The sequence below is a fragment of the Nomascus leucogenys genome, chromosome 6 (assembly GCF_006542625.1).
Source record: "Nomascus leucogenys isolate Asia chromosome 6, Asia_NLE_v1, whole genome shotgun sequence".
Classification (NCBI taxonomy): Eukaryota; Metazoa; Chordata; class Mammalia; order Primates; family Hylobatidae; genus Nomascus; species Nomascus leucogenys.
In genome coordinates this window covers 50,978,353-51,100,248 of record NC_044386.1, presented here as the reverse complement: position 1 = coordinate 51,100,248, position 121,896 = coordinate 50,978,353, and the positions used below count along the sequence as shown (strand labels likewise).

The 121,896-nt window shown below is 41.1% G+C and overlaps 1 protein-coding gene, 1 non-coding gene and 1 pseudogene across 6 annotated transcripts; all 3 read right to left on the bottom strand.

Moving 5' to 3' along the window:
- Window positions 1–1,297: 1,297 nt before the first annotated feature.
- Window positions 1,298–85,550, bottom strand: GABPB1 (GA binding protein transcription factor subunit beta 1). Of its 4 annotated transcripts, none has more exons than XM_003266911.4 (9): window positions 83,106–85,550; window positions 35,874–35,981; window positions 30,195–30,362; window positions 27,133–27,327; window positions 25,438–25,585; window positions 25,005–25,118; window positions 13,615–13,800; window positions 10,204–10,319; window positions 1,298–2,894 (listed from the first exon to the last, which is right to left on the bottom strand). In XM_003266911.4, exons 2-9 carry the CDS (start codon window positions 35,979–35,981, stop codon window positions 2,742–2,744), a joined length of 1,188 nt encoding a protein of 395 aa, XP_003266959.1. In that variant the 5' UTR covers window positions 83,106–85,550; the 3' UTR covers window positions 1,298–2,741. The 4 variants fall into 4 exon arrangements, with proteins under 4 accessions (XP_003266959.1, XP_003266958.1, XP_030669965.1 ...); XM_003266910.4 differs by having other exon boundaries at window positions 25,474–25,585; XM_030814105.1 differs by lacking the exon at window positions 83,106–85,550 and adding an exon at window positions 74,144–74,350.
- LOC115835812 lies at window positions 75,226–75,332 on the bottom strand. The gene has a single exon (XR_004030821.1). It is a non-coding gene; the product is annotated as a U6 spliceosomal RNA (small nuclear RNA).
- A 20,218-nt stretch (window positions 85,551–105,768) lies between the features above and the next one.
- Window positions 105,769–106,498, bottom strand: LOC100592658 (annotated as a pseudogene). The gene has a single exon (XR_004030435.1). The product of XR_004030435.1 is annotated as a ferritin heavy chain pseudogene (transcript).
- Window positions 106,499–121,896: the final 15,398 nt, after the last annotated feature.

Below are 121,896 nucleotides of genomic sequence, written 5' to 3'. Positions count from 1 at the left end.
TCACAGATTCAACCTAGAATTTATAATTCTAGAGGTCCAGAGACTATACAGAGGGAAGTGTTAAATCTGAATCAAGTAATTGGGCAGTCAAGATGCCTAACGAACTCAGTGTCTAGATAGTATGAAACAAGAACGATTCTAGGTGCATAGGAAAGAAAATAATTCATTACACCGTAACACTAAATGGCTTGCTTGTCTTGCAGAACCCTGGTTGAGAAAAGTTGCTCCAGAAGGTGTTTGTTCATATATATATGTGGAAACAATTGACCAGTGATGTGGCACCCAGATGACTGCTCACTACGAAGCCATCACTGTGTAGTGGAAACAATTGTGTGGATTTCTGAAAACTTTTATTTCATAGACTTTTATTTTTGTCAGTTCTTTAAATCCTCTGTTCAGAGCACCATTGAGAATGACTAGAATGCAAAGCTTTTACAGCCCACCTGAAAACAGTATGAAATAAGTGAAGGGAAAAAGAAACCCATTTTAAGTTTTAATTACAAATTCTTGTCTAAGTATTGATTTTACAGATGTAAATGATTGAGAAATTATGTTATGTAACAATGGCTCTGAAAAAGGTGAGCTTCCTCCATAGACACCTGAGTACCTGATGCTATCATAGACCCACTCCTTAAGCACCAATGTTTTTCTCCCATCTGTGCCAGCTGTTGTTATTAGGAATCATTTCTTGCACCAGGTAAAGTCTCCAGCAGGAGAGGAGACTGGAAGTCAAAGACGACATTAAGTGAGCTTTCACAGACTTGTTCCCAACACTGTCTTGAGTCTTTTTCAGGGCCAGCCTGGTCCGAAAGCAAAACTCTGCAGTGGCTGCACTCTGGGGTGAAGACACTGGCCCTTCTCTGCTCCAGCACCACACGTCAGGGTACCTGGCTGTTGTACCAGCACCCTGCCTAACATGACAAATTAATGTACCGAAGTAACCAGAAACGACATTCTCTATTGACTTTTCAGGACTGCAGAAAAAGTCACTTCATGCTACTGAAAATATGGCCTGGCATTTTTAAAAACTAGTTTTTGGATCACTTAAAATATGTCAAATTTAGTGGAAAATTGAAAAAGATCTTTTTCCTCTTCCTTACAGAATTCTTCAATTTGCCCTAAACCCTTTTTAAGCGCTTCCAATAGTAACCATCAGGCTGACAGACCATAGACCCCTTTATTACATTAAAAAATATACTGGTAATTCCAGTGAGAGAGTTAACAAATTCTCAAGAGTTACCTCAGGAATTTTAAAGTCATGTTGTGGAGAGTATATTTTCATATGGTGGCTCAAATATGCAGTAGGATAACATTTTTAATGTGTTAATAAGATGTGATAAAAACATAAGTCTACAATAACATATGTGAAAAAGATATTTAATTGCAAAATAGAAAAGTAGACCAGAGTACAGTTTTAAGGGTAATTGCTTTTTTATACAGTATAGATAACCTAGAGGGATTTCAGGGTTAAACAGTTCATAAAGCAATAAAACACTGAAAAATAAAGCAAGAAAAAGAGGTTTGCAGTAATGTTTTACCAAAAAAAAAAAAAGAAAAAGTGAACAGTCTGCCAGTGTTTAATGTCCATACATTGTGGAATTCAACAATATTGTGATGAGAGCAAGTCATAGCACAGACACTGAGCTTTCAAAGGGAAAAGTAGAAGTTACATTAGACATGTCTATTGCATCACTGTAGTACAAAAAGTTCCTGTTCTACATACAAAAGCAATTTTTTTCCATAAGAATAATTTCCTGGGGAGAAATAAGTCCATAAAATATTTCAGAAACCCATATGCATTGGGTTTTCCAAAAACATTATCTTAAAATCCAGTGCCTTAAAGTGCTTTCATGTGGAAATCATGATGGAAGGCACAGAATACAGTTTCACGTCCCCACTCTTAAATTTTCGAAAAAGCACAGATTTTGCAGAATTGGCAAATTCAAGTTATCTTGTAGGCTGCTCCTTCCGAGAACATTGTCATTCCAAAAAAACCAGCTGCTAGCTTACTTAGTTTCAATGACCTACAGAGTAAAGGGGTTTTGTTTTTCTTTTTTTCTGGTCACTTTCATCATTTCTGTGGGAGAAATACCTACGTAAGTGATGCATTTTGAAATTATAAAACATGCAGAATATGTACAAACAGAAATTTTTAAAAATATTTGCTTCATATACATGTAAATCTACTTGGCTATAGCTGAAATTGAACAAATATAAAAATTTTGCTTTCTAAAAAATGTTTTTCAGAGAATCTGACACAACTTAAAGCTGTACAAAGATTTCCTGGGAGAAATCTTCTCTTCATATAGAGGTTTATACCTACAGGAGTAATTCCAGCATCAGTCCACCATAATTATTACACAACATTTGGTCTAACCAACAACGATCACCCTTAAAACTGTTCTGTTTCTGAGAAATTAAGGTTTGTACTAAAATCAAAAAGAATTCACAAAAACAGTCGCTTATTGTAGTTTTGGATCTCTTCAACAATCTTTATCGACTCATTTGGAACTGTAAAAAAAAACAAAAACTATTTACAGAATTCAGTTTTAAATACATTTCACAACTTCTAAAGTAAAGTTTTATGTTACAAGAACTCAGAGCTCATGGCTTAAGTCCAATTATCCATCTGTAGTCTCTTCTATCATTCTGTATTCCCATGGCTGTACCTTTGTTGTGTACAGTTCAAGATTGTATTCTTTCTCGACCAAAAGTAAAATCAAACTACATGTTCGTTTCAATTAAACAGCTTCTTTATTAGTCTGAAGACGAGTCATAGCTTCCAACTTCTGTCTGTAGGCCTCTGCTTCCTGTTCTTTCTTTAGGAGCTGCTGTCGATATTTTTGTGCTTCTCGATTTGCTTCATCCAGCTGTTTCTGAAGAGCTTCTCTCTCCTAATTAAAAGAAAAGGTTTTTTTTTAATTTTTGCAAAAATACATTATTAATACATATAAGCATGCATCCTTCAAATTAAAAAAAAAAACTGTAGTAGCTAAAAGCAGCCACCTATTGAAATTTCCTAGACATCTTGCCTTTTCAATCAATTCGCTAATATTTAAGTCCCTAATTTTGTGCTCCACATTATGAGATATGGATTAGTTTCTGACCATAAGGAAATTATTTTCCTATTTAGAAATAAGACTAACAGGAAGACTCCAAACTGGGCACCTGTACCTTTATATGTACTACAAAAACTAGCGAAGAGTTTTTAAGAGGGAAATATACAACCACACGTCTTTAAATTTCCATTTGTGGTGCTCTTACCTAAAGGTAATAATTATAAAACAATTTTACTGAGCACCCACTATATGAGTAAACAGGGTGATTTCCAACAATAAGCATCTAAGACAGATATTATGCACAAGTTACAGAACAAGAAAAATGATGCTCAGGGATGACGTAGCTCTCCCAAGGTCACATAGTAAGAAGTTGGATTTATAGGGTTCTAACATTACTGCTTTTAAAACTATTTTCATTTACAATAGCAAGCAAGATAATTCACCTTTAAAATGAAGAGTGCTGGTCAAGATCAGTATTTCCTAAATTATACTATTTCATAAACCAATAAAATATTAAATTATCAATGATTAAATTATATAGGCATAAAATATATGCATTAAATTCCTCAACAAACTGAGAGCTGAAACACAAATCCAATCCAATGAAAATGGTATTCTTTCTCCTCTTCCTCCTCACTCTGCCCCTCTTCAGTTATTGCAGGAAAAACAAGGAGAAACATTTCAATGAACCCACTCCCATACCTCTAAGTAAACACAAGGACAAAAGCTCAACCTCCACAGACCAAAGCTCAAGGTTAGTTTCCAGGTCTTAGGAATGAGGCAACCTCATCACAGATGCCCAGGACCTCTGAGTGGGGTGAAGGCCAGGGGTCGGATTATCACAAGAATGATAGGTCCACAGTGGACAAGACACTTGGCCAGAGAGAACTAAAGGTAAGTGGTTGGCCGACTGCTGGGGAGGCACAGTATGAGGTTCTCTTTCTATATATCCTATTCTATATATCCTCTGCCTCCTTGACTCTTGACCATTGCGAACACCAAAGGATTCCTCACCTTCACTATTCACATGGTTGGTCCACAAGCAGGAGCATGTATAATCCTCCTGCCTTTCTGTGATTCCACTTCCTTCCCCACAATGGGAATGAAGCTAGATCCAACATTTCTTTTTCTCATGGGCCCACCAGATGTGGGAGTGATTCATTTGGAGACAAATGATCTCCAAATCTTCCAATTACACAAAATGCACAAGTAGAAGAAAGGAATGCCCCTTACTCCCAGTTTAAGCAATGCCCAGGCCCTATCCTGCTGCCTCCCAACACTTCTTCTCCCCTCCTCTTATCCTAAATCCAGCCAAGATAGGAACAAGTCAGAAAAGACAACCTAGGATGAGTCCAAGGTAAGCAATCAATGCCGGTACCCTGGCTACAAACTGTGCAGGACTTTGAGGACACCAATAGAAGGGGTGAGGGGTGGAAGGTTAGATGTTACTTCCCAGGAGCTAGACCACAGCTCTGGCAGGAATGTCCACAGCCATGCACGTGTTTTAAAATTTTACGTGTGGCCGGGCACAGTGACTCACACCTTAATGCCAGCACTTTGAGAGGCCAAGGCAGGCGGATCACTTAAGCCCAGGAGTTCAAGACAAGCCTGGGCAACATGGCAAAACCCCCACAAAAAATACAACATGTAGCCGGGCGTGGTTGCAGGCGCCTGTAGTCCCAGCTACTTGGGAAGCTGAGGCAGGAGGATCACTTGAGCCCAGGAGGTTGAGGCTGCAGTCAGCAACTCCACTGCACTCCAGCCTGGGTGACGGAGCAAGACCTTGTCTCAACCAAAAAAAAAAAAAAAGAGAGAGAGAAAAGAGAAAACAAACAAAAACTTACATGTATGTGAAAAATAAGACCAATCCTTTGGTAGCCAAAGTTTTGAATATCGGTAAAAATTTACCTTGATTTAGCAGGAAATATTGGAAGAGGTTAACTCTAAAGCATCTTCTAGTATTACCTATTTATTAACATTTAGAGTGAGGAAAGGATTCACAATTATTGCAGAAGATGAAAGCAAACCGAGTCTAACAGTGAAAAGAACCTAATCCTATTTTCCATATTGCATATTTTAACTTCAAGAAGTACAATTTATCTTGATAAAAATGAAAAGATAGCTCCCTTCTGCCTACTAGGTGAAATAAAAAACTCATTTTCACAGCATTTTTTGGCTAATTCTATAAAACCTAGAAGACAAAGACCATTAGCACTGCATGCTGAATACATTTAATCTTTAAGATTGAAAGTATAATTAACACTATAATTTTATTTTTTTTCTTTTTGAGACGGAGTCTCACTCTGTTACCCAGGCTGGAGTGCAGTGGCATTATCTCAGCTCACTGCAACCTCCACCTCCCAGATTCAAGCAATTCTACTTCATCAGCCCCCCGAGTAGCTGGGACTACAGGTGCGTGCCACCACGCCCAGCTAACTTTTTGTATTTTTAGTAGAGACGGGGTTTCACCATGTTAGCCAGGATGGTCTCGATCTCCTGACCTCGTGATCTGCCCGCCTTGGCCTCCCAAAGTGCTGGGATTACAGGCATGAGCCACTGCGCCCCGCCTAAATGTTTTTTAAAAGAGAGAAACTGGGCAGGATATGTGAGCTGTTTGCTTGTGTGTAAACATCAGTTTTCTAACTGCCCTGGGCCAAACATGACAAGTATGATTTTGTTTTTATAAATAAAGTTTTATTGAAATACAGCCACACCCACCACCCATTTTTAAATGGTCTGTGGCTGCTTTCACTACAATGGCAGAATTGAGTAGTTGACAAAGAGACTGCAGGGCCCACAAAGCCAAAAATATTTGGTACCTGGCCATTTATGAAAAAAAACTTTGCCTTCTCCAGCCTTAGAAAAAAGAGATATAGACTGGGTGCTGGGCACGCAGTGGCTCATGCCTGTAATCCTAGTACTTTGGAAGGCCAAGGCAGGTGGATTGCTTGAGCCTAGGAGTAAGAGACTAGCCTGGGCAACAGGGCAAAACTTCATCTCGAAATCCTGACTTCAAGTGATCCTCCCACTTCAGTCTCCCAAAGTGCTGGGATTACAGGCATGAACTACCATGCCCGGCCACAAAACCTTATCTCTACAAAAAAATACAAAAATTGGCTGGGCATGGTGGTGTAGCCTGTAGTCCCAGCTACTCAAGAGGCTGTGAGGTGGGAAGATTGCCTGAGCCCAGGGAGGTCAAGGCTGCAGTGAACTGTGATTGCACCACTGCACTCCAGCCTAGGCAACACAGTGAGACCCTGTCTCAAAAAATAAATAAATAAATACAAACATACATAAAAACACTAATATTAAAAAAGAGAGAGAAGAGATATGACCTGGATATGGTGACTTATGCCAGTAATCTCAACTCTTCAGGAGGCTGAGGTGGGAGGATCACTTGAGGCCAGGAGTCCAAGACCAGCCTGGGCAACGTAGCAAGACACCCTCTCTATGAAAAGAAAAAAAAAAAAAAAAAAAAAACTTAGCCGGGTATAGTGGTCCCAGCTACTTGGGAGGCTGAGGTGGGAAGCTTGCTTGAGCCTAGGAGTTTGAGGTTGCAGTGAGCCATGATTGCACCACTGCACTTTTGCCTGGGTGGCAAAGCGAGACCCTGCCTTAAAAAAGAAAAAAAAAGAAAAAAAAAAAACAGAGACAGATGTGACTATAAACATTTTTAAATTGTGGCAGATCAGGAAAGATAGCCATAAAAAAAAAAAGATTGAAAAACTTTGCATCAAATAAAACATCTTATAAAGTTTATAGAAATCAGTTTTTAAGAGAGCACTAAGGATCTCAAATCTACCACCAGTTAAAGGACACAAATATTTCATAAAAATAAAATTTATAGCCGTGCGCAGTGGCTCATGCCTATAATCCCAGCACTTTGGGAGGCTGAAGCGGATGGATCACCTGAAGTCAGGAGTTCGAGATCAGCCTGGCCAACCTGGTGAAACCCCATCTCTATCAAAAATACAAAAATTAGCCAGGCATGGTGATGTACGCCTGTAATCCCAGCTACTTAGGAGACTGAAGCAGGAGAATCACTTGAACCTGGGAGGCAGAGGTTGCAGTGAGCTGAGATAGCAGCACTGCACTCCAGCCTGAGCAACAGAGACTCTATCTAAAAAAAAAATAAAATAAAATAAAATTTACTAATAAACATTTATCTCTAACCTCCATGGCAAAGAAAACATAAAGGTATTTCCTGAAGTCACACAATAAAGTAAGTAATAGAGAAAATCTGTTACTCCTAATACACTGAATACATTTCTTACACATGTACAAAGATTAATTTCAATTCAGAATAGTCTAAAGTTGTTTATTTTTAGAAATCTGTAAATAACACTCTTCCTCCAAAAAGAACTTCAATGCAGTAATAAATGGAAGATAAAATTATATACATTATTGCAATTTGGTGTCTTATTCATACCTTTCCCTCCAAAAAAAAACCTATTTCCTACATTGCCATATGCAGATGTAAAGCCCACAAAATTTACAATACACTTTCTACAATCTAAAGTAATTTTTCCAGAGACTCTTGGCAAACCTCTCCATTGTTAGTTGGGAAACTGTAAACATAAATTTTTAGCACCTTATTATTTTTTTTTTCTTTTGTCTCACTCTGTTACCCAGGCTGGAGTGCAATGGCATGATCTCGGCTCACTGCAACCTCTGTCTCCCGAGTTCAAGCAACTCTCCTGCCTCAGCCTCTCAAGTAGCTGGGACTACAGGTGTGTGCCACCACACCCAGCTAATTTTCGTATTTTTTAGTAGAGATGGGGTTTTGCCATGTTGGCCAGGCTGGTCTCGAACTCCTGACCTCAGGTGATCCACCCACCTTGGCCTCCCAAAGTGCTGGGATTACAGGCATAGGCCACTGCACCCAGCCAACTCTTAGCAACTTCTTTATGGACAGTCACTCTGGTCATTGCAGTCACAGATACATGGAGAAAACTCAAATATTAGATTTTTTATAGAGTTAATTTTTAAATTTCTTTAAGTTTCTCAATCTCAGCATCATTGATATTTTTGGGCCACACAATTCTTTATTGTGGGAGGCTGTCTTGTGCGTTGTAGGATGTTTACCCAGCCTCTACCCATTACATGTCAGTGGAATGCCACCAGTCATGACAACCAAATATGTCTCCTGACGCTGCTTTAGAGAAACTTTGAAAGTTAATGGCCAAGCTGTCCCTTAGGAGTATAAAAGTCTCCCCCCAAGATAACCCCATTGGCCACCTAAGAAAATAAATTCAAAATAACAACTTCATGTATTATAAGGAAATTATTACCTGGTTTGGTGAAAACATTGGAGGTCATCTCTTCATTCTATATCTCCAGCCTACCACTACCTGTATACTCACTGTATGCTTCCAGGTTTCTCTGAAATAGCCCTAAGAGGTCATGCAACCTTGGCTTGAACATTTCCAGTGATGGAGAATAAGATTTCCATTACCAGAAAGCTCTAATTACTAAAATCAAAACAAAGCAAGCAAACCAAAAACCACTGTTCTTCATACCAAGCTAAAACTGAATCTCCCTAAAGCTCCAGCTCCTTGGCCCTAGTTACTTTATATCCCTCTAAATTCATACTTCCTTGTTATTTGCAATTATTTTCCCTGGTCTCTCAAAAGACTGTAAGAAAGAAATCAGGCTGAACTTTGAGGGAAACAGCAATGCTCACTGGTCATTAGGTAAATAAAGGTACAGGCTGCACATTCATTGTTTAAAAATATAATCTGTTGAATTAAATAACCTTACATTTAATAAAAATTCAAGTAATTTTAAAATAGTACTTTATTAGATAGTTAAAGCGAAATACATGACAATTTTTTTACCTTATGTGTCTGAAAAAGATCATCTGACATATCAGAAAAACAACAAAAATTATTAAATAATAAGTATACTGATACCATTCAATGGAAAAATTGTTAGTTTGTGAATAAGAACTTCAACATCCTACATATCACTTTAAATCTTGAAGAAATAAAACAACCCAACATCAATATTTAAAGTCATAATTTTACCAAATATTCTGGTTAAACCAATAATCAGATTCTTTTAAACTCAATAATATATTTGTGGTGTGGCCAAAGATGTACCAGTCTTATATTTACATGAATTTAGGAAGGTTATTTTCTCATTGTCTTTAGTTTGACTTATGTTGCCTTTTAGTGACTTATTTTAAAAATCTCCTTTCTATAACAAGAAACTTTACAAAAAATTACTAAATATTCACCAAGTTTACTACAAACACATATCAGATATAAATATTGTATGACTATACTGACTTTTTCAATTCTCATAAAAACCCGAAAATGGAGACATTATTATTCTAAATTCCAGTTTGGGACACAATAAAACTGAAACTCAGAAAGATAAGATTCCTTGCCTCAATGCTAATAGAGCAAGAGGTGGGATTCCAGCTCAGCTCATTTGATTTCAAGTTCAGTGGTTGCAGTTGTTCTTTCAAAGTTATTCAAGTATAACTTTGTTTTCATTTGATATAACTTATTATCAAGTTCATGGAACAAAATTTTATTTACAGTCAGTCAAGAAAAAAACCTGTGAAGCAACTGTGGTTTTGTTACACCTACAAAGTGGTTCACGCTTACAAATTACTTTGGGAGAGGGGAAAAAATGTTGAATCCTATGAACAGCTAGTCTAAATTCATTTACTTGCCTTGAAATAAGCAATTACCTATTGCTTTTAAAAAATAACCCATTTGACAAACATCAACCTTCTTTAAGAGGACCCCCTAGCCCAATTAGGCATTTGAGTTTCAGTTTTGAACGAAAAAAAAAACTTTTAGCCACTATATACTGGTATTTTCCTTTAGTGACGCGTAAGAATGGTGTGTGTAAGTTTAAAATATAAAGGATGAAGTGGAAGAACCAAAGACATTCCAGTGTTATCAAGATGACAGACTGTTATAAACAAATTCTTCACTCACTCATTCATTCATTCAATATTTATTTATTGAGGGCTTGCTATATGTATAAGGCAAAAATAAACAAAATGAAAATACTACGCACTTTCATTCTGTATCAAAACAATACTGTCAGTAATAAATATAAAAGACAAAAAAAATTGAATTTATTTTGGATGACTGCGGCAAAGCACACCGGGTAAAAGACTCCTTACTTCTATTTCTGCAGATTCCACCCGGTTTTCAATTATTTCGATACACTGTCTCTTAGCTGGTGGTTCTTCACTTATAACAGTTTCTTCAGCAATGTCTGTTGCTGGTACTGTTAATACTAAAATGAAAAAAAAATTATGTATTACTTCATTTCCAGAGAGATGTATTAGAAATAGAACTAGTCTTGACATTGTTGATGCTACTCATCTAAAATAAGTACATTCCAAAACAATAATTCCAAATCATTGATTTGCTTTTTATGAGACAATCCATATTTGTTTTTTATTACCTTCTTGCTTTTTTACTGAAATCTACTTATTAAAGTACCTACAAATATTTTTTAAATTATATAGATAATATATTCATTCATGACTCAAAACATCAAAATATTTAACAAGCATATTTTGAGAGGCCTCATGCCCACCCCTGCTAACAGATATCATTTTATTAATTTATTATGTATTATCCTTATATTAATTTGTTTAAAAATTAGTATACATTCTCATTTTCCTTTCTTACATAAAAGGTAGCATATATACAATAGACATATTGTTCTGCATCTGCTTTTTTCACTCCAAATACTTATAGTATCTTACATCATTACATAGAGAGCTTCTGCTTATTTAGCTGCATAATATCCACTAAGTGGATATTCCATTATGAGCACTGATAGTTCATAAACATTGCTTGTTTTTGTATTGTACTGTTGGGCTTTTTCTCAATTTTTAGTAGCTCTTTATATAAATGCAATTATATAGAGAGGCTGTCCTTGCTTTGCACAGCAGTACAGGAACATAAAAATGACTGTGCAAGCTGAAACCATGGGAAGCCATTTTAATAATCACAATGGGGAAAATTACAATTGTTCCATGGCCTTTAAAATTTTTTGCCAAAACATGAAAAACTCTCTTAGTGACAGTTATAAATGTAAATAAAAATTTAAAAATAGTAAAACTAATATTTATTTAGTACAATATAATTTAAAACATTAGAAATATTGAGAATTCGGGTTTTACTTCTTTTTTATTCATGACATAAATTAACTCAGGAAAAAATGAGAATTTATATCTGTTTATTAGACTGTCAGTAAAGTCTATATAATTCACATGTAAACTATATATTTTTAATTCAGGAAGGCTTTAAAAGTTTATTTTTTTAATATTCAGTAGAACTTTCTCATTGCTATTCTTTTCCAGAGTTTTCCTTATTCTTCTTCCCTCTGCCCCATCAACATAAACTTTAGAATCCATTTGGCTAATTACAGAAGAAAACTTGATATTTGTTATGGGCTGAATGGTACTCCCACTCCCCAAATTCACATGTTGAAGTCCTAACCCCCAGTACCTCAAAGTGTGACTCTATTTGGAGACAGGGTCCTTAAACAGATAATTAAGGTAAAATGAGATGGGCCCTAATCCAGTACACTGATGTCCTTACAGGAAGAGGAGATTAGGACACAGATAACACAAATACTGAGGCAGACCATGTGAGGACAGGCCACAAGGTGGCCATCTGCAAACCAAGGAGAGCGGCCTCAGAAGAAACCAAACCTGCCCAACACCTTGATCTCATACTTCTAGCCTTCAGAGCTGTGAGAAATCATTAGTCTGTATAATGATACAGGTTTTGGAAACAATGTTATGTCTGCTTGATACAAATATTTTTAAAGCTTTCTTCTTTTCTAAAAATCAGAACTAGTTCTTTAACGCTTTGTGAAAGCATCTGACCCTATTCCAAATTTCAGACCAGCTATCAGCAGAAGATTTCAGCAGAGTGGGACAGAATGGCCTCCCAGGCTTCACAGGTCAAGGGTTTCCTCTCCTACTGATACAGCAACAAACTCCTTTCTTGAAATCTGGTCTCTGTTCAATGCCATGCCTCCTCTGTCACTCAAAACCAAACCTAGTTTAGGCAAAGTTCTACCTCGAGCCCTGCCCTTTGCTGGCCATGAAAGGCACACGTTCTACAATCCTACTCATTTTCTTTCCCTCTTTATTTTTATGGAGACAGGATCTCACTCTGTCATCCACACTGGTGTGCAATGGTGCAATCATAGTTCACTGCAGCCTCAAACTTCTGGGTCCAAGCGATCCTCCTGCCTCAGCCTTCCAAGAAGCTGGGACTACAGGCTCACACTATCATACCTGGCTAATTTCGTCGTTTTTACTTTTGTAGAGACGAGTATCATTGTGTTGCTAAGACTGGTCTTGAACTCCCGGCCTCAAGCAATCATCCCACCTTAGCATTCCAAAGTGCTGGGATTATAGGCATGAGCCACCGTACTAGCCCTATTCATTTTCTCAAAGATTATGTGTGGACACTTTTTTTAGGGGGAGACAAGGTACAGGGCAATGCTTACTTAGGCACTTTCTACAGCTTCTCTCTCTGCCTCAGTATTCATGCCCTATTCTATCTCAGTCCTGCATGCAGCACTTCCTACTGAGTCTGGGGCCCTGTCCTTCTGAGAGAGCATGTTTATTGCTGAGCTTAACCCCTTTTCTTTCCTTGATGCACCAGTGTGGATTTCCATGAGAGTCCTCTTGCCCTGGCTGTAATGGCTTCAGATGCTTTTGGCAGCACTTAAAAATGTGGAATTCTGAGGTTTTCTCAGCCTTTTAGTTTCACTGAAAATGTAGCTGAGGCTTTTGTTTCATCTTGTTAGCCTTTGTGGTTTCCAAAAGGAGAAAAATGTTAGGATTCACAATAAAGCTGCTAAAATGTGCTACCATATTCCTACTACAAGTCCTAAGTCCACCTTTTTTTTTCTTTTTCTTTTTCTGAGAAAGAGTTTCTCTCTGTTGCCCAGGCTGGAATGCAGTGGCATGATAATGGCTCACTGCAGCTTCAACCTCCTGGGCTCTAGCAATTCTCCCACTCCAGGCTCCCAAGCAGCTGGGACTATCAGCAAATGTCACCATGCCTATCTAATTTTTAATATTTTTTTTAGACATGGGGTCTCACTATGTTGCCCAGGCTCCAACTTCTTTTTAAGTAGCTTTTTCTTACATGGTATTTTTAAAAGCTCACGTGGTATTTGAATTGCATTAAATGATCTAGGAAACTACTGTCCAATGCTGATTTGAATTATTTATTTCGGATATTATTTGTGTTGACATTTAAGCTCATTTTTCAACCAGAATACTCTGGGGCCAATTTCTCTTTCCACCCAGTATATACTCAGAGAAAGCAAGCTAATTTTAATTTTAATTAGCCTAAGCAAATAAAATTAGGTAATTAAGTCTACTGCAAAGGGTTATACAAATAAAACTCAAGGCAAAAATACATTCTTTGGAACACATATCACAATTTCCTGAGAATTAAAAATAAACACAATCTTTTTGGACTGCAGGGAAGACTTAAAGAAAATAAAAATTAAAAAAAAAAAACACAAACTTTATATGTCTACTACTAACCTTGTTGTCCATCTGGCATGGTCACAATGATGGGCTGACCAATTCCACTGGTTGGAATAGAGTGCAAATTTCCAAGCTGAATTCCATCTGTAACTATTGTGATGACTTGCTGACCCCCTGAACTAACTACTTGCTGAATGGCACCATCCACAGATTCTGCAGTAACTACTTCCTCCGTGGCCACTACTGGAAAAAAAAAAAAAGAAAAAGAAAACTCAGCAAACATATGTAACGGTATGAATAGAAACCTATTTTTGCTTTGTCTGCTACTTTTGCTTTCTATGCTTCTTTCTTTTCTTTTTTCTTTTAAATAGAAATAGGGTCTCACTCTGATGCCCAGGCTGGAGTGTAGTGGCACAATCATGGCTCACTGCATCCTTAACTTCTGCACTCACATAATCCTCTTGAATCTGCCTCCCAAGTAGCTGAGACTGCAGGTATGTACCACCATACTTGACTAGTTTTATTTTTTGTAGGGATGGGGTCTTGCTATGTTGGCCAGGCTGGTCTCAAACTCCTGGCCTCAAGCAAGCCTCCTGCCTTGACCTCCCAAAGTGCTGAGAATTACAAACGTGAGCCACCACACCTGGTCCCCTGCTTCTTTCTTACCCAGGAAAACTTGTACATGGTTTTAAAACTCAGTCGCCAGAGGTGTTGGAGATATCTATGTAACCAGTTGATTACAAGTCTCTCATAATTTATAATACATCAGTTCCAACTATCTTTACATGTGAGTGGTTAAACAATTTCTCTTCATTTGGTTGTATGAGGTACAAAATTTAGAAGATCTAATATCATGACAAAGGTTTTATCTGTTTCGCAAAACCTCACAATTCAGTCGGGTGCTGGCGGCTCAGGCCTGTAATCCCAGCACTTTGAGAGGCCGAGGCAGGAGGATCACTTGAGGTCAGAAGTTCGAGACTAGCCTGGCCAACATGGCAAAACCCCGTCTCTACTAAAAATACAAAAATTAGCTGGGTCTGGTGGTGCATGCCTATAATCCCAGCTACTCAGGAGGCTGAGGCAGGAGAATTGTTTGAACCCAGGAGGCAGAGGTTGCAATGAGAAGAGATCATGCCACTGCCCTCTAGATTGGGCAACAAAATAAGACCCTGTCTCAAAAAAAAAAAATCCACAATTCATAAGATGAATTTGAATATGATTATACTCCATTTACATTTATGTGTGAGTTGACATACAGAATAAAGAGTATTCTCTTTTTGGATTAAGTGAGCAAGGATTTGCCTTGATAATAAGTGGCATACAGATGTGGTACTATGTGATGGTAAATAGTATATGTTAACACTTCCACAAATAAAATCCCCAAATACGCTCTTAATAATTTATGAAAGCCTTAGAGAGGATTCTGGCAGCTAAAGCAGCACCTGTGGCCTTGTCTGGGTAGAGAAATCCAAGTTAATACTGCCAAAATCCTTTCTCATAGGCAATCCTACACCCAACTACTGATCCCAAAAGACATGTAGAAGAACATACATGGTAGCTTTATTCATACTAGTAAAAAACTACAAACAACCCAGATATTATTTGATAATAAATAAACAGTGATAGAGTCAAACACAGCAATTTGACTATATGCAAAACATGGATGAACCTGACAAAAAACAAAACTGAGTGATGTAAACCAGACACAAAAGGTACTGTCTACCTTCCATTTATGAACTGAGCAATGTTTACACAATGTTTACAGTTATGCTATGTAAATCCCTTGTGACAATTCCTCAAACTGTACACTTATAATCTATAAACATTTCTGTACATTAAACCGCACTTCAATAAAAAAGCATCAAAAGGAATGATAGTAATGGATTACTATCCATTGAATTTTTTTTTTTTTTTTTTGAGACGGAATGTCGCTCTGTCACCCAGGTTGGAGTGCAGTGGCGTGATCTCGGCTCACTGCAACCTCCGCCTCCCGAATTCAAGTGATTCTTCTGCCTCAGCCTCCCGAGTAACTGGGACTACAGGTGTGTGCCACCACGCCCGGTAATTTTTTTTTTTTTTTTTTTTTTGTATTTTTAGTAGAGACAGGGTTTCACCATATTGGCCAGGCTGGTCTTGAACTCCTGACCTTGTGATCCACCTGCCTTTGCCTCCCAAAGCGCTAGGATTACAGGCATGAGCCACCACGCCCAGCCTGAATTTTAAAAAATCTTTCTATCTGGCTCATGCCTGTAATACCAGCACTCCAGGAGGCCAAGGCAGGATGATCACTTGAGCCCAGGAGTTCAAGACCAGCCTGGGTAACACAGTGAAATCCTGTCTACACAAAATTTAAAAATTAGCCAGGTTTGGTGATTTACACCTGTAGTCTCAGCTACTTGGGAGGCTGGGGTGGGAAGATCCCTTGAGCCTGGGAGGTTGAGGCTGCAGTGAGCAGTGATCACACCACTGCACTCCAGCCTGGGTGACAGAGTGAGACTCTGTCTCAAAAAAAAAAAAAAATTCTATCTACAATAATACCTCATAAAAAGGAGAGAAAGGAGGAAATGGGAAAGATCTTCCTGATAGACATCCAGTTAACATTTAAAAAATGACAAGTTAAGATAAATCATTGTAACTCCTAATGTAATAACTGATTCAAGCAAGGATCAGTAGTGGGTGCTAAAAGCATTGGTAAAATCTTGTGGAGAAACAGGATATTCAAATGTACTCAAAGTATCCCACCAAAGATTACTATTAGTTGCAAAGGGGAAAATCCACCTGAAAAGACCCGGCAGTCATCATTCTACCAAGTGCTCACTATCAGGATGGGCTGATATTATGAGCCTCCTTACGCGATGCACTGGGAGGTTACAAAAATCCACTGGTGTTCTTCCTGGAAATGTCTGAACTAAATCTGACTATACATGACATTTGGAGGACAACTTGAAAACGGACCATACGTCAGATAATTTTTTTTAATTAATGTTGTTGTTTTTAGAAAATAAAATGGAGCTGTGGATATGTAAAAGGCCATCCTTATTCTTGAGAGATACCTGCCAAAGTAAAGGTGAAGTATCATGAGGTCTCCAGGCTACTTTCATATAACTTAGCAAAATAAAAGTGTGTGTGTGTGTGTGTGTGTGTACATGCACACATGTGTCAGAGAACATATGGGCATGCCAAGATGTTAACAGTTGGTGAATACAGGTGAAAGTTGTACAGGTTCATCCTCCAATTCTTCTGTGGGTTTGAAAACTGTCTACATATAAAAAAAATTAATTATAACTAGTTCAAAAAGGGGAATGATATTAAAAATTATTTCTAAATGGCATGGTTTTTAATGTGTTATTTACACATTACAAAAGTGTAATTACAAAAAGCGTAATTTTACAAAAAGTGTAATTAAATAAAACCACTCTCTACTAAAATCAAGCTACCATCCATATACACAGTTGCTCTGAAACATGCTGAGTTTCTATCAACTCACAGTAGGGCATCATGGATATCAGTGATCACGGGATTTACTAAGACAGAAAGGCCATAAATATAGGAACTGCTTTTTTTTTTAAGGCAGGAAAAATACTAGGAAACTAGTTTTCAAGATGTACTCAACAGGCCTGGCTTCAACTCTGTTACTGTGTTACTTAGTAATCAAGGATCACAATACAAACCACAGAACACTCAGAATACAAACAACCTTTGTTTTGAGCTCTCTTGTAATTTTTGTTTACCTTAAACTATAATTAGGTTTTATCACCAAGCACTTAAGAAAATTTCAGGAAGATAATTACAAAATGAAATGTAGGACATAAAATAGTAATATATTCAACAGAACTACTACTAGGATTTTCAAACACATTAAGTATTGCTTTGATTTTTTCAAAAAACTATCCATATGAAAAAGAAATGTTCACTTGAATGCTAACTACAGACTGTAAATATTTTAAAGCATAATCATATGTAAGAAATTTCTAAGATCACACACAAGGCACAATTCAAGAACTTTCATCTTTGGACTATTTGCAATGACTGTTATTAAAATAATAGAGTTCTTGCCTTTCATCTAAAAAGCTTTCTTTTTAAGTTGTGCTATGGTAAGATATTTAAGAAAAAATTAAAAGGAAACCAATTACGTAAGACAAAGTGCCCCCCGGAAGCTTTAAGAACAATCTAACAGTAAAATGTTGAAACACGTAAGAATAAAAGAGAAAGCCTAAAAACTCTTAAAAGATTATTGATTTTAAAAAATAGATTTATATTCCAAAACATAAAGCTCCCTGGATAAAAAATAACTATAACATAAATATTCATTGATCTAATTCAAAAGTCAAGTTGTAATATTTAAAGAAAACCTAGATAATCTGCAGCACCTTTGAAGACATCTGAGCTCTCTTGTTCAATAAGAATTCTGAATTCAGATGCCATACAAATGAAATAAGGGAAGAAAACTGTCTTTGAAATGTCCTAAAAGATTGAAAATTCTACATAGAAACATTTAAATAATAAAATAGAAACTATGGGCCGGGTGCCGTGCTCATGCCTGTAATCTCAGCACTTCAGGAGGCCGAGGCAGGTGGATCATGAGGTCGAGAGATCGAGACCATCCTGGCCAAGATGGTGAAACCCCGTCTCTACTAAAAATACAAAAATTAGCTGGGCGTGGTGGTACGCACCTGTAGCCCCAGCTACTCGGGAGGCTGAGGCAGGAGAATGGCGTGAACCTGGGACGAGGCAGAGCTCGCAGTGAGCCGAGATCATGCCACTGCACTCCAGCCTGGGCAACAGAGCGAGACTCCGTCTCAAAAATAAATAAATAAAATAGAAACTATATTCATTGAAGAAAAAAATAAACTTTTCAAAGGTATTATGGTGGCAGTTTAACCTGAAATTAAAAACAAAAAAGCAAAAACAAAACAAAACAACCTCATGAGGCCCAGTACGTATCCCTTAAAGCCAACTGAGTTGTATTACCCTATTTTTGATATAGACCAAAAAACAATGTACAAAATAGACCTGGTTCAAATTTCACTTTTAGGGAGAAAAAGAAGGAACTTTTTTATTTTTATTTTTTTTATTTTTTTAACCCCTGTTTTGACACATAAGAAAAGAGGGAACTTTTATAGCCACCAGATGCATTACACCTTTGGAAAAACCACTTTATTAGTAATTACCAGAAGTTGCTCTAAAGACAAAAAAGAAGGGTGATCACTGATGTGTATTTAATCAAGGTATTATACAATTGTACCACAAGGAAGAATAAAGCTAAGCAAAGGAAAGTTGCTATAGGATTACAGGCTAGAGCTACAAAATAAGAGATGTATGAAAAAATATTTTTAAAGGGCCAGATAACTACACTATAGATGTAAGGCCTACATCTTAACCAATCATAGCTTCTAATTCTATAGCCCAAATAACCCTCGAATCTATTCACTTATTGTCTCTGTCAAATCTTCATTCATGCTATCATTATGATAACTTTTCCCTGGTTGACTGCATTAGACTCCAAACAAAAATCCCTTCCAAAGCATTCTTCTAAACCTGCCAAAGTGATCATTTTTAAAGTCCTATATAATCTCACCTTCAGCCACCTTGAGTGACTCTTCCACTTACTGGGTTTAGCTGCACTGGCCTCTGGGTCCCCTAAAAAGTCAAGCTCTTTCCTGCCTCAAAAGCTTCACATGTCCCTCTTGCTAAAATGTTCTTCCCCAAACTTTTCCCTGACTAATGCTTACTTTAATTTTCAGTTTAAATGTTTCTTCCTCCAGGAAGAGTCCATGATCCACTAGAGTGGCCTGTAAGCCTTAGTAGAAAGACAGGAAAATGTGATTGCTTCTGTATACTAATAAATAATGTACTACATGGTGGTAGTTTTCCTCATAAGAAAATACATATCTGCAACTCCCAAAAAAAAAAAAAAAAAGCTTTCGCTTTTTTGTCTATTCATTTTGGAATGACTTTCAAAATGAAAATCACACAAAATGGTATGAGTTGGAATGAGTTCCAAAAAATCTAAATCTTACCCATTCTTTAGGGCACAACTCAACACATTCCCCTCTACCACACCCACCCCCAACTCCAGCTAAAAGTAATCTCTTTCCACTGAACAATAATAGAAATTCAATGAGCTATTTTAATCATCAAGCACTGACAACCTGCTGTTATATTTGCTTATAACATCAAGAAAAGACAGAGGTATCATTTGGTTTCTCGATGAAAATATTATAATAGACATTGTAAGGTTCTCATAGGACTACCATTAAAATGTGTGGTATATGTCAAAAATGGTACTAACGTCATTTCCATTTTCTAATGGAAAGTCAATTCCATTGACTTCCAAATGGAAATCATTTACAGTTTGCAAGTCATTCCAAAATGAAGAGACATGAAGGTGCTATTTAAAGCCGTAATTCCTGACTGAAATGGCATGGTACCCTGGACTATCAACAATTGCCTTCTCTTTATATATAGGACCATGCCAACCAGCTAGTTTCCATTTAAAATATAGTCCATTTGCTGCTACATTCTGGCTGTTTTGTAACCAGGAAAAATGTTTATTGTACCACTTAGCTAGTAAAAGAAAAGAATATGAGCAGTAACAATTAGTGTACTGATGGAGCTTACACTATATTTTGGTCAACATCATTTATAAAGGGCAAGAAAGTAGCAGAACACTAATTTCAACAGATGACCTATTAATAGAAAGAGCTATAGAAACAGATACATCCCAAAAGTAATAGCGATGATGCTTTTGCTTAAAATAAGATAAAATGAAAATTACACAAATAATTCAATATTGTGTAATTCAAATATCTCAAACCAAATTATAAACATTCTAAAAGAGCCCACAGATCATGTGAATAAACTGCATAGGAGAGATGGTACATTATAGAGGTCACAGACACATACTTTGGGAATCAGTCAGACTTTGAGCAAATCCTCCTTTCTCTACTTAATAGCCATATGCCCTTTGTTAAAATTATTCAACCTCCACAAACCTGTTTCATTATATATAAAATGGAGGTCCCACTAATGTATTTTCCAGATTCTAACAAGCCCTTGAAAAGATATATATAAACATTTTGAGAATCAGGATGAGTCTGATGATTGATTTTAAAGAAGTGGACAGCCAGAAATCAGAGAAATAATCTGTGGCAGATTTAGCTTTGCCTGAGTATGTGCAAATTGAGCTTTGAGTTGTTTACTCTGGTGGTAACATACTTCAACTTTAACTTAATTCTTTTTTTTTTTTTTTTTGAGACAGAGTCTCCCTGTGTTGCCCAGGCTGGAGCACAGTGGCACAATCTTGGCTCACTGCAACCTCCACCTCCAAGGTTTAAGCGATTCTCCTGTCTCAGCCTCCCAAGTAGCTGGGATTACAGGCACACGCCACCACATCCGGCTAATGTTTGTATTTTTAGTAGAGATGGCGTTTCACCATGTTGGCCAGGCTTGTCTTGAACTCCTGACCTCAAGTGATCCATCCACCTCGGCCTCCCAAAGTGCTGAGATTACAGGTGTGAGCCACTGTGCCCACCCATTACTTTTTTTTTTTTTTTTTTAAGATGGAATCTTGCTCTGTCACCCAGGCTGGGGTGCAGTGGCACAATCTCAGCTGGCTGCAACCTCCACCTCCCAGGTTCAAGCCATTCTCCTGCCTCAGCCTCCCCAGCAGCTGGGATTACAGGGGCACACCACCACACCCAGCTGATTTTTGTGTTTTTAGTAGAGACAGAGTTTCAGAAACATGTTGGCCAGGCTGGTCTTGAACTCCTGACCTCGTAACCTGCCCACCTCAGCCTCCCAAAGTGCTGGTATTACAGGAGTGAGCCTGCGCTCCCAGCACTTCTTTTTAAGTAAGCTTTTAAAATATCTTCAAAAAGATTCCACTATGGGCCGGGCGCAGTGGCTCACACCTGTAACCTCAGCACTCTGAGAGGCCGAGGTGGACAGATCAGAAGTTCGAGGCCAGCCTGGCCAACATGGCGAAACCCCATCTCTACTAAAAATACAAAAATTGGCTGGGAGTGGTGGCGTGTGCCTGTAATCCCAGCTACTTGGGAGGCTGAGGCAGGAAAATCACTTGAACCCAGGAGGCGGAGGCTTCAGTGAGCCGAGATCACGTCACTGCACTCCAGCCTGGGGTGACAGAGTGAGACCCTGTCTCCGAAAAAAGATTCCACTGTGATGTCATATTGAAATGAAAAATTATTGTGCTCATAGAAGATTTTAAATCACATGCAATAAAAACTAACTGAAATTACTAATTCTCTCAGACTAGACCAAAACATTTTCAAAGGTAAGAGAAGTTAGAGAAATTGGTGTGGCTATTTCATGGAGTCACATATCTAAATGTCAAAATTTCCAGCTGACTTAGAAGAAAAGCCGTTTTACTTTCAGATATATGTGTTTTTGTTTTCATTTTTGTTTTTTTGTTTTTGAGACAAGGTCTTGCTCTGTCACCCACGCTGGAGTATAGTGGCGCAATCACAGCTCACTGCTACCTCTGCTTCCAAGGCTCAAGTGATCCTCCCACCTCAGCCTCCCAAGTAGCTGTGAACACAGGCACCTGCCACCATGCCCAGCTAATTTTTTTTGTAGAGACAGGGTTTTGCCATGTTGTCCAGGCTGGTCTTGAACTTCTGAACTCAAGTGATCTGCCACCTTTGGCCCCCCAAAGTACTAGAATTATAGGCATGAGCCACCACACCCGGCCAGAGATAAATTATTTAATTAAAGAAAAGAAATTTACAAGTTTAACCAAATAGAAACCACCAATGAAATCAGTTTTCTTTGCTATGCTTCTGCAATTACAAAAGTATTAAATAGATCCAGACATAGGTTATAAAAGCAGCATGGGCCGGGCGCGGTGGCTCACGCCTATAATCCCAGCACTTTGGGAGGCTGAGGCGGGCAGATCACGAGGTCAGGAGATCGAGACCATCCTGACTAACACGGTGAAACCCCGTCTCTACTAAAAATACAAAAAATTAGCCGGGCGTGGTGGCGGGCGCCTGTAGTCCCAGCTACTCGGGGAGGCTGAGGCAGCAGAATGGCATGAACCCGGAAGGCAGAGCTTGCAGTGAGCCAAGATCACGCCACTGCACTCCAGCCTGGGCAACAGAGCGAGATTCCGTTTCAAAAAAAAAAAAAAGTCATTTTTTTTCAAAAGCAGCATGTTAGTATGATGATGCATATAACTGCTAATGGCCAAAAGTGATTCATACAAATCTTAAGACTCCCAAATATAAAGGCTTGGATTCAAACTTAGATTATAATGCTACAGAAGCTAGAGAATGGATAAATGTTATTTTCAAAAAGAGGCTGAGCACAGTGGCTCATGCCTGTAATCCTAGCACCTTGGGAGGCCGAGGAAGGCAGATCACTGAGGTGAGGAGTTTGAGACCAGCCTGGTCAACATGGTGAAACCCCGTCCCTACTAAAAATACAAAAAATAGCTGGGTGTGGTGGCGCACGCCTGTAATCCCAGCTACTGGGGAGGCTGAGGCAGGAGAACTGCTTGAACCTGGGAGGCGGAGGCTGCAGTGAGCCAAAACCGTACCACTGTACTCCAGCCTGGGTGACAAAATGAAGACTCCACATCAAAAAAAAAAAAAAAAGAAAGAGAAAAGAAAAAAAAGAGAAAAGAAAAAGGTAGCATTCCCCCAGCTCCTCCAAGTCAAGAATATTACAGTAATACCCACCTTAAAGCTTTCTGGTGAGGAATAAATGAGATTATAAGTAAAATATTTATCACAGTGCCTAGCAGAGAGAGTAAGCATTTGATGAAATGTTATTATTGATCAAATTTTGAAAAAACTAATTTAAAAAATGAATGACAAATTATTCTTTGCTTTTATAAGCACTGAACCAAATAGAACGGCTTAAGCTACAGAAAAATATTTTCTTGGAATTAAAAAAATTTCCTAATTAAAAAAAATTTTACCAACATAATAATTACATCAAGAAGTATTTTGGTTAAGTATAAAGGTAAATCTTGTATAAACCAAATGTTCATGAATACTGTCTGTCATCATTTAACAACAGGTAACCCTTTCATTTCTTTTTGAGATAAAGTTTTGCTCTTGTTGCCCAGGCTGGAGTGCAATGGCGCGATCTCAGCTCACCGCAACCTCCACCTCCCAGGTTCAAGCCATTCTCCTGCCTCAGCCTCCCGAGTAGCTGGGATTACAAGCATGGGCTACTACACCCGGCTAATTTTGTATTTTTAGTAGAGATGGGGTTTCTCCATATTGGTCAGGCTGGTCTCAAACTCCTGACCTCAGGTGATCCACCCGCCTCGGCCTCCCAAAGTGCTGGGTTTACAGGAGTAAGCCACCGCCCCCAACCAGGTTACCCTTTAACAGTGGTTTCTGTATACTATTTCCTAGTTCTATCAGTCATTAAGATTTTATAACACTCTAATAGAGCTGCTAAAAATTAAAATTTATGAAAAAAGCAAGTGTTTTTGTTTTTTGGTTTTGGGTTTTTTTTTGAGGCAGGGTCTCATTCTGTCACCTAGGCTGGAATGCAGTGGCATGATCTTGGCTCATGGCAACCTCTGCCTCCCAGGTTCAAGTGATCCTCTGACCTCAGCCTCCTGAGCAGCTGGGTCCACAGGAGTGGACCACCACACCTGACTAATTTTTATATTTTTTGGTAGAGATAGGGTTTCAGCATGTTGCCCAGGGTTCCGGGTTCAAGCAATCCACCTATCTCAGCCTCTCGAAGTGTTAGGATTACAGGTGTGAGCTACCATGCCCAGCCAAAGTGAGTTGTTTAAACAAAAAGTCACAAACTAGTAAATCAAGGTCCAAATTAGAGACAGGGACATTTTTTCTGTGAGCCACACAAGTTTTGTTTTGTTTTTCAATTAGTTACCAAGATTTAATGTTCTTTTAAAATCCAGATTCACAGCTTCCTATTAAAAAACAGAATTTGGGAATACTGGACTGATGACTATAATCAGCTAGAGTTGAGTCACAGATGCCTCCCTGCCCTTGCCCCATTCTTCAGCCAGGCATAATCTCAATCCTGCCCACCTTAGCCTTTTATTGTCTTCCTGGCCTTTGTAAATATTTGAATCTGCAACTGTTTTTTGGGCTTTTTTTGGTTTTTTTTTTGAGACAGAGTCTTGCTCTGTCACCCAGGCTGGAGTGCAGTGGCACAAACTCAGCTCACTGCAGCCTTCACCTCCCAGGTTCAAGCAATCCTTCTGCCTCAGCCTCCCGAGTAGCTGGGATTACAGGCATGTGCCACCACGCCTGGCTAATTTTTTGTATTTTTAGTAGAAACAGGGTTTCACTATGTTGCCCAGGCTGGTCTCAAACTCCTGAGCTCAGGCAATCCACCCGCCTCGCCCTCCCAAAGTGCCAGGATTACAGGTGTGAGCCATGGCACCCAGCCTGAATCTGCAATTTTAATGTACACATTAGACTTGTTTTTCTAACCTGGAGTTTCTGAAGAATTGGACAATGGAGCAGATGCTTCAGCTAAGGCAGCTAATGTAGCTAATACTGATGTAGAAGAGTTTCCAAACTGAACAGCAGATACACCCGTTTCATCTGTAAGAAAAAAGAAAATAGATTTGAATTTCTAAGGAGCTTAATCCAATGCATATTTCTGATATTCTATTTATCTTACTTGACTCTTAAACAAAGCTTGGATAGCATTAGCTTTTGAAAGGTAACACTGCAGTAAATTTTGTAGTATCACCTTTCTTCAGATTGTTTTGTCTCATAAAAATCCTTTTGCCAGTTATACCAAAGAAAACCAAGGTGGCTGATAGAATCTTACCCTCGTTCTCCAACAGTCCTTTCTTACAAGGATGAATACCTACTAAAGCATAAAATCCCAAAGCCTATCCTATATGCATCTCAATACCTGTTGCCTTGGATGAATTTTCTGAAGATACCAGACCTGTTAGGTTCACCACCCCTCCAGGTCCAATGATAAACTGTGGTGTTGCAGCATGTATTGTCACAGTGTCAGGACTCTCTGGGTTTGTGTTGATTTGGTTCTGCATAGCAATCTAGGGAAAAAATGACCACAGTGTTTTCAGAATTATAACCAGAACATATAGCACAAATTCTCCATATAATACAAATTATAAATACACATATAAAGGAATATTCTCTAAGAAGAATCACATAGTACAAGTGGAAATATTTGTCTAAGGTCCACTGACAGTGTAGGGGCACATCATGGGTATGTATTTATATCCCGAGTCCCCCTCTTAGGTAAAGCAGCAAAATCCTGGGAGAGGAAAAATGAGTATCTAAAAGGTTTTTAATAGAACGCAGAACAATTGGACATTAAGCCGGCTGAGGTGGCAGGTGCCTGTAATCCCAGCTATTCAGGGGGCTGAGGCGAAGGAGTGCTTAAGCCCAGGAGTTCAAGACCAGCATGGGCAACATAGTGAGACCCCCATCTCAAAAAAAAAAAAAACAAACAAACAAAAAATATTTCTGCCCTGTAGCTATAGGAATTTAATTATTTCTTCTACATTTGGCAACACATAATACCACATATATAAAGTATGTCCTTCTCAATTAATTGTTCCCCATCTTCAACTCCAACCCCCAAACTGCACTCCTAGGAGTAAAAGGAATGGAAAGAGGCATGGTAGAATTCATTTTCCTGAACATAAAACATCTTTTAAGTAACTAGTGGAAGCTCAAAGAAGTCAGATAGTCTTAGAAAAGAAGAGTTCTACTGCTGGGATCGGGAACAAACAGGCAAGAAGAGGCAGTAATTAAAGAAGATAATTTATATTATGTCATCGGGCTGAAAATAAGAGAAGTAATGTTGGTTACTAGAAAAACCTTCCCAAAAGCCAAAAACAACTGATCTTTTTGAGGATGCTGAAAAATAAAAGAAACAAATCAAACTGCATCACTCATTCAAGGGATGGTATTATGGTTGCTAATATATATTTTTTTTAATTTTTATAAAGTCATTTACAGTAGATTTGGAAAAACCATATAGTATCAAAATGCAACAAAAATAATAGAATAAAATGTCTAGGGCCAGGCGCGGTGGCTCACGCTTGCAATCCCAGCACTTTGGGAGGCCGAGGCAGGCAGATCGCCTGAGCTCAGGAGTTCAACGCCAGCCTGGGCAACATGGTGAAACACCATCTCTACTAAAAACACAAAAAATTAGCCGGGCGTGGTAGCACGCACCTGTAGTCCCAACTATTTGAGAGGCTGAGGCAGGAGAATTGCTTGAACCCAGGAGGCAGAGGTTGCAGTGAGCCAAGATCGCGCCACTACACTCCAGCCTGGGCGACAGGTCAAGACACCGGCTCAAAAAAAAAAAAGTCTAAGGAGAAATTCAGAAACTTAAAAAACAGAAAGTAATCACCTTATCTAATGTTAATGAAGAGACTGGCCTTATAATCAAGAAAATGAATAGTAATAAAGAGGAAGTGAAAGAGAAAAAGGCCTATCCAAAATAACTAAGTCCAAAATGAAAGGCTACAAACTTAATTAGTTTAAATCATGCACAATATAAGAAATCCCTCTACTGATAAGGCTTCTTTTTCTTTATTTTCTTAAATTAAAAGCCAAAAGTTACCTGTAATATCTCTGCTAAATCTTCATTTCCATTGTCTATTGAAATATCAAACGCAGTTTTACAAAATTTACTTTGCGTGTGTACGTCAGCACCATATTTAATTAAAAGTTCCACCACCTCTTGATGATTGTGTTCTGTGGCCCAGTGGAGAGCTGTCATCTTTAACATGTCCTTTGCATTGACATCAGCACCATGCTACAAAAATATTTCAAAGAGATTACTAAAATATGAAATATCACATAAAAAATTCCTGATATGAAATTATTAGTTCTGTGCTTTAAAGCAAGAACAAATAACGTAATCAATTCATTATTTGTATATGTTAAATATATGTTCCAGGCCAGGTGTAGTGGCTCACGCCTGTAATCCCAGCACTTTGGGAGGCCGAGGCGGTTAGATCAGCTGAGCTCAGGGGTTTGAACCTAGCCTGGGCAACATGGCAAAACCCCATCTCTACAATACAAAAAAATACAAAAAATTAAGGGCTGGACATGGTGGCTCACACCTGTAATCCCAGCACTTTGGGAGGCCAAGGCAGGTGGATCACTTGAGGTTAGGAGTTCAAGACCACCCTGGCCAACATGGTGAAACCCCGTCTCTACTAAAAATACAAAAATTAGCCAAGCATGGTGGCACACACCTGTAATCCCAGCTACACGGGAGACTGAGGCAGGAGAATCACTGGAACCCGGGAGGCAGAGGCTGCAATGAGCCAAGATCACGCCACTGCACTCCAGCCTGGGCAACAGAGTGAGACTCTATCTCAAAAATAAAAAAATAAAAATAAAAAAGTTAGCTGGGTGTGGTGGCACACACCTGTGGTCCCAGCTAATCAGGAGGCTGAGTTGGGAGGATTGCTCGAGCCTGGGAGGTGGAGGTTGCAATGAGCCAAGATTGCACCACTGCACTCCAACCTGGGTGACAGGATGAGAGTCCATCTCAGAAAAAAGAAAAAGAAAAAGAAAAAAAATAAAATAAATAAATATATATATATATACACACACACACAAGTCCCAGTAATCACCACTTAATCTGTCACTTAATCATTTTTCTCTCATACTGAATTTCCTGTTTTCCTTCTAATTTCTTAGAAATTAGGCAATTATTTTTTGAGTCACCCAGCTACGGGCACAAAAAGCTAGAATGACATAAGAAATGAAGGAAACTATGAGCATTCCTCTAAAAGCTCCTTTAATGTTTGTATGGCAGCTGGTCTCTTGGTTCCTCATTTCCACAAAAAAAATCTTTTGCTTTCAAAATCACTGCAACCCAGAAAAAATAAAAATAAAAATAAAAAAATTATAAAAAGAAAACCAGTGCAACATAAAGAACTAAAAGTAAGCTATCTAGAGATATATTGTCCAATATGATAGCCAATAGACACATGTAGTTTTTGAGCATTTGAAATGCTGCTAGCCAGAATAGAGATGTGCTATATGTATAAATACATATTGAGGCCAGGTACGGTGGCTCATGCCTGTAATCTCAGCACTTTGGGAGGCCAAGGCAGGCAGATCAACTGAGGTCGGGAGTTCAAGACTAGCCTGACCAACATGGAGCAACCCCGCCTCTACTAACAATACAAAAAATTAGCTGGGCCTGGTGGTGCATGCCTGTAATCCCAGCTACTCAGGAGGCTAAGGCAGGAGAATCACTTGAACCTGGGAGGCGGAGGTTGTTGGTGACCTAAATCGCACCATTGCACTCCAGCCTGGGCAACAAGAACGAAACTCTGTCTCAAAAAAAAAAAAAAAATACATATTGAAATTGAAAGATTTATACCAAAAAAATAGAATGTAATACATCTCATTAATAATTTTTGTACTGGACCGAGCATGGTGGCTCACCCCTATAATCCTAGCACTTTGGGAAGCCGAGGCTGGCAGACCACTTGAGGTCAGGAGTTAGAGACCAGCCTGACCAACATGGTGAAACTCCATCTCTACGAAAAATACAAAAATTAGCCAGGCGGGTTGGCGGGCACCTGTAATCCCAGCTACTCAGGAGACTGAGGCAGGAGAATTGCTTGAACCCGGGAGGCAGAGGTTGGTATGAGCCAAGATCGCGCCACTGCACTCCAGCCTGGGCAACAAAGCTGGACTCCATCTCAGAAAAATAATAATAATAATAATAATAATAATTTTTTATATTAATTTCATGTTGAAATGATAATCTTTGTATATACTGGGTTAAATAAAATATAAAATTAGAATTACTTTTTAAATGTAACTACTGGAATATTTGGAATTACAGTATATGTGATTTGCATTTATAGCTTCCATTGTATTTCTTTTTGATAGGCTGATCTAGAGGCCAGGATAAGAAGGATCAAGTAGAATATCTATCACTCTATGGTTCAGAATTTTCTACATCACTCTTTGACATTTAGATGATTATAGAAAAATCCTCATTTATGTTATTTGCTAATATGTTTGTTAATCATTCAAGCCTAATGTTCCCTTCCATGACCATTCTGACTATAAGACAAAGCTGTAAGCCAGGTGTGGTGGCTCACGCCTGTAATCCCAGCACTTTGGGAGGCCAAGGTGGGTGGATCACAAGGTCAGGAGTTCGAGACCAGTCTAGCCAATGTGGTGAAACCCCATCTCTACTAAAAATACAAAAATTAGCTGGGTGTGGTGGTGGGTGCCTGTAGTCCCAGCTACTCAGGAGGCTGAGGCAGGAGAATCACTTGAACCCGGGAGGTGGAGGTTGCAGTGAGCTGAGATCGTGCCACTGCACTGCAGCCTGGGCGACAGAGAGAGATTCTGTCTCAAAAAAAAAAAAAAAAAAAAAAAAAAAACACTGTAGTCCCTCACCATAAGATAGACCAACGCCCAAGAAATCAGTTAGTTGACTTAACTAAGAATATACCTAAACAAAGTTTTGTCCCTCATGGAATGAAAGCTGTAAGATAATTTTCATTTAATGGGCTTATACACACAAAAAATGAAATACTATAGATAAAATACTAAGTAGACACTTAACAAAAACTAGTTCCCTCTACTTCTTATAAAACCGTAAAGTCTTTTAAAAGCAAAGTGCAAAAAGAGAACACATACCTTAAGTAAAACCTCTACTATGCTGGCATGGCCCTCAGAAGCTGCCATATGTAATGGTGTTCGGTCCACTTTGGTTCTGGCATCTCTGCTCACACCAGCTCGCAGCAGTACCTCTGTGGTGGAATAATGACCATACTGTGCTGCTAGATGAAGTGGAGAAGTTCCCAGCTGTACCACAGGAAAAAAAAAATCCACATTTACATTATTGTTAGTACACTTCTGTTTATAGAGTAAACAGATTTTCTTTACATTATCTGTTTACATAGTAACTCAAAACTCAAAAGAAATGACTAGATTCATGCTTATCACATCTTCTTCATAGACATCTTGAAGAATTCCCACTCTCAAAGAAGAAAATCCAGTATTTCCTTTAATTCAAACTTTGTTTCTTCTTTATTTTTTATCAGATAAACTGCCTGAACAAAATTAATTTCATTAGAAATTAAGAGATAGAGGCCAGACGTGGTGGCTCACGCCTGTAATCCCAGCACTTTGGGAAGCCAAGGCGGGCGGATCACTTGAGGTCAGGAGTTCAAGACCACCCTGGCCAACATGGTGAAACCCCGTCTCTACTAAAAACACAGAAATTAGCCGGGCGTGGTGGTGTGCGCCTGTAATCCCAGCTACTCAGGAGGCTGAGGCAGGAGAATCACTTGAACCGGGGAGGCAGAGGTTGCAGTGAGCCGAGATCGTGCCACTGCACTCCAGCCTGGGAAACACAGCGAGACTTTGGTCTAAAGAAAAAAAAAAAAAGAAATCAGAGAGAGAGTTTGAGAAATTTTTCTGTGTATTAGAATGTGTTCCTCAGACCAATCACACAAAACTTGCTAAGTTAACTTCATCTGTAAAATTCATCTCAAATAAATGTAACAGTGTACATTTTTACTTTAAGTGGATCAAAATTGTTTTGTAGGACTTAAAAAATTCATGTATTGAAACATCTCAGTGATCTTTTTAAAGGGATTGTTTTCAGAAGAAAAATCTTAGGTGCACTTGCCAAAGTTGAATCAGGACAAAACCAAAACAGAGCCCAATTCTCCTGAAATTGATTCCATGTGGTGTAGTCATTAAATTGACATCCACAATACACAGAGGGAGTACTAAAATGTGAGGGAAGAAAGATTAAGTTCTATCACATGCATTTAGAGGCATAGAAAATCCCTACAACTCTCTGATTACCACGTCACTTGATATTCCAAAGAACTAAGATATTTGGACTAAGGAAATTTACATATATAAATAGTTCACTATGTTATGAAGAGACTGAGATACATGTATAAAGGTCCTTAGTCCTATCTCTCTCTCTCTATCTATATATATATATATATTTAGTTTGTTTGTTTGTTCGATTGTTGTTTAATTAGAGACAGGGCCTCACTGTGTTGCCCAGGCTGGGGTGCAATGGCTATTCACAGGTACAATTATCACACACTACAGCTTTGAACTGCTGGGCTCAAGCAATCTGCCCACCTCAGCCTCCAGAGTAGCTAGCACTACAGGCACACACCAACAAACCCAGCTAAACCTTACATTTTTAAGGGAAGGTCATCCCAGCAGATCAAAGAAGATCCTTAAACAATCCTTTCTTTCTCCATGCTTTGTCAATTTTTCTTTAACTAGCCTTTTCTATACTCTTAAATTTCAGTATTTAATGAAAATATCTCAACAGCCCATTTAGCAACCAGGAGCTTTGCTCAGTTTGACATGAGGATCTACTTTTTTATTTTTGTCTTCTGAGACTTTCCCTTCTTGGTTATTGTTAAAAAATATATATACATATATGCAGGGTTTTTTGTTTTTTTCTGAGACAGGGTCTCACTCTGTCACTCAGGCTGGAGTACAGTGGGGTGATCACAGCTCACTGTACCTTTGAACTCCTGAGCTCAAGCGATCCTCCTCCCTCAGCCTCCCAAAGTGCTGGGATTATGGATATGAGCCACCACACCTGGCCATGTAGTTTTTGTAGCTTTTTGGGTTTTTTTTTAAATTCATTTTTTTAGAGACAGGTTCTTGCTCTGTCACCCAGGCTAGAGTGCAGTGGAGTGATCATAGCTCACTGTAACCTCTAACTCCTAGGCTCAAGCAATCCTCCCATCTCAGCCTCCAGAGTAGCTAGGACTACAGGCTGAGCCACCATGCCTGACTAATTTTTTTTCTTTTTGTTTGAGATGGGGTCTCACTATGTTGCCCATGCTGGTCTTCAACTTCTGGCCTCAAGTAATCTGCCACCTCAGTCTCCCAAAGTGCTGGGATTACAAGTGTAAGCCACTGTGCTCAGCCAATATATGTGGTTTAAGGCAAACATCTGTGAATCAACACCATAGTCTAGAAATAAAACACTGCCAGTAATTTAAAATCTGGCCAGGTGCACTGGCTCACTCCTATAATCCCAACACTTTGGGAGGCCGAGGCAGGTGGATTGCCTGAGGTCAGGAGTTCCAGACCAGCCTGGCCAAAATGGTGAAACCTCATCTACTAAAAATAAAAAATTAGCCGGATGTGATGGTGGGTGCCTGTTATCCCAGCTACTTTGGTGCCTGAGGCAGGAGAATCACTTGAACCCAAGAGGCAGAGGCTTCAGTGAGCCAAGATCATGCCACTGCACTCTAGCCTGGGCAACAGAGCGAAACTCTTGTCTCAAAAAGAAAAAAAAAAAATCTTCCCACATGCCACTCCCTAATCACAAGCCCCTCCCCCAGCCCCAGAGGTAACTAATATTTTGAATTTTGTGACAAGTATTACTTGGTTTTCTTTGTATCACTTATCCCTAAATAATATACTTTGATTTTGCCTGTTTCGAGTTTTATTTAAATAGAATTATACTGCATGTATTTCTCTGTGACTTGCCTTCTTTTGCTTGATACTGTATTCATGAGATTCACCATGTTAATAAGTATAGCTTACTAATTTTCTGTGTTCTATAATATTCCATTGAATGAGTAAACCACAATTAATTTAACCAATCTACTGAAGAACATCTAGGTTGTTTCCAGTTTTTGTGTTATTATGAATAATGCTGCTGCTAAATACAGTAGTCTTGTATATGTTTCAGGCACATGAACAAGTTTCTCTTGGGAATAGTCTTAGAAGCCCAACTGCTACATCATACACTACGTACATCTTCAAATTTACTGTGTGCTGCCAAACTGTCTTCCAAAACGATTATACCAATTCCATACTTCCATCAAAAATATTTGAGAGTTCCCACCATCTCCTCACCAAGCCTTGGTACTGCTCAACTGTTTTTGCTAATCTGGTGGATATATAATAGTATTTCATGATTTTACTTTGCATTTGCCCCAATCTTAATGTAGTTGAGTATCTTTTCATGTTTATGGATCAAACTTTCTCTTTGGTAAAGCACCATATCAAGTCAGCCGTCTATTGCCTTGTCTTTTTATTGCTAACCCATGGGAATTCCTTATGTATTATGGATACTAATCCTTCTTAAGATCTTTTTGTCTTTGGGAGGCTGAGGCGGGCAGATCATGGGGTCAGGAGTTCAAGACCAGTTGGCCAACATATTGAAACCCCATCTCTACTAAAAATACAAAAAATTAGCTGGGCTTGGTGGTGGGTGCCTGTAATCCCAGCTACTTGGGAGGCTGAGGCAGGAGAATCACTTGAACCCAGGAGGCAGAGGTTGCAGTGAGCCGAGATTGCACCATTGCACTCCAGCCCAGGCAACAGTGTGAGACTCCATCTCAAAAAAAAAAAAAAAAAAGATCTTTTTGTCTTGAGGTACTACAGCATCTATGATATATCTAGATATGGATTAGTTTTTAAATTGATCCTGCTGGAGATTTGTTAGGCTACTCAAATCTGTGGGCTGCCATCTTTCATCAGTCCTGGAAAATTCTCAGCAATTACCTCTTCAAATTATTTCATCCCTATTTTTGCTCTTTTTGTGGATCTATGATCAAATGTTAGACTTTCTCACATGATCCTTCATGATTCCTAACATCTCTTTTACATTTTCGATCTATTTTTATCTGTGATATAGTCTGGATCATTTTTTTTCATACCTTTCAGTTCACTAATTTTCTCTTTAGCTGTTTCTAATCTGTTACTAAAATTTTATCTCAAGTCCTTATAGGTCTGCTTCTGTTGACAGTTGTTTTAGCAGGTTACTGTTCAATCTGGCATGTGTTCATGTGTTTAGTTATTTCTGACTGCTCACTTTCCTTTGAATTTCATTTGTGGATATGAACCCTGGGATGAAGGCAGGTTCCTCCAGAGTGGATATTCATTTGCTTCTGTCAAGAACCTGGAGTAATCCCTAGTCCAAAGATCACTTCAAATTCATTTCTCAGTTTACAGTTTTTTAGACTACACAAGTATTTATGAGTTCAGGCTGCAAGTGTGTACAAAGGATGCCCTGTGATTCCAAATTCTCACCATCAGATTGTTTTCCTCTCTCCATTTGATGTCTTGGTTCACATCAGCTTATTATCTTTGCAGCATCATGGCAACAGGGGCAAGGGCAGGAGCAGATAGGTGGAGGGACAGGGTATTCCTGCTTTACCCTTACACTGAAGGTGAGCTCTTTGGGATTCCAGAATTATGAGCAGAGATCTCCTATCAGACTTCTCTCCATGAACACTCTCAGGTCTTTATCTTTAGTACCCCAAGCCAGTGAGGTGGAAAAACCACCAGACAAGTGTGAGTTCACCTAATGTTCTTCAGGGTAAAATTTCTCTGGGTTCTAGCCTTCACTTGGTTTTTCAGGTTGATAATCTCTTTCCTTCTAATTCAGCAGTGTACTTAAGAAGATTTTCTTTAAAATATTTCATCAAAAAGTCTTTATTCTTTAAAGATACAAGTTGAAACATTTATGGATAAAATGATATGGTCCCTGGAATTTGCTTTAAAATAATACAGAACAAAAAATAATACAGTAGACAGAGTTATAAAGGAAACAATATTCATCATGATTTGATAATTTTTGAAGTTGGGTAAAGGGTATTACAGGGATATCGTTGATATATATTTGAAATTTTCTATAATAAAAAATTTTGTTTTTTCATGAAAAATGTAAAAGAGAAAGGAAGGCAAAAACAGCAAAATCAAAAATCTGGAATTTTTAGTTGTTACCAATGGGAGGGTTAATTCAGATTCCTAGCATCCCATATCCACAAGACAATACTTTTTTATTTGCCCCCAGAATTAAAGAGTTATGGTTTTTTTTGCCTTCCCCACAACTGCCTTCTTTCTATAGTTGTCAAGATCTCATTCCCATTCCTTTCTTCCTCTTTGGTCATGTTTGCAATAGTTTTACAAGTAATAATTGAAACATAAACTTGTTTTTCTTTTAGGAGTGACTATAACACTAACTCCAATCTTTATCAGTATCTTTCTGAATTATAAATTCTACCTGTGCTATTTAAAGGCCTTTAAATTAAATCCCAAGCAGATACATTTTTATATTCAAGCCACATTAATGCACTCCACAGTTTGAAAGAAAAACTCTTTGTGGATGAAATATTTGGATAAGGTTGTCCAATATCAAAGAAAATAATATAAACCACTTCTTTTAGGACAGTTATAATTCTAAACACATTTGCAAAAGCAATAATTTTTTACCACTTATAAACACATTACTGACTACATTTTTCTCTGCAAAAACTCAAAAATGAGAAGAAGGAAAAAAAAACACACAATATTAAAATCATTCTTTACCCAGTCTGTAGTAAAAGGAGCTCCATTTGCCATCAAAATACGAACTTCATCATCTTGACCTGCTCGTGCCGCTTCTAAAAGCTTCTTTCCCAAATCTACCAGGGACATCTAAACAAAACATAGATGAACTGAACATCAAAATCTCCATTTATACACTATGACATGACATTTCCCCTTCCTGTCTTTATTAGTAAGTCAGTTCTCAATTATCCCTTCAAAAGAGTGTGCTATGGTTAATTTAAAAGTACAGATCATACAAAAGCAATTTATATTTGGATTTTAGAATCCATTTTCCTTTCTCATTAAGTTTTTACTTACAATAAAAGCAGTTTAAATTCTCCAAATACATCTGGTAAAAGATAGAAGAGGTAAGTAGCAGAGAAAAGCTGGCCTAAATTTTTATTTATTTATTTTTTTCTTGAGACAGAGTCTCAGCCTGTCACCCAGGCTGGAATGCAGTGGCACGATGTTGGCTCACTGCAACCTCTGCCTCCCAGGTTCAAGTAATTCTCCTGCCTCAGACTCCCAAGTAGCTTGGACTACAGGCATGCACCACCACACTGAAAATAATCCTATTTTCAGTAGAGACAGGGTTTCACCATGTTAGCCAGGCTGGTCTCAAACTCCTGACCTCAAATGATCTGCCTGCCTTGGCCTACCAAAGTGGTGGGATTACAGGCATGAGCCACCCCGCCCAGCCAAGCTGGTCTAAAATTTAAAACCGGCAACTAATTGTTTTCACTGGAGGGTTTGCAGCAATAAAATTTTTTCGTAAAAGTAAAGTGCAAGATATTGTCATCTGTTGTTGATGCAAATTAAACTAAACTTAGCATAAATTTTTTTGCAATAGTAAATGTGTTCAAAATTTTAAAATACAAATTTTCTGCCCTCCTACATGCAATGTATATTCAAGTTTTTGCAGAAAGTAAACAATTCACATTCTATGAAAATACTAAAAACAGTGACAGTATTACGAATAGACTATCTGTCTCATTAGAGGCTAGAGGCCAGGTGCGATGGCATACCCCTCTAATCCCAGCAGTTTGGGAGGCTGAGGCAGGTGGATCACTTGAGGCCAGGAGTTCGAGACCAGCCTGGACAACATGGTGAAACCCTATCTCTACTAAAAATAAAAAACTGGCTGGGCATGGGGGCTCACACCTATAGTCCCAGCTACTCAGGAGGCTGAGGCACAAGAATCACTTGAACCCGGGAGGCGGAGGTTGCAATGAGCCGAGGTCATGCCACTGCACTCTAGCCTGGGCAACAAAGTAAACTTTGTCTCAAAAAAAAAAACCAGGAAAGAATATCTTGTGCCTTGAATTTAATATATCTGAAAAAGGTTAATGTCCCAGCCTGGGATGTGAGGTGTGCATGGGTGTGTATGTATTTGTGTCTTCTTGAATAAGAAATATTGAAATATATATGTCAGAAAAAAGATTATAACAGTAGAATATAGGTAAATTAAGATTTGAATGTATCACAAACATTCAAATTCAACGGATGACAGTTCTGAGAAGAAAGTTTCCAAACCCAGAAAGACCATCCAGCTGGAAGATTACTCAATTATGTTATACAGTATCCTAAGTAAGGAAAAGCAGAATTTTAGGCCCGTGGGGAAGGGAATATATGGAACCCCTGAGATTTACAATGAAAAAATGTGCCTGGGGTATAAATTTATCTCAAAAAAAGTATATACTCTGAGGGTTAGGTAAGTAGTCAAGAGAAAGTAAGTTATAAAGAGAGTAATGGCAGGTTGATTAGTGTATCTCTACCTGGTATGAACAACTATTACAGGTTGAGTATCCCTAATCCAAAAATCTGAAATCTGAAACTTTTTAAGAATCAAAGGAAATGCTCATTAGAGCATTTCAGATTTTGCATTTTTGCATTAGGGATGCTGAACCAGTAAGTATTAATGCAAATATTCCAAAATCTGAAAAAAAACAAAATCTGAAACACTTCTGGACCTAAGTATTTCAGATAAGGGATACTCAACCTGCACTCAATAAGGAAGAGAAAGGAGCATATGTGTGAGAAGGAAGTTGGCAAATGGGGCTTGGAAAAGTTATTTCTGCCAGAAAGAAATAAAATGTTCTACATCATTAAAAGGGATAAGAAATCTAAAAGGGGTAATTATAAGAAAAGCTGTCCATGAAAATAAACAGAATTATGCCTATAATTTTTAGTAGATTAGCTAATATGGGAATAACCAAGCACAGAAGAGGTAACCAGGGACAGATACTAACACTTGGAGGCTTGCACAATAATTAGGTGAGATACACATATCCCAAACAGGCCTTTGTCACAAGGCAGGAAAGAATTTCTTAGAATTGTTTCATTTGTAAGGATAAAAATAATCTATATTATGGCCAGGCGCAGCAGCTTACACCTGTAATCCCACCGCTCTGGGAGGCCAAGGTGGGCGAATCACTTGAGGTCAGGAGTTCGAGACCAGCCTGGCCAACAGGGTGAAACCCTGTCTCTACTAAAACTTCAATCCAGCCTGGGCAAGAGTGAGACTCCATCTCAAAAAAAAAAAAAAAAAAATCTATATTATATCCTGTAGTAAAGACTAGGAAAAACAATCACATGTACTTGTGGGATTTATATGGGTTTTTTAAATACACTTCTCTGTGATACTTGCAACATTTTCATCCTTGAATTTCTGATTTCCTTTCCTCTTTTTTCTCCTATTCTCGCATACCTTGATGGAGTCACTGAAAGCCAAGATATTCCTCAATCCTCCTTAAAGACACTAAGATCTATAGAGATTACTGATCTCCAATGAGGCATTTTTTCCTAGATAATATGTAATTGCTAGACAGTAAAAATTAACATCATATTCAACAGGCAAGAAACCTGCAAAAATAATTTCCTATTAAAGTCCGGATACAGCAAAAAGAAACTGACCTCTCTCCTACAGAAGTACAGTAAAATCTAAACTGGTCACACTAACAAATACAGCATTTATACTCTGAAAGATATAAATTTGGCTTTACAATGAAATATATCTTTCCAAAAATCTACATTTTTAAATAGGTTTTACACAGGTAATATAAAATCAGTTTGCATTCATTCAGCATACATACTGCCAAATGGTTTAGATATCTGAGTATCTTTTGTGAAGTGCCAGTTTAGGGCTTTTCCCCATCTTTTGAAACTGGGTTGCCTGTCTCACAAATGTTCTGGATATGAGTCCTTTGTCAAATACCACAGTTATTATAAATATCTCTGTACAGAACCCTGATTTTTTACTATCTTATGTTCTTTCTTTGATAACACATAGTATTTTCTATGGGTAGATAATTGTTGAGCCTCATAAAAATGTACAACTTCTACATATTAAAATAATCAAAATAAAATAAGAAATGGCAACGAAATATATTTACCACAAAAACGATTAGAAGAAACATTCATGTTTTACTTATTTAAAAGGCCTGACTCAAAATGAAAAGGTGGGGAAAAATGAACAGCAAGGACCCAACACATCAATAGTTAAAAGACAGGACCATACGTTTTACAGAAAAGAAAATAGAAATAATTCACAAGGGCAAAAAATGCTCAGTGTCACTGTTAATCAGGTTAACATAAAGTAAATAATTTTAAAGTAATTCCTGATGCAGCCAAGAATTAAGTGAAACTGATGCTTTGATATATTGACAACTCAGATACGTTGATAGTAATATAAGTGGATCAGCTTTATTTTTTAGTCAACTTGGCAAATTTAACAAGTTAAAAAAAATCCGAGTCCATTGACCCAATAAGTGATCCCACTTCTAAGAATCTATTCTAAAGGAAAAATATATTGAAACAGATTTATCAATAAAGATTATATATGCATACACATACATATTATATATAACTCTTCTAATGTGACCAATCTAGAGGTAAGAAAATGATTGAATTGTAGAATCTAAAGGAACAAAATGCAGTAATTTAACCTAATAGTTTTGAAGCTATATAAACAACAAAAAATTTATGCCACACTATGAAAAGATACAAATCTTTTTAACGTCAAAATATGCATATAAAGTATAAAATACTGAAAAATATTAACAATTGTTTAGGATGGTATGATTATGGGAAATTTTGTCATTTTACAAAGTTTCTATAATGTTACTATATTACATAATTTTAAAAATGTTTTTTCCGACCGGGCACAGTGGCTCACGCCTGTAATCCCAGCACTTTTGGGAGGCCTCGGCGGGCGGATCACGAGGTCAGGAGATCGAGACCATCCTAGCTAACACGGTGAAACCCCGTCTCTACTAAAAATACAAAAAAATTAACCGGGCGTGATGGCGGGCACCTGTAGTCCCAGCTATGCGGGAGGTTGAGGCAGGAGAATGGCGTGAACCCGGGAGGCGGAGCTGGCAGTGAGCCGAGACCGCGCCACAGCACTCCCACCTGGGCGACAGAGCGAGACTCCGTCTCAAAAAAAAAAAAAAAAAAAAAAAGGTTTTTTTCAAAGGGACAAATTATATTGTATGACTGTCAACTAAGCAAATGATAACATTAAGGAAAGTTTTATGTTCCTGACTTATTAGATAGGAATGAGCGGAAAAAACAAAGATAATGTATAATGTTGGGAACTTAAAATACCAATCATAGATCTGCTTACATTAATTATAATAAAATCATGAAGCATTTGAACAAATGAACTTTAACCATAATTATTCAATTGCCTTAATTATTCAAAACATATCACAGTTTAGGACCTAATATACTTAAGTTACTCTGGTTTTAAAATTCCATGAGCGATACAGCCATATGGTAGACTTTTTTTTTTTTTTTTTTTTTTTGAGACGGAGTCTCACTCTGTTGCCCAGGCTGGAGTGCAGTGGCGTGATCTTGGCTCACTGCAAGCTCCGCCTCCCGGGTTCACGCCATTCTCCTGCCTCAGCCTCCCGAGTAGCTGGGACTACAGGCGCCCGCCACCACGCCTGGCTAATTTTTTGTATTTTTAGTAGAGACGGGGTTTCACCGTGTTAGCCAGGATGGTCTCGATCTCCTGACCTCGTGATCTGCCGGCCTCGGCCTCCCAGAGTGCTGGGATTACAGGCATGAGCCACCGCGCCCAGCCACCAAATGGTAGATTAATGTAGATGGATTCTTGGAAATCGGTGGTTCTCATTGGTAGCAGCACTGTCCCCTTGAGGGCCCTTTGTATGTTTATGGAGGCATTTTGGGGATTGAAGGTGAGGATGCTCTGCTAGCATTTAATGGGCAAGTGCCATGGATACTAGAGGTCCAGCAAAGGAGGGAATAATCCTGTAGGACAAAGAATTGTCACATGTTCTAGAAAATTTTCAAAGATTCCATTGAAAATATATCTACGGCTAGAATCTAACACGTAAACAAAAAGTATTTTTCCACAGTGTTAATGTATCCCAAATATTCTAGAATGCAGCCATACTATAAATCTATTTGTTTTGTTCAGAAATTTACTAAGAGTTGTTTACCATTTTGGAAATCATGTCAATGCCACTTTGGCATCTGCATCACCAATATCACGTATCAATCAGCTTGTCCAGCTATCACATTCACAGTGATTTTATGTGCTGGTATAAGCATTTTAATACCTCACTGTGACATCTAATGTAGTGTGCTCAAGTATTTACATATTTTAATACACATTTTATTATAAATTGCTTCTTTTCAAATTATCCTTTATATTATAATCAAAACATGATTTTTTTGAAATTATGCAGGTTAGTAACATTAACTATGATTTTCTTTCTTTTCTTTTGAGATAGAGTCTCTCTCTATAGCCCAGGCTGGAATACAGTGGTGAGATCACAGCTCACCACAGCCTCGACCTCCCAGGCTCAACCAATCCTCCCGCCTCAGTCTCCCAAGTAGCTGCAACTACAAGAGCACACCACTAAACCCGGCTGATTTTTGTATTTTTCATAGAGATGGGTTTTTGCCATGTTGCCCAGGCTGGTCTTGAACTCCTGGGCTCAAGCAATCTGCCTACTGCAGCCTCCCAAAGTGCTCGGACTATAGGCATGAGCCACTGCACCCAGCAACTATGATTTTCATTTAAAGTTAGCAGAAGGGGCAATACAAAATATTTATTATAAAAAGGTGGCATTGGCGCTAATAAGATTGAAATCAATGGAAGAAAATACACATGAGATCAAGCAAGACAAAAATCAAAGGTGCTCTGAGTTTCTAAGAAAATACACATGAGATCAAGCAAGACAAAAATCAAAGGTGCTCTGAGTTTCTTGTCAAGATAATTAGTAAAGTTTTAAATAATGAAAAGAACAAAATCGTAGCATTTTCACTTCTGATTCTCACCTGACAGGGACCACACACACTCATCGTAGTTTTTGACCCTTAGAAGAACTCAATTGTAATAAGACAACTACATTTACCAAGGGGAGCATAGCTCCAGGTCAAGTCACTAATTTACTCAGTCCAATATCTATATATTAAAATTCTGGACAGGTGCAGTGACTCAAGCCTGTAATCCTAGCACTTTGGGAGGCTGAGAAAGGAAGATCGCTTTGAGGCCAGGAGTTTGAGACCAGCCTAGCCAACATGGTGAAACCCCGCCCATCTCTGCTAAAAACTACAAAAATTAGCTGGGTGTGGTCCTAGCTACTCAGGTGGCTGAGGCAGGAGAATCCCTGAACCCAGGAGGCAGAGGCTGTAGTGAGCCGAGATTGCTCCACTGCACTCCAGCCTGGGCACCAGAGCAAGACTCTCAAAAACAAACAAACAAAAATCCTCAGACATAAAGTGCTAGATTTTTAAAAAATCATTTAGTTTTACAACAAAAATATATTGCTATTTTGCTGTGGCAAATAAGTTCTTTACTCCAATTAAAATGTATGTTAATAATAAATCTATTATACAAACTAGCTACTTTTGCTCAAAAGTACATGCCAAGAGGGCCATCTAGTGGTAACAGGAATTACTACCAATAATTACATGTTAAAGCTTAGAGTCTATTTTGTTTTGAATTTCCGTAATTTATAGAGTTGTTGTGAGGATTATGGCATGTACTGGACAGGAAAACTCTATAAAATCATAAAGTACTAGTTCCACATGAATGGTTACTAGCACTCTTAAATAAGAATATGAATTTTAAAAATGTTTACACCTATTATAAATATATTTAATAAGCCTTTACTCACATTAAAAGTTTAAAATAAACTTGCTATATAATTCTTATGCTCAATGAGTACAATTATAAATCCAATATAAATCTCCTAAAGATTTTCTCCACTCCAGTTTTGTATTACACACACATCCCTACACACACATCCAAAGTCTTTAAAATGTTCATACTCTTTGACCTAGTAATTCTACTCATATAAACCCATCATAAGGAAACTATTCAAAAATCTAAATATATGAATACTGGTGTTATTGAAAATGAGGAAAAAAACAACTACAAACAATGATTAAAGAAATTAAGATATAATGGAATACTGTAGTGATTTATTTATATTATGAAAAATTTGTAGTATATATAGACAGTCGTATAATAAACTCCCACATAGCCATTTAGTTTAATATTATCAACTTATGGCTGACTCATTTCCCAACTCCACCCATTGTTCTGAATCAAGTGTTAGACATTATATAATATTATCTCTAACATTTCAGTACAGATCTCTAAAAGATAAAAATATTTTTAAAATAATACTATATATATTCATTTGAAAATATTTACAAACAGTATGTAACAGTTTAAGAATCAGGACTCTAAGTTGTATATATACCATGATCTTAATAGAAAAATACTTGGAGCCGAGTGTGGTGGCTCATGCCTGTAATCCCAGCACTTTGGGAGGCCAAGGCAGGTGGATCACCTGAGGTCAGGAGTTCAAGACCAGCCTCGCCAACACAGTGAAATCCCACCTCTACTAAAAATTAAAAAATAAAAAGAATTAGCTGGCTGTGGTGGCTGACGCCTGTAATCCCAGCTACTCAGGAGGCTGAGGCAGAAAATCGATTGAACCCGGGAGGCCAAGGTTGCAGTGAGCCAAGATTGCGCCATTGCACTCCAGCCTGGGCAACAAGAGCAAAACTCCGTCTCAAAAAAAAAAAAAAGAAAGAAAAAAAAAACCACTTGGAAACAATACATCACTGTAATGAAAATTATGAATTTTCCATTTTTTCTACTTTTTTCTAAGTTTTAATTTTTTTATAGCAAGCATATATTACTAATATTAAAACTTTTATTTAAAAGCTCTTTTTCAAAATTAGGTTACAGATAAGCTTAATAAAGCCTTTAATGTACAACAGTAGATATTGAGGCCGGGCGCAGTGGCTCACGCCTGTAATCCCAGCACTTTGGGAGGCAGAGGCGGGCAGATCACGAGGTCAGGAGATTGAGACCATCCTGGCTAAAATGCTGAAACCCCATCTCTACTGAAAATACAAAAAATTAGCTGGGTGTGGTGGCGGGTGCCTGTGGTCCCAGCTACTCAGGAGGCTGAGGCAGGAGAATGGCGCGAACCCGGGAGGCAGAGCTTGCAGTGAGCTGAGATCGCACCACTGCACTCCAGCCTGGGCGACAGAGCAAGACTCTGTCTCAAAAAAAAAAAAAAAAAAAAAAAAGATATTGAAAGCATTTTTCATAGTAAAAGTATGTAAAATATGACTCCAAGTAAAATTTAGCTACTATAATCATGTGTACATGTATGAAAATATTCCAAATTTAGTTGCCTACAGTCTCATAAGAAAACAATTTCAATAATAATAAAAACAGTCCCTAGCATCTTGCTCTTTATCTACATTGTCTCATTTTATCTTCTAAAGGGCCTTAACAAGACCATTATTGTCTCCATTTTGCAGAGGAAGCAAGTAAAAAGTAAAAAGATTTACCAAAGAACACTAATTTTGATCTTAAAATCAGACCCTTATTCTCAATTCTTCCTGTGTTCTAAGTTGAACAACACTGGGAATCTGCTGGGATATAAAGGGCATGTCCTCCAAGGATTTAAGTTTAGTGTCTCCCGGTGTAATTCCTTTGAAAAGAAAAATCATCACATGAACTCTGGTATATTTGGATTTTTTCCTCCATGCCCATTTTACCTAATGGAGTTTTTTTTTTCCCTTTATTTTTAAAATAAATGATATTTTCAAATATTATATCCATATATGTATCTCCCATATACCCCTTTTTCAGAAAACCACTAGATGACGTGTTCCACCAAAACCAAGAGTAAACCAGAAAGAATAATCAAGGGCTTCAGGAAATAAAGGATCCAACATAAACAGAATAGGAGAGAGTACCCAAAATGATGGAGAAGGGAGACCCCAAGACAACAGCTGTGACACAGACCTAGAAAGCAAACCCAGATGGGAGCCAGAGAACAGAGTTCCAGGAAGGAGGTCTCCAAGGAAAAGACAGGTTGGTAAGTCTCCTAAGAAGAGAATGAATGTCAGTGGAGAGTTTGGGATGGGTTAATGACGGATACGTGACGGATACAAGAAAACTAAGAAAAGAAAAAACTAGACTATTTTTCAGAAGGGAGAAAAAAACTATACCATAAAGGTATACATGTCTCTTGTACAGTTTTTCCTTTACACACACACACACACACACACACACTTCCTTTGTAGTATAGGCGTGGATTAGCTAAGAATAATAGTTCCTGGGGTGTAATGTAAAGCAAAATTTTCAGTGTAATCCTATCGAAAAGATAAATGGTGAGGGAAAATATGCATAGGAATGGCTTAAAACAACTGAAGCCTCATCTTCATAAGTAGGAAGTCAAAAGGTATCTAATGTGGAAAAAAATCAAGAAATAGCATACATTTGTTATTTAGAAATATGAAGAGCTAAAAGATTCATAAAAGGGAGACCTCTGGGAAAGAGGGTTCTGGGGTGGGAAGAAATAACACAACTGAGTGTAGGATTTTCATAAAGGTTTATATTTTTTACTTTTTCAACTATGTGCACATATAATTTTTTTCTTCCTTAAAAAAAGTTTTTATTTTTATAGATTCAGCGGGTACAGGTGCAGTTTGTTACACGTATATATTGCACAGTGGTGAAGTCTGGGCTTTCAATGTGCCCATCACCTGAATAGTGAACACTGTTCCCAAAAGGGAATTTTTCAACCCTTGCCCCTCTGCCACCCTCTCCGCTTTTGGACTCCCTAGTGTCTATTATCCCCCTCTGTATGTCGATGTATAACCACTGTTTGGCTCCCACGTATAAGTCAGAACTGTGCATGTATACTTTAATAAAAATTACAGGGCCGGGCACGGTGGCTCACGCCTATAATCCCAGCACTTTGGGAGGCTGAGGCGGACAAATCATGAGGTCAGGAGTTCGAGACCAGCCTGGCCAATGTGGTGAAACCCCGTCTCTACTAAAAATACAAAAAATTATCTGGGCATAGTGGCAGGCGCCTGTAATCCCAGCTACTTGGGAAGCTGAGGCAGGAGAATCGTTTTGAACCCGGGAGGCAGAGGTTGCAGTGAGCCGAGATCGCACCACTGCACTCCAGCCCAGGTGACAGAGTGAGACTCTGTCTCGAAAATAAATAAATAAATACATAAATACATAAATAAAATCACAATAAACAAACACATGTTTACTGTACATAAGAATTATACAGTTTAAAGTCATCTCAACACATCCTTGTGTTCTCAGAAGTAACCACTATCTAAATGTTTAGTGTGCATCCTTCCAGATCTTTTCTATGCATATTAGAAACACATACACACAATGCTTACTTCTTTTTAAACAAAAACACACAAAGGGGTCAGGCGGGTGGGCAAAAATAAAAAATTAAAATTAAAAAACACACAAAAAGGGCATCATACTAAATTGTTTGGCAACTTGCTTTGTTCCCCATTCACAAGCAATCCTCTTTTTCTCATTTTACTTTTTTGAGATGGAGTTTCGCTCTTGTTGCCCAGGCTAGAGTGCAATAGCACAATCTTGGCTCACTGCAAACTCCACCTCCCTGGTTTAAGAAATTCTCCTGCCTCAGCCTCCCAGGCAGCTGGGATTACAGGCATGCACCACCAGGCCCGGCTAATTTTTGCATTTTTAGTAGAGATGGGGTTTCAACATTTTGGTCAGGCTGGTCTCAAACTCCTGACCTCAGGTGATCCACCTGCCTTGGCCTCCCAAAGTGCTGGGATTACAGGCGTGAGCCACCCCACTCCTGGCCAATCCTCTCGTTTTATCAGTGAAATCTTCCTGTGTCCGTACACACAGTCTTTTTAGTGGCTGCACAGTACTATGGAGTGTGACAGGCTGAATAATGCTCCCCCAAAGATGTCTAGATACTAATTCTCAGATCCTGTGAGTATGCTACCTTACATGGCAAAAGGAACTCTGCAGAAATGATTAAATTAAGGATCCTGACTAGGGTGGTTATCCTGGATTATCCAAGTATGATGTAATCACAAGAGTTCTTATAAGAGGGAGACAGGAGGATCAGAATAGGAGATGTGACATTGGGAGCAGAAGGTCACAGTCAGGAGGAAGGAAGCAGAGATCAGAGAGAGAATGAGAGAGATTTGAAGATACTATGCTGTTGGCCTTAAAGATGGAGGAAGGGGTCACACGTCAAGAAATGCATGCCTTCTTTAGAAGCTAGAAAAGGAAAGAAAACAGATTATCTCCTAAAGCTTCCGGAAGGAATAGTCCTGCCGAAATCCTAATTTTAGGTCTTTGGACTTCCGTAACTATAAAATAATAAATTTATGTTGTTTTAAGGCAGTAAGGTTGTGGTAATTTGTTATAGCAAATAGGAAATTATTACACAATAGGAATAGGAAAGAAATACACACAGTATACTAATTATATGATCCTGTTTTAATTTTTCACCTTTACAAATAGTGCTGCAATACATATGAGTTAGCATTATTCTAGAAATTATTGGGAGAAGCAGGATTGCTAGACTCGTTTAAAATCACATTTTAATTGTGATTAGACACTGCCAAATTATCTACCAAAAGATTGTAGCAACTTATACTCCCACTATCAGTGTACAAGAATAACTGCTTCTCCACAAGGTCTCCACTCCCCACAGCCAGAACCTTGATCTCAGAGCTACATCTTCCAAAAGTCAAGACCAGTTCCAATGAAATCATACTCACAAAGATGATGAAAAGCTTCCTTCTAGGATAACTTTCTTTCAGTAACCATAATCTGAGGACATCCCACCACATAAGGAGAGAAAGACTTAAGAAGTAAAAGATGCAGCAACCCTTTTATCACTTTTAAAGTCTGCATTAAAAGGGCATTCTGTTAGCCAGGCATGGTGGCAGGCGCCTGTAGTCCCAGCTACTCAGGAGGCTGAGGCAGGAGAATCACTTGAACTCAGGAGGCAGAGGTTGCAGCGAGCCGAGATCGCGCCATTGCACTCCAGCCTGGGCAATAGAGCAAGACTCCGTCGCAGAAAAAAAAAAAAAAAAAAGCTCAATAAATATTAATCCATTGAATGAATATTTGGCACACAGTAGAAACTCCAGAAACACTTGAAACCAAAATCGTCATAACATTTGCCTTTTTTTAATGTAATCTAAATTTCACAAACCCTACGAAATACCATAATAGAATGCTTACTGAATTCCTAAGTCAGCCTTGTTGTAACAAAATTTCTTATAACTAAACAAGGCTGGAACTTGCCTGAATATTATCTTTTTATTGGCAGCAACTCAAATTGACAGATGTGACCAAAAAAAAAATCTGAGGTCAATTCGGTTTTCTAGTCAAAAGAAAAAATTGTGAACATAATAAATGTAGATACTGGCTTCGTCTGAGACCCTCAGAATTACTCTTGGACCTGCCAAGTTAGCATAGAAAAATCTAGGCAGGAAGCCAGAACTTGTCTAATAACTAGCAATAATATTACAAAGCAAAATCAGCTCAGGACCACCCTCAATGACAGTAGATCAAATCAGCACACCAAACTGAGTTCAAAGGATTCAAACGGGTATATTCTAAAACTGAGGTGTCCGGGCTGGGCATAGTGACTCATACCTGTAATCCCAGCACTTTGGGAGGCCAGTGCCAGAGGATAACTTAAGGTCAGGAGTTTAAAACCACCCTGGCCAACATGGTGAAAAATACAAAGAAAAAAAAAATTAGCCAGGCGTGGTGGTGCATGTCTGTAGTCCCAGCTACTCAGGAGGCTGAGGCAGGAGAATCACTTGAATCAAGGAGGTGGAGATTGCAGTGACCCAAGATTGTGCCACTGCACTCCAGCCTGGGCGACAGAGCGAGACTCCATCTCAAAAAAAAAAAAAAAAAAGAACTGAGGTGTCCAATACAGTAACGACTAGTTATACAAGATACTGGGCATTGAAATGTGGCTAGTCCAAATTGAGATGTGCTATAAATATAACATACCAGATTCTGAAGACTTGCTATTAAGAAAGAATGTAAAATATTTCATTAATAACTTTTATACTGATTACTTGTTGAAACAATATTTTGGAAGAGCCAGGCACGGTGGCTCATGCCTGTAATTCCAACACTTTGGGAGGCTGAGGAGGGTGGATTGCTTGAGGCCAGGAGTTCAAGACCAGCCTGGGCAACATGGCAAAACCTGGTCTCTACAAAAAATACAAAAAAATCAACCATGCATGGTGGCACATGCCTGTAGTCCCAACAAGTTCGGAGGCTTAGGTGACAGAATAACCTGAGCCTAGGAAGTCAAGGCTGCCATGAGCCGTGATCACACCATTGCACTCCTGTCTGGGCAACAGGAGTGGGACCCTGTCTCCAAAAATAATAATAATACTTTGGATATAAGGGATTAAACTCTATTACGAAAATTAATTTTGCTGGGCACAGTGGTGTGCACCTGCAGTACCAGCTACTTGGGAGGCTAAGGCAGGAAGGTCACTTGAACCTAGGAGTTCGAGACTGTACAGCACAGCAGCTACTAAAAATTTTTAAATTAAATCTGTGGCTGCAGGCACCACTGCAGAGGAATGGGAAGCTGCTACCCTAGGATCAGGCCCATGGGGGAAATGGGAAACCTTGGTACTGCAGTAGTCCCTGCTAGCCCATCATTTTTAGGAGCCATGACAATAAAACCAATCATAATTAATAGAATGCACGACTCTCACTACAGGCCCCAGAAGACAACATAGATGCCCTTTTTTTATCCCTGCCTAAGGGAAAGAAAACAAACACCTGCAGAGGCAAGAAGTGGCTGAGGACCCAGAGTGAGGCAGGGAGAGGTCACTCAGCCTTTCTACGCCTCAGTTTACACATCTGTAAAACGAGAGTAATAGCACAACCTCTCTCACAGCGTTGTTCTGAGGATTAGAGGCAATTAGCCAGGCACAGTTGCTCCCAGTATTTGGTGAGGCTGAGGCAGGAGCATCCCTTGAGCCCAGGAGTTCAAGACCAGCCTGGGCAACACACAGAGAGACAGCATCTCTCCCTAAAATAAAAAAAAAAAATTAGCTGTATATGGTGGTGTCTCCCTGTAGTCCCAGCTACAGCTACTCAGGAGGCTGGGGCAGGAGGATCGCTTAAGCCCAGAAGTTTGAGGCTTCAGTGAGCCATGACTGTGCCACTGCACTCCAGCCTGGGCAACAGAGTCAGATCCTGTCATTAATTCATTCATTCATAAATAAATAAATAAAATTTAAAATTTAATTTTAAAAAAATGGCTGGGTGTGGTGCTCATGCCTGTAATCCTAGCACTTTGAGAAGCCAAGATGGGTGGACTGCTTGAACCCTGGAGTTTGAGGCCCACCTAGGCAACATGGCAAAACTCTGCCTCTACAAAAAATACATAAAAATTAGCTGGGCAGGTGGTGCACACCTGTGGCCCCGGCTACTCAGAAGGCTGAGATGGGAGGATCACCTGAGCCCAGGAAGGTTAAGGCTGCAGTGAGCTGTGATTGCGCCACTGCATTCCAGTCTAGACTACAGAATGAGACCTCATCTCAAAAAAAAAAAAAAATTTTTAATGAGTTCATTGACGGCAAGCGCCAGGCCAACAGTAAGTGCTCAATAAATCTGAGTTACTGTTGTCTCCCACTGTTAACAACCTGCATTCGTTGAGTGCTCTGTGCCCAAGCACCATTTCCCTACACACAGTTCTAGAGAGGGGCTGTACTGCCTATACTCACTTTACAGATGGGAAAACCAAGGTTTGGAAAAGTCACCTGACCAAGGTCACAAAGCTAGTAAGTGAGAAATTCAGTCTCAAAGGTGGTCTCCCCTGGCTTTGAAGTCCCTCCAGTGATCCACTGCCCTGAATGCTCCCAATGTCTCCGTGGCTTTTTTTTTTTTTTTTTGAGACAGAGTCTCACTCTGTCACCCAGGCTGGAGTGCAGTGGGGCAATCTTGGCTCACTGCAACCTCCACCTCCCGAGTTCAAGCAATTCCCCTGCCTCAGCCTCCCAAGTAGCTGGGATTACAGGCACATGCCACCACGCCCAGCTAATTTTTTTGTATTTTTAGTAGAGACGGGGTTTCACCATGTTGGCTAGACTGGTCTCGAACTCCTGACCTCAGGCAATTCGCCCACCTCGGCCTCCCAAAGTGCTAGGATTACAGGTGTGAGCCACCCCGCCTGGCCTCTGTGGTTCTTTTCATGGGCACAAGTTAAGGTTATAGTACTTGCTGTTTAGAAAATAAAGGAGGTTAGCTAGACCCAAGAATCTCTGGCTCCTTGGAGACTGTGGGATTGTGAGTAGGTTGTTTCTTGTCTCCACTTTTTAGAGGGCTGGCCCCACCAGACATGCGTAGCTCCCTGGAAACACCATGCCCAAGGAAGGTGTTCAGTAATGTGTGTTCCTTTCTGACTCTAAATGTCAGGTCCTTGCTAAGTAAATTTTGTGATTTAAAAAAGGTGAAGTCAGTAAAGGATAAAATGTGCTTTGAGAGTGTCAGGATGAAATTGTTTCCATGAGGAAGAGGGACAAGTGTATCCCATGGTAAGTGGGCCTAGATCAAGACTTGGCCTCCAATAGTCAGTAACTACAAACTGGACAAATAATATTTTGAGGGCACTAAGGCAATATGATGTTATGCCAAAAAAAAAAGGCACGGCTAAAAGCCAGAAGTTGAGACTCCACCTCTGCCACAGATCAGCTGTGTGACCCAGGTGCAAATCTCATCCCTCTCTGTCTGGTTCTGTTTCCGCGGATATAGAACGGAGAAAAAAAAACAAAACAAAACCCATCATCATCTGTGATTCACTGATCTGATATTTCTACTGGAGAGAGCTGTTCTAGAATCATTGGTCAAACTTTTTTTTTTTTCTTGAGATGGAGTCTCGCTCTGTCGCCCAAGCTGGAGTGCAGTGACGCGATCTTGGCTCACTGCAAGCTCCGCCTCCTGGGTTCATGCCATTCTCCTGCCTCAGCCTCCTGAGTAGCTGGGATTATAGGTGCACACCAGCATACCCAGCTAATTTTTTGTATTTTTAGTAGAGACGGGGTTTCACCCTGTTAGCCAGGATGGTCTCGATCTCCTAACCTCGTGATCCACCCGCCTCAGCCTCCCAAAGTGCTGGGAATACAGGCGTGAGCCACCGCGCCCAGCCTGGTCAAACTTCTTGAAGCCACTAACTTCAGAATATGCAAGAAATCATAATATTTTAAAATAAGATATAAGGGTTTGTTTTTTTTTTTTAAGACAGAGTCTGGTTCTGTTGCCCAGGCTGGAGTGCAATGGCATGATCTCAGCTCACTGCAACCTCTGCCTCCCAGGCTTAAGCGATTCTCCTGCCTCAGCCTCTCAAGTAGCTGGGAATATAGGTGCCCACCACCATGCCCAGCTAATTTTTGTATTTTTAGTAGAGACAGGGTTTCACCACCTTGGCCAGGCTAGTCTCGAACCCCTGACGTCAGGTGATCCACCCACCTCGGCCTCCCAAAGTGCCAAAAGGCATGAGCCACCATGCCTAGCCAAGCGGATTCTTTTAGAAAAACTTCATCTAGGCCAGACATGGTGGTTCATGCCCGTAATCCCAGCATTTTGGGAAGCCAAGGTGGGAAGATCGCTCAAGCCCAGGAGTTTGAGACCAGACTGAACAACATGGTGAAACCCTAATCTCTCCAAAAATTTTTAAAAATTAGCCAAGAGCCAGGCATGGTGGCTCACGCCTGTAATCCCAGCACTTTGGGAGGCTGAGGTGGGTGGATCACCTGAGATCAGGAGTTCGAGACCAGCCTGGCCAACATGGTGAAACCCCGTCTCTACTAAACAATAAAAAAAAAATTAGCTGGGCATGGTGGCATGCGCCTATAGTCCCAGCTGCTGGGGAGGCTGAGGCAGGAGAATCGCTAGAACCCGGAAGGCAGAGCTTGCAGTGAGCTGAGATCGCGCCACCGCACTCCAGCCTGGGCAAGAATGAGACTCCGTCTCAAAAAAAAAAAAAATGAAAAACAAAAATTAGCCAGGGTTGGTGGCATGCTCCTGTGGTTCAGCTACTCAGGATGCTGAGGTGGGAGGACTGCTTGAGCCTGAGAGGTCAAGGCTGCACCGAGCCATGATCACACTCCTACATGCCAGCCTAGGCAACAGAGCAAGACCCCGTCTTAAAAAAAAAAAAAAGAAAGAAAAACTGCACATGATGAATTGCCCGTTATGGTCCTGAATATGCTTTCCTTCTAAAAACCATACGAGGAGACAGCCTTTATCCTTGTAAGATTTCACAAATTCATTTGACAATGAAGGGGGCCCATGGATTCTACTAAATCCTCCTCATCTTTGCCACTGACTGTGCCTTTGCCAAATTCAACTACCAGTTGCTTTTAAATCACATGAATATATCCCAGGAAAAAAACGGAGGCTTGAAAAGAGTGCAAGTAGAAGATAAAGAAAAGGCTTCTTAGAACTCTACTGGAATTAGCCAGTAGATGCCTTTGATTTAATCAGAGAAGTATAACTTACCTGCTTCCTACAAAATGAAGCCAATAAACTGCTGGTTCTTGTAAGTCACAAAAATGAACCATCAATATTCTGCTCAAAAAAAGAATGCATACATTCTGATCCTTTCTTCTCAGAAGTTCTCATACTCATCCCCTCCTCCCTACTACCTCTGGTCTTACACACTCATTGCCTCATACCTTACACATCACAATAGTCTCTCAGCTGATTTAACTCTAGTTTCTCCATCCTGCTGCCAGGCAATCCCCCTAAAATACAACTGTGTTCAATCAAACATTTCTATATTTGAACCTCTACACAGTACCTGCCCTTAAAGAATTCACCATCTGGTAGGGAAGACATATGTCTCATGATTCCCTTGTCCAAAATCCCCACCAATACAATCATTCTGAAGAACAATTTATCAACTTCCAGTAGAGTTTAAGATGGGATGACCGGGCGTGGTGGCTCATGCCTGTAATCCCAGCACTTTGGGAGGCCTAGGTGGGCAGATTGAGGCCAGGAGTTTGAGACTAGCCTGACCAACATGGAGAAACCCCAACTCTACTAAAAATACAAAATTAGGCCGGGCGCGGTGGCTCACGCCTGTAATCCCAGCACTTTGGGAGGCCGAGGCGGGTGGATCACAAGGTCAGGAGATCGAGACCATCCTGGCTAACACAGTGAAACCCCGTCTCTACTAAAAATACAAAAAATTAGCCGGGCGAGCTGGCAGGCGCCTGTAGTCCCAGCTACGCGGGAGGCTGAGGCAGGAGAATGGCGTGAACCCCGGGGGGCGGAGCCTGCAGTGAGCCAAGATCGCGCCACTGCACTCCAGCCTGGGTGAAAGAGCGAGACTCCGTCTCAAAAAAAAAAAAAAATACAAAATTAGCCGGGCGTGGTGGTGCATGCCTGTAATTCCAGCTACTCAGGAGGCTGAGGCAGGAGAATCGCTTGAACCCAGGAGGTGGAGGTTGCGGTGAGCTGAGATCATGGCATTACACTCCAGTCCGGCAACAGAGCAAGGCTCCATCTCAAAAGAAAAAAAAATGTGCCTACTCTTTGACCTAGGGACTCCACTGCTAGCTACCCTATCTTGGTATACTCTTAAACACGTAAACAAGGAAAGGAATATGTTTATAAAAACATTATTGTAACAGGAAAAAAAAAAAAGAAACTCCAAGTAACCTAAGTGCCTATAAACAAAAAAATTAAATTTTCATTATACAAATTTTCAAATACATAAAATATACATGCATATAATATATACTGTATATGTGTGTTTGTGTGTTTGATTATATACATACCTATATACCCATCGTTGACATTCTAAATTAAAAGCTGGTCATCTTGCTTCATCCTATTCCTTTCTTAAAAAAAAAAAAAATTGTACTTTACAGCTTACACAAGTTGTATTTGGTTACTCTATCTCTAAATCAAGTTTATTCTAGGACACTTACCCTTTCTCCCATCTACCTCTCCCCTGTTTTTCTCCTTCATGACATTGATTTGTTGAAGAGAATGGTCGGTTCATCTGTACCTCATACTGAGTTTTTTTTATTGCTTCCTCAAGATAGCATGTAATTTCTTGATCTTCCCTATGTCTTACAAACTAAAAGTCTCTGAAGTTAATTAAAATTCAGATTTAATATTTTAGACAAAAAATGTCAATAGCAACATGCTTGATATTGAAGCACATCAGGAAGCACATCTTTTTTGGATCACTTTTAATGATACTAAGAATAATAGCTAGGTTAGTGATAGTCTAATCTTTCCAATGTAAAGTTATATTCTTTTAGCTTGAGGCCAGCTAGTAATCTGTGGAATCATACTTTGGCTCCATGGGAATATCCAATTCCCAATCAAACATTTTTGTCTAACAGTTTTAGCACCCATTAATGATCCTGGCCCAAATCAATTATTCATAACAGGTTGTAACAAATTGTCACTTTCAAATTCTTTAATTCCTTCCACATTACTTGGCATCCCTCACTAAATATAAAATGGTTCCCACTCAAAAGGCAGTTCAAATATATAATTGTTTTTCATTACCAATTTTCAGAGTAAAGAATAGCCACCTAGCCACCTCCATTTGTTTTATTTATTGTTATATAATCATTTTCTCAAGAAATTATTCTCCTTATTTCTTCTGATGTTCAAATTGTCCCAATTTTGGCCAAGGAGAGCCTTTTCGATTTGGCTTTTCCATCTTTGAAAGCTTTCTTGGTTTTGGCACAAGATATTCCAGGTTACACATGTTCCCTGCTCTAGACTCAGAATCAGTCATTTCTTCAAGGAGTCCTGGATTCTTTCAAGTACAAGTATTTAAAGACCAAAATTAGGGTATTAGAAGAGCTCACATCTACCAAGATGACAAAGTGTTTCTAGGTCCTTTCAGTGGACAGAGCTAAGGAACAAATTTATATGGATTGAATTAAGAAATGTGTATTATAAATGATGAATTCATATTGACATTTATAATTCAGGTTCAAAATTATAGGTTTTGTGCTTAGCTTCTTTGATTTTATACTTGTATCTCTATTGATTTGTAATATATTCACATAAAGACTTACTGCCTTTATCCTACAATACATATCACATGGTGTCAAAATTAAAATACTAATATTACAACTAGCAATAAAATGAATAAAGGTGGGGGTTTTTTTTGCAGTTCTTTTATCCTTAGCATATATGCCATTTAGTATTAAGCTCCAAAGTCACCTGAAATAGTTTTTCTCTATGTATTTAAATAACTATTTTGATATACACATGGATACAATTGTTCAAGTTTGTTTTCAATTTTAAGGATTTAAAAAAATTTTGATGTTACTATAGTTTCTGAATGTGTAAAGTATTTACATAATTCAAAAGTTAGAACTAAATAATAAAAAGACACACTCAGAAATCACATTTCCGTCCCTACTTCATGTATTCCCCATACCCTCTACCATAGGGTAACAATTTTATTAGTTTCTAATTTGTCTTTTCAGTGTTTCTCTTTGCAACATAAACAAATTTGCATACACTCTTATTCTTATTCTCCACCCTTCCACTCTACTTTTTTTTTCCCCTGAAGGCAGGGTCTCATGCTGTCACCCAGGCTGGAATGCAGTGGCATGATCATGGCTCACTGTAGCCTCGACCTCGCAGATTCAGGTGATCCTCCCACCTCAGCCTCCCAAGTAGCTGGGACTACAGGCACGCATCACCACACCCGACTAATTCTAATTTTTGGAGAGACGAGGTTTTGACATGTTGCCCAGGCTGGTCTCAAACTCCAGGGCTCAAGCAGTCCTCCCGCCTCAGCCTCCCAAAGTGCAGGGATTACAGGCATGAGTCACCACGCCCAGCCACCATTCCCTACTTCTCACACCAAAGGAACATACTAAACACACATTGTTCTGTACTTTGCTTTTTTTCCCATTTAATATATATCCTGGAAAACACTGCATAGAGATTTTTCTCATTCTGTTTTACAGCTGCATAGTACTCGGCTATGTGAAAATACCATCATATACTTTTAGTTTTAAAAAAAACTAGTTATCTCTTACTCTAGCAATCACAAGATCTCACCTTGCAATTTGAGTCCTTCTATCAACTGCCTCACACATTTACTTCATCCATTTTTCTCTTAATATCAGGCCCTGCCGGGCGCGGTGGCTCACGCCTGTAATCCCAGCACTTTGGGAGGCCGAGGCGGGCGGATCACGAGGTCAGGAGATCGAGACCACGGTGAAACCCCGTCTCTACTAAAAATACAAAAAATTAGCCGGGCGTGGTGGCGGGCGCCTGTAGTCCCAGCTACTCGGAGAGGCTGAGGCAGGAGAATGGCGTGAACCCGGAAGGCGGAGCTTGCAGTGAGCCAAGATCGTGGCACTGCGCTCCAGCCTGGGTGACAGAGCGAGACTCCGTCTCAAAAAAAAAAAAAAAAAAAATCAGGCCCTGACAGTAATCTGATTTTAAACAATTCTCCTTCCTCATCTCATACACACTTACCTTATTCCAGACCCAATTCTCCTTCCTCATCCCATACACACTTACCTTATTCCAGACGCAATGTCTCCCCTCATGCTGTTTTCCCAGTTTAGAATGGTTACATCCTTTCTCTCCAAATTCTATACTTCAATCAAAGCCCATTTTTAAAAGATCTTTTCTCCAACAAAACTTTCTAAGATGAGCTCTTAAATTTCCTCAGCAATATATAGCATAATCTATGTTTCTCCTTCATTCAACAAACGTTTACTGAGTAAATGAAGAGCAAGGAGCTTATGTTCTGGGGTAAGAACTTCACAATAAAGAAGTAAATAAATAGTAGTAGTAGTGGTGGTTGTGGCAGTGATAAATGGTATGAAGAAAAAGTAAGGCAAAGTCAGAAACAAGAGTACTAGATTAGGGATAGGGAATTGCCATTTTGGAGAAAGTGATTACAAAAGGCCTCTCTGAGGAGGTGACAACTGAGTAGAAACAGGAATGAAAGGGAAAAGCAAACCTAGGGAGGATCCAAAGGAAGCATCATGAGGCACAAGTCATTCTCTTGGTTGCCTAACATCAAAACACCTTCTTGTCCTTGGGGAATTCCCTTCCATATGCATATTGAAAGAAGGCAGAAACCTCTGCCTACTACTGAATATTTGCTTTCCTTGATTCCCATAAGGCAAGGGTACAGTCATATGACCTCCACTCCACAAGAGAAGCATCTGTGATGGACCTTAATGTAGAAGATAGTGCATAAAAAAAGCCAAGAGTGTGTAGAACCCTTTGTGGCAAACGTGGCAGCAGATTCCAATAACAGTAGTGGTAGCAGCTTCCTCCTGTGATAAATTCCTTTCCTGTTAAATTAACCAGAGATTATTTGACTGCTTAGAACTAAGAATTCTGGCTGACCCTGGTGATCCAGGGAAATGGTACAGCATATGTAAGGGCCCTGAGCTACAGTGAAGAAGTATAACAGGAAATGCAATCATAGAAATATGAATGGGCTGGATCACATAGAGCCTTATAGGCACTAGCAAAGAGTGAATTTTATTGAGATTACTAGCAAGTTGTCAGAAAGTTTTAAACAGGAGAGTGTTGTGATGTGATTTACATTGTTAAGAGGCTACTCCTGTTATCATTTGGTTAATACATAGTGGAAAGCAAGAACTGAAGCAAGCGTACTAGTTAGAAAATTATTCCAGGCAAGAGCTGCAGGCACCTCAGGCCTGGATGATACCTGTGTGGTTATTAGACAATTTACCTTTAATTACTATATATTTAAGTTAAATCTAACATCATATTTTATGCTTTCCATTTGTTCCCTGTTCAGTTTTTGGTTGTTTTTTTTTTTTTTTTTTTTGAAATAGAGTCTCACTCTGTCGCCCAGGCTGGAGTGCAGTCACATGATCTCGGCTCACTGCAACCTCCACCTCCTGGGTTCAAGCGATTCTCCTGTCTCAGCCTCCCAAGTAGCTGGGATTACAGGCATGCACCACCACACTCTGCTAATTTTTGTATTTTTAGTAGAGATGGGGTTTCACCATGTTGATCATGCTGGTCTCGAACTCCTGACCTCATGCAATCCATCTGCCTCAGCCTCCCAAAGGGCTGGGATTATAGGTGTGAGCCACCGTGCCCAGCCCCCTGTCCAGTTTCTTTTCTCTCCTTTGTTGTTGCTGCCTTCTTTTACCTCAATTCTTTTTAACATTCTATTTATTTCCACTACTGATTTGGAAGTTATACCCTCTGTTTCTGTTCTTTTATTGGTTTTCTAGAAATTATACCATGTAGTAAAGTCTAATCAAAATCTTTATTCTCTCTTTTCCCAAAAAATCTATAGATTTTAAAAGACATAAGCAACACATCAACAAAATGCAATATGTAGACCCTGTTTGGATTCCAGTTTGAAGAAACCAAATATAATTTTTTAAACCTTTTTTTAGTTAATTGGGAAAATGTGAATACTGTCTAAGTATGTAATGCTAAGATATTATTATTGATTTTTTTCTGTATATGATACTGGTATTATACTTTAAGCTCGTATCTTTTATAAGAACAATATATTTATGGGTTAAATAATGTGAATGTTAAGACTTTAAAATACGTGGGATATATATAAAAATACTTTAGTCATGAATTCATAACTGTTGAAGGTGGGTAATAAATACATAAGGATTCATTATACTCTTCTCTTTTACATATTTAAAATTTTCCATAACGAAGAGGTTTTTTTTAAATTACTATCCTTCTAGGTAAGACAAGGACCTTAAATCCTAGACTCTACCTATCCTACTTGTTATTCCCTTGTTTTTAATCCATTAAATATTTTTACTATGTTTAATGCAATCCATATTCATTTTCATTCTCTAAATATGTATCATTTTCTTTACCTTTAGTTTACTCTTCATACATTTCATTTTGTGATTTGGGATCAATTTCATTCTGTCCTAAGTATATCCTTTAAAAACATACAGTCCAATATGGTCCATGTGGCTATTTAATAAAAAGTAAAACTAAAAATTCAGTTTATTGGCTACACTAGCCATATTTCAAGTACTCAATAGCCCTATGTAGCTTGTGACTACAATATTGGACAGCACAGAAAAAGAACATTTCCAGGCCAAATGTGGTGGCTCACACCGACAATCCCAGCACTTTGTAGGACTGAGGTGGGAGAATCACTTGAGCACAGGAGTTTGAGCCTGAGCAACATAGCGAGACCTCATCTCTACAAATAATTTTTTTTTTTTTTTTTTTTGAGAAGGAGTCTCGCTCTTTCACCCAGGCTGGAGTGCAGTGGCGCGATCTTGGCTCACTGCAGGCTCCGTCACCCGGGGTTCATGCCATTCTCCTGCCTCAGCCTCTCCGAGTAGCTGGGACCACAGGCGCCCACCACCACGCCCGGCTAATTTTTTTTGTATTTTTTTAGTAGAGATGGGGTTTCACTGTGGTCTCGATCTCCTGACCTCGTGATCCGCCCGCCTCGGCCTCCCACAGTGCTGGGATTACAAGACAAATAATTTTTAAAATTAGCCAGGTCGAGGTTGTGTGCATCTGTGGTCCCAGCTACTCAGGAGGCTGAGGTGGGAGGATCACCTGAGTGATCACATTATCATCACATTATCACATTACTTAATCCATAAATATATTATTTTTAGCTCAGTGAGCCATGATTGCACCACACTCCAGCCTGGGTGACAGAGTGAGACCCTGTCTCAAGAAAAAAATAAATAACATTCCCATTTCCACAGAAACTTCTATTGAACAGTGCTGCTTTAAATGATCTTTCATGGGTGAGATGTTGGTGACAAGTTGTTTTTATCTGAAAATATCCTTATTTTACCATCATTCTTTAAATATATTTTCACTGGGCATAAAATTCTAGATTGACAGGCAGTTTTCATTCCATATAGCAGACATTTCACTGTCTGCTGATTTCCACTGTTGCTGCTGAAAAGTCATCTAGCCAGGCGCGGTGGCTCACGCCTGTAATCCCAACACTTTGGGAGGCTAAGGCATGTGGATCGCCTGAGGTCAGGAGTTCGAGACCAGCCTGGCCAACATAGTAAAACCCCGTCTCTACTAAAAACACAAAAAATTAGCTGCATGTGGTGGCGGGCGCCTGTAATCTCAGCTACTAGGGAGGCTGAGGCAGGAGAATTGCTTGAACCCAGAAGGCGGAGGTTGCAGTGAGCCCAGATTGCGCCATTGCACTCCAGCCTGGGCAACAAGAGTGAAACTCCATCTCAAAAAAAAAAAAAGAAAGAAAAAGAAAAAAGAAAAGAAAAGTCATCTATTACTCTAATGCTTGCTCCTTTGATGGTTTTCTTTTTCTCCAGCTACTTTTGGTTTTCTGTGACCTTATTACAATGTATTTAGGTGTGGACTTATTATTATCCTAATTAGGATTCATTGAAATTCTTGAATCCTGGTTTGGTATCTTTCCTTGGTTCTGGAAAATATTAGCCATCATCTCTTCAAATGTCCCATTCTCTCTTCCTTTCCTTCTGGAATTCCAATTAAGACTCTCTCACTCTATCCCCATATCTCTTACACTGTCTTCTATATTTCCCAACTTTTTGCCTCTAGCCATCATCTATGCTACATTCTGGATAATTTTATTTGATCTATATTCCAGTTTGATAATTTTTCTGATGTGTCCAATCTGCTGCAAATTGCATCATTAAGTTTTTAATTCAGTTACTTTATCCTTTTTTTTTTTTTTTGAGACAGAGTCTCATTCTGTCACCCAGGCTGGAGCATGGTGGTACAACCTTGGCTCACTATAACCTTGACTTCCTGGACTCAAGTGATCCTCTCACATCAGCCTCCCAAGTAGCTGGGACTACAGGCGTATGCCACTACACCCAGCTAATTTTTTTGTATTTTCTGTACAGACAAGGTTTCACCATGTTGCCCAGGCTGGCCTCAAACTCCTGAGTCAGTTATTTTTTATTCCAAAAATTCAATTTGGTTTTTTCAAAACTATAATGCCACTTAAAAACAATCATTTCCTGTTCCCTATTCTCAAATTTGTCACTTATTTCTGTAAACACAGTAAGCTTGGTTGTTTTATTATGTATCTTTCAATTATATGATATGATGCCTATGAAAATCTTTTTCTGTTGTCTGTTGTTTCTACTGGTTCATGCCTATGGTTCCTTGTCTCCTTGTATGTCTAGTTATCTTTGACTATGTGCTGATTACTGTCCTGGAAAAATTGTGGGGAGGCCTAAGATGAAGAAGCCTTCCTTTGGAGAACATTTGCATTTGCTTCTGACAAGCACCTGGAGTCAGGAACCAACCTAAGTTAAGTATGGCTTACGGTTCCCTTTCCCACCTATGCTATGGGCACAGCTTTGTAAAGACTTTTGTTTGCTTGTTTCTTTTCTCTTTTTTCCTCCTGCTCTGCTCAGTACCAACACAACTTGTCTTGAAATTCCTTGATATTTGATTGGGAGGTAGGTGATGAAAAGGGGTTAGTTCTGGTTCATCCTTACCTCTCAGCTGTAGATATATGGAGCCCAAGCCTAATTAGGCAAGAATATCTCATAAGACTTTACATGTCCACATGTTGGGTGGGCTCTGCATCTTAATTTCTGTCCACCTCACCCCATAAGACTGATGAACAGAAACCTAAATTTCTTGATATCGGCAAACATATTGAAGGCAAAAGTGGCTTCAGTTCGCCAGATAGTCTGTTAACTTCCTGCTTTTGGCTTTCTTCCAGAATTTGGCTTAACAGATTCCCTTTTCTTCCCAGTTCTTCAAAGCTACTAAGGTGGCCGGGCACGGTGGCTCATGCTTGTAATCCCAGCACTTTGGGAGGCCGAGGCGGGCGGATCACGAGGTCAGGAGATCGAGACCACGGTGAAACCCCGTCTCTACTAAAAATACAAAAAATTAGCCGGGCGTGGTGGCGGGCGCCTGTAGTCCCAGCTACTTGGAGAGGCTGAGGCAGGAGAATGGTGTGAACCCGGGAGGAGGAGCTTGCAGTGAGCCGAGATCGTGCCACTGCACTCCAGCCTTGGGTGACAGAGCGAGACTCCGTCTCCAAAAAAAAAAAGCTACAAAGGTAATGTTCTATATATTTTATCCAACATTTTCAATTGTCTTCAAAAAGAAGACTGGTCGGCCAGGCGCAGTGGCTCACACCTGTAATCCCAGCACTTTGGGAGGCCACGGCAGGTGGATCATGAGGTCAGGAGTTCAAGACCAGCCTGGCCAACATGGTGAAACCCCAGCTCTATTAAAAATACAAAATTAGCCAGGCATGGTGGCATGCGCCTGTAATCCCAGCTACTCAGGAGGCTGAGGCAGGAGAATCACTTGAATCCAACAGGCAGAGGTTGCAGTGAGCCAAGATCATGCTGCTGCACTCCAGCTTGGGCGACAGAGCAAGACTCCAACTCAAAAAAAAAAAAAAAAAAAAAAAAGAAGAAGACTGGTCTAATCTAGGCCACTATTATCCAGAAACAAGATATATTTGGAAGTGACCTTCCTGATGTATAGCTGACCCTTTAACAACCCAGATTTGAATTGCACAGTCCACTCACACACACTTTTTTTAATATATTAGAAAATTATTTTGAGGCTGGGCATGGTGGCTCATGCCTGTAATCCCAGCACTTTGGGAGGCCAAGGCAGGTGGATCACCTGAGGTCAGGAGCTCGAGACAAGTCTGGCCAATATGGCGAAAACCCATCTCTATTAAAATAATACAAAAATTAGCCAGGCGTGGGGGCAGATGCCTGTAATCCTAGCTACTCGGGAGGCTGAGGCAGGGAGAACTGCTTGAACCCAGGAGGCGGAGGTTGCAGTAAGCCAAGATCACACCACTGCACTCCAGCCGGGGCAACAGAGCGAGACTCTGTCTCAAAAAAAAAAAAAAAAAAAATTATTTTGAGATCTTTGACAATTAAAAAAAAAACTCACAAGCCTAGGTATAGTGTCTCACACCTGTAATCCCAGCACTTCAGGAAGCTGAGGCAGGCGGACTGCTTAAGCCCAGGAGCTCAAGACCAGACTGGGCAACATAGTAAGACTCCATCTCTACCAAAAATTTAAAACAAAATGTTTTAATTAGCCAGGCATGGTGGCACACAGCTGTGGTCCCAGCTACTCAGGAGGCTGAAGAAGGAGGATCACTTTAGCCCAGGAGGTCAAAGTTGCAGTGAGCCATGTTCATGCCACTGCACTCCATCCTGGGCAACAGAACAAGACACTGTCTCAAAAGCAAAACTCACGAACTGCATATTTAAAAACTTAAGAAAAAGTTAGGTATGTCAAGAATGCATAAAATATATATATAGATATTGGTCTATTTTATGGTTTACTACCATTAAATATACACAAATCTATTATAAGAAGTTAAATGTAGCCAGGCATGGTGGTACATGACTGAGAGGATGAGGCAGGGGGATCGCTTAAGCTCAGGAGCTTCAGGCCAGCCAGGCATGGTGGCGTGTGCCTGTAGTCCCAGCTACTCAGGCAGCTGAAGTGGGAGGATCACTTGAGCCCAAAAGGTTGAGGCTGCAGTGGGCCATGATCGCACCACTGCACTCCAGCCTGGACAAAAGAGTGAGATCTTGTCTCAAAAAGAAAAAATTACTTATTTATATATATATATGAAGAGGCCAGAGCCCATCCAAAATTCTAGCCCAGCCCAATCCAGCATTTCTCAATTTGTGTTTCCCAAAGCTCCAGACTTCAGTAGCAAGAAGGACAGTGGCTAAAGACGTAAGCACAGGTTGGAGGTGACGGAAGAGCAAGTTTCAGACCCTTTTCACTCTCACATAAACAAGACCATTTCCAACTGCTATGAGATTCTATAATATTATTCGTTAATTTTTAAAGCATTTTTTGAAAGACTAAGCCAGCAATAAAAGAATCTTAAAAAGTAAACTTTTACTAGTAAACTCTCTCCTCTTCAGACATAAATGGTTAAAAGTTTTGAATCTCAAGCAAAAAGTACTGGCTGAGTGCAGTGGTTCACGCCTGTAGTAATCCCAGCACTTTGGGAGGCTGAGGCAAGCAGATCACTTGAGCTCAGGAGTTCAAGACCAGCCTGGACAACATGAAGAAACTTCATCTCCACCAAAAAGTATAAAAAATTAGCCAGGTGTGGTGGTGCGAGCATGTGGTCCCAGCTACTTGGGAGGCTGAAGTGAGAGGATCACCAGAGCCCAAGAAGCAGAGGCCTGCAGTGAGCTGAGATTGCTCCACTGCACTCCAGCCTGGGTGTCAGAGACAGACCCTGTCTCAATTAAAAAAGAAAAAAAAAGAATTACTTAGTTCTTTTTCGTTACTGTTCCATACCCAAATCCTTACTAACTTAAATCTAGAAAAAAACTACTACATTTATTTGCAAGTATGTGCTTTATCTGTGCTCCTCTTTTACTTAATTTTAGACTCTGGCCAAATAAAACTCAGGTAAAAGTAGTATGGATAAATGAGAACCTCAAAAATCAGATTCTGAAATGTAATTCATTCAAAAAAAATTTAAACTCTAAATTATATAGCAAAAGCTTTTTTTGTTTTTTGTGTTTTGAGACAGAGTCTCACTCTGTGGCCCAGGATGGAATGTAGTGGTGAGATCCTGGTTCACTGCAACCTCTGCCTCCCAGGTTCAAGTGATTCTCCTGCCTCAGCCTCCCGAGTAGCTGGGATTACAGGCACGCGCCACCACGCCCAGCTAATTTTTGTATTTTTAGTAGAGACGGGGTTTCACCATGTTAGTCAGGCTGGTCTCAATCTCCTGACCTCAGGCGATCCACCCGCCTCGGCCTCCCAAAGTGCTGGGATTACAGGCATGAGCCACCACACCCGGCCAAGAGCTTGTTTTAAGTAGCACCCAACATGTTATGACTCCTTGTCTCCATTAGGTTAAACTTCTTTGTCTTATATACAGTTACTCCCAAACATACTACATTAAAAAAATATTTCTGTGCTGTTATAAACTTCCCTAAACTTCAAAGAGATTTGTTTTTGTTTCAGAGCTCTGTCTCCCAGGCTGGAGTGTAGTAGCACGATGTCAGCTCACTGCAACCTACACTTCCTGGGCTCAAGAGATCCTCCCACCTCAGCCTCCCGAGTAGCTGGGACTATAGGCACACACCACCATACCCAACTAATTCTTCTACTTTTTGTAGAGACGGGGCTTCACCACGTTACACAGGCTGGTCTGGAACTCCTGGGCTTAAGTGATCCACCCGGGCCTTGAAAAGTGCCGGGATTACAGGCGTGAGCCACCACACCCGGCCTAAACCTCCGTTTTAAATATTACGGTATAAGCTATCTACCATGATCACTTCCTTGTTCAAATGTATTTTTGTTTCTTTGAATTTCAGACATCAAAAGATGTCATTAAATTGGAACCATAGGCCAAACACAGTGGCTCACATCTCACTTTGGGAGGCCAAGGTGGGCAGATCACCTGAGGTCTGGAGTTCGAGACCAGCCTAGCCAACATAGTGAAACCCCATTTCTACTAAAAACACAAAAATTAACCAGCAGCTGTGTGTGGTGGCTCCCACCTGTAATCCCAGCACTTTGGGAGGCCAAGATGGGCAGATCACCTGAGGTCAGGAGTTCAAAACCAGTCTGGTCAACATGGTGAAACCCTGTCTGTACTAAAAATACAAAACTAGCCAGGCACGGTAGTGCGTGCTTGTAGTCCCAGTTACTCAGGAGGCTGAGGTGGGAGCACTGCTTGAGCCTGGTATGCAGAGGTTGCAGTGAGCCAAGATCGCACTGCTGCACTCCAGTCTGGGAAACAAAGTGAGATTCCATCTCAAAAAACAAACAAATAAATAAATAACCAGTAATTAACCAGGTATGGTGGCAGGCACCTGTAATCCCAGCTATTTGGTAGGCTGAGGCGGGAGAATCACTTGAACCTGGGAGGCAAAGGTTGCAGTGAGTCAAGACTGTGCCAATGCACTCCAGCCTGGGCAACAGAGTAAGACTCCACCTCGGGAAAAAAAAAAAAAACTTCTTGAAACCATGTTTATAAATTAAGTTCTTACTTTCCACCTAAGCTATATATTTATCAGATACACATTCTCTATTTCTCTATCTACATTCTACCTGTGCTTATCAGTGTCCCTATTATGACTATAAAATTAGTCATTATTTTCTAAAAATTAACCCAGAATATAAATGTCTACAGATAAAAAATATTTATTGATGACTACTTAATATTCATGTTTAAGATAAGCTCAAAAGTTCCATATCTAAAGTACATAAATTATACCCACACACACTAAACTAAGAAGTGGTAAGGGTTTGTCAGTTAGCATGTCCAGAACTTCCCAGGCACATGACAAAACCTAATCTTCCTTCTGCATTACCTGATAATATTATCACCCTCTTTACTTCCCAATTTAGAAATCTGGGAGTTATCTTCAACTCTTCCCTCTCCCTCATCTTCTACATACAGCTGGTCTCAATGTTTGTGTCCCCACAAAATTAACATGTTGAAATCCTAACCCCAAGGTGATGGTATTAGTAGATGGGGCTTTGAGTGATGATTAGGTCATGAGGGCAAACCTTATCATTCCATTCATAATTTCATGGAGGGAATTACTGCCAGATAACTGCTTTGTCCCTTCACCACATGAGGGCACAGCAAGGTGGCTCCATCTATAAAGCAGGAAATGGGCCCTCACCAGCCATGGAATCTGCCACCACCTTGATCTTGAACTTTCCAGCCTCCAGAACCGTGAGAAATAAATTTCTATTGTTTATAAGTCATTAGTTTATATTTTGTTATAGTACCCCAAATGGACTAAGACAGTTGGTGGTCAAGTTCTATGAAGTCTTCTTCACATGTTTTTCCTTTTTCAATAAGCAATACTTTCATATAGCTCAAAAGCCCAAACACAGAAATGTATACACTGAAAATCCTCAATGGAAGTATTTACACTACTCACTGCTCCTCCTCGGCCCACCCCGGACCCACAACCCCAACAAGTAATTACCTTTACTAGTTTCATGAGTATCCTTCTAATATTTCTATAATCACCAAAAAAAAAAAAAAAAAAATTACCACATAACACTGTTCCCCACTTGCTTTTCTTGCTTAACACATGCCAGAGATCTTTTCCTATTAGTTCAGAGAGAACTTCCTCATTTTTTTATATAGCTGCATAGTATGCTATTATTGTGTTTTAATACACATTTCTCAAACTACTAACGAGACCGTGCATCTTTATCAAATGTTTGTTGGCCACTGTTTCCTCTTCCGAAACTGCCTATTCATATTCTTTACCTATTTTACCATTTCATTCTCTTTGTAGGAGTGCGATATGTATATTTCTGGTTTATTACATATGTTGCATACTCCTCTCAGTCTGTTTTAAATTTGTATATGTTTTTTGCTTTAAAATTTGTATATTCTAAATGTTAATGTTGTCATAAAGTCTTAAATTGTGGTTTGGCCAAATTTATCAAAATATCTTTCCAAAATGAATATAGATATAATTATGCATTCCAATCACCTACAGAATACAGTGGCACTGACCATATGTATATTTAACTTGAAAATGATTTAGGCTGGGCGCGGTGGCTCACACCTGTAATCCCAGCACTTTGGGAGGCCAAGGCAGGCGGATCACCTGAGGTCGGAGTTCGAGACCAGCCTGACCAACACGGAGAAACCCCGTCTCTACTAAAAATACAAAATTAGCCAGGCATGGTGGTGCATGCCTGTAATCCCAGCTACCCAGGGAGGCTGAGGCAGGAGAATCACTTGAACCTGGGAGGTGGAGGCTGCGGTGAGCCAAGATCGTGCCATTGCACTCCAGCCTGGGCAACAAGAGCAAAACCCCGTCTCAAAAAAAAAAAAAGAAAATGATTTAAACAGTCGGCTACTCACCATTCTACTTAATAAACGTAAGTCCCAGCATGAGCCTGAAACATGAATCTATTTCTTCAGTAGGTCTCAGTTCTCAAATGTATCTTATGGAATGAACTTCTCATTGTAATGGATAAGTTAACGTTTCATAAGATTTTATTTTGTACAACATAGCCCATAAATGTAAGCCATCTTCCTCTAGGGAACAATTGAGGAAACAGTGATATATTTCATCACTAGAGGAAAAACTGACTGTTTTGGAATTATTGAGAGATGCTATCTTACTTCCCATATGGCAACTTCCTACAAGTTAATTCTGACTATACAGTATTTTCCCCTAATATGCATAATCATTAAATAAGTGGTAACTCCAACGCGTCTCAGACCTCTAAGGATATGACCTGTGCCTCACTGCAGCCTCATCACTCACCATTTCCCCCTTGGATTTATATTTTAATACAGGGTTATCTACAATACCCTCATGTGCTATTCTGCCTCATGATTCTACTCCTTTATATGTTATCCTGCCTAAGAAGTCTTCCCCTCCCGAACTTACCTAAGTAGTCCTATTCTCCCTCCAAACCCAGTTCAGACATTACCTCCTCCGGTAAGTTTCCCTTGACCTTCTCAGCAAAATGAATTAATCACTTCTTTATTCTCCCATTGTGGCCTTAACACACTTCCATTATTAGACAGATTCCATCACATTACAAATGATTTATTTATAAGCTTTCCTCTCCCATAAGCCTTAGGAATTCAGACAAGGATTTACCTTTTTTTTTTAACCCTTACAGGAGTAAAGGCTAATGGTTTATCTTATTCTTATGTGTATTTTAGTATCCAGCAGCTTCTAATATACCACTCAACAGATGTTTGCTAAATTAAACAAGTCCTTTCTATGCAGCATTATTATAAACACTGTAAACCTACACACACAAAAACTGAAGGCAAGATCTTTAACCAAAAATATTTCACAAACTGAAAAAATGTGTGGATTATAACAAAAGTAGTTTGTAGTTCAGTGTTTTGTTTAAGTGGGTATAGACACCATAGTTCAGTGCTCTTCAAACTGTTGGTCATGACCTATTAACAGACTGTGAAATCACTTTAGTAGCTTAAAGCCAATGTTTTTCAAAATATCAGTATATACCAAATGTAGTTATCACACATGCACATAGTAATATATATAGACAATTACCACGTAAGATATATTTTTTATTGGGAGTCAGAATAAACAATCATCTGAGAGCTACTTCCATAGTTGTTAGATAGGTTCCAAGGTTTATATTAACAAGTTGTAGTAGTCAAAGAAGCCCTCTTCAATGAAGGACTTAACATTTGTTTTTTGTTGTTGTTGTTGTTTTGTTTTGAGATGGAGTCTCACTCTGTCGCCCAGGCTGGAGTGCAGTGGCACGATCTTGGCTCACTGCAAGCCCCGCCTCCTGGGTTCATGCCATTCTCCTGCCTCAGCCTCCCGAGTAGCTGGGACTACAGGCGCCCGCCACCACACCTGGCTAATTTTTTGTATTTTTAGTAGAGACGGGGTTTCACTGTGTTAGCCAGGATGGTCTCGATCTCCTGACCTCGTGATCCACCCACCTCAGCCTCCCAAAGTGCTGGGATTACAGGCGTGAGCCACCGTGCCTGGCAGGACTTAACATTTGAAGCATAATCTCTCTCCCCATCATCTCTTCTCAGCTCATCTATCAATCTCCCCATCATCTCTTCTCAGCTCATCTATCATTCTCCCCCTTAGTTACTGTGCTCTAGCCACAAATGTCTTAGCAATTCTTTGAACAAGGCAAATGTGTTCGCACTTTAGGGTCTAGCACAAGTTGGTTCTGCTGCCTAGAACTCTTCACTTAGATAACCGCATGGCTTGCTCCTGCACTCTAGGACACCCAGGGAGCAGCTTTCCCAGACCACATAAGATAGCTACCACATCCCACCAATCTATCCCCTTACCTCCTTTTTTTTTTTTTAGATGGAGTCTCGCTCTGTCACCAGGCTGGAGGTGCAGTGGCGCCATCTCAGCTCACTGCAACCTCTGCTCTGCCTCCCAGGTTCAAGGGATTCTCCTGCCTCAGCTTCCCGAGTGGCTGGGACTACAAGCACACACCACCACGCCTAGCTAGTTTTTGTATTTTTAGTACAGATGAGGTTTCACCATGTTGGCCAAGATGGTCTTGATCTCCTGACTTCATGATCTGCCCGCCTCCACCTCCCAAAGTGCTGAGATTATAGGCATGAGCCACCGCACCTGGCCAATCAAATGTAGTTATCACATATGCACATAGTAACATATATAATTACCATGTAAGATATATTTTTTACTGGAAATCAGAATAAACAATCATCTTTTATTACCTTTTATTCCTTTTCGTTTTACTCATTACCACCTAACATCACATATTTGTTTACTATGTGTCCCTCCCCACAAACGTCAGCTCCAAGAAAACAGGACTTTGTCTTCTCTTTTGTTCATTACTATAACACCAGAGATTAGAACAGTGCCGGCCGCAGGGCAAACATCCCTGAGTAGGCTCTGACAGGCAAGGAAAAGGAAGAATGCATGGAGTTGTGCTTAAGCAAGGTATATTACAGAGTAAACACCAGCTTAATAATGTTAAACAGTAAGGAATAAGGCTGAAGAATATAAAAAGGTTTGAAAGTCAGAAAGTAGAATTTGGACTTTATCTTGTAAACAACTGGGAGTCATTCAAATTTCTGAGCAAATGGTGACCCTTTCAAACATTTATTCAGCACAGGTTCAATTCACTTTGACAGAATAGACAGTGCAAAGGTCAACAGCACATGTTCTCTCCTGGGGCTTATATGTTTAGCAATGGGTTCAAAAAATTTTCAGGAAAATCATTCTGGCAGCCATACGCAGAAAGGATTCAAGGAAGGAAAATCTAAAGTTTAAAGGAAGCAAATAATAGGCAATGCAGAATTCCAAGACAAACTGAGAGCCAATAAAGGGTAAACAACTGTGCTCACGCCTGTAACGCCTGCACTTTGGGAGGCCGAGGAGGGCGGATCACCTGAGGTCGGGAGTTTGAGACCAGCCTGACCAACATGGAGAAACCCCATCTCTACTAAAAATACAAAATTAGCCAGGCGTGGTGCTGCATGCCTGTAATCCCAGCTACTCAGGAGGCTGAGGCAGGACAATCGCTTGAACCTAGGAGGCAGAGGTTGCAGTGAGCCAAGATTGCATTCCAGCTTGGGCAACAAGAGTGAAACTCCGTCTCAAAAAAACAAAAAATAATAAATAAATAAATAAATAAATAAAGAGAAAGTATGCATTGTGGACTACTTCAAAAGTTAAGTATGATAAAATCATTTTTTTTTTTTTTGAGACGCAGTCTCGCTGTCGCCCAGGCTGGAGTGCAGTGGCACGATCTCGGCTCACTGCAGGCTCCGACCCCCAGGGTTCACGCCATTCTCCTGCCTCAGCCTCCCGAGTAGCCGGGACTACAGGCGCCCGCACCTCGCCCGGCTAATTTTTTGTATTTTTAGTAAGACGGGGTTTTACTGTGTTAACCAGGATGGTCTCGATCTCCTGACCTCGTGATCCGCCCGCCTCGGCCTCCCAAAGTGCTGGGATTACAGCGTGAGCCACCGCGCCCGGCCAAGTATGATAAAATTAAAAGAAATGCTGAAAGCCGGTGGGAGGCTGAATAATAATAAATCTAAAAGTGATGGAAATTCCTCGAGTGTTCCAACAGAAATATCCAGTAAACTACTGGAGCAACAAACATGGATGGGACACACATTTGGGAGTCGTCAGCATATAAAACATCTAAGAGGGGAATAATCAAGTGCTGATGAGACTAACAGTGCTAAAAGGCTCATGAAACAACAAAGAAAACAGAAAAGTAGTAGTCAGAAGGGAAAACCAGCATGGCAAACTAACACAAACGGCAAGGAAAGAACATTAAGAAGCCTCGGTGGAAATAGTAACACATACATACTAGCTGCAAAGAGTCAGGATGAAGCCAATATTATTGACAAAAAAGATGTCCTCTGAAGCAACAATCTGAATTATGCTATTCCAAAACTGCGTAAGTTAGGAAAGTAGTAGTAAAAGAACTCAGGATTGACCAGCCTGGACAACACAGTGAGACCTTGTCTCCACCAGGAAAATACAAAAATTAGCCAGGCATGGTGACACATGCATGTAGTCCCAGCTACTCGGGAAACTGAGGTAGGAGGATCACCTGAGCCTGAGGAGGTCAAGGCTGCAGTGAGCTGCAATTGTACTCCAGCCTGGGCAACACAGTGAGACCCTGTCTTCGAAAAAAAAGTAAAAACTCAGGGCAGCAATTGTAATTCAATTCTTAAAATTTTTTAATTAGAGAAATGCAGCAGATAGCTAGAAAGAACAGTAGCAGCAGTTCATCAAAATTGATTTTTTTTCCTCCCAAAGTACAGAAGTCTGTACTTTTTTTTTTTTTTTTTTTTGAGACGGAGTCTCACTCTGTCACCTAGTCTGGAGTGCAGTGCTGCAATCTTGGCTCACTGCAAGCTCCGCCTCCCGGGTTCACGCCATTCTCCTGCCTCAGCCTCCCGAGTAGCTGGGACTACAGGCGCCCGCCACCATGCCCAGCTAATTTTTTGTATTTTCAGTAGAGACGGAGTTTCACTGTGTTAGCCAGGATGGTCTCGATCTCCTGACCTCATAATCCACCCGCCTAGGCCTCCCAAAGTGCTGGGATTACAGGCGTGAGCCACCACGCCTGGTGAGAAGTCTGTACATATTTTAAGGTAGGGAAGAAACAACATTGCAAATAACAATCAAAGTGACCAGAGAGGTAAAATTAACTGTGGCAGCAGGATTCTTCTTCCATTCAATTTACAAAATAAGATGAAAGAACAGTGATTTGTCATGGTTACAATGAAAAAAAAATGTGCAAGCTTGTACCGTTTTCCTTTTTCACTTAAATAGAAGTGGCATCTATTAAGAGTTAAAGAGGAAGAAGGAATATGAGACAACAGAAAAATGCAATTAATAAGATGATTGCCAAGAAGTAGGAAGGGCCTATTTGGAATTGTTCAGCGTAAATTTATAGCGGCCAAGAAATCTTCATAATTACTTACCTTCCTCCACAAATATGCTGTGACCTGTGAGGGAAAACAGAAGAAATCGATGGTGGAAAAATCTGACAATAGGAGTCCAGTAAAATATAAAATAAGTGATTGATGTCAAAGTGCAGACTGTATCTAGTGCATACAGGAGTATGCTAAACGTCTCAGACTGTTTGGGTTGCTGTAACAAAATACCATGAACTGGGTAGCTTACAAACAACAGAAAATGATTTTTTTTTTTTTTTTTTTGTAGAGATGGGGTCTCACTATGGTGCCAAGGCTGGTCTCAAGCAATCCTCCCGCCTCAGTCTCCTTGAAGTGCCAGGATTACAGGCATGAACCACCACACCCAGCCCAGGAGGCTGAGAAGTCCAAGATAAGGCACTGGCAGATTCAGTATCTGGTAAGGGCCAGCTTCTAGACATCTGTCTTTTTGCTGTAACCTCATGTGGAAGAAAGGGAAGAAAGAGCTAACAAGCTGTCTGGAGTCTCTCTTTTTTTTTTTTTTTTTTTTTTTGAGACAGTCTCGCTCGTCGCCCAGGCTGGAGTGCAGTGGCACGATCTCGGCTCACTGCAACCTCCACCCCACCAGGTTCAAGCAATTCTCCTGCCACCATGCCCAGCTAATTTTTGTATTTTCAGTAAAGATGGGGTTTCATCATCTTGGCCAAACTAGTCTTGTACTCCTGACCTCCTGATCCACCCACCTCAGCCTCCCAAAGTGCTGGGATTACAAGCATGAGCCACTGCACCCGGTCTGGACTCTCTTTTTTAAGAGCACTAATCCCACTCCTGAAGGCTCTACCCACCTGAGCTAATCACCTCCCAAAGGCCCCATCTCCTAATGCCATCATCTTGGAGGTTAAGATTTCAACATGAATTAAGGGGGGACACAAGCTTTTAGACCATAGCACTAAGGGCGAGAAACTGAGGGTCTCTATAAATAGAACAAGTAAACGAACACAGGAAGAATAAAAACAATGGCAAAGATCACAGAGTTCACACAAGCCATTTAGGGCATAAAGGAAATTTTTTAGATCATTCACTTATACACCATACAAATTTTTTTTATTTTTTATTATTACAAAGAATAATAAAATATGGAACACATCATAAATTTACGTGTCATCCTTGTGCAGGGACCATGCTAATCTTCTCTGCATCGTTCCAATTTTAGTATATGTGCTGCTGAAGCAAGCACTATACTACTAATTATTTTTTCCTCTGTTTGGATACATGGGAAGTGCTATGGAAATAAAGGATTCCAGGAGTCAGAAGAGGCTATACATCCAAAACCATTATCATAATGAGAAGAATCGACCTAATTCCAAAGTTCAGTACTGTGATTTTACAACCACCTCAGTCTCTACATGCACAGAATGGGTGCGTTAAAGACAGGTATCACAGTGGCATCTACCCACCTCCTTTAAAGAATCACTACCATAGGCTGGGCGCAGTGGCTTATACCTGTAATTTCAGCACTTTGGGAGGCCAAGGTGGGCAGATCACTTGAAGTCAGAAGTTGGAGACCAGCCTAGCAAACATGGCTAAACCCTGTCTCTACTAAATATACAAAAATTAGCTGGGCATGGTGGCGAGCACCTGTAACTGCAGCTACTTGGGACAATCACTTGAACCCCGGAGGCAGAGGTTACAGTGAGCCAAGATCATACCACTGCACTCCAGCCTGGGTGACAGAGTGAAACTCCATCTGAAAAAAAAAAAAAAAAAAAAAGAATCACTACTATAGTAAACCACCATAGTAAAAGTATCTTATCCCTCAAGTGTAATGAGACATAAACAAGCTAATTGGGTTATAGGAATGCTCAAGCCTCTTTCAGAAAAAAAAGATTCTACATTATGTAATATAATCATAGCATTAGTGGGTTTAAGATATTCTTAAAAACAGAATCACAGTCAGGACCAACAGGAGTAGTTTTTTTAAGTTTCAATTTTTTTTTTGGAGACAGAATCTTGCTCTGTCACCCAGGCTGCAGTACAGTGGTGCAATCTCCGCTCACTGCAACCTCCGCCTCCCAGACTAAAGGGATGCTACTGCCTCAGCCTCCCGAGTAGCTGAGACACAAGCACATACTACCATGTCTGGCTAATTTTTGTATTTTTAGTAGAGATGGTGTTTCACCAGGTTGGCCAGGCTGGTCTCGAATTCCTGACCTCAAGTGATCCACCCGCCTCAGCCTCCCAAAGTGCTGGGATTACAGTTGTGAGACACTGCGCCCAGCCATTTTTTTTTTTTTTTTTTTAAACTTTGAAACTTTTTGGCTGGGCATAGTGGCTCACACCTGTAATTGCTGCACTTTGGGAGGCCGAGGCAGGCAGATCACAAGGTCAAGAGATCGAGACCATCCTGGCCAACATGGTGAAACCACGTTTCTACTAAAAATGCAAAAATTAGCTGGGCGTGGTGGCACACACCTGTAGTCCCAGCTACTCGGGAGGCTGAGGCAGGAGAATCGCTTGAACCTGGGAGGCATAGATTGCACTGAGCTAAGATCGTGCCACTGCACTCCAGCTTGGCGACAGAGTGAGACTCCATCTCAAAAAATATATATTTTTAAAAAAATCATAGTATCAGTATGCTCAGTATTTTTTTAATCAAAGGAGATAGAGGTGGACATTTTCCATTATTTCATTCTAATTGACTTTAATTTACCATGCACTATAAAACTATACAATACCATGAAAAGATGTTTTAATATTATAAAACATAGGACTCAAAATTAATATTTTATAGGTTCCTTATCTTCAATTCCAAAAATCCAAAAAACTTCTGAAACCCAAAATAACTCATCTTGTGGTAAACCTTACCCAAACTGATATGAAGCTATTTACAGTCTTTATCCTATTTAGTGCAAACATTCATACATTTTGTTGAAGAAACAGTAACACTTTTGAAGGGGGATATTGCACTGGACTCTATTGGAAGGCTACACATTACTACCTTGTCCATATCAAACAAAATTCCTAATTCCATAACCTATTAGACCCTAAGAGTTTGAATGGTGGACTGTGATCCTATAATTGCTAACATTTATTGAGCTATTAACTATGTTTCGGGTACTGTTCTGTTCACTTCATATGAAATAGCATTTAATCTTTCCAGTCATCATGAGCTAAGTATTATAATAATCCGCATTTTACAAAGAAGGAAACTGAGCCACAGAGAGATTAAGTAAACTGCCTAAAATCACACAGCTAGAGTATGACTAACTGGGATGACACTGGGATGAATATTTAAAATATTACACATAAGATTAACAAAACACAACAAAATAAGAGAATTGACTATGGTAGGGTGGTAGGAGTGATATGTTTCTCTACTCAATTGATATTACTTCTAGAATAAGGAATCAAACAAAAAATTACAAAACACTACATGCATTTACAAATTCTCATGTACAATTTCTACAAACTTGCTTAAAATGCAGAGTATAAAACCCAAATTTCTCAGCTTATGCTAACACATTTAATTTTTTATTGAAAAATAACATCTTAATATCTTAATTACAACACATGATAGATAATTTATATTCATTGTGGAAGTTAGAAAATTTGGATAAGCAAACAAAATATTCACCTGTAAAACTACACTCAGAAATAACCATTTAACAATTTGGCACATATCCTTCCAGACATCAATATATTTTGGGGTTTTTTTACCAAAATGGAATCATGTTTTTAAATTTATTTTTTCTCACTTACATATACCAAGACATCCTTTCATGTCTTTATATTATTCTATCATCATTTTCATGGCTGAGAAGGCAGTACCCCACGGAAGGGATGGACCCTAATAATCACTGTGAAGCATTTAGGTTGTTTACAATTTTACCATATAATGGCCAATAGTACTGGCTCTAGAGTCACACCGGTTGGATTCAAGTCCTGGCCCTAACACTTAACTAACTCAGGTACCTTGAGCAAGCAACCTCATTTCTCTATGCCTGTTTTTTCTTCTGAAAAACAGAAATAGTACTACCCACTTCATATGACTACCATGGGGCTTAAAGGCATTAATACACAGCTTTTATAATCAACAACACTGCAACTGGTATGCTCACAACTAAATATTCACACACATCTTTACTACATCAAAAAAAATTCTTTATCATGGACACAGGAAGGGGAATATCACATTCCGGGGACTGTTGTGGGGTGGGGGTAGGGGGGAGGAACAGCATTAGGAGATATATCTAATGCTAAATGACGAGTTAATGGGTGCAGGAAATCAACATGGCACATGGATACATATGTAACAAACCTGCACATTGTGCACATGTACCCTAAAACCTAAAGTATAATAAAAAAAAAAAAAATTCTTTAAAGGGAATTTCCATGTCAGAAGGTATGCCAATTTTTAAGGCTGCTGAATCTGCCAAATTACAGTGTGGTTTAAAGCCCTTCATTAAATAGCTTTCTCACTTAATACTCATTTCTCTTTATCCAAGAAGAAAAACTATTATCCAGTTAAGTTAACCAGCTTGTTTCACTCAATTAGCTTTTTGTTTTTCCACCTGTAAACCTCGGCGTATTTAATAAAACCTCAAAGTTGATAGGTAACTTGAAGACACCTAGCTCAAATTCTCCTTCAGTATGATTCCTCTACTCTAGAATCTCCAACTTGTCAGTGAACAGAACAGCCTACCACCCAAAACAACTCATTCTATTTTCACAATTTTGAGGAAATTTCTCTTGAAAGAGAGTTGAAATCTGCTTCTTTTAAACTTCTACCCACTGACTCTAGTTCCTTCTGGTCAAGTCAAATCTGATCCTTCTGTATGACAGAACTCCAAATCCTTAAAAGTGGCTGTTACTTCTCAAAAGAAGCTCCTCTTCTTTAGGACAAACATCCCATTTTTTCAACTTTTTCTCATTTCCATTTCTCTCATGATCAAGGTCCTCGTTTATGCTCTACAGATAAGTGATTTTGACACTTAGATGTCTACCACCTTGGAAATGAGAAAAATTAAGATCCGTTCCTACCCTACTTAAGTTTGGTCCTCTGTATGGTTTTTTATTAGCTCTCCAGATGATTCTGATAAAGCCTGGGAATGAATACAAGGTCTCACTTATGATGGTATGCTACCCAAAAAGCCAACACAATACCCCAAATATAATATAACTAGTACACAGTAAAGTCGGGCTAACACCTTGCTCTGTCAGTAAGCTGTTCTACCAACTTCAGAATTATTCACAGATGGGTGTGGTGGCTGACGCCTATAATCCCAACACTTGGGAGGCCAAGGTGGGAGGATCACTTGAGTCCAGAAGTTTGAGACCAGCCTGGGCAACATAGTGAGATCTTGTCTCTACAAAAAATTAAAAAATTAGCCAGACATGTTGGCAGGTACCTGTAGTCCCAGCTACTCAGGAGGCTGAGGCAGAGGCAGGATCGCTTGAGCCTGAAAGGTGGAGCTTGCAGTGAAGTATAATTGCACCACTGCACTAAGCCTGGGTAACAGAGAAAGACCCTGTCAAACAAAGAAGACCCTGTCAAACAAAGAAGAGGTGCAAAGGGGAAAACAGGGAGGGAAAGAGAGAGAGAGGGAGAGGGACAAAGGTGAGGGAGGGAGGGAAGGAGGGAGAGAGAGAGAGAGAGAGAGAGAGAGAGAGAGAGACAGAGAGAGAGAGACAGAAAGGTGCACTAGCCCACCAACAACTGAACTGACAACTGATTGCACCAAAGCATCTTCTCTGTATAGAGCACTGTGATGTCAACACTGAGAAAAAACACAGGCCCTAATACTGATCTCATCTAGTGCTAGATTTACCTTCTAGAAAGCATGATGGAACAAACATCTTCAGAAAACTATAATACTAATTATAGCTATCCCAATGTAGGCACATCAGAGCTATAGAAACATTGTGATTACTAGCTGGAAATCATACTAGTTGTTGGGGAGGAGAGGGGAGCAGAGGGATGACACTAAGGAAGCTAAGTTGCTCTGAACTTCAAGATTTTGTGTGGGTTTGTTTTTCAACGTTTGCAAAGTCAGAAGAGATGGAGGAAATCAGTGAGTTCATCTGAATTCAGGCTACTTGCAAACAGAGACTGGGTAACCGCCTCACGGACCCTCAAAAATAAATTCATGATGCAAAACTTCAAGTAATTTCTGAATTTCTGTATTCCTCATGACGTGCACTTTACCTGTTACCTGTTACTATTTCTGGTACTGAGGGTCAAAAGAAAAAAGAAAAAAAAAATCCATGGTACAGGAGATGTGGTCCATTACAGTGACACAATGTTAGGGGAAAAAACAAACTAAAACCAAGCATACTTTTTTTTTTTTGAGACAGAGTTTCGCTCCTGTTGCCCAAGCTGGAATGCAATGGCGGTATCTTGGCTCACTGCAACCTTTGCCTCTCTGGCTCAAGCGATTCTCCTGCCTCAGCCTCCCGAGTAGCTGGGATTACAGGCGCGCGCCACCACGCCCGGCTAATTTTTTGTATTTTTAGTAGAAATGGGGTTTCCCCGCCTTAGCCAGGCTGGTCTCAAACTCTTGACCTCAGGTGATCGGCCCGCCTCCGCCTCCCCAAGTGCTGGGACTGCAGGCGTGAGCCACTGTGCCTGGCCATACGAAGTGAACTTAACCAAGATCCAATCTATTTTCGTTTAAACAGCAAACATTAAAAATACACCTGGTATTTTCTAACAATTACACGAAGAATGACCAGATGCTTCCTGTTGATTGAACAGTAGAGAACTATAGACTGACAGATTCAGACTACAGTTCACAGAAACAACTGGAAACAAACTTAGCTTCCTTTCAAAGCCATTAAAATACGGCCTTAAATTTTTACGCATTAATCAATTAAGTATAATTGTCTCCCAATAAGTGTAATTGTCTCCCAACCTAGAAAACCCAGAATGATTCAGAGACAAAGAACTCTAAGGATATGTCTCTGCAAACTGTTTGTCTCACCAAAGGATTCACTGCAGAATTAATTTTCTGTAAAATCTGTACCTCCTATAGTTTTCAACATGTTCTATCTTTAAAGATAACATTTACACACAAGTGTAATAGCATATGTAATGTGGAACTCAAGTGTTACTTGTGTAAATCATTATAAATATGTAATAGAATTAAATGTTTTAATCACTTAAGAATATCTTCAAATGTTCCTGAGTCTCCGAGATCACAAGCAGATTATGCAGTCTTTATCTGTGATTTTGTTTAGGCACCTAAATTCCAACTTTTAAAAAAGTTAGAGCCCAGTAAAAAAAAGTATGGGAATCAATCTTATTCAGTCTTGTTAAAAATGTGTCTTGCATAACATCCTGATTTGACTTGTATGGTGAAAGCACGGTAAGAATGACACATTTCTGTTTTTTGGGTTTTTTTTTTTTAAAAGTATGAGTGTACAGTGGAGTGTTCCAGAGGTTACATGGTGTGCTAACCACAACAGTCTGACGTAGATTTGAGAATCTTCTATTAAACCAGGCATTAAAAACATTTGCAAAAATGCAAGATGTCACTCAACATATCATCCATGTTAACATGTAATGGATTTATTTTTTGTTTTTGGAAAAAAAAAAACCGAGAGAAAATAAAATAAAATAAAATAATCTTTAGTTTCCTTAAATTCAAAGTCTGAGCCTGAAAATGGAAGTATCAAAGCTGATGGTTATACGTCAGTGAGAAAAAAATTTAAACCAAGCTGGGTGGGTCTTTACATGAGATAAAACTATCTACAAGAAAGAATGTCTGACCACTAACTTCTGCATAATAAATGAGAGTGGATCTTTTAATTCTGGGATGGCAATGTACTTTACAAGGACCATTTACAGACTACATCAAACCTTTTTCTAGATAAAAAACGTACTTCAGTAACTTGCCTGAATTGAGAGAGCAAAACAGTCCGGAGAGAAAACTTAAAATGTTTCCACATTATCAAGCCCCCTTCAGAAGTACTGTGGTCTCGGCCCCTCCTTTGAACAGATGTCCGCTCGCCACAGTCCAATCAGGTTTAAAGCAAGAGTATTTGTACTGAAAACAAGCTTAAAGTGGGAAGACACACACAAAGCAGGCCTGTATCATTCCTTTGGTTTCAGTTTTCACGATGCACCCTTGAGGCTAGGCACGCTGATTCAACACACTTGGAGAGCTTCACCGAAACACACTAAACATACACTGATGAACTGTGCCCTGGCAGAGATGACCTGGCAAAATTCTCAACTTCTTCCCTGAGGCCGTGCACCCGCAGGTCTCGGCGGCGAAGTCTTTGGGGCAGAAGTCCCGAGCCTTCAGAACGGCAGGCTTCTCCCCCTCAGGACTCCAGTGCCCGCGGCCAAGGCTGTCGCTGCGGGGGCCCCGCGCAGGACTGGCCAGGCTCTCCCATTAACCCTGTCTGGTCCGGCCGATCCTGCCGCGGCCCGAGCGCCTCTCGGCCCCGCAGCACAGGGCGCCCAGGACCCGCCACCCTCGCCGCCCGTTCCCCTCTCCGGAGAGCCCGGCGGGGCCGTCAGGCTGCCGAGACAAAGGGTACCGCGGCGCCAGAGGCCGAGGCCCAGCTGCGCCTGCTTTCCTCCTTATCCCGGCCACTGCCAACCTCCAGTCGCCCGCAGAACCTCCGCTGCCTCGGCGCGACCCCATCGCCACCCCGGGGCTGCCGCTCGGGACCGGCCCGCCGGGTGGCCGCGAGGAGGCCGCGGCACGCCAGGGCCGAGGAGGGGGCGGCGGCCGCCACCATGTCTGCCCGCCCCTCCCAGAAGCGGGGTGCCCAGCGGACAAAGCGCAGCGGCGGCGCGGGCGGAGCGGGCGCCCAGGCCGACCCCGCCGACCCCCGCGGAATAAGCGGGGCCAGGAGCCCCGGAAACCCGGCGCCTTAATGCAATAAACAGGAAATCGCGGGGATGATCTGGGTTCCGGGGGAAGTGGAATTATTTTTTACCAGCGAAGAGATCAACTTCCACATCCGGTGGTAACAGGGCCCTACACAGACCCGCACTGACCTGGAAAAGCTTCGGGAGCGGCGACGGGAAGGCAGCAGGAGGTGGTGCGGGGACCCGAGGCGCCTCGTACCCGGCCGGGCTGACGCGGCCCCGCTACACACAAAGCGCTTCAGCTGCACAGGGCGCTATTTTCCGAAAATGCCGCGTCTGGTCGGCGCCCAAAATCCCCACCGAAAAGTCCCCCGTGCTGCGCGCGGAGGGACACATGGTGTGCGAGTGAGTCAAGCTCCCAGCATCCCTCCCGGACCCGGCCCTCTTCAGCTCCTCGCCCGAGGATTTTCCGCCTCTGCAGTCGTCGGCAGATCCTGCTCCTACCCACTCCCTAGCTGTGTTCCCGCGGGGAGAGAGGGGAAAGGGGGTCTGATTTTTTAACGAAGGGAAAGAAAATATGCCATTTCTAGCGCTTCAGCCACACAAAGAAAGCGGCGGAATGATCCGCTCTCGGCGACCGCAAGTCCCGGCTCGCCCGGCGCCTGCGCGGCAGCGGGGGTGGGAGCCGCGGACGGCCATGTGCGCGGCGGAGAGGCCGGGTGGCCGCCGAACCTTCCCGCCTGTTCTGCGGTGGGTAGGAGTTTGGAAACTAATGTTCGTGTGCTAACCTTCGTGTCTCTGTGACATGACTGTTGAAAGACGGAGAGTGCGGAATCTTTGGAGTTTAAGCTTGCCAACTGAGCGGCCTAGCAGAATCCTGGGAGACGGAACGACAGCCAAGAGGCTAGGATTTACCTTTAAGTGTCCCTAGATTCAACTAGGCAGACTGGGACGGGAGACGCTGTGAAGGTACCAGGGAAGGAACGAGTGAGGTTCCTTTTCCACTTTTTCATAAACTCAACAGTCAGGTTCATGACGAAGGTATACATATTTCTGTAGATTTTTTCCCCGACATTCTAATTATGCCCCATATTTCTTAGATCCTAATAACTGCTTGGATTACTGCCACCTCAGAGGTAGAGGTCTGTTTTTCCGTGGCTGGAATGTCAAAAATTTTGTGGTATTTTATTAAGAAAGTAGCAAGAGTTTGGAGATTTGCAAAGTTAAAAAAAAAGCCTTATGAACTTAATCTAGATGCGATTTGCTAAGGAACTTAATATATTGATACGTTTTTCACAGGGGCGTCTGGGCATGGCTTTCCCAACCTAGTAACTGCAACTTCTAGCATCCTACGTGTAGGACTTGGGAATATGTGAGACAGCGCCAAGAATTTAATCCAGGAGAATTGACAAGCTTAAATGAAATCCATATTGCCCACTGATTTTGTGCAGCTTCAGATAAGTAATCTTTCTCCACTTAGCCTTTTGTAACAATTGATGTAATAAAGGTTTGTAGTCTTTGCGTAATTTATTAAAGCATTGTGCCTAAAATAGAAAAAAAGCATAGGAACCATAGGGTATGTTTTCTTTTGATTTAATGTTTTCATTTTTCCAGTTAATAGAAATTTGTCAAAGTTCTGTTTTTCTGTAGCATTATTTGAATGAGCATTGTTTATTTGAGTGAACATTCAGCTAATTGTTACAGAATCGTTGCCCCCATTAATCTTAGGCTGTACAACGTAGACAAGTAAATAGGCATCATCAGTATGATGAGAGTGAAGCTACTTAATGCTGTGGAATCAAATAAAGGAGGAACCCCTTACTAAACCAAGAGGGAGGAATAAAATGGAATGGGACTAGAGAAGCAATTAACTTTAATAAGGGTATTATGGAAGACCTTCTAGATAAGAAGCAGTAAGTACAGATGTTTGGAGGCAAACACTAGAGAGATTGTTGGGTAAAGAAGACAGTGCTGGAGGTATACTCGTAAGGCCTTGAATGCTATGTGCAGAAGTCAGCTTCTGAGAGCCAGGAGGAAGATACTGAAAGATTTTAGGAAGAAGAATCATAGGATTGAATTCATTTTAGACAGATCACTGTTACACAAAAATTTGAGGCAAACAGAAGAGTTTGGAGTAAACAGTGGCTGTGAGCCAGTAATGACTTGGACTGAGTTGATGGCAGGTAGGTGTGAAGAAAATAAAGTGGTTATTGGGAGATTTGGTTAACTGAAAATGACTGAGGGAGATAGATGTCAGAGGTGACTCCCAAGTGAGTTGGTGGAGCAGCTAGGAGAATAGTAATGTCTTCACTGAGATTAGAAACAAAATAAGAGAATATATGTTAGGGAAGAAAGAAGGCTCTGTTTTGACCATGTAAAATTTGAAGTGCCTGTGAGCCAACCAGGCAGACGTGTAGTCAGAAATTAGATATTCATTCAGCACTGTTGGAAGAGCACCTACTCTGTGCCTGGTACTGTTCTACACACTGAAATAGGTAAAGCAGCAGCAAAACAAATGGTTCCTACTCCTGTTTTTAGAGGGAAACAGCGTATAAACAAGTTTTTAAAATGAGAGAGAATATCCCATAAATTTGTGAAGAAGGCCGGGTGCAGTGGCTCATGCCAGTAATCCCAGCAGTTTGGGAGGCCGAGGTGGGTGGATCTCTTGAGTTCAGGAGTTAGAGAGCAGCCCGGCCAACATGGCAAAACCCCGTCTCTACTAAAAATACAAAAAATTAGCCGGGCACGGTGGCACGCTCCTGTAATTGCAGCTACTGCGGAGGCTGAGGCAGAAGAATAGTTTGAACCCAGACACAGAGGCTGCAGTGAGCCGAGATCACGCCACTGCACTCCAGCCTGGGCGTCAGAACGAGACTCTGTCTCAAAAAAAAAAAAAAAAGAGTTTGTGAAGAAAATTAAAGGCTGATTGGATAAAGTGTTACTCTGGGGAAAAGAGAGCAAACTTTTGGTGGTTGGTTGATAAGAGATGACCTCACTGAGAAGGTATTAGGACAAGAACAGTGTGAGACCAAAGGGAATAGCTGAGCAAAGGCCCTAAGGTGAAAAGTTTGTTGTGTTTAGGGAACAGCAAGGTCAGTGTATCCGAAATCTAGTGACCAAAAGAAGGAATGATAGGAGGTGAAGTCTTTAGCCTCAATAAGAAGGTGAAGTGCACTGGAAGCCATTGAAGGATTTAAGAAATGGAGTATCTGGCCGGGCGCGGTGGCTCAGGCCTGTAATCCCAGCACTTTGGGAGGCCGAGGTGGGAGGAACAACAGGTCAGGAGATCGAGACCATCCTGGCTAACACAGTGAAACCCCGTCTCTACTCAAAATAAAAAATTAAAAAAAAATTAGCCAGTCGTGGTGGCAGGCGGCTGTAGTCCCAGCTGCTTGGGAGGCTGAGGCAGGATAATGGCGTGAACCCGCGAGGCAGGGCTTGCAGTGAGCCGAGATCGCACCATTGCACTCCAGCCTGGGTGACAGAGCGGGACTCCTTTTCAGAAAAAAAAAAGAAATGGAGTATCTTGGACTAGGATAGTAGCAGTAGAGATGAGGAAAGTGGATGGATCCAAAAAGCTGACCTATCTTGCTTACCAATTAAATGAGGAAAGGGAGGAATCAATAGTGATGCCTAGGTTTGGGGCATGTTGTCTAGGTGGAATTAATTTTAATTACGCCTTTTATTTAACCTAGTATATCCAAATATTATTTCACATGTGATCAATATAAAAAATTACTAAATATTAAAAATATTTTACATTATCTTTCTCATAACTAAGCATTTGAAATCTGGTGTGTATTTTATACTTATAGCATATCTCAGTACTTGATTTCGTAAAATTTCCAGCTGAAAAAACAGATTCACATACCCAAGTCGTTCCAAGCATACTTAAAAGTTTTACGGTAATCGAATCGTGTATATTTTTAAATTTTATTTTAAATTAAAGTTAGGATTATGAATTCATTTCCTAAATTAGCCTCATTTCACTTCCTGCATTTCAAGTGGGACAAGTTGTTACCATATTGGACAATGCAGTCTAGTGAAATAGAGGATAGTGGAAAGTCAGGCTTAAAAAGTTGTTTAGAACCAGCTCTGGAAGGCCTTGGATGTCAGATTAAAGGACTGAGATTTTACCCTTGAGTCAGGCAGAACAGTGGATGGTTTTTGAACTAAGGAGTGACACAACATTGTGCTTATGACTAGAAAGAGGCCACTAGGTGGCCAGCTGGTGAGTCAGGACACCCTTCAGTTGCTTTGACTTCAGCCCTGTGGATTCAAAGTCTGATTTTTGTCAGCGCTCTAGAGCAGTCTCACCAAAAGTACGGTCCACAGGGCAGTGCCAGTCTGTAAGCCCTTTGTTACACATCCATGACAAGGCGTTTACAGAAAGTAAGAATTTAGAAACTTATAGCAATTTAACAGACTAATTTTATTTCTATGGGTCTAATAAAAATTTGAGGGATTGTACTTTGCATATATCTTTATTTCCCTTTTTTTGTTTGTTTTTTGTGTTTGAGATGGAGTCTTGCTCTGTCGCCAGGCTGGAGTGCAGTGGTGCTGTCTCGACTCACTGCAACCTCTGCCTCCTAGGTTCAAGCGATTCTCCTGCCTCAGCTTCCTGAATAGCTGGGATTACAGGTGTGCGCCACCACATCCAGCTAATTTTTGTTTTTTCAGTAGAGACGGGGTTTCACCATGTTGGCCAGGATGGTCTTGATCGCCTGACCTTGTGATCCACCTGCCTCGGCCTCCCGAAGTGCTGGGATTACAGGCGTAAGCCACTGTGCCCAGCCTTTTTTCCCTTTTTAGTTTTTTTGTTTCTTTTTTGAGACAGAGTTTTGCTCTTATTGCCCAGGCTGGAGTGCAATGGTGCGATCTTGGCTCACTGCAACCTCCGTCCCCCCGAGTTGAAGCGATACTCCTACCTCAGCCTCCCAAGTAGCTGGGATTACAAGCATGCACCACCATACCCTGCTAATTTTGTATTTTTAGTAGAGACAGGGGTTTCTCCATGTTGGTCAGGCTGGTCTCGAACTCTCAACCTCAGGTGATCTGCTTGCCTTGGCCTCCCAAAGTGCTGGGATTATAGGTGTGAGCCACTGCACCTGGCCATTTTTTTCTTTTTCTAATAATTTTTATCATATTACATAAAAGTACCTGTGGTCTCACAGATGAAGGGAGTCAGAAGAACCAAACTCCCAGAAGACATATAAATCTAAATGCCTTTTTTACTTTAGAGTGAAAACTAATAGCTAAACTATAATGGACATCTGCTCATTTTCTCCCTCCATGTAGACATGGAAAGCTACATGGAAATAACCGAGTTTGTAGTAGCTACCATATATTAAACGTTTCCTGTATGCCAGCCACTGTGCAAAGCCTATTACATATATTGTCTCATTTAATCCTCACAACTGTGTAAAATAAGTATTGTTTGCCCCATTTTTCCAATGAAGAAACTGAGGCTAAAATAGGTTGAATAACTTACCTAAATTCACCATCCTCAAAGGTGTTAAAGACAGGATTCCAGTACAGGTCTCTCATTTCCTTCATGATTAGGAATACTGCTTTGAGATGAGAGACGTGTACTGTATCTGTTAATTCCAAATTCCCTGGCATAAAGACTCAGTGCGTTATTTAAAGAGAATGCATGAAGTTAACTGCATTACCTTCTGGAGGGTTCATTTGTGAATTTGGGGCCAAAGTAAGGAGAGTTACTGGTATTCTAATAGTATCAAACAAATGAATTCATTTCTTCTTTTGGGGAGGTGGAGGGAATAAGGTCTTACCTTGTCACCCATGCAGGCTGGAAGGCTGTGATGTGATCTCAGCTCCCTGCAGCCTCAACCTGGGCTCAAGCGGATCATCCCACCTCAGCCTCCTGAGTAGCTGGGACTACAGGTGCACACCACCATGCCCAGCTCATTTTTGTAGGTTTTGTAGAGACTTTTGCCACGTTGCCCAGGCTATTCTCAAACTCCTGAGCTCAAGTGATCCTCCCACCTCAGCCTCCCAAAGTGCTGGGATTACAGGTGTAATCCACCACACCCAGCCAAATGCATTCATGTCTACAATAGAAATACATCTCTTTGCTCCTATCTTGAATTTGTAGACTCCCACAAATCAATAAAAAAGAAGACATCTGATAAAAAATGGGTAGAGGCCAGGCAGTGGCTCACACCTGTAATCCAAGCACTTTGGGAGGCCCAGGCAGGCAGATCACCTGAGGTCAGAAATTCGAGACCAGCCTGGCCAACATGACAAAACCCTGTCTCTACTAAAAATATAAAAATTAGCCCGACGTAGTGGCACATACCTGTAATCCCAACTACTCGGGAGGCTGAAACAGGAGAATTGCTTGAACCCAGGAGGCAGAAGTTGCAGTGAGCCAAGATCGTGCCGCTGCACTCCAGTCTGGGCGACAGAGCAAGACTCCATCTCAAAAAAAAAAAAAAAAAAAAAAAAAAAGGTAGAAACTTAAACAGTCACCTCACAAAAAAGGGTATGTAAATATTAGTTTCTTAAAAAATAAAAAAGGGGCATGTAAATGGCCGATAAACATGTAAAAGATACTCAACTAATTTAATCATTAGAGAAATGCAAATTAAAACCTAAATGAGATTTTAATCTCACATCCAACAGAATGGCTAAAATGGAAAACCCAGAAAATGCCAAATGTTGGTCAAGAGTTGGAGTAACTGAAACTACACGGCTGCTGGAAATGTATATTGGTATAACCACTTTGGACAATGGGAAGTTCAACAAACAGGCAAACCAATCCAGATTTAGGGATATATGATTAGGTAGTAAAAGTATAAAGAAAAGAAATAGCTTTGCAGGGAGTAGTGCTTGGGAGGTAATAGGTGCTTCTGGAGTGCTGTTGATGTTCTGTTCCTAAGTAGGGTGCTATGGCTTGAGTTTGGTTTGCCTGACCCTACCAAGTCTCATGTTAAAATTTGATCCCCAATGTTGGAGGTGAGACCTGGTGGGAAGGGTTGTGGGAGTGGATTTCTCATGAGTGGCTTCGTATTCTGTAAGGAGTGAGTTCATTAAGAGACTGGCACCTCTTCTCTCCTTTCTCTCGCTATGTGATCTCTGCATATGTCATCTCCCATCTCCCTTCCACCATGAGCAGCCTGAAGCCCTCAGTGGAAGCAGATACTGCTACCATGCTTCTTGTACAGCCTGCAAAACCGTGAGCCAAATAAGCCTAACATTCTAAGACACTGGGATTACATGAGTGTTCGCTCTATGATGTATTGAGAAGTAGGTTTTTTGGAGAAAAATGTACTTTCAGTTTGTATATTATATATTTCATGGTTAGTTATTTTTAAAACTCCTGAGCAATGCTGGATACACACTACCAACTATTACTTCCCTGACTGAGCCAATTTTTCTGTAAATGCATCACAAATGTGAAAGATAAGGTAGGCCTGAATTCTGGGGAATGACAATGGTGAAGGAAAGGCGAGACAGATGCAAAAGACACTGCAGAACTCAGGCTCAAAATCTCATCCCTAACTCCTTCCCTCATCCCACCATGTTGAATCAGATGTCTATAGCAATTTTATATGGCATTTTTTAAGCTTGCAAAAAGTTATAAACAGAAAATGTTCATTTTATCACTCCATCACAGACGAAAAACATGAAATTAAGCTAGGAAACATGTTCAGGTGATTAGAGTAGGTAGAGCATAGACTAAAAACCAGTGAACTTATAAAAAAAAAAGCCATGACGTGGACAAAAAAAAGAACTTGTGGCTCCTCACTCCAACTCCTGTGACTCTCTCACCTTACCCCCACTGCCTTCAAGTTTTTTGTAGAAAGAGATATTTTATATGGATTGAGTTTAAGATGATGCCAGAATATCAAGGTAGAATTATTAAACAGACACAAAAGCTAAGGTTTGGTACTCTGAAAAAAAGGTCAGAATTGGTGATAGAAAATTAGAAGTTACCCATCCATAGAAGGGTAATAAAGCCATGAGAGTGAAGGAAACCAGTGAGAGAGAATATTGAGAAAAGTACTGAAGGACAGAGAAGGAGAAGCGAAGGAGGAAAGGAAATCCGCATTTATTGAGCATCTGTTAAACTGTATGCCAGCTGCTCTACATTTACTATCTCATTTATTCCTCTCCATTTCCAAGGTAGCCAATTTTAGCCTCAGTTGATAGACTGACTTTGTAGACTCAAAAAGCAGTAAAAAGAATCAGCATTCAAAACCAACTTGACTCCAGTTTATTCTGTGTACTACACCATTCCTGGAGAGGCTGTGTGTGTGTTACAGAAGACCATGGGGAGAATATAGGTCAAGGAAAGATAAGCCCTGGGAAAAGACCATTGGATTTTTGTGTTTTTTGACTAAGGGGTTCCCATAACATAGCAGCACCTGCACTCCTGTCTTAACGCCTCTGTGAATGTGGGTAATCCAGACAAATGTAAACACCTGTCAATAAGGGGGAAAAAAGTCAAGATAGTAAATGTAAAAATTAGTATATGAAAACAAACCAGTTATTAAATTCTAGCTAGATACTCTTGCCAACCAAGCACTTCGAATCTCAAGGCTTGAATGAAGAATAGCTTTTTTTTTCTCTGAGACACAGTCTTACTCTGTTGCCCAGGCTGGCGTGCAGTGGCAAGATCTCGGCTCACTGCAGCCTTGATTTCCCATGCTCAGGTGATTCTCCCACCTCAGCCTCCTTAGCAGCCGGAACTACAAGCGCAGCCACCATGCCTGGCTAATTCTGTGTATTTTTGGTAGAGACGGGGTTTTGCCATGTTGCCCAGGCTAGTCTTGAACTCCTGAGCTCAAGCAAGACACCCACCTTGACCTCCCAAAGTGTTGGGATTACAGACATTAGCCACCACGCCTGGCCTGTAAACAGGAATAACTTTCTTGCTGTGTGATTCAATGTTATTTACTGCTTTGTTCATGTACTGCCTAGAACCATGTTGATTATCACCAGTGATATGGATCCTGCACATTGGGAAACACTGCAGTGTTATTTAATTTTGTTCACTGTGTTTACAGCGCAGTTTTAGTCACCTGAAATTCTAAGAGAAAAGATCAAGATGGTTTTGCCAGTCAAAGGTCATTAATACTTGGAATGAAAGATAACTTCTACTGGTGATGAACACATGCCTTTTGAAAAGCATCAGTATCTCCTTAAAATGTATAAACTACTGTAATCAATGAAGACTTTTTCCTACCAGATTTATTAAACTCATTTACCATACAAATAGCATTATAACATTAAAGAAAATTTTTTAAAAATTCTGTACCATAAAACAATTACTGGTTCCTTCCTACCTGTTTTTAGGTTTGCAGATGAATAATGTGTGGATTTTTGGCAGATACACTGCTGAAAATTTTTCACTTGGTTGGGTGAGCATCTCACCCTATCTCTATTTGTCTCCCTGCTCTGTCTGAGTTCTAGAGAAGACCACCAATAAGCAAGTGAAATTCTTTGGCCAAGTCACTGATAGCAGAATTCCCCAGAGGCACCAAGAACTTTGATTTCCAGAGATTGGTTAGGCACAGCCACTTCATTCAACCTTATATTTTATATCTCAGAGTTAAGGTTGCATTTGGGCTACCTAGCCTGTAGACTCTATTTTAAGACAAGCAGGCATTTAATAGTTGTTGGTTGGTTGATTAGAGCTTCTAGCCAATTTTTAAAAATTATTCGAATAGATAAGCCATTCACTGGCTCAAAAAAAATTTTTTAATCAACTTCCACCCATCCAGTTACCACTACTGGAGTAACCTCTACTTTTTATTTCTTGCATATTCTTTCTTTTTTTTTTTTTTTTTGAGACGTAGTCTCGATCTGTTGCCCAGGCTGGAGTGCAGTGGCATGATATTGGGTCACTGCAACCTCCACCTCCTGAGTTCAAGCAATTCTCCTGCCTCAGCCTCCCAAGTAGCTGGGACTACAGGCGCACGCTACCACGCCCGGCTAATTTTTATATTTTTAGTAGAGATGGGGTTTCACCGTGTTGGCCAGGCTAGTCTTGAACTACTTACCTCAGGTGAACCACCTGCCTTGGCTTCCCAAAGTGGAGTTGCAGGTATGAATCACAGTGCCCAGCCTCTTGTATATTTTTCCATGCATATATATGTAAGAATAAATGTTCTGGCCGGGCGCGGTGGCTCACGCTTGTAATCCCAGCACTTTGGGAGGCCGAGGCGGGCAGATCACGAGGTCAGGAGATCGAGACCACCGTGAAACCCCGTCTCTACTAAAAATACAAAAAAAAAAAATTAGCCGGGCGTGGTGGCGGGCGCCTGTAGTCCCAGCTACTCGGAGAGGCTGAAGCAGGAGAATGGCGTGAACCCGGGAGGCGGAGCTTGCAGTGAGCCGAGATTGCGCCACTGCACTCCACCTGGGCGACAGAGCGAGACTCCGTCTCAAAAAAAAAAAAAAGAATAAATGTTCTTATTCCCCCTCCCCCATTTTTATATAAGAGAAAATACCATACAAACCCTTCTGCACATTGGACTTGAGATGGCTTTTCCATCTCTGCAAAAAGGCGACGTTTTTTCTTAACCACTGCACGTTATTTAGTTATGACCCAGTTTAGGGACATTGAATTTCTTTTGTACTCTAGTGCTTGAATGACTATCCTTGGATATACATCTTTCCTTGTATATTTAAATATGTCTCATCTCAGTTTCCACAGGTGGAATTGCTCTGCAAAAAGGCATATATGTATTTTTAATTTGCCTTCTATATACCAAATGTTTTCACCCCAGCATTGCTGATAGATTAGAGTGCTGCCAAATTTTTGGATTTTTACCTACCAGCTTTTGAAGGGCAGATTATTTCAAGTCTTAATTAATATTTTCAGGAACAGTAACAATATCATTTGGTTAAATTGAGAGAAATGGGGTTCAGTTGACAGAATTTGTTCAGGATATAGAATTTTTTTGCTGCTGCTCCTGCAGCTACACACCTACAACTAGTAAAAACATGGTTGCTTAGGTTGTCAAATGACCAGCAAACCTGGAGGGGAACCAGGAATAACCATAAACAGCTCCACCCACACTTTTTTGGGCAAATGTGCAAGCTTAGCAGAATCTAAAAGGATCCTTCAGCCTTTGTTTGAGTTGCAGAAAATTAACATGGTAAGGAGGAAGAAATCACTAATTTTGTTAAAAAGTTCCCTGATACAGGAACTGAAAATGATTTGTGACCAACCTGGGCAATAGAGCAAAATCCCATCTCTACAAAAAAAATACAAAAATTAGTCGGGCATGGTGGTGCTGCCTGTAGTGACGGCTACTCATCCTGAGGTGGGAGGATTGCTTGAGGCCAGGAGGTTGAGGCTGCAGTGAGCCAGGATCACACCACTGCACCAGCCTGGGCTACAGAGTAAGACTCAAGAAAAAAAAAAGATTTTTAATTAATCTTGCTTCAGTGTTGAGGTGGTACAGGGAGGGAGAAAGGGATATTGGGCTATGAATTCCACCTACTAAACTGGGGATTTTTATCAGGGTGTGAAGAAAGATTTTCAGGAATAATTATCTGAGTTACTTGGAGTAAAAGTAACAGGACGGGGAAAAGAGATGTGGCATGTGGGTCTCTGACTTGCCAAACTTTTTATTCGTTTTACAAATCATGATTTCTAGAGCATCTTAATCTTTGAGTCCCAACTGCTTGGAAGTTGCATAATCTCTATACTTCAGTTCCCCCTATAAAATAGGGAATATGATAGGATCTACCTTGTATTTGAGAGGATTAAATAAATATAACATGCTTAGAAAAGTAAGGACTCAAATACTAGTAATTATTATTTTTGACATGTTTAAGTAATCAGTACTATCTGGAAAACTGTGCTAATAGTGCCTGATCTACACAAATTTAAGTGACTGTGCCTCTTTTTCGAGTCAGAGTCTCACTCTGTTACCCAGGCTGGAGTACAGTGGTGCGATCTGTGCTCAGTGCAGCCTCAGCCTCCCAAACAGCTGGGATTACAGGCGCCCACCACCACACCTGGCTAATTTTTGTATTTTTAATAGAAGACAGGGTTTTACCATGTTGGCCAGGCTGACCTCAAACTCTGGACTTCAAGTGATCGTCTGCCTCAGCCTCCTAAAGTGCTAGGATTATAGGCATGAGCCACCGCACCCACCAGTCTGTATATCTCTTTTGAAAGTCATAAGCAATATCTTTGGAAAAAACACAAGGTTATTTATTTAGTGGTAGGGTTTCTCATTCTACCCCAGCTGGAGTACAGTGGCACAATCACAGCTCGCTGCAGCATCAAATTCCTAGGCTCAAGCCATCCTTCCACCAGACATGTTGGCGTGCACCTCCTGAGTAGCTGGGACTACGGCTGTGCTCTATCACACCAGGCTAATTTTTGTATTTTTTAGTAGAGACGGGGTTTTGCCATGTTGGACAGGCTGGTCGGAACACCTTACCTCCGGTGATCTGCCCACCTCAGCCTCCCAAAGGGCTGGGATTAAAGGCACGAGCCACTGCACTCAGCCACTTAAGGCTTTTAAAAAATCAATAATTTCTAAATGGTTTTGGACTTTTGATTCCTTATAAGTGTTAAGGTATTTTGGTATCACTTTTTTCCTTCAAAAAAAAAAAAAAAAAAACAACTAGGTGATGTCTATTCCTCAGTTAAAGTTAATTAAAACTATTTTGGATCCCAGCACTTTGGGAAGCCAAAGGCAGGCAGATCACCTGAGGTCAGGAGTTCAGTTCAAGACCAGCCTGGCCAACATGGTGAAACCCTGTCTCTACTAAAAATACAAAAATTAGCCGAGCATGGTGGCAGGCACCTGTAATCCCAGCTACTCAGGAGGCTGAGACAGGAGAATTGCTTGAACCCGGGAGGTGGAGTTTGCAGTGAGCCAAGATGGTGCCATCACACTCCAGCCTGGACAACAGAGCGAGACTCCATCTAAAAAAAAAAAAAAACTTTCAGTTTTTGGTTTTGAAAATGTCATGATACCTGTTGAGATAACTGCTGAATATGTGGGGTAATACACAGTCTAGGGCATGGTATCAAAAGAACTTGTCACTGTATATATCGGAAATGGTAAAAACGTGTTTTGCCATTTTCACGAATTCATTCATTTTTCATGTTTCACGAATTCTTTTAAAAAAAAATCCTGCTAATTCTGTTTCTCTTGCTTTTCTCCTTTATGACTAAGTTTTCCTCATTATGGGTTACCTCACATTACTACTTACGAAGACATCTCTTTAGTCAGAAAACAGTAGCTTGGTTCAGCTCTAGCTTCATTGTTAAGGTCATAGGTAAGTCTGGCAAATGGCTAGAAACATTCACATGTTTGCTTGTCCTTAATGCTCTCACCTTTTCTCAGCTATTTGGATGTTTATACTTTTGCTTACTTTGTAGTGTGCCAACTTAATGTGTGTTATAGACTAAATGTTTATGTCCTCCCAAACTTCATATTTTGGAAACCAGACATGGTAACTCACACCTGTAAACCTAACGTTTTGGGAGGCCTAGGTGGGAGGATTGCTTGAGTCTGGGAGTTCAGGACCAGCCTGGACAACATAGTGAGACCCCATCTCTACAAAAAAAAAAATTTTAATTAGCCAGGCATGGTGGCACACACCTGTAGTCCCAGCTACTCAGGAGGCTTGCCTGAGCCCAGTAGTTTGAGACTGCGGTGAGCCATGATTATGCCAGCCTGGGTGACAGAGCAAGACCTTGTCTCAAGAAGAAAAAATAAAATTGCCAATTACGGTGGCTCACGCCTGTAATCCCAGCACTAGGAGGTCGAGGTGGGTGAATCACCTGAGGTCAGGAGTTTTGAGACCAGCCTGGCCAACGTGGCAAAACCCATCTCTACTAAAAATGCAAAAATTACCAGGACATGTTGGTGAGCACCTGTAATCCCAGCTACTCGGGAGGCTGAGGCAAGAGAATCTCTTGAACCCAGGGGGTGGTTGCACTGAGCCGAGATCGTGCCATTGTACTTCACCTGGGCAACAAGAGGGAAACTCTTGTCTCCAAAAAAAAAAAATTTGGAGGGCTGGGCACAGTGGCTCACACCTGTAATCCCAGCACTTTGGGAGGCCAAGGCAGGTGGATCACGAAGTCAGGAGTTCAAGACCAGCCTGGCCAACATAGTGAAACCCTGTCTCTACTAAAAATACAAAAATTAGCCAGGCATGGTGGTGCGTGCCTGTAGTCCCAGTTACTGGGGAGGCTGAGGCAGGAGAATCGCTTTGAACCCAGGAGGTGGAGGTTGTGGTGAGCTGAGATTGCGTCAGTGCACTCCAGCCTGGGCAACAATGCGAGATTCCATCTCAAAAAAATAAATAAATATTTGGAGTCCCATAATAAATATTTGGAGTCCAGTGTGATAGTATTTGGAGATGGGGCCTTTGGAAGTAATATGGGTTAGATAGGTCATGACGGTAGGGCCCTCATTATGGGATTAGTGGCGTTATAAGAAGAAGAAAGAAATCTTCCTCCTCAAGAGCACAGAGGAAAAGCCATATAAGAATACAGTGAGACGGCCACCTGCAAACCAGAAAGGGAGCCCCCACCAGGAACCACATTGGCTGGCACCTTGATCTTGGACTTCGCATGCTCCAGAACTATGAGAAATAAATTTCTATTATTTAAGCCCATGGTAGTTTTATGGCATCCTAAGCTAAGACAACGTGTCTCTAGTTTCCCACAGATTCATAAAGGTCCACACAAAAATGTTACACTGTTAATAGTGTCCTGTCCTTGAATTTAACAGCAACCAACATATTGTTTGTGTAGTTCTTGCACCATTTGGAAACAGTGACCTTTAGGTGTTGCAGGTAACTATTGGGAAATCCTTCAATTTGTTTAACGTTTCCATATTTTGATTTGCATCTTGGGAGTTGCTTGGAATTTGAGATCCTCTTCTGTCTCTTGAGGCTGCTTGCCGGGCAAAGTGGCTCACGCCTGTAATCCCAGCACTTCGGGAGGCCCAGGCAGACAGATCACCTGATGTCGGGAGTTAGAAACCAGCCTGGCCAACATGGCGAAACCCCATCTCTACTAAAAATACAAAAATTAGCCGGGCATGCTAGTTCACACCTGTAATCCTAGCTACTTGGGTGCTGAGTCAGGAGAATTGCTTGAAACCGGGAGGTGGAGGTTGCAGTGAGCCAAGATTGTGTCACTGCACTCCAGCCGGGGCAACAGAGCAAGACTGCCTCAAAAAGAAATCAGAGGCTGGACATAGTGGCTCATGCCTATAATCCCAGCACTTTGGGAGGCCAAGGCAGGTGGATCACTTGAGGCCAGGAGTTCAAGACCAGCCTGGGCAACATGGCGAAAGCCTATCTCTACTAAAGATACAAAAGATTAGCTGGACGTGATGGTGTGTGCCTGTAATCCCAGCTACTCAAGAGGCTGAGGCACAAGACAATTGCTTGAACACGGGAGGTGGAGGTTGCAGTGAGCCAAGATCACGCCACTGCACTCCAACCTGGGGCAACAGAGTGAGACTCTGTCTCAAAAAAAAAAAAAAAAAGAAATCAGAGATACGTAAATGCAGGTGTAAACTCATACACTTAATGGGCTATAAGTTTTGGAACTGGCTGTGATAATGTAACAAAAGTAATAATGGGCTGTAAGTGGTATTAAACGTGGGATTAACTGGATATTTAATGATACCAAGGAATCATTAATTTTGTTTGGCTATAATGTTTTATTATTAGAATGATGTTATGATTAAATTGTATTTTTGCCTGGATACAGTGGCTCACACCTGTAATCCCAGCACCTTGGGAGGCCAAGGCAGATGGATCACTTGAGGCCAGGAGTTCTAGACCAGCCTGGCCAACATGGCGAAACCCCATCTCTGCTAAAAATACAAAAAATTAGCCAGGCCTGGTGGTGCACGCTTGTAATCCCAGGTACTTGGGAGGCTAAGGCAGGAGGATCACTGGAACCCAGGGGAGGCTGCAGTGAGCTGAGATCGCGCCACTGCACTCCAGCTTGGGCAACAGAGCAAGACTCTGTCTTAAAAAGAAGAAAGAAAGAAATTCTATTTTTTAAATGTTTTTTCCTTTTATTGAACTCCATTTATAGCCTTTCCATTCAGAGCATAAAGATTAAATTTTAAAACAAGGCTTGGCACCCTGGCTTATGCCTGTAATCCCAGCACTTTGTGAGGCCAAGGTGGGTGGATCACCTGAGCTCACAAGTTTGAGTCCAGCCTGGCTAACATGGTGAAACCCCGTCTCTACTAAGAGTACACAAGCCTAGAGCAGTGGTGTGCGCCTGTAGTCTTAGCTACTTGGGAGGCTGAACCAAGAGAATTGCTTGAGCCTGGGAGGCAGAGGTTGCAGTGAGCCAAGATCGCACCATTACACTCCATCCAGCCTGGGTGACAGAGTGAGACCCTGTGCCCCTCAAAAAAAATGTTTTTTTAAACAAGAATCGCTTAGGCATACTGAAATATTGAAGAGGAAATTATATTAATATCTGGGACTTGTTTCCAAATAATCTGGAATTGGGGCAGGGTGTAAATTGTTGGCAATATCAAAGAAACGAGGAGTTGGAATGATAATTGTAGAAGCTGCATGATACATGTTTTTTATACTTCTGTATATGTTGAAATTTTTTATTAAATTATAATTGTGTATAATTACTATAATGCTTTCATTGTCTATTCTGTGTGGTTATGTTTCTTGCTGAAATTAATACATAAAGAGTCTTCAACTTAAATGACTTATCAAGCATAAATATTAAAATGCTGGATGTTACTACACATTTGACTCCACTTACCATGCATTTATTCATCAACTATTAAATGCTTTCATGTAGATTTCTCATTTAATCTCTGCAAGGTAGGTGTTACCCCTGATTTTACAAATGAGAAAACGTAGATTCAAGATAAGTAATATGCAGGTCGAGAATAGCAAAATCGGTCGGGTGTGGTGCCTCATGCCTATATTCCCAGCACTTTGAGAGGCCGAGGTGGGTGGATCACCTGAGGTCAGGAGTTCAAGCCCAGCCTAGCCAACGTAGTGAAACCCCATCTCTACTAAAAATACAAAAATTAGCCAGGCATGATGGCAGGTGCCTGTAATACCAACTACTTGGGAGGTTGAGGGAGGAGAATCGTTTGAACCCGGGAGGTGGAGGTTGCAGTGGCCCAAGATTGTGTCACTGCACTCCAGCCTGGGCGACAGAGCGAGACTCCATCTAAAAATATAAAAATAGCGAAATTATGACTTTTCCCCCATTTGGTCTCCCACCTGGAAACTCATGTTTTATTTTTACTCTACCATGCTGCTTCTCAGACATGCCTGACTTTTTTCCCCTGCTGTTTTCCTTTAGGAGTGAAAGCCTGGCACAACATGTACAATAAAATTCAGGGAAGATTTTTGGGGTCTTTGTCCTCTTCTTTCCTGTTAAAGCAGCTAGAGTCAGTAGGCAGGACCTAAGGTGTACTACACCATAAGGAAGCCATGGAACAGTGAACTGGCAAAATTCTAGACCCAACTCATGAAATTTTGGTTCTTCAAGAATTTCTTTGACTGCTATTACCTGTATTTGTGTTGATTACTGTTCAATATACTGGGTCTTGTCTCACTTTCAGAACATAAACAAAGAGCTCAATCCCAACGCACTTGTCTTTGTTGTCCTTCCTGTCTGTGTTATACATCTTCTCAATTAGAAGGCGTGTCTGTACAGCTCAGCAGCTCAGGAGATAAGAGTAAATGCAAGGTACAAACGTTCCCAATACTGAGCAGCCATTCAGTCATTGCTTTCTCATTCTTCTCAAGGACATTCCAAGGTTGCAATATAGGGAAGCTTGGGACAACCCCTATGCCCAAACTGATTGTAATAGTGGAGCTTTATGAATTACGTATAGTGTAGCAGAGGTTAACTAAATTCTCACCCTGAAGTATGTGAAGAGACCAGATTTCATAAGCACTTGTGGTTAGAGACCCAAGAAAGGATCCACCTATTGAGGTCTTAACATGGGTTCAGGGTATTTATATTCCCTTAATTCCTTCTAACTTGCCCCCACCTCAGAAAAAAATTCACCATACTTAGGGAAATCTAGACCCAACTATGCTTAAAGCAGTCCTTTGCTGACTAGTCCATAGAGTTGCTTATGTGAGATAGACTTGCAGCTGTATGGTACACTTTCCCTGCCTCTAGCTTTCTGCATCTCCAGGCCAGAGAGAGTTAATGACAACAGAAGTACAGACTCCAGTTTTACCCACAGAGATAACCCTTTGACCAGACAAAAACACAGGATCAGCCGGGAGTGGTGGCTCATGCCTGTAATCCCAGCACTTTGGGAGGCCGAGGCAGGCGGATCACAAGGTCAAGAGTTAAAGACCAGCCTGGCCAACGTGGTGGAATCCCGTCTCTACTAAAAATACAAAAATTAGCTGGACATGGTGGCGTGTGCCTGTAATCGCAGCTACTCAGGAGGCTGAGGCAAGAATTGAACTGGGACCCGGGAGGCAAAGGTTGCAGTGAGTTGAGATCGCACCACTGCACTCCGGCCTCGGCTACAGAGTGAGACTCCATCTAAAAAAAAAAAAAAAAAAAACTATCACTGAAGAAGCGAAGAAGCTATACTATTATTGATTCTGACTCATATCAGAAGTCATTGAAAAATATTGATCAAATCAACTATGTAAAAATCAAAAACAGGCAGAGCACGGTGGCTCACGCCTGTAATCCCAGCACTTTGGGAGGCCGAGGTAGGCCGGATCATGAGATCAAGAGATTGAGACCATCCTGGCCAACACAATGAAACCCGTCTCTACTAAAAATACAAAAAAGCTGGGTGTGGTGGTGTGCTTCTGTAGTCCCAGCTACTCAGGAGGCTGAGGCAGGAGAATCCCTTGAACCTGGGAGGTGGAGGTTGCAGTGAGCCAAGATCACACCACTGCACTCCAGCCTGGTGATAGAGTGACACTTGGTCTCAAAAAAAAAAAAAATCTGCATGACCCCCCCCCCAAAAAAAAATAGACAAGTCAAGGGACAGATTAACAACCTAGGAAAAAATGTAAGGAACACTGATAAGTACTCATAGGGAAATATTTTCTGCTTAATATAAACTTAATGATAGATTAAAAAGGAAGGTGCAGGAAGTGTTGTATATATTGTGCTACCTTTGAATAAAAGAAGATCACTGATAATCAAGCCTAGTGTTAGGTAAACTGAAACTTTTGGCCTGCCTCCTGTTAATAACCCATGGATTCCCTTCTATCCTGCCTCTGGGATGGGATCACTCTGGGTTTTCCAGGGCCTTTTAGAAAAGACTCGACCCTGGCACCCTGTCTCCTATTCCCACCAACAGACTGCTATGCAAGACTCAGTGTCTTAAAGGCAGAAGCTGTTAGTTTCTTTGCATTCCTCACACCTGCCACAGTCCCCAGAATACTTAATGTTACTTAGCTGAACTGAATAGAACATATGTAGGGCCCAGTATACTTAAGATCCAAATGTGTCCCCTCCAATGTGTATTCCGTTAGAGTGAGTTTCTGTTGATTTCCAATCTGTTTTAAAGTTTCTGATACCCAGCTATAAATCCTGTAGCTCCCATTCCCTTTTCCCACAATCATAACTGCTATCTTTTCTCCATCCCTTCTGGAAATGTACATTAACCCTAGCTTTTTTGGGAAGCAGGCATTACCCTGGTGCTCAAGATAAAACTTGGCAAGTTGATTTTTGTTCCTTAAGGATTTCCTCAATACGTATTTGGTGCAAGCTTGACCCTTTGTTCTGGCAGGTTATGATTCAAGGTTTCTCCAGTCTTTTCTCCAGAAACGTTCTGAGAGTGTTGCATGACAAGGTGGAAAAGAGCTTATGCTTTAAACTCACATATAATTGCTTTCAAGTTTGATTCTGTCACTCGTCAGCTCCATGATATTGAATAAGTCACTAAAGCACTCTGAGCATCATTTTCCTTATCTATAAATTTAGGATAATAGTGCTCATCTCATAATGTTGTTGTGGGGAGTTGGAGATAATGTATGTGAAAATCCCTCGCATAAAGTAACTGCTCCAAATGCATCCCCCTTCTTCTCCACAAAGTGATTTATGAATTGATGAAGAAATAAATGAATAGCTTTCCCAGGCAGCAATGCTTACCTTATTTGTAGAAACCTGTATTACAAATTTCTGGCTGGGCACAGTGGCCTACAGCTGTAATCCCAGAATTTTGGGAGGCCAAGGCGGGCAGATCACGAGGTCAGGAGATCGAGACCATCCGGTGAAACCCCGTCTCTACTAAAAATACAAAAAAAATTAGCTGGGCATGGTGGCAGGCGCCTGTAGTCCCAGCTACTCGGCTGAGGCAGGAGAATGGCGTGAACCAGGAGGCGGAGCTTGCAGTGAGCCGATTTCACGCCACTGCACTCCAGCCTGGGTGACAGAGGGAGAGTCCATCTCTGAAAATAAAAAGAAAGAAACTTGTATTAAAAGTTTCTGAATACAGGGGCAAACTAGGTCTCTTAGTAGTTTGCCTTGGCCTATACTACTAAAGTGATAGGTCTCTCCCTATCACTTTAGTTTTTGAACTTTGTGCTCTTGAGGTATGTCCGTATGTCCTGATCAAAGTCAAATCTAGGCGTGACAATGATGTAGGGAGCCTGTATATAAGGGCCCTCTTACTAGCCTCCTTGAGGCTCTCAGATGGTAAGGCAAAGTCTCTGGCCTTTAGGGGATAACCATCCATCAGGGTACATAAATAACAATTACATATGGTAGAAAATGATATGACATGAGATGTACAGAGAAAACACTATGGTAATTTAATAAAGACAATTTACTTTTTTTTTTCTTTGAGATGGAGTCTCACTCTGTTGCCCAGGCTGGAGTACAATGGTGTGATCTCGGCTGCCTTAGCCTCCCAAAGTACTGGGATTACAGGCATGAGGCACCATGCCCGGCCGACAATTTACTTTTAGCTAGAGAAGATCAAAAATGGATTCACTCATTTCAGTCAATAAAGATTTATCATAGATGTTTCTTTTTTTTTTTTTTTTTTTTTTTGTCTTGAGACGGAATCTTGCTCTTGTCTTCCAGTCTGGAGTGCAACAGTGTGATCTCGGCTCACTGCAACGTCCGCCTCACAGGTTCAAGCGATTCTCCTGCCTCAGCCTCCTGAGTAGCTGGGATTACAGGCAGCCACCACCACGCTCAGCTAATTTTTTGTATTTTTAGTAGAGACGGAGTTTCACTATGTTGGCCAGGCTGGTCTCAAACTCCCGACCTCAGGTGATCCACCCTCCTTGGCCTCCCAAAGTGCTGGGATTAAGGCATGAGCCACTGCGCCCAGTCTATCATAGATGTTTCTGGGCAAGGTGTTATGCTGGACATTAGGGATGCAGAGATTAAAATTATCTTCTGGGCCAGGCACTGTGGCTCACGCCTGTAATCCAGCACTTTGGGAGGCTGAGGTGGGCGGATCACCTGAGGTTGGGAGTTGGAGACCAGCCTGACCAACATGTAGAAACGCCATGTCTACTAAAAATACAAAATTAGCCAGGCATAGTGGCACATGCCTGTAATCCCAGCTACTCCAGAGGCTGAGGCAGGAGAATCGCTTGAATCTGGGAGGCAGAGGTTGCAGTGAGCTGAGATTGTGTCATTGCACTCCAGCCTGGCCAACAAGTGTGAAGCTCTGTCTCAAAAAAAAAAAAAGTTATCTTCCACTTACTTTTGTGCTTGTTTTATTTGTTTTGTTGTTGTTGTTGTTGTTTGAAATGAGTCTCACTGTGTTGCTCAGGCCTGATTACAGTGGTACAATCACAGCTCACTGAAGCCTCAACCTCCTGGGCTCAAGTGATCCTCCTGCCTCAACCTCCTAAGTAGCTGGGACAACAGGTGTGTGCCAGCTGTTTTTTAATTTTTTGTAGAGATGGAGTCTTACTGTATTGCCCAGGCTAGTCTCGAACTCGTGGGCTCAAGTGATCCTCCTGCCTCGGCCTCCCAAAGTTCTGGGATTACAGGCCTGAGCCACCATGTCCGGCCTCTTTTGCTTTTTTTTTTATTATTATTATTGTTATTTATTTATTTATTTATTTATTGAGCTGGACTCTCACTCTGTCACCCAGGCTGGAGTGCAATGGCGCGATCTCGGCTCACTGCAACCTCCGCCTTCCAGGTTCAAGCGATTCTACTGCCTAAGCCTCCCCAGTAGCTGGGATTACAGGCACCCGCCACCATGTCCAGCTAATTTAGTATTTTTAGTAGAGATGGGGTTTCACTATGTTGGTCAGGCTGGTGTTGAATTCCTGACCTCAAGTGATCCACCTGCCTTGGCCTCCCAAAGTGCTGGGATTACAGGTGTGAGCCACTGTGCCCAGCCTCTTTTTTTTTTTTTTTTTTTTTTTTTTAGAGATGAGGTCTTGACATGTTGCTTAGGCTGGATCCAAACTCCTGGGTTCAGGTGATCCTCCTGCCTGAGCCCTCTGAGTAACTGAACTGGGACTACAGCCATAAGCCACCATGCCCGGTTTTTACTCTTTTGAGAAGCTGAGGGTTTAGTAGGGAGACAGTTACAGAAAAAAATAATTACAGTATAACATGGTAGGAATTGTTTTTATAATAGTATATTCAATGTGCTTTGGAAGCAGAGATCAAGAGTGATTAAGTTTACAAACATTGTAGAGAAGAAATTATGTTTGAGTCTTGCAGGATAAAGAGGAGTCTACCAGATAAAGAAGACAGGAAAAGGTATTAAGTAGTCAGCCTTTGTAGTTAGCCTTTTATCTTGAAAATTTGAAAGAATTTAGACATTCACAAGTGGCGGGGGGATCTATGAAGAGGGAACTGCATAATAAAGGTGGGGAAATTATAATAAAGCATGAAGTGAAGTGGTTCTTTTTTTTTTTTTTCGGTACCAAATTTCTTTATTTGAAGGAATGGTACAAATCAAAGAACTTAAGTGGATGTTTTGGTACAACTTATAGAAAAGGTAAAGGAAACCCCAGCATGCATGCACTGCCTAGGTGACCAGGGAAGTCACCCCACAGCTATGGGGAAATTAGCCTGAGGCTTAGCTTTCATTATCACTGTCTCCCAGGGTGTGCTTGTCAAAGAGATATTCTGCCAAGCCAGATTCGGGTGCTCCCATCTTGCACAAGTTGGTCACGTGGTCACCCAATTCTTTGATGGCTTTCACCTGCTCATTCAGGTAATGTGTCTCAATGAAGTCACACAAATGGGGGTCATTTTTGTCAGTGGCCAGTTTGTGTAGTTCCAGTAGTGACTGATTCACATTTTATTCCAAATGTAATGCACACTCCATCGCATTCAGCCCGCTCTCCCAGTCATCACAGTCTGGTTTCTTGATATCCTGAAGGAAGATTCGGCCACTTCGTTGGTTCTGCAGCTTCATCAGTCTCAGCATGTTCCCTCTCCTCATGAGATTGGTGAAGAAAGTATTTGGCAAAGTTTTTCAAAGCCACATCATCACGGTCTAAGTAGTAAGACATGGACAGGTAAACGTAGGAGGCGTAGAGCTCCAGGTTGATCTGGCGGTTGAGGGCGGCCTCTGAGTCCTGGTGGTAGTTCTGGCGCACCTGCGAGGTGGACGCCGTCGTCATGGCGGCGACTAAGGAGAGGCGGCGCGGCGGCGGAGGCCTTGGGGCAGTCCGAGGGGGCGGTGAAGAGGTGAGGGAGGGCTGGCTATGGGCGGCCGCCCGGCGCGGGGGACGAGCGCCGAGTTCCATCTAAGCACTGTTGAAGCAGGAAACCCCGACGACTCTCGGCGAAGAACGTCTCGAAGTGGTTCTTACTCTAGTATGTGTAAGTAAAAAGAATTCATGAATTGGGTCCAGTTTGTGTTGGGACTAAAGACAATGGGAAAAAAAAATTAAAGATCTTCATAATAGGACATGATAAGATTAGAACTTTGAATTTAGAAGATTAAGTTTGTAGTCTTGTTCAGGATAGGTTGGATTAGGACACACCAGGAGCAAGAAGGGCAATTAAGAGATCATTAAAATAGCTACTAAGAGGTAATGAGATGATACAGAATATGGCAGGAGGAATGGAAGGGAAGGGCCAAATGGAAGAAACGTTGCAGGCAGGTGTGTATTGTTTTTGGCAACCTGAGTGTCTGAGAGGATGGTGTACCATTAACAAGTAAGAAACATAAGAGATAAGCCTTGGGGGAAGTGAAAAAAATTCGGTTTGGACACACTAATTCTGAGAGTCTTCAAGAGAGCAGTTTCTGTAGATTGGTAAGACAATTGACGAGATGGGTTAAGTGGCTAAGAAGTGGGAAGTGAGAAAGTAGAGAGCAAATATGACTACTCTGTTCTGACCTTTGACAATGAGAAAAACAGTTGAGGGTTTTAACTGTTGGATAAATTGGGGAGATTGAGCTTGTTTTAGGTCGAAAGGGAAAATGGAAAAAACTGAAGGTGAAGGAAAGGATAAGTGATAGAGCAAGGTCATAGTATCAGAGGTATTGGTGGAGCAGTTACCCTTGGAAAGATATTTCTATGACAAGAACTTTCAGAAATAGGAGGTAAAGAATCTCAGATTCTACTTTAAATGATCTCACTTTATTTTTTTCTTTGCTGTGTGGGAAATCTCACCCTGTTTTATTTTATTTTGTTTTCTGGTCCCTTGGCAATAAAACCAATTTCTGACTGGCTTGCAACATGGCCTACTTAGTAAGGGAAACTTTGCTGAAAAGTAGAGTGGGAGTTGTGTAACTGCATTTCCTAGTGTTCCTGCTGCAGAGAGCTGCTCGTTCAACTCCTTCAGATTTGATATCACAATACTCTGTGACTAGTTCTTTAAAAATCACTGTTTAATTTGGATAGATGTTGATTTTTACAACTCTAACTCAGACATTTTTAAAGTCATGAGTAAAACAATAAAACCTCTAGAAGAAAACAAGAGAATAGTTTCATGATCTTAGAACAGGCAAATATTTTTAAAAATAGGACACAAAAAATTCCAGTCATAAAGGAGGGGAATGGCATAAATTGGGGCTATTAAACAATTACAGGCCAAGTGCAGTGGCTCTCACCTGAAATCTCAGCACTTTGAGAGTCTGAGGCAGGACAGCACTTAAGCCCAGGAGTACAAGAACAGCCTGGGCAACATAGTGAGACCCTGTCTCTACTAAAAATAAAGTTAGCATGTGACATGTGCCTGTAGTCTCAGCTACTTGGGAGACTGAGGTGGGAGGATAGCTTAAGACCAGGAGTTCAAGGTTGCAATAAGCTATGATTGCACACTACTGCACTCTAGCCTGGGCAACAGAGTTAGACTCTCTCAAAAAAAAAAAAAAATTTTTTTTTGAAGCCACAGAGTGAAAGAAGACATTTTAATATATAAATTTTTTGGCTGGGCGCGGCAGCTCACGCCTATAATCCCAGCACTTTGGGAGGCCGAGGTGGGTGGATCACCTGAGGTCAGGAGTTCAAGACTAGCCTGGCCAACATGGTGAAACCTCGTTTCTACTAAAAATACAGAAATTAGCCAGACGTGGTGGTGGGTGCCTGTAATCCCAGCTACTTGGGAGGCTGAGGCAGGAAATAAACTTTTTTTTTTTATTTTGAGATGGAGTTTCACTCTTGTCACCCAGGCTGGAGTGCAATGGCACGATCTCGGCTCACTGCAACCTCAGCCTGCTGGGTTCAAGAAATTCCCCTGCCTCAGCCTCCTGAGTAGCTGGGATTACAGGCATCTGCCACCATGCCCGGCTAATTTTGTATTTTTAGTAGAGATGGGGTTTCTCCATGTTGGTCAGGCTGGTCTCAAACTCTCGACCTCAGGTGATCCACCCTCCTCGGCCTCCCAAAGTGCTGGGATTACAGGCTTGAACCACGGTGCCCGGCCCCCCAATAAACATTTTTAAGGCTACTCAAGGGTCTTTAGTCATCAAAGAAGTGTACATTTACAAACACAATGAAATATCACTACATACCCATCAAAATGGCAAAAATGAAAAGGACAGAAAATACCAAGAGTTGACAAGGATTTGGATTTGTTCCAACTCCTTGCCAACTCTTGGTATTTTCTGTCCTGTCCAGCTGAACAAGTACATACCCTATGACTCAGCAATTCCAATCTTAGGATATAACCAGTAGAAACAACTGGATTCTATTTAAATATCCTACAGTAAAATGAATGAATAAATTGTGGTATAATCATACAGTATAATACTACTCTACAGTAAGAATGAAAGAACCACAGCTACACACAACAATATGGATAAATTATACAACAGAATGATGAAGCCAGAGACAAAAGAATTAATATCGTATGATTCCACTTATATAAAGTTCAAAAACAAGTAAAGTATCTATTTTGTTAGAAAAGAGGATATTTCTGGCCAGGCGCGGTGGCTCACGCCTGTAATCCCAGCACTTTGCGAGGCTGAGGTGGGCGGATCACAAGGTCAGGAGATCGAGACCATCCTGGCTAACATGGTGAAACCCCGTCTCTACTAAAAATACAAAAAAATTAGCCAGGTGTGGTGGCGGGCGCCTGTAGTCCCAGCTACTCGGGAGGCTGAGGCAGGAGAATGGCGTGAACCCGGGAGGTGGAGCTTGCAGTGAGCCGAGATTGCGCCACTGCGCTCCAGCCTGGGCAACAGAGCGAGACTCCGTCCCCCCCAAAAAAAAAGAAGATATTTCTGGTAGTCCAGTGGTTAGGAAAAGGAGAGAAAAGAGGATAATGGTTACCCTTGGTGTGTGGGGGGAAGGGTGTACAATGTAGCAACTGGAAAGAGACAGGAGGAAGATTTTTGGTGTAGAGGTGTTGTTATCTTTCTTGATCTGATAATAGTTCCACAGATGTGTTCAATTTATGCAAATACGTTGAAATATACATTTATGATTTGTGCCCTTACTGTATGTGCAAATTATATCACAGGATTTGTTTTTTTTTTGTTTTTTTTTTTTGTTTTTTTTTTTTTTGAGACGGAGTCTCGCTCTGTCGCCCAGGCTGGAGTGCAGTGGCGCAATCTCGGCTCACTGCAAGCTCCGCCTCCCGGGTTCACGCCATTCTCCTGCCTCAGCCTCTCCGAGTAGCTGGGACTACAGGCGCTCGCCACCACGCCCGGCTAATTTTTTGTATTTTTAGTAGAGACGGGGTTTCACCGTGGTCTCGATCTCCTGACCTCGTGATCCACCCGCCTCGGCCTCCCAAAGTGCTGGGATTACAAGCGTGAGCCACCGCGCCCGGCCAGGATTTTTTTTTTTAAGTCGGAGGTCTCAAATCTGTCATTATTCTCATAATAGGTTTGAATCAAAACTGTAATTTGTCGGCCGGGCGCGGTGGCTCACGCCTGTAATCCCAGCACTTTGGGAGGCCGAGGCGGGCGGATCACGAGGTCAGGAGATCGAGACCATCCTGGCTAACACGGTGAAACCCCGTCTCTACTGAAAGTACAAAAAATTAGCCGGGCGAGGTGGCGGGCGTAGTCCCAGCTACTGTGGAGGCTGAGGCAGGAGAATGGCGTGAACCCCAGGGGATGGAGCTTGCGGTGAGCCGAGATCGCGCCACTGTACTCCAGCCTGTGCGACAGCGAGACTCCGTCTCAAAAAAAAAAAAAAAAAACTGTAATTTGTCATTTTTCCTCTGATTTATCTATTTATTAAAGTTATCCATGCTTCACATTAGTTTCTTCCTTCGAAAGCTCTAAGTGCCCAGTTGTCCACATCTTGAAATGTTCTAATCATTTCCACAGAACAGAATATTACACTAAGTTCTGGGCTCTGTGGACCCTCTAGTTGTTATAGAATATAGCTTATCTCCCTTAAAATACACAACACTAATGAAGTTGCTCAAATAACCACATGGATAATAACATCCATTTAGTTTGGAGTCCACAACCATAAAGACAGTCTAGCACAACTACAACTATGGATATCCTCAGTTTGGTAATGCCTGGGTGACTCTTGTTGCCACATTCTAGTCTTCTAGTCTCCTTGAGAACATTTGGATGTTAACATCATGTTCAGGAGGAAATAATGGTAATGGAGGGGGATGGATGTCGGAATTCCTTGGTTTTGGCAGCTTCATTATTCATAAGTTATTCACCATTCAGGAGAGACAACTATACAAAAATTTCTTCAATACAGTAATCTAAATGCTAGAGAAAAAAAAATGAACTAAGTTTTTTTTTTTTAGTTTTTTTTTTTACAGGCAGTCCCTGAAATTGAATAGGTCTAGAGAGACTCCCTGAACTAAGCTTTAAAAGTAAAACTAGGCTTAATATTAGAGACTCTTGATTTTTAAAATAATACATTGCTGGTTCAGAGAATGTGCACTTTTGTTTTGTTTTGTTTGAGACAGAGTTTCCTTCTGTCACCCCGAGGCTGGAATACAGTGGTGCCATCTTGACTCACTGCAACCTCCACCTTCTGAGTTCAAGCAATTCTCCTGCCTCAGCCTCCCAAGTAGCTGGGATTACAGGTGTGAGCACCATGCCTGACCAAGTGTGCACTTTTTTATTGGAATTACATTTCACCCAAAATGTGATTTGGAGGGAGATGACATTTTAAATAATGTTCCCATTTGTAATCCAAGAACATGATGTGTCTTTCCATTTATTCTCCTGGTTTTTTTTTTTTTACTTTTTTTTTTTAATTTTTTTTTTTTTTTTTTTGAGACGGAGTCTTGCTCTGTGGCCCAGGCTGGAGTGCAGTGGCGTGATCTCAGCTCACTGCAATCTCCGCCTCCCGGGTCCACGCCATTCTCCTGCCTCAGTCTCCCGAGTAGCTAGGACTACAGGTGCCCGCCACCACGCCCGGTTATTTTTTTCTTTTTTTTTTTTTTTTTTGGCATTTTTAGTAGAGACGGGGCTTCACTGTGTTAGCCAGGATGGTCTCGATCTCCTGACCTCGTGATCCGCCCACCTCGGCCTCCCAAAGTGCTGGGATTACAGGCGTGAGCCACCGCGCCCAGCTCCTGGTTTTTAATGGAAAGTTTTGAAGATGTCTCCTTTAGCCCCTGCCCATTTCTTATTTGGTTAATTAATTTCTAAATAAACATAAGTGGACTTTAAGACTCCTGGGACTCAGGGGTTCCAAAGGAACCCACGTGATCTTTTTCTTCTTTAAACGGTACATCTAATATAATTGATATGGTTTGGATTTGTTTCCCTGCCCAAATCTCATGTCAAATTGTAATCCCTCCCAATGTTGGAGGAGGGGCCTGGTGGGAGGTAGTTGGATTATGCCGGTGGATTTTCCCCCTTGCTGCTCTCATGATAGTGAGTGAGTTCTCATGAAATCTAGTTGTTTAGAAGTGTGTAGTATTTCCCCCTTCTCTCTTTGTATCCTGCTCTCCCCATGTGAAGATATGCCTACTTCCCCTTCACCTTCATGATTGAAAGTTTCCTGAGGCCTCCCAGCCACAGCCTGCAGAACCTGAGCCAATTAAACCTCTTTTCTTTTTTTTGAGACAGAGTCTTGCTCTGTCGCCAAGCTGGAGTGCAGTGGTGCGATCTCAGCTCACTGCAACCTCCGCCTCCTGAGTTCAAGCTATTCTCCTACCTCAGCCTCCTGAGTGGCTGGGATCACAGGTGTGTGCCACCATGCCCAACTAATTTTTTTTTTTTTTTGAGATGGAGTCTCGCTCTGTCGCCCAGGCTGGAGTGCAGTGGCTTGATCTCGATTCACTGCAAACTCCGCCTCCTGGGTTCAAGCAATTCTCTTGCCTCAGCCTCCCAAGTAGCTGGGATTACAGGCGTGTGCCAACACACCCAGCTAATTTTTGTAATTTTAGTAGAGACAGGGTTTCACCATGTTGGTCAGGCTGGTCTCAAACTCCTGACCTCATGATCCGCCCACCTCGGCCTCCCAAAGTGCTGGGATTACAGGCATGAGCCACCTCACCCGGATACCTCTTCTCTTTATAAATTACCTAGTCTCAGGCCAGGCGTAGTGGCTCATGCCTGTAATCCCAGCAATTTGGGAGGCTGAGGGGGGCAGATTGCTTGAGGTCACGAGTTCAAGACCAGCCTGGCCAATATGACGAAACCCTGTCTCTACTAAAAATACAAGAAAAAAATTAGCCGGGTGTGGTGGTGAAGGCCTGTAATCCCAGCTTCTGGGGAGGCTAAGGCAGGAGAATCGATTGAACCTGGGAGGCAGAGGTTGCAGTGAGCCAAGATCATGCCATTGCACTCCAGCTTAGGCAAAAAGAGTGAAACTCAGTCTCAAAAAAAGTAAAAAATAAAAAAATAAAAGAACACAGAAGTCTGTGTGTGGTGGCTCACACCTGTAATCCCAGCATTTTGAGAGGCTGAGGCAGGAGGATAGCTTGAGCCAGATGTTCAAGACCAGCCTGGGCAAGATAGCAAGACCCATCTCTGCAAAAGAGTTTTAAAAATTAGCCAGCCATGGTGGTGTGCATCTGTAGTCCCAGCTACTCAGGAGAGTGAGGGAGAAGGATTGCTTGAGCCCAGCAGTTTGAGACTGCCATGATCTATGATCACAACACTGCACACATACTGTTGCCTGGGCAACAGAACAGGACCCTGTCTATAACAAACAACAACAAAAACAAAAACAAAATAACAAGGTCAGACGCAGTGGCTCACACCTGTAATCCCAGTACTTTGGGAGGCTAAGGTGGGTGGATTACGTGAGGTCAGGAGATTGAGACCAATCTGGCCAACATGGTGAAATCTTGTCTCTACTAAAAATACAAAAAAATTAGCTGGGCATGGTGGCAGGTGCCCGTAATCCCAACTACTCAGGAGGCTGAGGCAGGAGGATTGCTTGAACTCAGGAGGCAGATGTTGTGGTGAGCCGAGATCATGCCACTGCACTCCAGCCTGGGCCACAAAGCAAGGCTCCATCTCAAAAAATAAATCAAAAATAAAAATGAGGGCCCACAATAGAATGAAATGACAAGTCAGGCTGGGAGAAAATATTTGCAAAAGACATATCTGATGAAAAGAGTGTTATCTAAAATGTACAAAGAACTCTTTGGCCGAGTGCGGCGGCTCACACCTGTAATTCCAGCACTTTGGGAGGCCAGAGCAGGTGAATCACTTGAGGCTGGGAGTTCAATACCAGCCTGGCCAATATGGTGAAACCCTGTCTCTACTAAAAATATAAAAAAGTAAAATATGCAAATAACTTAAAATGCAACCATTTCTTTAAAAATGTGATTTAAAAATTGAGCTAAAGACCTGGAAAGACACCTCACTAAAGAAAATATACAGGCGCTGGGCACGGTGGCTCACGCCTGTAATCCCAGCACTTTGGGAGGCCGAGGCAGGTGGATCACGAGGTCAGGAGATCGAGACTGTTCTGGCTAACACGGTGAAACCCTGTCTCTACTAAAAATATTTTAAAAATTAGCTGGGTATGGTGGTGTGCGCCTGTAATCCCAGCTACTCAGGAGGCTGAGGCAGGAGAATGGCATGAACCAGGGAGGCAGAGGTTGCAGTGAGCCGAGATCGCGCCACTGCACTCCAGCCTGGGCAACGGACTGAGACTCTGTCTCAAAAAAAAAAAGAAAAGAAAACAGAAAAAAAAGAAAATATACAGGGAGCTGCGCATGGTGGCTCACACCTGTAATCCCAGCACTTTGGGAGGCCAAGGCAGGTGGATCACTTGAGGTCAGAAGTTCAAGACCAGCCTGGCCAACATGGTGAAACCCCATCTCTACTAAAAATATAAAAATTAGCCAGGGGTGGTGGTGTGCACCTATAATCCCAAGTACTAGGGAGGCTGAGGCATGATAATTCCTTGAACCAGGGGGGCAGAGGTTGCAGTGAGCCAAGATTGCGTCACTGCCCTCCAGCCTGGGTGACAGAGAGAGACTCCATCAAAAAAAAACAAAAAACAAACAAAAAAAAAAAACCCATGAAACAAAATAAAGAAAGCAAAGAAGATATATAGACAGAAAATAGGGGCTGGGTGTAGTGGCTCATGCCTGCAATCCCAGCAGCACTTTGGGAGGCCAAGGTGGGCAGATCACTTAAGGTCAGGAGTTTGAGAACAAATGGAAAATAGACATATGAAAATAAACATATGTCATTAGCGAAAAGCAAATTAAAACAATGAGATACCACTATACACCTATTAAAATGGCCAAAATTCAGAACAATGACAATACCAAAAGCTGGTGAGGATATGGACCAACAGGAATTCTCATTCATTACTGATAGGAATGCAAAATGATATAGCCAGTTTTGGTTTGTTTTTGTTGTTGTTTTTAACTATCCAGTTAAATTGACAAGGAATGATACAGCCACTTCGGAAGACAGTTTAGCAGCTTCTTACAATAGTAAACATAATCTTACTTTACAATCCATTATCAATCATGCTCCTTGGTGTTTACCTAAAGCAGTTGAAAACATGTCTATACAGAAATCTGCATACAGATGTTTAGAGCGACTTTATTCATAATTGCCAAAACTTGTTTTCTGGTTTTGTTTGTTTGTTTGTTTGTTTGTTTTTGAGATGGAGTTTCACTCTTGTTCCCAGGCTGGAGTGCAATAGCACAATCTCTGCTCACCACAACCTCCACCTCCCAGGTTCAAGCGATTCTACTGCCTCAGCCTCCTAAGTAGCTGAGATTACAGGCATGTGCCACCTCTCCTGGATAATTTTGTATTTTTAGTAGAGACAGGGTTTCTCCATGTTGGTCAGACTGGTCTCAAACTCCTGACCTCAGGTGATCCACTCGCCTTGGCCTCCCAAACTGCTGGGATTACAGGCATGAGCCACTCCCAGCCAATTGCCAAAAATTGGAAGCAACCAAGATGTTTCTCAGTAGGTGAATGATAAACTGTGGTACATTCAGACAATGGAAAGACATGGAGGAAAGTTAAATGCATATTACTAAGTGAAAGAAGTCGATCTATGCCAGGCACGGTGGCTCACATCCTGTAATCCCAGCACTTTGGGAGGCCAAGGTGGGTGGATCACCTGAGGTCAGGAGTTCAAGACCAGCCTGGCCAATATGGCAAGACCCTGTCTGTACTAAAAATACAAAAATTAGCTGGGCGTGGTGGCGGGCGCCTGTAATCCCAGCTACTCGGGAGGCTGAGGCAGGAGAATTGCTTGAACCCCAGAGGCGGAGGTTGCGGTGAGCCAAGATCATGCCATTGCACTCCAGCCTGGGCAACAAGAGCGAAACTCCATCTCAAAAAAAAAAAAGAAGAAGAAGAAGTCGATCAGAAAGCCTCTGTACTTCATTATTCCAACTATATGACATTCTGGAAAAGGCAAAAATACAGAGACAGTAAAAAGATCAGTGGTGGCCAGGCGCGGTGGCTCACACCTGTAATCCCAGCACTTTGAGAGGCCGAGGTGGGCAGATCATGAGGTCAAGAGATCAAGACCATCCTGGCCAATATGGTGAAACCCTGTCTCTCCTAAAAATATAAAAAATTGGCTGGGTGTGGTTGCATACACCTGTAGCCCCAGCTACAGGTGAGACAGGATAATCGCTTGAACCTGGGAGGCGGAGGTTGCAGTGAGCCAAGATCGCACAGAGTGAGACTCCGATCTCAAAAAAAAAAACAAAAAAAAGATCAGTGGTTCACAGGATTAGGAAGGAGAAAGAGATGGCCAAATGGAGCACAGAGGAGTTTTAGTGCAGTGAAAATGGTCTGTGTGATACTAAAATGATGGATACATGTAATTATACATTTATCCTAACCAACAGGGTATACAACACCAAGAAAGAGCCCTAATGTAAACTGTGGACTTTCATAATGATGTGTCAATGTAGGTTCATCAGTTCTAACAAATGTACCACTCTGGTGGAGGATGATGATAATGGAGGAAGATATGTGTGTGGGTGGGCAGGCGTATATGGGAAATCTGTGCATCTTTCTCTCTATTTTGCTGTGAACCTAAAATTGCTCTAGAAAAATAAAGTCTTTAAAAAAAAAAGTAGGACCCTAAAGGGATTTTGTTTATGTAGTTTAAATCTATAGATACAGTTTTAATCTTACGGCAAAATTGAGAGGAAGGTATAGAGATATCCCATTGCTGTGGTTTGAACATGTCCCCATAGTTTATGTGGCTCCCCAATTTTTTTTGTTTTGGAAATTAAAGCTTTTTTTAATAAAAATATATTACTTATGTTAACATATATGATACAATAAGAAATATATATTTGGTCTTTGCTCCTGGTTTTTATTTTTATTTATTTATTTATTTATTTTTGAGACAGAGTTTGGCTCTTGTTGCCCAGGCTGGAGTGCAATGGCACGGTCTCGGCTCACGGCAACCTCTGCCTCCCTGGTTCAAGTGATTCTCCTGCTTCAGACTCCCGAGTAGCTGGGATTATAGGCGCCTGCCATGACACCTGTTTAATTTTTGTATTTTTAGTAGAGATGGGTTTCTCCACGTTGGTCAGGCTGGTCTCGAACTCCCAACCTCAGGTGATCCACCGGCCTCAGCCTCCTAAAGTGCTGGGATTACAGGTGTGAGCCACTACACCTGGCAGAAACTTTGTTGTTATTGTTGTTGTTGTTTGTTTGTTTTTGTTTGTTTGGTGAGATGGAGTCTCGCTCTGTCGCCAGGCTGGAGTGCAGTGGCGCGATCTTAGCTCGCTGCAACCTTTGCCTCCTGGGTTCAAGTGATTCTCCTGCCTCAGCCTCCCGAGTAGCTGGGACTACAGGCGTGTGCCACCATGCCCAGCTAATTTTTGTATTTTTTAGTAGAGACGAGGTTTCACCATGTTGACCAGAATGGTCTGGATCTCTTGACCTCGTGATTCGGCATCCCCAAGTACTGGGATTACAGACGTAAGCCACCACACCTGGCCACCAAAAATTTTTTTAAAGACTGAAGCCAGGACACTGTGGCTCATGCCCATAATTCCAGCACTTTGGGAGACCAACGCAGGAGGATCGCTGGAGCCCAGGAGTTCGAGGCCAGCCTGGGCAACATGGTGAAACCCTGTGTCTACAAAAAATACAAACAAAAAAAAAATTAGCTGCGTGTGGTGGCATCCACCTGCTGTTCCAGCTACTTGGGAGGCTGTGTTGGGAGGATCACCTGAGCCTGGGTAGTAGAGGCTGCATTGAGCCATAATAGCCTGGCTGTACTTCAGCCTAGGAGACACAATGAGACCTTGTCTCAAAATAAATAATAAAATAAAAAGATTGACGAAAGGGCCAGAGTCCTTTGACTCAGTCCTTGGCTAGGGACCCAAAACCTTCTGCAGAGGAGAGAGTAAAATTATCTGGGGATGGAGAAAAGAGGTTCTTGAAACTAGAATATCAAAATGTAAAGGCTGAAGGGATTATGAAGTTGGTATATTTGAACATACTTCATGTGAAGTGATTGCATCTCTTTAAGACTAAATAGGAACCAGTAAGATTGCTCGAGCCTACCTAGTGCAGAGTATAAGCTGGAATTCTAGTAGAGACAAATTCTCCACTGCATAACCCTCTGTGAAGTATTTCCTGGGGCTTATGGCAGAAGCCTCTGAGCACCTCCCAGAAATAATTACTGGGTCTTTAGACTAGAGAATTTCCACTTGAGGGGCATTTAGTGCCTTGCTATGAAACCTTAGCTGAAACTCTGCCTATGACACTTGAAATACCCGTGCTGTCTTGGATGATGTCAGAGAAATATTCTAATGTGGGTGGCAGTGCCCAGAAGAGCTCCATAATAAAATGGAAATGGTTTACAGAGGATCATGCTACCTAAGGAATGCAAGAAAGAGATACTCTTGAATAGGGAGTTTCTTTTCCCCTAGGACTGACTCTGGAACTGTGTGAGAAACTGTTGGATTCTACAGTGCCCAATAAACAGCTCTCAGCTGACTAACCAAGAGCTGCTTGGTTCATGGATAGCAATTCCTAGGAAAATGGACACCATCTTGTTTGGAAGGCTGATACTTTGATCCAAGAAGGTAAAACCAGGTCTGCTCAGTGGGCTGAATTGCATGCTGTTTTTCTAACACTGATGGAAGAGTTGAACACCTTGTACAAGCCCCTGTGTTTGGGTTTTTACTGACTCGTAGGCAGTGACCAATGTACCTGACCACACACTCAGGCAAGAGAGCCATGGAAACCTGGTCTTTTAAAAGAATGCTCATATGGAGCAAGTCCTGTGGAGATTTGAGAGGCGCGTTAAAGTAGAACATGTCAATACCCATCAGAACTCCCTTTCAGGTTTGGAAGGTGACTGGAATTGACAAGCAGATATCTCCAGGTGCTCCCTTGAGATGGCCACCTGGCTCCATGAAATGAGTGGATATGGGGGTATTATAGCACTACAGAGATGGGTTGATTGTAGACATGTTCGTTTTGCACCCTCTGAGGCACAAAATGCCAGAAAGAACTGTTCTGTTTCTCAGCAAGAGAGACAGAGACTGCTCATGGATATGGGGCAGATTTCCTGGTGGGAAGGCCCTGATCACAGCTGGCAAGTGAGACTGATGTTAGTAGCCCTAGGGGGATACCAATGGGTCTTGGACAGGAATAGACACTGACTCTGGAGTGGGCTTTGCTTATCCAGCGGAAAATGAGAATGCTCCGAGTGCCATTTAAAAAAAGAAACAGAGGCTGGGGGCGGTGGCTCACACCTGTGATCTCAGCACTTTGGGAGGCCGAGGCAGGCAAATCATGAGGTCAGGAGTTCGAGACCAGCCTGACCAACATGGTGAAACCCCGTCTCTACTAAAAATAAAAAAATTAGCTAGGCGTGGTGGCACGCACCTGTAATCCCAGCTACTCATGAGGCTGAGGCAGGAGAATCGCTTGAACCTTGGAGGCAGAGGTTGCAGTGAGCCAAGATCACGCCACTGCACTCCAGCTTGGGTGACAGAGCGAGACTCCATCTCAAAAAATATATATATATTGCATGGATTTGGATGGCTGACCATAATTTTTCAGACCAAGGAACACACTCACTGCACAGCCCATAACATCCAACAATGGGCAGAGAGATATCCTCCTTAGGGTAATAGTTTGATGTAGAAATATAACAGGCAATTGAAGCATTGGTTGTCTAAAACAAGGAGTGATAAAAGCATACAGAGCTGGTTTACATTCCTTGCCTTCATGAGTGTGTACTCACACTCAACATGAATAGGACTAGATTGTCCCTGCTAGATTTTTTCTCTGTTTCTCTGGTTGATCTGGGGAAGTGAGAGTGGGAAGAATGCTGCTATGACTATGCAGTTCTTGCCAAGGGAGGAGTATGCTAGTATAAGGACTATAATATTTTCTTTCTTCCCCAAATCACCCCAGGGGAAAAAAAAAACACAACTATTTTTCCTCCCCTACTGATGCACTGGTCCTAGGACCAACCACAGGGTTGCAACTACAAGTTCTGGAACAGCAGGGATGATTTCTTTTTTTTTTTGAGACGGAGTCTCGCTCTGTTGCCCAGGCTGGAGTGCAGTGGCGCAATCTCGGCTCACTGCAAGCTCCGCCTCCCGGGTTCACGCCATTCTCCTGCCTCAGCCTCTCCGAGTAGCTGGGACTACAGGCGCCCGCCACCACGCCCGGCTAATTTTTTGTATTTTTTAGTAGAGACGGGGTTTCACTGTGTTAGCCAGGGTGGCCTCGATTTCCTGACCTCGTGATCCGCCCGCCTCGGCCTCCCAAAGTGCTGGGATTACAAGCGTGAGCCACCGCACCCGACCATGAACAGCAGAGATGATTTCTAAGCAAAAAACTATAACTACATTTTTAAGCCTTATGTCAAAATTCCTAAGGGCATGACAGAGGTGATTTGTGCCTTCACCCCAACTAGCAAAATTGAGTCTAACAATGAATGCAGCTATATTACCTAAAGGTAAAAACAGCTCATTTTGCACCTATGTAACCTTACCCTATCTGAATGGGAGTGGAATGAGGAGGAGCTACTTGTTAGACTTGTATTGCTACCTACAATCTAGGCCAGTGTGGTGGCAAGTCTAATGTCCCTTCCAAAGGTGAAAACGTTTGGGTATTAATGGAGAGAAGGAGAAATATAGTAGCTGAGAGTAAAGAAATAAATAAATGGATAATTAATTGAGGAAAATTCAATAATATGTTAACAATTCAAAAGAGTCTCAGAGCAAGAGATGACATTGTCCCTTAGCTCAATTATCCAGGATGCCTGAAAGGGTAAAGCTGTATGTTTACCAAGGCTACTCCTGCTTTCGGGGAACCTGACAAGATTGAGAGGAAACCTGCAAACCTGAGTGACCACATCCTGGGAGACATTCCTTACACTATGATGGACGGATTAATTATAAATGATTGTGCATAATATATATTTTTGATGTAAAGGATCCATAATCAAAAACCAGGAAGTGGCCAATCGTGTTATGATATTATTGGTTTTTGTCCACGGTTCCTTGTTCATAACTCCCATAGCTCTTGTTACAGTCTTTTGTTATAATATTGGGTGTGTTAGGCCTCAGGGGCAGGCCTCTGACCTTCTCCTGCCCTCCTTTCTCTCTTAAGTTCCCCTGACTTTCTGGTGATGGATCTTAAGACCTACCATAAGTGGGTCCCACCCTATACCCTGGGGGAAGGAATGCTGATGTCATGAAGCTTCCATAAAAATCCAAGTGGGGCCAGACACGGTGGCTCATGCCTGTAATCCTAGCACCTTGGGAAGCCAAGGCGGGCAGATCACTTGAGGTCAGGAATTTGAGACCAGCCTGGCCAACATGGTGAAACCCCGTCTCTACTAAAAATACAAAAATTAGCTGGAAATCGCTTGCACCCGGGAGGCGGGGGTTGTAGTGAGCCAAGATGGTGCCACTGCACTCTAGCCTGGGCAGCAGAGCGAGACTCTGTCTCAAAAAAAAAAAAAAAATACCCAAGAAGACAGGGTTCAGTGAGCTGTCGGATAGCTCAACACACGGAGGCTGTGGAGAGTGGCACACGCAGAAAGGGCATGGAAGCGCTGTGCCTCTTCATACCTCGCCCTACGCATCTCTTCATCTATATCCTTTGTCATATCCTTTATAATAAACCAGTAAACGTAAAAAAAAAAAAAATTGGCAAGAAGACTGACATTGTTTTACATTTTTACAAATCTCTTCAATGTTTGGCTTAATAGAAAACAG

What these genes read in the sequence shown, in the direction of transcription:
- GABPB1 (XM_003266911.4), bottom strand. Translation starts at nt 35,981, where the DNA reads ATGTCCCTGGTAGATTTGGGAAAGAAGCTTTTAGAAGCGGCACGAGCA. An exon ending in ATTTAGCAGAGATATTACAG is followed by an intron (nt 25,586 to 27,132) that starts GTAACTTTTGGC and finishes TTTTTTCCCTAG; the next exon opens with ATTGCTATGCAGAACCAAAT. An exon ending in AAATTCATCCAAGGCAACAG is followed by an intron (nt 25,119 to 25,437) that starts GTATTGAGATGC and finishes TTTTTCTTACAG; the next exon opens with ATGAAACGGGTGTATCTGCT.